The sequence below is a fragment of the Pelodiscus sinensis genome, chromosome 1, assembly GCF_049634645.1.
Source record: "Pelodiscus sinensis isolate JC-2024 chromosome 1, ASM4963464v1, whole genome shotgun sequence".
NCBI classification, from domain to species: Eukaryota; Metazoa; Chordata; order Testudines; family Trionychidae; genus Pelodiscus; species Pelodiscus sinensis.
The window spans coordinates 78,613,547-78,757,725 of record NC_134711.1 but is presented as its reverse complement, the minus strand read 5'-3'; the positions used below and the strand labels follow the sequence as shown (position 1 = coordinate 78,757,725).

At 40.4% G+C, this 144,179-nt stretch overlaps 2 protein-coding genes and 2 long non-coding RNA genes across 4 annotated transcripts in view; 3 read left to right on the top strand and 1 right to left on the bottom strand.

The window, feature by feature from the left end:
• Positions 1–27,233: 27,233 nt before the first annotated feature.
• LOC142830140 (uncharacterized) lies at positions 27,234–35,668 on the top strand. Its single transcript, XR_012905110.1, has 4 exons — positions 27,234–27,413; positions 28,580–28,649; positions 29,484–29,559; positions 32,348–35,668. It is a non-coding gene; the product is annotated as an uncharacterized LOC142830140 (long non-coding RNA).
• Positions 35,669–40,851: 5,183 nt separating this feature from the next.
• Positions 40,852–77,469, bottom strand: LOC142830138 (uncharacterized). Its single transcript, XR_012905109.1, has 3 exons — positions 77,363–77,469; positions 76,977–77,163; positions 40,852–42,208 (listed from the first exon to the last, which is right to left on the bottom strand). It is a non-coding gene; the product is annotated as an uncharacterized LOC142830138 (long non-coding RNA).
• Positions 61,796–110,215, top strand: DCN (decorin). Its single transcript, XM_006131071.3, has 8 exons — positions 61,796–61,978; positions 65,334–65,571; positions 87,584–87,696; positions 98,008–98,221; positions 98,442–98,555; positions 101,051–101,144; positions 106,131–106,269; positions 108,684–110,215. Exons 2-8 carry the CDS (start codon positions 65,370–65,372, stop codon positions 108,876–108,878), a joined length of 1,071 nt encoding a protein of 356 aa, XP_006131133.1. The 5' UTR covers positions 61,796–61,978; positions 65,334–65,369; the 3' UTR covers positions 108,879–110,215.
• Positions 110,216–130,882: 20,667 nt separating this feature from the next.
• Positions 130,883–144,179, top strand: part of LUM (lumican) — a 14,080-nt gene continuing 783 nt past the window's right edge. Inside the window, exons 1-3 of the mRNA XM_006131072.4 lie at positions 130,883–131,142; positions 134,871–135,785; positions 143,237–144,179. The exon at positions 143,237–144,179 is cut by the window's right edge and continues 783 nt beyond it. Of these exons, the coding sequence (XP_006131134.1) occupies positions 134,891–135,785; positions 143,237–143,391 (1,050 nt within the window). The 5' untranslated portion in view covers positions 130,883–131,142; positions 134,871–134,890 and the 3' untranslated portion in view covers positions 143,392–144,179. The remainder of the gene's footprint in view (positions 131,143–134,870; positions 135,786–143,236) is intronic.

Here is a 144,179-nt window from a genome sequence, read left to right as displayed (position 1 = left end):
CGTGAATTGCCATTTTGAGAACACATACCCACAATAAGTCTCATCCAGCTAGTATGCTGAAAATGGAGAGTGGTCTTAGTAGCACAACCAGAAGGATGGATTAGCCACCTCAAGTATGTGCACAGGGTCTTGGATGGGATCATATCTGAGTGACTAACCCCTGCCCCCAATTCATGGTGCCACAGTTCTGCTCTATTATTACTATGCTAGTTCAATGAGAATTAGCAGCATGACTATGTCTTCTGAATCTAGGAATCACACCTCCATTTCCAAATGCAGACACACTCAAAGAGTAAGGGATGATGTATATTTTAGCTGCTAGGTGGTTAGAAAGGTATTAGAAAACTAATTTTGAAGAGATCCATACCTTGAGTCACCCCATTGGGTTTACTCGAGGAAAAAGTATCTCAATGAGAATAAAGGTATCAAAATCTGGACAACATAAATTGACAGGTCAAAATCATTTCAATAAAACCAGTACTTGTTCTTTGTCCAGGATTTTCTCTGAATACTGACATCAGTATTGCCTTCATTGTTCAAAAGGTGTGCTTTCTTTTCTATCAAGAGTCACAGCAGTGGCAATGGGGAGCCCTGGGCCCTTTGAATCACCAGGCTTCAGGGCAGAAGCCCCCTTTACACCTCTACTCCCCATTGGAGGACCTGCATGAATAGATTGTTTCCTGATATGTAACAACATTCTCTTTTCATTTTCACAATAGATTGTTCCAAACCCTGTGAACCATCTATCAGCCATGCCTTGAGCTGAAAAATCCTGAGTCTGGGGTAACAGATTTGGCTGGCATCCTGAGAGAAGATGCATACTGAAAGCTTGGACTCCAACTAAAGGAGAAATGCATCTTCCAATGAAGCTACATCAAGACTGCACACTTCTTTCAGAAGAAGCTTTTCTGGAAGAGATCTCCTGAAAAAACTTCTACCAAAAGAGAGTGTCCACACTGTTAAAGCACATCAAAAAAGTGATCTGCTTTTTCAAAAGATAGTCCACACTGAATGGATGCTATTTCACATTTAAGCTGTGATTACTATGGATGGTGTAGCCACCAGGACACCAGTGCCTTTTCTTCTTTCCTCTTCTTTCGAAAGAACTCCCTTTTCCCCGTCCGCACACGCCTTTTTCTGAAAGGCTTTGTCCTCATAGAAAGAGGTTTACCAATGTTGGAAAAATCCTCTGTTCTTTCAATTTTTTTGAAAGAATGTGATTGTAGCTTGGACATAAGTGAAGTTTTTTTTTGGAAAAACAACTGTTTTTCCAAAAAAAACTCTGTAGTGTAGACATAACCTGAGTGGTGACTCAGATTTCCTCTTGAATAGAACTGGGGGCATTCTCCTTTGTGGCTGAGGTGAACAAGTCAATCTGTGGGAACAACCCAACATTGAAACATGTGATGGATTGTATCAGGGTTTCTCTCTCCCAGTTGTGGTCTTGTGAGGAGCAGCTGTTGAGGGTCAACATTACGATGTTTGTATTCGTGGAAGGTAAGATGCTTCAGCACAGAAGGAAGGTATTCTCACTTTCCAATCACAGTTTTAGTAAACCATGCTTGACATGATGTCCTTTATGAACTTATATCTTTGCTTCCATCTGTGGAATGAAATGCATGAAAGCATTTCTGACCGCTCTGAGTTCCAGAAAGTTGATGTACAGGGTGAACTTGAGAGGAGACCATTCACCTTGAAAAGTGTGAGGTTCTATGTGAGTTCCCTACTCACACAGGGATGCATTCACTGTTATTACTGACAATGGAGATGGTTGAGCAAAGGGGACCCTGCACAAATATTGAGAGGGTTCTTCCAACAGTCGAGGGAGTTCTTTTTTTTATACTACTTTAGGCATGGAGATTCTTTTGTTTAAACTATTTTTTCTGAATAAACCATTCTGAGTTACCCTTGGAGGCATATGAAGCCTTGCATACTTTATTACAATGGTGCCCGCCACCATATGTTCCAAATAGCTGAAAGCAATTGATGGTCAATGTCTGAGAGCTGACATGGACTATAGTGAATAAATTGGCTAGGGTTATGAAGCTGTGCAAAGGGAGGAATGCTTTGGCAATTACCAAAATGAAGTAAGTTCCTATGATTCCACATTTCTAGTTCTAATCTGAACGTCGGTTTATGTCTCCCGAAAATCAGAGTTCCTTGTCTGTGAAAATGAGCTGCTACTACAGAAAGTATTTTGGAGAACATTCTCGTTGTACGTGATAGACCAAACAAGAGCACCATGAACTGAAAGTGCTCTTGACCCAGAGTGAAGCATAGAAACCTTCTAGCAGAAGATCGATGCTCTGGAGGTCGATCTTCTGGTGTTTGATTTAGCGGGTCTGGTATAGATCCCTAAATCGAATGCTGAGGGCAGCTCCTGGGCTACGTCTACACTGGCATGATTTTCCGGAAATGCTTTTAACGGAAAAGTTTTCTGTTAAAAGCATTTTCGGAAAAGAGCATCTAGATTGGCACAGACGCTTTTCCGCAAAAGCACTATTTGTGGAAAAGCGTCCGTGCCAATCTAGACGCGCTTTTGCGCAAAAAAGCCCCGATCGCCATTTTAGCCATCGGGGCGTTTTTGCGCAAAACAGTACTGTGCTGTTTACACTGGCCCTCTTGCACAAATGATTTGCACAAGAGGGCTTTTGCCCAAAAGGGAGCAGCACAGTATTTCCGCAAGAACACTGACGATCTTACATAAGATCGTCAGTGTTCTTGCAGAAATTCAAGCGGCCAGTTTAGACAGCTGGCAAGTTTTTCTGTAAAAGCAGATGATTTTGTGGAAAAACTTGCCAGTCTAGACACAGCCCTGGTGTCTGGAACTCTTCCTTTTGCAAGGAGTAAAGGAAGCCAATGGAAGCATTTGCTCCTGTCAGCCTCCCGCAGTGTGAATGTTGGCAAGATTGGCTTACAGTAAGTCAACTCCAGCTAAACCTTAAACTGACTTTCCTGATCTAATGTAGACCAGGCCTATGTGGAAGTAAGTGGCTTGACTGAAGACCAAAAAACAATCCTCTCGATCCAATGATGGAGTTATTGCTGCTAGAGTTACCATTTTAAACTGCTGAATCTTTGCAAATGTGTTGAGTAATCTTAGATCTAGAGTAGGTCAGCAACTTCCTTTCTTTGTTTGGAAGCAGTTAGTGCCTGAAATGAAATCCCTTTCCTCTGTGTTGTGTGGGAACTGGTTCTATAGCACCCAGGTTCAGAGAGAGTGAATATTGTGTCACTAAAGGTATGTCTACCCTACAGGACAAAGTCAAAATAAGATACTCAACTTCAGCTACGTTAATTGCATAACTGAAATCGAAGTAGCTTAACTCAGCTTTTGGCACTGTTTATACTGCAAGAAGCCAAAGGAAGAACACTCTTACTTCGACTTCCCTTACTCCTCATGAAAGGGGTTGTTGGTATCGACTGGAGTGACCCTCTCATTCGAATTAGCTGTCTTAACTAGACCGCTAATTCAAACCCTGAAAGATCGACAGCGGGCAGCTTTGATTTTCCTCTGTAGTGTAGACATACCCTAAAGGTGCTTATGAAAGGGTTCCCTGACGGGGAGGGGTGGGATGGGAGGAAGGGAGGTAAAATGGATGCAGCATCCTGATGCGGTGATCTCTAACGTAGGCAAAATATAGTATTTTAGTGCCTGTATAAGAATTAGTATAATTAAGGTAATAAGTCCTATATAATGTGTCTTATTGTACCCCACCAACTGCCCTTTCTGATTAGCAGAAAAGAATGGCTTGTGCTGTTGGTAGATACACATCGAATAAGCTGATAAGTGTACATCCCAATGTTAAGGAAGGAGGAGACCATAATTTCTTATGATTATTTCTTTTATCTTAGGACAAGGTTTTATTAGAAGGTTTGCTATAAGGTCTCATTTCTTGTCTACATTACAAATTAAGTTGTGTAAGGTTCTTTTGTAATATCTTCAGTAACCATATCATCCTTTCTAAAATGTAATTTATTCTGAAATTCTCTGTAAAATTGTGTGGTGTGAGTAAAGAACGTGTGAGTAGTTAAGGAAATATGTGAAGGCCATCTCTAGGCCAGATGTACTAAGGAGGAGCAGAGCACTCACAGAAGCCAGAAGATTACTTGAGTACAATTGTGATGAGAGCAGATATACAACCCTGCAGATGAGGCAAGCACCCCCTTGGCGACAAAATAAGCTGAGCTGACTAAAATGGGTATGAGGCAAACCCTGGAAAACGTCATCTAAAATGCTGACGAAAAGTGACTGGATGATGAGGAAAATAATCCAGTGGTAATTACTCATTAAGAAATAATTGACTGCAACATGACTGGGCAAAACCCATAGACCTGAGTGAGGACAAACTACTATAAAAATCAGTTGTTCTGTCAGGATTCTCTGAGATAATCTTGACAAGTAGCCTCAGAACATCAGATCATACTGACAGAACCTTCCCATGCACACACTTGTGTCCAGCTTATTTGGCCACTACATTGGTCTGAGCCATCAGATTGGTAACTATAACATTGATGATGGGACTTTGTGTGTGTGTGTATCTCTGTGTGTAAATGCATTTGCTGAATCTTGTGTTGTATTCAATACATGTGGGCTGTGTCTAGACTGGCAAGTTTTTCCGCAAAATCATCTGCTTTTGCGGAAAAACTTGCCAGCAGTCTACACTGGCCGCTTGAATTTCCGGAAAAGCACTGACGATCTCATGTAAGATTGTCAGTGCTTTTGCAGCAATACTATGCTGCTCCCGTTCGGGCAAAAGTCTTTTTCTGACTTGAAAATGGCGATTGGGGCTTTTTTGCGGAAAAGCGCATCTAGATTGGCCACGGACGATTTTTCCGCAAAAAGTGCTTTTGCGGAAAAGCATCCTGCCAATCTAGACACGCTTTTCCGAAAATGATTTTAACGGAAAACTTTTCCGTTAAAAGCATTTCTGGAAAATCATGCCAGTGTAGACGTAGCCGTGGTGTATTGCTGTATCCCTGGAAAAAGGTCCCATGTACTTATAAGAATAACATCAACATCCACTTGTCTGCAGTGAAATGTTCCCAATTCTGACAAAAATAAAGTGGAAGCCCAGGGGAAAAAATGCAGATTTTTGCAGAAGAGTGAAGATGGTCACTCAGGACCTCAGCCAGCCTATTGGTGTTTCAGAGTTTGGGATGTGACAAGAAACTGTTTTTTTCTTCTGGAACCACTGTCCCTTTTGCTGCTGTTCATAATGTCTTTGGGATGCAGTCAATTATGAGGGATGAGATCTCTCAGCTCTCTGATACTACTGACGTTTCTTTTTTGTGTAGGGATGTCAATTCCCAGGAAGTCCAAGATCACAGTAGAGTCTTATAAAGTATGCTGAAATTCATTCTTTTCTTTCTCTGCAAACTACTTCAATCCATCAAAAGGAAAGTCCTCAGCTATATTTTGGACTTCCTTCAGAAAATCAGAGAGCTAGAGCCAGAAAACCCTCTTCATGATTATCACTCTGGAGACAAAACAAACGGCAGTATCAGTGGCCTGCAGAGACATTCTTGCATGCTGTCAGTCCGCTGCAAAGATCTCCTGGAACTGATCACTCTGGTTTGGTGGAAGATGCACACACAAAAAAAGCCATTCAGCTTTGAATAGTTATTATGGCTGCTTTTTGCTATGAGGGTTTGATAATTAGTGATCCTAAACTGTAAGGTAGCCAAATAAATCTAGATGCTATAGGTCTATATCATATGATGTCAATTTAGCATGGTGCTTTCTTCCATCTCACGGCATCAACCACAAGGGAGTTAAGGAATGGATGCAAAAATAAAAATACAGAATCCTTGTAGGAAATGTAATATTTTGACCTCCCTCTAACAGGTAAGTAGTACTAAGGCCGGGATGTTTTTGTAGAGTCTAATAAGGTCTCTCGAATAATTAGTGCAATGCTGGCAAATAGTGAAGTGTGGAGAATGTCAAGTAATTTACGATGCTTAATATCCTCCAGTGGAACTTGCAAGGAGTCTACCTTTAATGATGCCCTGGAACTGTTTAAAACTATCAGCCAAGTGGGAGAGGGGGGGCATGACAGTTTCACTTGGGGAGAAGGAAGAGATGTTTGCTGTAGGGATAATCTCTTTGTCTAGTCTCGGTATGTCTAGAATACATGCCTCTGCTGACAGGTTTACAGGAGCGGTCAACAAAGGATTCCCTTGTCGACCAATCCACGTCTTGACTGCCGCAATGTGCCAACAATCAGCTGAGCCAGCACAGCGCGGTGGCCATTTTTATTTTAATGAAGCTGGGGATATTTAAATCCCTGCTTCATTGACTATATTGGGTAGCCTATTTTACATGCCTCTATTGGCAGAGACATGCGGTCTAGACATATCCTCACATCTGTTCTTGAAAGGTCTCCTTTTGCAGCTCAGGAGCCCTAGAGAGAAAGGCTTGTGGGGATTATCTGCTTTTCTCCTGGCAGGAAACACTAAGGCCCCTTGAAATTGCTAGTGGTAAGCCAGGGTCTCAGTACTGCCACTGAGATAGTGCATAAAGCATGGATGGAGGCACCCACGGGCATCCATACCAACAAGATGGACCATGTCTCTCACCAGGATAATCAGACTCCTTAGAGGTCTCTGGATAGAAAGTTTCTTAATAATGAAAGGGGAGCACAGGGCAAGAATAAGGAAACTAATGAAAAGTCCTGATCATCTTCCTCCTTCTGGTAGAGGTGGAGCCATCATACAAATAGAAACATACTCTGTTGGTATTGAATGAATCTCTGCAGAGTGAAAGGTGCTCAGTAATGAGAAGAGGTCAGTGCTGAACAGGGGAAAGCACCTGAAGCCTTAAGGGAATCAAGCTGGAGATTGGAAGCTGCCAAAGTGGGCATCTGAGTCAGAATGGTCTCCTTGAGATAGATTCTCTACCCAAAGGACTTCAATACTGCTTTCTAGAGTCTTTTTGAAATGGTTTCAGACATTTCGTCTTTGTTGCTGTAGGTGAGTGCTGTGCCAAGGAGGTCAAAGCAGTTGATTTGATCTCTCTATATAACAAACACATAGTACTTTTTTAAAGTGAAGTAAAACTCAGGTGTTATTTTGGAAATCTTCACAAAAAATATCGCAACCCAGACACTCTGGCTACATCTACACTGGCCCCTATTCTGAAATAGCCATGCTAATTTTAAACTTTGGAATAGGGAAATCCGCGGGGGATTTAAATATCCCCCGCGGGATTGAAATAAACGTGTCCGCCGCTTTTTTTCCGGCTTGGGGAAAAGCCGGAAAAAAGCGTCTAGACTGGCGCGATCCTCTGGAATAAAGCCCTCTTTTGGAGGATTTTTTATTCCTACCTGAAAGTAGGAATAAGAGATCCTCCGGAAAAGGGCTTTATTCCGGAGGATTGCACCAGTCTAGACGCTTTTTTCCGGCTTTTCCCCAAGCCGGAAAAAAAGCGGCGGACATGTTTATTTAAATCCCGCGGGGGATATTTAAATCCCCCGCGGATTTCCCTATTCCAAAGTTTAAAATTAGCATGGCTATTTCTGAATAGGGGCCAGTGTAGACGTAGCCAATGTGAAGTGCTGTGATCTTTCAAGTATTCCCAAAAGAGTGTTACAAGGAGGAGAGAGAAATATTATTCTCTTTAACCTCTCATGATAGGACAAGAAGCAATGGGCTTAAATTGCAGCATGGACTAAATTGCTCAGTGTGTGTGTGTGTGTGTGTGTGTGTGTGTGTGTGTGTGTGTGTGTGTGAAATCTCCATCCCTGAAGATTTTTAAGAGCAGATTAGACAAATACCTATCAGGAGTGATCTAGATGATGCTTGGGGTCTTTCCATGAATACAGGGGACTGGACTTGATGGCATCTCAAGGTCCCTTCCAATTCTAGTTTTCTATGATTCTCTGATCTAAAGTCTAAGGACCAAATTCTGTTCTCATGTACATGGGTGCAATTCCCATGGATTTCAATGAAAGATGAATGTATGTAACTGAGAAAAGATGTACTCCTACAGGGTTTGATGGCTGCATTAGACACCATAAGGTCCGCTCTGCTATGCAGAATAAATAACCTAACACTTGTATTCTCTGAAGAGGTTGTCGAGTAGATGTTGAGTAGAGATTAAGAAAGAAAGATGAGCAGGAAAGGAGAGTAGACTAAAATATATAACTCTACTAGTGAATTTTTTTGGAGCTCTTTGAAGCTGGAGAAGGGCCCTGTGACTCCTGAGCACTCTGCATTCTTTTTATATGAAAACTAGTGATACAGCTGTGTCTTGGACAATGGGGGAAGACACCGGAACATTTCAACTGGAAGATAAAGCTGCATTTAAAAAGCTGAACAGAGCAGAAGTGAGCAGTAAGCAAAATAGGTGTATGAATTCAGGAAGCACAAGAGCACAAGTGATCAGGAATGGACACAACAGTTCCCTCAGGTTGACTATGCAATCTTTGGATTTGACTCTCAACTGATGGAAATTGGTGTAGCCAATTGAACTGTTCTAATTTATACCAGCTGAAGATCAGGGTCCCTAAATCTTGATGGAAGTAACAGACTGATAGGTATTTGTCTAATCTGCTTTTAAAAATCTCCAGTGATGGTGATTTCAAAGCCTCCCTTGGCAGTTTAGTCCAGTGCTTAACCACCCTGACCATTAGCAAGTTTTTTCCTAATGTCCAACCTAATTCAGAAGGACTGCAGAATACCTTCAGCCTCTGTAATCTGAGCCCTGATCTTCCAATTAAATTAATGCCAAAACTCCCATACATTTCAGTGGTGCAGGCTGTCTCCTTCGATGCACTTCTGTCCCTAGCCCCAGTGTAGCAGTAACTAACAGATCCAAAGTCTAGGACTCAGTGAGTGGCAAATCCTAGCCTCAGCTGAATCTTTTCACTAATGAATCAACTGTAAAAGCTTTAGGAGTAATTTGAATGGGATCTGGTGTGTCTGGAAAACTAGACAGAAACAATTGGATCTAACACAGTTACAGGAACTGTAACATTCCTGGAGCTTTTCCTCATGAAATAGGCTCTCAATATGGGACAATGAATTCAAAACAGATGTGTGATGTTTTTGTTAGATTATTTGAGGTGGTTCCTTCAAATAACATAGAACTAGATGACTCGGTGCAGTTAATAAATTGTATATGAAGAGTTTTTACTCTAAAATGGAGAGCATTTAATTTAGAGGTAGAGATGCCCCCAAACACACTGAATCAGATTCCTGATTGTGTACTCTGTCTCTCTCATTCAAGAATACATGAGAATAGAGATGGTGGACTCTGGAGTGCTCATGGTGGCTTGTTTTTGAGTGTCGTTTTATTTGCCGTGGCAAAGAGAACATAAACCAAAGAGATTCTTACTAATAACCACAAAAAACCCAGAATGATTCAATGGCATAGTTCAAAGCCATAATGAGTTTTATGAGCCATAATAAGTAACTATAAACTGGAAATCCAATCAAAGTGAAGTGAATAGAAAGGAGCATGGGCTACAACATGTCAAATGTCAGCTGGAAATGATGAGGGTTTGAGAGGTTTTGAAGAGCTATACAGACAAATAAGAAAATATTTCAGTGTATCAGAAGCAGGAAACCTATGAGAGAATTGAGAGAATTACTGAGTAGGATGTGCTATTGTAAGGTGAAGGGAAAATACAGAAAGGAAGGACATTGCAATGATGCTAAATGATTTTAACACTGGTTTTTACCAAAAAATAATTTGATCGGGCTTTTTAAAAAAGGAGTTGCAAAAAGAGAGACAAAAGTATTATATTCAAGAGCAAGCAAATGGCAACCCTTTCCCAGAGTTCTGAAGGAATTTAACAATGAAATAACAGAGCTACTGAGAAAAATGTGCCATTGATCATTAAAGTCAGCTACTATATTGGAGGATTGGAGAGTAGCAAAAGTTATACCTAGCTTTAGTAAAAAGTACTAAGGATGATACTCGGAGATACAGAAAAGTGAGTGCCAGGAAAACTGATTTATATAATAATTATATATACAATTGTAAAGCATTGATATGATTTATATTATTGTCGTCATCACCATCTGCATTCAGTCTGTGCCAGTCCTATATTATATTTGTAGCTTAAGAGCCTAAGATTTTTTCCATATGATTATGAATTTTTTATTTTGTTCCACATCATCTTCTTTCTTTCCTGGGACAATTGTGCTATTAGCACTTATTTCCAGACTGCTATAGCTGTGTGTGTGCAGAGAAAAGCAGAAAAAGCTCAGGTCTGGGTAGGGCAATTTGTTAAAAAGACCAGACCTGTGTCTGGGCCTATGTCTGAGGAATCTGGAGTAATCTTCAACAAGTCAATTTGGAATAAATGGGCTTTCATTTAGTTCCAAGACTAACACAAAATGCTCTGTGTGGAAAGCTGTGTCATTTACCAACATAGCCTCTCTCTTACTCACATTGTGTGCATAGTGAATTGCTCCCAATAGAATGCATTCCCTCACATCTTCCTCCAGGAAAGCCAGAATGTAACTATGCCACGTACATTCAGACAATACTTGAAATGAAAGGGCTAACGTGTTCACCAGTATTAAAAAAAACCAAAGACAAAAAATCCTGCTCACAAGAAACAGACCCAATTGGTTTCTTGCTTCTGCCACTCCAGAATCAGTTTGCATGTGCTGTGACTAAGGGAAGAGAAAGGGACAAAATGACACACTCCAGGGTATGCAGAGTATACTGTGAGGTTGGCTTACCTACAGTGCCGGTGAAACAAAGCTGAATGCTGTGTACGGAAGGTGTACTGACAGTTCAGATCATAGGGACAATGAGGGCTTGGTACATGACTAGGACTCTGAGATGATACAGTAATGAGAATAATTAATAATAATGATCAGCATATAGCAGCAAATGCACAGTCCAAGGCTCAGACTGAGTATCTCAGCTGAGATCTGAGGATATCCTCGGATGGGAGGCAAAAATGAATCCTCCTCTAAGCTGCTATGTAGCTGCGAGGACATTGTGCAGAGGGTACTCCATGTTCATGGCTGGAGTGCTCATGTCTTTGCCAAGAAAGGATTGAAGATTCAGCATATTTTCTAGCTCATCCTTCTCCTGATCAGACCCATCCCTAGATATTGCCTGTGCATGGAGTTCCCATGGAGCTGTGTTCCCGACTTTCTGCCCAGTCGACTGAATTTTTCCGCTATTTGCTAAGCCAAATTTCACTCATTCTTCTGCCAAAAGTTCCCACTGGAGACAAGGGCAGGGTTTGCCCCTGCAGCCAAATCCTGAAGTTATTACATACATTAATTTCACTGGAATTTTGCCTGAGGAAGAGCTACGGGATTTAGTCCTTCAAATGAACATTTGCCTTTTCTGGTGCATACTGAGAGAGGTAGTACACTGAGAGATGTGAGTGAAGGGTGGAGAATCCAGTCACTAATGAACTTTCAAAAACATCTATAACAACAAAATCCTTTAAACTCTAGGACCCTGAGGATCCTGGACCCTGCAGTGTGTGTGAAGCCAGCTTTAAAACCCAAGCAGGGTCCGGCAGAAAATCTTCCTAAAGCTGCTATCTGCCAGCATCAACGGTCTATTAGGAACAATGATTAAATATGCTGAAGCATGTATTGCAGAGTTGGCAACAGATAATTTCAAAACCTGACCCCAAAGTTGTTTTTCCTGAAAACGTATGTGCAAGGGAGCATAAGCAATTATGCATATGCAATACTCCTGTCGTATTTTGCCCTTACAATTCCTTCCCCTCCCCCCCCCAACAATTAGCTTCTCTGGGCCAATAGTGGCCTTAGACTCTAGCAACAAGAGACCTATGACTAGGACAAAAGCTGCCTTCAACTAACATGGTAAGTTTCAGGAGAGTCTTCAGTGATTTTTTAATAAGGAAACTGCAAAGCATAAGGGAAACTGATGTTTGTTACAAATTGGTTCTTTATGGGACTTCCTCATGCAAGTCTGCATTTTGAAATATCTTTTTTTTTTTGCTTGTATTTTCCTTTTGGCACTATTAGTCCATCATTAATCCATCATTGCAGTTCCTTTGTTAGGGGATACTGGCAAAATATTGTGAGGAACTAAATAGTGATGTGGCAAGAGGCTGTAATCTGAGCCGCTGCTCTCTTTTGCCCAATTCTGAAATGAGAGTGGCGGATGCCTGTTCTTAAAGAATTCTTACCAAGCTCTTCTAGAAAAGAAAGAGATGGGAGAGCACAAATGTGAAAACCCCTCACTTGGGTGGAACATTTAATTAAAAGCCTGGAGATTCCTTTATAAATAATAAGGAAAAATAAAGGCGAAAACAAATTACTTCTTGACTCTGTATCAAAATCAGATGCAAAAGTACATCCGTGCCTGATGTTAAATATGCATAAATCAGTGCCACTCCAGCATCTGGTAAAATACTTCCACATCTCTGGATGAGGATATTGCTACCTCTTGCAAAATTGCTAAAAGGCCACTAGCAGAGCTCCTGTTGCTGAGAACACTTGCCTCTACTGAGAAGAAATGTCATAACTGAAGGATCATTGAATTCATTCCATTAGATTCTCCCCAGAGGATACTACAGCCAGGAAAGCCAGCCCCATCTTATTGCAACTGGTCTAAGTCAACACAGACAGAAGATATTGTATCCAAGATCCTCTATTTTAGTTCAAAAAATAAAAATAAAATAAAAAATAAAAATACATTAAGGAACTTGCAAAAATGTGCTGACAAATGGTGAATGAAAGGCAAAGAGCAATCAATCAGAAAGCATTTGGACAAACACCATGCTGATTAACATTTACCATGAAGTGGGTTTATCCTTTCCCAACTCCCTATTTGGAGTCAGTAAAGAATTTTCCTGAATCTTCACTATTTTCCCTCTGTACTTTTTTCCATTGTTTGATCACAGCAGATAAAGCAATACATTGTGAAGTTAAATATATAGTGAATCCCAGGACTCATGTGTCACTGAAATTCAAAAGTCTCAGAGGAGTAGCTGTGTTAGTCTGTAACTTTAAAGACAGCGAGTAGTCCTGTGAGCTCATGAGCCTATATATTTTTATTGATCTCTAAGGTGCCACAGGACTATTCATAGAAATCCTACATTCACTTCCCAAACCCAGTGACTGCATACTTCAGAACAGTTACTGTCTGGCACTCGGCATAAACTAGGGCTTCTGCTATTCTGCAACTCTGGTTTGTTACCTCATGTTCCCAACTCAGCCTTGTTCCCATGCAGGGCCGCCCCTAGGGAAGTGTGGGGTCTGAGACAACCCCCCTCTACCCGAGGCTCCACCTCTTTCCTGCCCTGCTCCCACTCCATCCCTTCCCCCAAGTCCCTACTCTTGCCCCACCTTTTCCTGCCCTTGCTCTACCTCACCCTGCCCGCACTATGTCCCTTCCCTCAAGCCCCCTCCCCTGATCAGCATGGCCCAGAGGATTAGTGCGGTATGGTGCCGGAAGCAGTGGTTGGACCCACTCCTGTACTCAACACAGCAGCGGGAAGTGGAGTGACCTGGCCCCAGCCTGCTCTGCTCTGCCAGCTCCCAGACACATCACTCCATTGCCCTCCACTGCCAGTGAGTACGGGGGTGGTGCCACCACTCCCTCCACCCCTTCCCCAAAGGCAGCTGGGAACTGAGGGAGCAGAGCAGACTGGGGCCAGATCATTCCTCTTCCCACCACTGCTGGTAACTGTGGGCAGTCTCAATCCCTGCTGCAAGAGCCAGGCCCTTTTCAGGTTCCCCTTGGCCGCTCTGGGCTCTGCGTGCCCCCCCCCCCCAAAGCATAGGACCCAGGGCAGTTGCTCTGAACCATCTAATGGAGGGACAACTCTGCTGCCATATGCCTATTTCATTCACCTTCCATGAACAGAGGATATAACAGGCCATGAAAACCAAACCCGGGTGCAGAAAAAAAACAACCTGCAGCTTTTGGCTTCAAAGATCTGGCCTTTAATGACATAGACAGTTGGGCTTCTTAAAACCAAATTCACATTAACAAAGCTAATACAGTTTTTTATTATAATCAGTCTCAAAGCATAACAATACTTGAGGTATTGATAGTGGTTTTCAGGTATTTAAAAGGATGTCACTGGGAAGAGCGGGGGGGAAATTGTTCTCCTTGGCCTCTGATGATAGGACAAGAGGCAATGGGCTTAAACTGCAACAAGGGAGGTTTAGGTTTTGGACAGTAGCAAAACTTCCTAACTATCAGGATGGTTAAACACTGGAATAACTTGCCTAGGGAGGTTGTGGAATCTCCATCTCTGGAGATATTTAAAAGCAGGTTAGATAGACATCTATCAGAGATGATATAGATGGCACTTGGTCCTGCCGTGAGGGATTTGATGATCTCTTGCGGTCCCTTCCTATTCTAGTATTCTATGATTCTATAATATTAGCAGTCATGAAACATTGATAAACTTAAAAAAACAACAAATAGTCTGGTAGCACTTTAAAGACTAAGAAAACACGTAGATGGTATCATGAGCTTTCGTGAGCACACCCCACTTCTTCAGATGACTAGAGTGTTGGATGTCCAGGACCAAAATAAATAGGGAAGAAGGAAAAAATGGGAGTGGGGAGGGGGGAGGACAAGAAAAGGCAGTGGGTAAAAAATATCAACGGGAAAGTGGAGCTGGAATGTAATAGGAAAAACAAATAGTTTCTAAGTACCTAAAGGCTGGATAGACAAAAGAGGCAGAAAAGAACTTTTCATTAGCAAACAACAAATGGTCAGGTAGCACTTAAAGCAGTGGTTCCCAAACTTTTCAGCATCACGCCCCATTTTTGATTTTTGAGAAACCCTCACGCCTCCTCCCCCCCCAAAATAGCAGCAAAACTTGGTGTGGGATTGATGGGGGTGTGTGTGGCTGGGTTGCCTAGCACCCCCCCCCCCGGAATTTCTTCACACCGCCTGGGTTGCCTTGCATGCCCCCCAGTTTGGGAACCCATGACTTAAAGACTGACAAAACATGTAGATGGTATATACAAAGAAGCATTGTCACCTTCATTGTTTGGTAGGTTGATAATGACCCAGCCATCCAGTGAGAGCTACTCCTTGATTTTTTTCTGTTTGTTGCTGATAAGGTGGTTCCTTAGTTTTTTTGGGAGAGTGTTTCCTAAACTAAACTATGGCTAGGGAAAGAGAACAGAAAAAGTATTAACCACAGAACCAAGCAGAAACTTCCAAAAGCATCTCAGCTTATTGGTTGGAAGCTGGAAAGGAGAATGTGACAATCCTTTGACAGTCATCTACACTGCTGACTTTACCATCTTTAAGTGTGGTTCTCCAAAGGGGTACATTATACAGTGTACATTATTATAGTGTAGTTCCGAAAGGCTATTGTAATAGAATTAGAGGAAAGAGTATGTGGGGAAATAGCAAAAGTATTTTAATAATGCACATAATTACATATTGCCTGCCCCAAATGTGCTGTGGTATCCATTCTAGACATGAAGTACTCAAGGGCCAATTAGGAACCCAGCACTGCCAACCCCAAGTGTTCCAAAATCATGAGTCAGGCCATCGGAAACCACATGAATTAAAAGCAAATAAATAAATTTTGGCTTCATTTAATTTGTCTTTTGGCTTCTATGTCTTAGGGGACCCTTGGATCACATTTTTAACCTTTTGTCCTTGACTGTGGTGGCTCAAAACTTACTTAAAAATGAGCTGAGATTCTAAAGTAGTAACATGTCCCCAAGAGCTGAGGCGTTAAGAAAACACCAAAAAATGTGGGACTCAATGCAATTGTGAGAGCTGACATCACGGAAACCACACATGCCCACCTCGACCAGTGGGAGAAGACCACATGTTTAATGTATTCCTCGACCCTTCAAAGGCATTTGTGAACAGGGCTATGATCTGATTTAGCAAGTGAAAGCCCCCTACAACATAGACCGCAGCTCTGAAAAGTAGGACACAGAAGATGCTCTGTCATTAATCCACTGCGCATGCCTTCTATGGTGGCAGTTTCAAAACTCGGGAAAACCAATGAATTGATTAACTAAACTGCTCACATTTTTAAATTTGCCATCTGGCATTTTCATGCAGAAGCGTAGGCAATGTCAAACACACTGGCTGTGTCTACATTGGCATCCCTTTCCGGAAAAGGGATGCTAATGAGACACTTCGGAATTGCAAATCCACGGGGGATTTAAATATCCCCCGCGGCATTTGCATTTACATGGCTGCCGCTTTTTTCCGGCTCGGGGTTTTTGCCGGAGAAAAGCGCCAGTGTAGACGCGATTCTCCGGAAAACAAGCCCTTTTCCGGAAGATCCCTTATTCCTACTTGAAAAGAATTCACTTATTGCAATAAACAACTAGGCTGAAACACCCATCCGGCCCAAGAAAGGAAACAGAGCTTTGGAAGGTAAATTTCTGAATTTCTAATCAAACTCATGCTCGGATGAGGCACAGTTCTAACAGATCTATGGCTCTCCTCAGAGAATCGACCAAAGGATCTGGTCTCATTACGGAGATCACTAGAAATCCAGCCTTGGAATTAGGTTCAACTAGAGTAAATTGATCCATTAGGAATCACTCTAGGGTATGTGTCTACACTATAGACTTTTGTCAGAAAAATGGCTGTTTTTCCAACAAAACTTGAGGAATGTCAACACTGCAATTGCTTTCTTCCGCAAGAAAATCAAAAGAACAGAGAGTTTTTTCCGGCATTGGTAATCCTCATTCTACGAAGAAGAAGCCTTTTTGCAAGAGTCCATTCAGTCTGGACGCTCTCTTTTAAAAAAGCAGATCACTTTTTCAATGCACTTTTGCAGTGTGGACGCTGTCTTTCAGAAGATGTTTTTTCGGAAGATCTCTTGATGAGAGATTTGTGAAGGGAATTCACCTCTGTGCTACCACCATTCATACACTGCCCTCTACCTGCCATGAAACTCCCTGGTGTAGCAGCCTTCTATACTGGCCCTGTGCAGGATAGGAGCATTCTGGCATGCAGGCCTGCACCCTAGGTATTCTGTGCCCTGCAATGGATCACACAGACTACTGTAACAGGCATAAGCTAGCCTCTGAACAGAGGAGCTGCAAACGGCCTCCCTTCTATTTGTAAAGGAGGGCAAGAATGAATGAATGAATGAATCCCATGACTGTAGACAAAACTTGGAACTAGGATTGCCTGTAGATGAAATAGGAGGTTGCCTGCAAAAAACATGCCTTAGTTACTGAAGATTCTGGCAGTAAAAACTCGATTTGTCTTTGCCATTAAGAATAGGACTTTGAAATAAAAAGTGATAGGTTGTTTTTTACTGCACCCAATTTTTGCTTATGTGGCTTTTCATACATTCATCTTCTGTTCAGGTGACTATTATAAGCCCTAAGGGATCATCACTCCCTATCCTTTCCCAGCCTATCACAAATCTCTGTTTTTCTAGTGATATTTGTTCTGACATTCTTCTACAGAACACTTCCCAGTTTATACATCATTGAGGATTCCACAGCTTTGTTAACAGGATATTGAAACTACATTTTCTGTCAGACTGATCCTCTGGTCTAACATATCAACTCAGACATTCTTCAGTTCTTGCCAATAACCCTTTAATACTGCGGGCTTATTTACATGGTGCATGTGCAATATTACTTTAATGTAAAATAACTAAAAATAAATATACTGTGCTTTTTCAGAAAGAAGTGGAGATTGCCAGCCACTCTGTTCTTTAGTTTGCAGAATAATTTTTGTTGGATTATTTCAAATTATTGTCCCTATGATTTTTATTTAGTTGGTCTTTTTAAGTGAAGTTAACATTACTGAAAAGTAATGGATTCTCAGACATGGAGAATGAATGCCTCCCTTTAGCTGCACACCAGCCATCTGTCTCAAATATTTCTTATTAAAAAGAACAGGACTGATTGAATGTCTTAAGTGACCTATGGTCCATGCAGATTTGGTGCCCTCTCACTTTTATGGTTGAAAATTATTGATCTCAGAAGTAAAGACTCATAAAGCAGAGTTTCTAGGGAGAGTTATTTAGAGTGAAGGGACGACACCCATTGTATTAGTTTTTAAATAATTTTTGGATGTCCCTCATTCTTTTTTCATACATTGAATCCCATGATTGAACTTTGGCAGGCTGAGAGGTGTGATAATAGGTAAAGTAAAGGCAGTTTTTATACAGGCTTCCTCGTGCTGCCGCAGAAGTGTAAGCTTTTATGAAAACTGTAGTTAAAAACTTTAAAATGGCTACCCACCTTCAAACTATTTAACTGGTCTTCTACCTAGACCTAAGCCTGGATTTACTAGAAAGAATAATAAAACACAGTTTCAGATTAGAACACCAGATGCAACAATATATCATCCCAAGCATTCCTAATGAACAGAAATATGATAGCCCATGGGCTTCTAAATAAATTGTGTTCTTCATCATTTATTTTAATATTTTAGGTTTTTTTCCTAAAATTCTATGTAAAGGATATAAGAATCAATTTTTAGTAGGTGGGCCTAGTGAGCTAGATCCCTACATGGTTTTGATAATTGCAATAGATTCCTAAATATCTTTAAAAATCTGGCCCATACATCATAGGGTTCCAGCCCTGTTGTTAAGAGACCATCAGTAGGGGGCGGGGAGGTGGAATCTCTACTCTCATTGAGATGTTTTATGTTTTGATCCTGCCTCCTTGTAACTTGGCATAGTCAAAGGAATATGCCATCACAATTTTCAGATATTAGGAACAGTGTTGACATATAAGGATAGATAAGCTGCATAAGTGGGTGCCAATCAAGACACCAGGAAATGTTGTGGAAATATGAAGATCCCTGCGGTTGCAAGCTTTGAAAGATGCCAGCTGGCCAACTGTAATATCAGAATCAACTTATAATAAAGATGTACATTAAACCAACCAGCTTTCCCCCCTTCTAACTTTCACGTTTGGATATGTGAATTATATCAGGTAATCACAAGCAATGAAAAAACTCAGTTCATACACAAAGTTGATATGCACCTTAGTTTCTGCATCCTACTCCAATTAAGACCTAGAAAGGTCATGTCTAAGGTGTTAGGATAATTAGATCTTTGTCTTCTCAGTTGACACTTAGAATTAATATAAAATGTGTTGACAATTTGTCTAATGGGACACCTGCTTCCTGGGAATTGGATAGAAACCACCAACAGATCACATGGGCTACATGAGTTACCTTGGGCTACATGGATTACCATTCATTAGATAAGACCATTAATTGCTATTTGTCTGGGACAACCTCAAAGTAACAATCTAAGGGTGCATCTACACTTCAACCTTAGCTTGAAATAAGATACACAATTTGCGCTATGCAAATTGCATCTCTTATTTTGATTCTACTTCAAAATAGGCTATTTCAAAATTTGGCACGTATACAGCACCAAAATTCAAAATAAATTTGGTGTGTACACAGCTCCACTATTTCAAAACATCCCTTATATCACATGCAATGAGGTTTACAGCGGTGCCGAAATAGCACATTTGCTATATTTTGCAATAGCGGACGCATTCAAAAGACATGGAGTAGCTAATTCGGGATACCTCTGGTATCCCAAAACAGCATTGCCGTGTATACGTACCCTAAAAGTGAAAGGATTTGTATCTCCTTGGTAAATCCCTGAAGTAGCAATTTCCATTTTTTTTCTTTTTGTATATACAGTACATTATATCTCGTACCCTTGATGATTTCCAACAACTTTGCTGTGAAACAAGGAATTTAAAATGTCATAGCTGGTTGGAAAATGTCCCCCAAAAAATCTTTCCCAAACATCTTGTCTATTTTTTTGTCATTTTTCATCAAAGCTTTGAAATTTCTCAAGCTGAAGAGCTAGCCAAGAATAAACAAGAAAATTATGAAAAGTTATCTTCTTTGCCATTTTCTCCAAATTCAGAGAATCATTTCTAATAAAAATATCTTCCTTTTGGAAACATTTTATTTAATTCTGAAAAATACTGACACATTATAAAAAAACAAGTTAGATCAGTGACTATTCAAACTGTGATGAAAAAGCCTCCCTAGAGGGGAGATTTTCAGAGGCACAAATGGCAGTTGGGTTCTTAACTCCATAGGCAGACATACCACTAGAAGAAAGAGTCTCATTTTTATTTGTGTAATTGAAAATGCCCCATCACAGAGGGGCGGGCAAAATATAGCCTGCGGACCAGATCCAGCCTACAAAACATTTGGATCTGGCTCGCTATGACTCTCCGGGCTGCTAATATCCTGCAGCCCAAACGGGGCAGTCAGGCACGCTGCCTGCCTGCCACAGCCCCCCATGCAGCTCAAAGCTGCCGGGGCAAGTGTATCTCTGCATACATGCCCCTTGGAGGGAGGGGAACAATGGGATAGCAGGTCTCTGCATGTTCCCCCATCTCCAGCAACATCCTCATAGCTCCCATTGGCCACAAATTGGCTAATGGGAGTTGTAGGGGCTGTGCTTGTGGGTGCAGACAGAGCATAGAGATCTGCTGTCTCTTCCCCCCAAGGATCCAGCAGCTTTGAGTGGTGTGTGGGGCTGCAGAAAGGCAGGCAGCCTGCCTAAGCACCTACTGAGCTGATGTCTAGAAGACACCTACTATACACGCTTCCCAGCCAAAGCTTGCACCTGGCAACCACTCCTGCACCCCAAACTTCTGCACCCCAATCCTCTGGCCAAAGCACCCTCCTGCATCCACATTCTGTCTCAGACCCCAAACCCCCACTATTATAGCAGAAAAGTGTAGCTTGTGACCACTTACCAATTCTACAGGTAACCTCCCCCTGGAAAAATTATTGCCCACCCCTGCCCTAGAACCTGAAATCCTACTTTCTGTCAGAATTGCTATGGTGCAAATGTTTATTGTAGACTTGATTCCAAAGTGCATCCTATAGTTAGGCATGATTCTGAAACATCTAGCATGCTGGTGGCCTGCTAGGCATATATGAGGTCAGTGATGTCCAATCACATGCTACATATTGTACATGCTGTTACCTACTGACTGGTGTAGGCAAATGGTGTTGCTTCTATTTCTTCCTCTGCACCACATAAGATGCACTGACATCTAATAAAAACACGTGACTCCTAAAAAGAAAGACTTTAGTGGATGGGGGCACATAGGGACCCGTTCATATACTTGAGAAATACATTGTCAAAGTTGTTGAGGAGTTTTTAAATGAATGAAAAACAGCTTCTTTGGGTTTTTCACTATGTGTACATTGACTAAAGCAAATCCAAATGTCACACTCACTGCATTTTATGATGTAGTGTCCAGGGTTTAGTTTGTTCTAGATCCTTTTATTATAAAATTTGTTGTGTGTCTGTAAACTAAATTACTTTTCCTCTAGACATTTACCAAATGCATGCTGTTTTATAATTCTCTACATTACTGCATGTTTTTAAAAAGATCCTCTGCTTTTACTGCACAAATGTAAAAACAAGCTATTATAGTAGTTACATTGACCACTTGTGCTCTCCACTGAAGCTAAGAAAAAGAAGAGACGGGGAGAATTTATATTTATCAGAGATTTGAATGCTTTAGGATACTAGTTCAAAGAGTTCCTATACTTGCTTTCTCCAAGCCATACCCTGACTGAAAGCCAGTGCAAATAGATCTTTATGATCTTTTTTCTCATCATTCTGAAAACTCATGTTTCCCCACTTTGAACTCCCTCCAATCATATTACTTTGGAATGGGGTTCTCTTTCTTCACCTTCAAATAAGGGATTATCAACTCTTTCCAGGGCCAAAATCAGTGTGAATCTCTTTCTGAAAGCTTGTGTACATTGGGTAACCATCATCATCAGTGCTATCTCAGAGCCCTCAAGAAACCATGAGCCTCAGCTTCCCAACTATACAGCATACTTACTGATGCCAGTTCAGTGGGCTGACCCAACATTTGTTTTTGACATTCTTATGGTACCTCTCTAGCATAAGAAAAAGTAAGGTGGTACGCTGCTCTGGCAAGTGCTGGGGTGGTCTGTTGCGGGACAAGGTGTGACACACTTCCAGCAGGCTCCCGGAGCTCTCCTGCAGGCTGATGTGCTAAGCAGCAGGTATCCAGGAAGATGAAAGAGGCCGGCTGGCTGGCTGGTCAGGGGCCAGGTTGTAGGAGACGTGCACTCACTGTCAGGCTCCTTGTGGGGTGTTCATGTCCCAATCTGTGTTTCTTTGCCCCACTCTTGCTGCACTGCCTGGATGTCAGGCAGCGCAGAAACAGGAGTAGTGTAGGGCAGGGCCCTGTCCACAGCCATGCAACCTGGCCACAACTGGGACTGCCCCAGGCCAGCCCAATCCAGAACTCCCTCAGCAGTCTGGGACTGCTCCATCCCCAAGCCCTTCCCCCCGGCACCGTTTAGGGAGTGCAGTAGGAGCTGAAGCCCTCTCCTTCAAAATACGTATCAGGACGCTGTTTGCTCTTCTTCCCTTTCCCATTACTATCATGAAGCGAGGTGAAAGTACGCAGCATGTGTGCATGCCGCTCACTCCTGGCTGGTGAGAGGAGGGGGGCAGAGGAGTAAGTGTCACAAGTTGTCTGTTTTCCTTTCACTCCATGAGTGAACCCAGGACATGGGAACATGGGAAGAAGAGCAAGCAGCATCCTGGTACGAATCTTGGAGGGAGGGGGAGCTGCAGCCCCCTTGTCCTCCCTAAATGCTGCCCTTACCTCCCCTTACTCCCCCCCTACACACACACACCAACACCCTGCCCTGAGTCCCCCCACAGAGCCAGCCTCCTGAGTCCTGTACCCACCATACCCTCAGTCCTCTGCCTTGAACCCCCTTCTTCACACTGTCCAACCCTGGCTCCTGCCTGTCCCCAGACATCCCTATCCTCTGCCCTGAGCACGCTGCAGCCCCCAATCCTGACTCCGTCACCCCACATACACCAACCCTCTTCCCAGAGCCCCGCCTCATACTCCCAACCCTAACTCCTTCACCCCCACAATGTTTGCCCCAAAACCTCCCTGTCCTGACTCCTGCACACCTCCCACATCCCAGCCTGCTCTGAGCCCCCATTCACAGCCCAGCCCCTTGCCCTGAGCCCCTTGCACTCCACACTTAAATTTCTTACAGATACTGTCGCATCACAATCCTCCAACTCCCTGCCCTGACTCCTCCTCCCCCCCCCCCCCCAGGACTGTGATATAACAGTACCTGTAAGAAATGTAAGTTACTTTCACTCTGCTCTATAGCCTCTCTTGATAATTGTCTATAGTTTTGTGAATCAATTACAAGCAGAGTCAAGAAAACAGTAGCACCTCAGTTTTCTCCAGCGACCAGAATCTTTCTCCATATGTCTGAACTTGGTTTAATCCATCCATAAACATATCATGGGACATAGTCCATCATTGTATTAAAAACAAAACAAAACCAAGACACAGTATCTCAGCAATGAAAGCACGTAGGAATTGCACAGTCCTTTGTGTTCGTTGCATTTAGGTTTTGTAATCAAAGCTACACCAGATGTTTTCAAATACTCAATGGCCATAATGGAAAAGAGATGAGGCAATGTGGGAACTATATAATCAAAGAATTTGTTTCCTTGCAAAGAAACCTCAAAAGTACTTCAGAGGTTTGACATTGCTGGTGAAACCTCAAAATAGGGCCTTCTCCTTTCACAAGAAATGAACATCTTTTCCCGATGTGCCCATTTACTGAAACTAAGAACATCATTTGCCATAATGAAGGGCATCTGATGAAAGAGTAACTTATATCTAAAAGACTCTGGTGGAGTAGGAAGCTGAAGAGCACAAAAGCACTATAGGAGGGTCTGTCTTGAAACTAAGAGGCTTTTAGTGAAATACATTAGGCCAGTTTGCCCCATTTGACACTAAAACAAAGAAGGGTCTTGAAGGGAGAAAGAGGTGTTACAAACTGTAAACATCAGGAATCAATTGTTTACAGCAGTGTTTTCAGCATCTCTGCCAGAAATGAGATCATCCACTGGGGTGATATGGCTGGATGCATTGTCCATTACATGTACATTTGGATACATGATATAAGTGAGTGAGGCTCTATAACATGCATTTATTTTAAAATGCTTCTCTGTATATCCACCTTTGTCAGATATACTTGTGTCCTGGGCGAAGCAAACAAAATCCCTGCTTTCAAATTTCATTAGAATTTGTTGCCAAAATGCAAGAGGAAAACAGGCTGCAGCCAGCTGTGGGGCTGCTTTTAATTAAGTTCTCGTACAACAACACTGGTTGAAGAGAATTTCTTCTTTCCTGTTGTATGAAGATGCACTGATTCAGCAATAACTGAACCTTGAACACTTCATAAACATCTCTTGGGAGACTTCAAGACCAGCCAATAAAGGCAGCTGCAAATTATTAAAGAAAAAGCTCTCTTGAAGACAGTGTTCCTGAGTTGCAGATCACATGGGGAAAGGGAGTGGTAATGGAAGGCCATCAGAGGCTTGCTGTCTGGCAGAAACACTTCACATTGTACGCTTTCTGAAGGTAGCTGCTCTGGAACAACAGCTTGCTCTCTACTACTATGCACTAGGATTATTTAACCAAAGCCGTACTCTTGGACAACTCTGTTATACATCTATAAGAATAGTACTTTAAAAATGCTTTAGAAATGCACTACTTTCAGTGCAGAGGGAACCTGCATGTTCTGTAAATTCAATGCACTCTGGAAGGCAGTTGTTGTGACAGTAGAAGCCCCTTAAACATCCAAGACATTGGCCAGCTGTAAACAATGGAGTTGAAGCACTAGGGTAAACTTAAAACAGGGGAAGCTCTCCAGGCTCTTCAACATCCATGCTGAGTACCTAGGACCCTACTTGCCATTTGCAAATGTGAGTGTCAAAAGATACAGTAGGCACCTTGTTCCATAAGTAGGCACATAAATAAGTAGCTTGTCTTTCAGAGGTGCTATGCATCAACAGCTCCCATCATAGTTAGGAGATGCAGTTCCAATCAGATAGACGGCTATCTTATTTAATGGAACTGGGGATTGATCAGCCCCTCCATTCTGACAAACGGAGAGAACCCAGCTCAAATCTCCCCTATGGGGCACAGAAGAGGCAAATACAGACTCTGCAGCATCGGTCAAATTTCTTGGAGCCCACAGAATTCCCAGCAATGGAGGGCCATGGAGTGAGGACTCAGCAGGGTTTCTTGGGAGGTAGGAGAGGGGAGGGAAGCCATGTCTTTGGAATTCTTCCCTCCTCAGATTACAGATATCCCAGCAAGTGTCATGCATTGATGTGGCAGTAACTTAAGCTCCCTGCCGGCTCTCCTTCAGTACAGTGCAGGGGTAGGAAGGAAAGCAGTTGCACAGATGATGGGATCTAATAGGAGTCTTGTTGCCAGGTGGGAAGGGTTCAAAGGACATTGCATGGAGGGACATTTTCTCTGTGAGATGGAAAATCCCTCAGCAGATTGCCAGGACATTGGAAGGAAACCGCCATGACTCCTCCATGGGCCTCCTGACATCTCCTTTTCAAAGGGAAGATATAATGGAAATTCTGGGCAGAATCTCGCATGAGGTTTCCTGAAACATTGGCCCTCCTCCAGTGGGTCTTCCCATAAAAGGATATGATTTAATCCTGTGGACTTTAACATTCAGCATGACAGGGGCAGTGGGATCTCCTCACTAAGCGAGCACCAACCAGCCTGAAATATTGTTTGACTTCATGAAATATTTCAGAGTAGCAGAAGTGTATAAAATAAAAATGAACTGGATCAACCATGCCAGTGCTTTATCATTGCCTTGTTGTGTGTGTCTAACACAATAACCTGTAACAATTGCAGCACATAGTCTAACTACGTAATGAGGGCTATAATTCATGGCTCATTTGGGCTATGTCTACACTGCATCATTTTGTCAGCAGAGACAATGCAAATAAAGAGCTCATTAGCATTTGTCGTGTTGTCATTTGCATATCTCTCCCGATGCTTTTTGCGGAAGAGGTTTTTACGCAAAAACAAGCAGTGTAGACGGGGTCATTTTGTGGGAAAAAAAGCCCTTTTGCACAAGATCCTGTATACCTCCTTTTTTTGAGGCATAAGAGATCTTGTGCAAAAGGGGTTTTTTTGGTCTGTGGGTGGGCAAGCCCAAAGCATCCTGTCCCCTCCCCTTCTGAGGCTCTGCCCCTTCTGGTGTGGCCTGGGACCACTTCAAAAATTGGAACCCAGCAAAAAATTATTGCCTTCTCCTGAGCTAGAAAATGGTGGGCATGAGTCCTCGTGGTGCTTCAGAACTCCTTGAAACAGTCCATGCTAGAAAATCCTTTTCTAAATTTCCTTCTACTGCTTTAATGTGCTCTTTGTCCTTCAGGCTGAGGCATATGGACAAGGAAAACCCAGTTCTTTGACTGCATGAGTGAATTGCACAACCTTCTGCTTTCCTAATGTTTCTCTGCCCTAAGGGAAGTGACCACGTTTGCTTAATTTTGGAATTTCCTTTTTTTGCTGGATTGGAAGAAAGGAATTCTGGTCACTGTGAGAAGGTATCTGTCCTGTTTGAGATGGTAACTCAGAGGGAGAGGGGAGGTTTTTAACTTTTTCCCCCATAGGAGTATAGTTTATGAAGCAGATTTTGAAGGACAGTTCCCTTGAGGCCCATGTAGATAATGCAGGACACAGCTTTGTAAGATGTGTCTGATGAGTCATGATGTTATTACTTTTTAGCCATAAATACCTGGTGTAAAGCAAGCAATGATGTCTTTGAGGAGTGGAGGGCTTGGAGAAGGTGATCTCCAAGGCAGCTGGAGGTGAACAGCTGTCAGAGGAGAAAATATTATTGTTCAATTTCCCCATTATGCAGGTACGTAATGGGAGTGATGTCTGTGGGCATAAAGATTATTCGATCCATATAAAAGGACAATGAAGAATGGCAAGTTTTGAACCTTGGGTAGTGCAGCTGCTGCTCTATGGTTATTCCCCAAGGCTGTGTCTAGACTGCAGGATTTTTTCGAAAAAACTTCACCTTCATCTAGACTACAGCCACGTTCTTTCGAAATTAAATCGAAAGAACGCGGCTTTTCTTTCGATGGCGGTACTCCTCATTTCACGAGGAAGAACACCTTTTTTTGAAAGTGCTCTTTCAAAAAAAGGCGTTCTTGAATGCAAACAGGGCTTTTTCGAAAGAGAGCATCCAGACTGCCTGGGTGCTCTCTTTCGAAGAAGCAGCTTGCTTTTTCGAAAGTACTGCTTGCAGTCTAGACGCTCTTTTTCAAAAGAGGCTTTTTCGAAAGTATCTTTCAAAAAAGCCTCTTTTGAAAGAGGCTTTCAGTCTAGATGTAGCCCAAGAGGGGGAACAGAGAACAGGCCCATTCCATGACTTACCTGCCAGTAGCAGAGAGAGCCACCCATATTGTAAGAGTAAGCTGTAATCCACAAAGGCATCCAGCAATAAATCTATGTGCAATCCAAGAGGCCTGAGTGAGGCAGAATTCCTGTCAGAGCTCTTCTAAGGCCAGTGGAGTTCCACCTCTTTCTACACTCTAACAAGGGCTGTGCTTGAAAACCATGCTGTCCTCTCCAATGAGTTACCGGTAAGTACTGATGAAATGGATTGGGTAACACATGAATTGACTCAAATCAAACCACTTTTGTGGTTCTGACATGTTGGTTTAAGCTATTTTAAAATATAATTTTCCACTTGCCGATGATGCCTCTGCATTTCCCGGTCTTGAGCAGAAGTGGAAAGTTTACTCATATGGTCTCTGGCCTGATGACAAGCTTAAAGTATGAGGAATCTAGCAAGAGATTTGCTTTGGCCAGAGGTGGGAATTTTACTTTATTTTCTCGGATCTGCTCCTGCAGTCAAGTAATAAACTGGTACTGCCCAGCAGACTGGATACAGTACTCTTTATCAATCATAAAAAATGATAAGAGTGTTTATTTACCATTGCCAGTAATTCTTTCCCCAAACTGATTCAATGGCTAATTTTCATGCAGATCAAATTATCCATTACAAAGTAAATCACCTTTTATGAATTTCTGAGGTAGTTATTTCCCATATCCTGTCCTAAATGGGAAAGAGATCAGATTTGTTTTTGGAAGAAGCTCTACTCTTCTCTCTAGATTCTTTCTTCTGCCAACTAAAATTACTGAGCTGGAATTTGTTTTATGACCTTGTGGGCTCAACTACCACTGAGTTCAATAGGAGCAGGACTGGGTCCTATCACCATTTTATAGTTGGAAAACCCCAAAGGGCTGTTTCTCATCTCAGCCTTTGAAAACTTCACTAGTGAAGAAAAGGGATCACGCTTCTCTGCCAGGGCTTCATCTCTTTTCCAAAGTAGCCAGAGTCAGAGCTTTCTTGTTTTCTTACATCCAAAATACATTGTCTGGGATTATGTGAAAGATCCCCAAAATAGGAATGATGTTAAGTGTTCCCCTGTATTGAATCAGTGTCCAGCAGTGAGTCACCTTACAAACAAATATTGCAGGTACTGTGTTGTTGTTCGCCATTGAGAAGAGCTGAAAAAATGACATGAATGTAATCAGAGAGATCTGGATAAAATACATCCTTAAATATCGAGTACCCCTTTGTGGTATCAGCTCAGCTGATTTGTGCCTGAATTGCCAATAAGAAGGACGGGAATAGCTCGTTGGAATATTAACAAAAATAAATTCAAAAGTGATTAGTAACATGTTACAATCAAATATGTAGTTCCAGAAAACTAAGCCATTCTCCCCTTACAATGTCTTTTAGAAATGTGTGTCTATCTGTCTGTATGTCCAGCCATCTGTGAGTCCATTTGATGAAGAACTTCTCATAAATGGTAAGAGCTAGGGACACCAAATTTGGTACACAGCTTCCTCTTTTTGTTGTGCCAGGATAATGGGATGAGCTTGGAATTCGACAGTTTCTTGAAAAATGGAAAAGGAGTGGGCTGGGTAGAAGGAACATTATATTGCAGAATGATCATAGGGAGGCAGCAAGGGAACCTTACAGGCTCAACTGCCACTGAGTTCAGTAGGAACAGGGCTGGGTTCCATCAGCATTTTATTATTGGAAAGCCCCAAATGGCTGTTTCTCACCTCAGCCTTTCAAAACTTTACTAGTGAAGAAAGGGAATCACGTGCCCCTATCAGATGGGAATCAGGACAGCTATAACCCTTGTAGGTCAGCAGGAGGCAGGGGGTGAGAAAAGAACAGTAATCTGTTACATTTTCAAGAGTGTTTGTGTGTTTGTCTGTGTGTCTGTCTGTCCCCCAGGCAGGGGACATGCATGCATTCCCTAGCTATGTCTTCTGCAGTGCAGTGGCCATGGGCAAGCGCTTCTCACCTGACCCCAAGCTGCTGGGGTGAGAGAGGGCTGGGGTTGTCCTCTCTCCATGAGGCAGCTTACATACAAACCCTTCATCCCGAGCCCCATCCCAAAACAATGATTTAAGTGAAGAAAAACAAAACTTGTTTGAGTTAAGCATCCGAGCAATGCTGAGTAAATCTTCCAATATCTTTATATTGGCAATGAACTGCATCCATTCATTTAATGAGTGAGCACCCACAAGTTCTACTTAAGTCAATGGGAGCTGCAGATGCCATTTATACACCTAAATATGGATTTATATAATCAATGTTAGGCACCCAAACTTGAACATTTTTATTTCAGACTCTCGGGAAATTGAAGACCTCTCTTTTAAATGTTTTGCCAGGAACACATGTGAAAAAAAGTTAGGAAAGAAGCTGTAAGTGAAAATTAGTAATCTCATTCTTTTATCTCCTTCATTCTACATATTAAAATGTATTAATAGGTTAATGTATATTATTAATATTCATATTGTTAATTATTATAAATATTGTTAAAATGTATTAATAGGTTAATGTATATTATTAATATTCATATTGTTAATTATTATAAATATTGTTAAAATGTATTAATAGGTTGTACATCCTTATCTTGCTTAAATCCTTCAACTCTATTATTTTGCCCTGCCCATTAGTATCTATTGCTTCACAAACAAATTCCTATTCCCATTTGTTAAGAAATGGGGCTGAGGTCTTTGGGTATGTCTACACTACAAAGTTAATTTGAAATAACAGCCATTATTTCGAATTAACTTTAATAGCATCTACACATACAAACCACAAGGGCACCCTGGAAAGGGCTGGAGGCTCCTTATTTCGAATTAAGAATCTATACAGCACTTACTTTGAAATAGCAATTTCAAAATTGGTGCTATTCCTCATGGAATGAGGTTTACCAATTTTGAAATAAGCCCTCCACTATTTCGATTTAATTTCAAAATAGCAGTTTGGCTGTGTAGATGCTGGTAAAGTTATTTCAAAATAACGGCTGTTATTTCGAAATAACTTTGTCATGTAGACACATGCATCGGGTGTGTCTACACTGCCCCATTGTTTTGGAATAACTAGCATTGTTCTAAAATAACCATGCGAGTGTCTAAATAGTAATTCCGTTATTTTGAAATAATATCGAAATAACGGGTGGCTTATTCCTACTTCTGAAAACCTCATTCCATGAGGAATAACTCCTCTTCCAAAATAGCTATTTCAACATAGCTCCTCACCAAGGCCATTCTAAGTAATTTCTCCCCAGTGCTTCCTGGGGCTTTAAATTGAGATAGTGCATCCATATAAGGGGAGGCTGCCTCTGACTAATTTTGAGGCTTCCCTGTAGTGTGGATGCTCTATTTCAAAATAAGCTATTTGGAATATATCTTCCAGAATAGCTTATTGCGAAAAAAACGTGCAGTGTAGATGCACCCTGACTGTTTGAGGCCCAGCTCCCATGCAACATTCACTCAGAAAACTGCATATTCAGGTCAGCCTGAAAATACCACTAAAACATATTCAACAATTTCCTTCCTTCAGTAGTGGGGCCTTCTGTTCTTTCACCACCATCCTACGATATTGCACTCTCATTTCTTTTATAGTCCAGCTTTATTTTAGTTTTTTTTAATCGGCTTTTCCTCTTGTCTAGCTGTATGAAAGAGATTGTGTTCAACTTCATACGCCATGGACTCTTTATTCTGCTTTATAAAGCATATGGTTTCTCCTTTAGCTGCATGATTAAAGCCTTGTTGTTTTATAGCTTGAGGTGGAGAAATTGGTGATTGAGTCAGGCATTTCTTTGATACAATCTTGTTTGTACACAACATGGTACTTTCCTGAACATAGTAAGAACAAATAGCAGAAAGCAGTTTTCTGCTCACAGTTTCCAAATTCCCCCATCCTCCTCCCCGCCCCAGAGAGTGCTGTGCCCAAAAGACATGGGCTCTGCCTTTCTCTCCGCTTCCTGTCAGGGCTCTACTACCAGTATTCCTCTTGCTTTCTTCTGGCTTTTTGGGTGCTCTCTGCCTATAGGATACATACAGAGCTCCAGCCTGCAAATGCCCTAGCCCTTACAAACCCCTCTGCCCAAACCTTGCATCTGGCTACTACTTTGGACAGATGCTTCTACTGTTTCAGCTATCTTTACTCTATAAAGGAGCTTAATTGTTTCTTTCATTTAGCCATGATGAAAAACAGCCAGCACACCCACAAAACAAAAAACACATTTGCTGGCAGCTACCGACACCCTCCAGCAGGACAACACTGTGACCCCCTTGGGTAGAAGGAATGTTGTGTATAAACACATTGCATATCCCAGAAAAACAATCTGTGATGGCTGTTGGTTTCATAACTACAGAAAGCAGAAGAGAATTGGGTTTAGGCAGAATCTTCTTGTATCCAACAGTATAGGTTGCCATCCTTGTTTTATTTCATTATGCCTGTTATGCTGATCGTCTACTTGTATCAAGTAAATGGTTTTTATATCACATATCACTGAAATTGCATGAAAAACATTCCAATGTTTACTGTATAAATATTATTTCACATCTGAGCACTCTGTAACTCAAGTCTAAAGGTATGAAAGGTTACATTTAATTTCATAAGGAATGAACTCTCCTGGGGGATAAAAGGAGGCGTCACTTTGGAGGGAAACAAATTATAAAGATTCAATTAATGCAAAGAGCAGTTAAAGGTAGATTTGTTTTGAGCAGGAGATAATTTTTATTGAGGGAGCTAAAAGACATGTGGATTTGGAATGAGGAGATGAAGATAATTGAATGATTATTCTAATTTGGAAAACAGGATGCTTGAGTGAGTGCCAGTAGTAGGAAATTCACTCTGCTTGAAATCCCCAGTCCCAATCTATATGGAAAAGCTGCCATCATTAGTATTGCATTATTACCATGAATTATGACAGGAAGGGATAAACTCAGAGGACGTATTACTTGCCATTCTAAAACTCCTCTCAGCTTTTCAGTGTTTGTTCTAAATTCTTCCTCTTACAACAACCTCCAAACACTAGAATGTTGGATCACCAAAGAATTTTGATGGCCTAAAATTGTCTGGACTAAAAGGTAGCATTGACTACCCTCCAGAGTAGCACCGGTCTGCAGAATGAGGCAAGTCTTGAGATCTACAAAACTGAAACAGTGATTTACAATGCTTTTCTTCCCCATGCAGGTCGCCAAATGGCAAAGTATCACCTGTGGTTCCATCCAATTTCAAGCTGCCTTTCTCCCTCACGTCAGTGTAACTAAACCAAGTCATTTACAGCACTCCACAAGTTCAAGACAAAACCACCATTTTCCAATTTTGGATAAGATAACTGAGCACACAGAGACTGAGCAATCAACTAGAATTATTTCATGTCTAAACAGGCTTGTCCACAATGAAGAAACCTAGGTTGTTTTAGAGCTCTCGGATTCAAAATGTCTGATTTAGAAGTGATAAGTTTTATCACCTGGAAGGAAAGAGGGTGGAAACAAAGGATGGAAGGGAGCTCTTTATAAACCTGTCTTACTAATTTTGGGCAGTTTATTGATGCACTTCTTCATGAGGCTCTCACTTCTTCCTACAGCTGATGCCCTACCCCAGTCTGGATCCCCCTTACATACCCTGAACCCTCTTTTCTAGCATCACCAAGACTGTATACCTCCAGCCAGAGCCTCTACCCCATCTGATGCACCAAACCTCAACCCTCTGCTTTGGCCTGGAGCCCCCTCTCATACTCTGAATCCCTCTGCTCCCTCCTATGCTTCCAAACCTCTCTTCCCTGTCACCACCCCAGAGCTGACACCCCCAGCCTGAACCTTCACACCCTCTCACATCCCAACCCACTGCCTTAGCCCAGACTCCCTCCTGCACCCTGAACTTCTTATATCTGGTCCCACCCTGGAGCCCATACTCTCCAGATGAAGGCTTCATCCCCTCCCACACCCAACTGCCTGAGCCAGCCCCCTGAAAGTGAGTGAGTGGCAGTCAGGAGAGAAAGCGAGAGAGCGGGGGGAGATGAAGTGAGCAGGGGCTAGGGCATCGGAGGAGGGGGTGAGACAAGAATGTTTGGTTCTGCGTGAGTAGAAAGTTGGCAACCCTACTGGATGCTACAGTCCTTTAAGGCCATTCCACATCCAGGGACCGTGGCAGTGCTCTGACCACAGTTTTCACATTCCTGCGATGGCCAGTGGTGCAGAACTATCAGTGTTGGCTGTAGGGCAAAATAGACAGTTTGGGACTCTGGGATCTGGCCTTGTGTGTCCCACTGCCAGCAGCAATTCAGTGTATATCCTCATGCTAATGATTAGTCCTGCAACTGCAGCTGAGAGGTCTGGGTCTGCACCTGCGCACATGGTAGATGAGAACTGCAAAGATTCACAATGAATAACATTTCTGATTTGAAGGACTAATTTCTGCATTAATGTAAAGAACATTGGATAAGTCCATAGCAATGTATGTTCTTTAAATCAACTCTGGAAGCAGCAGCTGTAGAGTTGATTTCTATTTCTTCATTTAGGACAACAGAACAGTGTTTTAACATTTATTTTTTAATTAACAAAGGCAAGGTGTAAAAAATACTTGACTTATTTGTTCAGAACCCCAAATTTTCATTGTTGTATCAAATAAGGATCCCTCCTGAGAAGTCTTTGAGTGGGGATGGAAGGAATGCATACCGGGCATGAGGTACTAAGCACCATGCAGGAGCAGTTCCTATAGGTTTTTGTATACACTCTTGGGGTGAAATCCTGTCTCCATTAACAGCAGCAGCAAAACTCACATTGACTTCGATGACATCAGGATAATACCCTGCAAGATTTAAAGCATTGGGCAAACAACAAGAATCATTTTACAACTTCATGGAGGTGAGGAACTTGAACACCGTCCAAAAGCATGTTGGAGAATGAGGCCTGTCCGGAAAGAATTGCCCTTACTCAAAGTGTTTCCTTAGCCTGGTAAAAAGCCCACTGAAATCACTGGAAAAACTTTGGGGGCTTTGGATGAGATGTTAGTTAACAATCCATCTTTGGGAAAATGCCTGAATGGAAGTGAAACAGAATCAATATCATTATTTTAGATATACATTTTGAGCTAGCAGAGTATTAAAGATGTTTGAAGTTGTAACAACATATTCTCATAGATGAGTTGGGTAGTTTAATGAAGCAGCGCTGAAAGAAGGATTCTCAGATGCCCAACATTGTTTCATGAAACAAGCTACAATTTGGAGAGTTTTAGCTTATATTTGATTTCCAGGAAACTGCTCAGGAAGATTTTTTTTCTACTCACAATACTTAATGGAAGTATATTTGCTGCGGGATATTTAAAAATGTAAGACAAGTGCAGAGGTGTTTGTTTCTAATAATGTGACCAACTGGACACAATCACACAATCCCCTCATAGTAACAACATTAAAAATGTTATTTAGGCCAAGTGAATGAAGCAAAAAGGGTGCAACCTTAAGGAGGAAGTGTATTTCTGCCTTGAAAGATGCCATTCTTCGAGAAGAAATGGTGTGTTTATGTAACCATCTGCAGGCAGATTCAGATCTGTAACCCTTGGAGATTAGGACAGAAGCCTCTACAGCTTGAGTTATAAAGCCAGCTAGCTCTCAGTTTAGGCTGTAGAGCTCACTCGTTCTTATCTCTGGCTATAAGTGGTCTAAGTACCACTACATGGGACAGTAAATCACACCCACTAGGTGTGCGGGTTACATCCACACTATGGGATAAGATCAAATTAAGATAAGCAACTTTAGCTACGTTAATTCAACTTTTGGTGCTGTCCACACTGAAGGAAGTCAAAGGGAGAACATTCTCCCTTCAACTTCCCTTACTCCTCATGGAAGCAGGACTACTGGCATCAACCAGAGTGTTCCTTTCAGTTTGAATAGTGTGTTTTCATTAGACCCGCTAATTTGAACCCTGGAAGATAGATAGAGGTAGTTTCAATCTTCTCTGCAGTATAGACATACCCAAAGAAATTAATTAAAAACATTGTAAGCATCCTTTAGAAATATGTAGGGGGAAATTCTTGTGCCACTGAAGTTTATGGAAACTTTGCAATTGACTTCAGTGGGACCAGGATTTCATCCACAGTACCAAATTAAAAACAGGTTATGTGTTGAGGCGAGGGGAAATAGTACTTCACTGTATCGCTGAATACTATAAATATGCTTTGACCCTATTAATGTTAATTTTCCATTAATATTCTTGAGATCAAGGAATGAATTTGACTAGATAGAAACTTTAAACTTGCAAGCTTACATATTGCATCAAAAGCAAAATGAGAAATTATGTATCTAACCAACAATGCACATTTTGAATTTGTAACTAGAAGATGAAGAATGAGTAAGATGATTCTGGTATGAACACATGAAACTTTTGGGGTTTGTCAACATTTGTGAATACTTAACAGTATAATACATGAATAGCAGTGAATCAAATCCAAGCTGTTTACTCATAAATACATTTGAATGTTTCCATTATTTGACCAGTTGTATAAAGGAATAAACAGAAGATTAATGATATGGAAAACATCTGTGTTTGAGAGAAGATGTCTATTAACAGCCATCAGGGTCTTACTTTCTCTCTCTGGTGAATTAGTTCAAAACCTTGCTCATAACAATGAGTTTGGTAGAGTATCCCTATTCTTCTCTGAATATACTATAAACCTACATCTGACTCAGAAAATATGTAGAATTAAAATGAAAATGTTAGGACTCGGGTGCTTTGTATGATCTATGTAAATGGCATAATGTCTGCCCAGCCTTATGCCTTGCACAAGACAGTGAGAATATGTGCAGTCACTAATCCGTGTGGACACTTAAAACGTAGTTTTGTGTGTGTGTGTATATATATATATATATATATATATACATACACAGAGAGAGAGAGAGAAAAACAGAATGAGAGACCGAATATTTTATGAGTAAAGTAAGGAAAATAACTTGTGTTTCATTTACTTGACACTTATATAATTGTTCATTTTGTGGACTTTGAAATATAAACTAATTTTCAAAACTGCCGTTTTGAAAAGAAAATTTTGCACTGACTAGTTCTTTTGATAAAATTTTAGTTCAGGTGCCAACCCTTAAAAAAGCCATAGACTAAATTATCTATTTTAGCAAAGGAAATTAAAATATGATGATAGAGCACATGACAAGACCGATCATCATTAAGGATACAATTTTTTCATGGATTCTGTTTTTCTGCTTCATCCCCGTGCCCTGGAAGGCAGGGGCTTCTGAGATTTTTGCAAACAAGAGCAGTGGGATCCTCAGCTGTCAGGTAATGCAGGCACTCCAAAGCTCCCAGCCAGGGACCTTGCAGCTCTCAGCCCCATAGTTCTGAGCTGCCATGGGCGGTGGGAGCCCTTTAGCTATGTGGTGTTGTGGGATGAGGGGGCCCTGCAGCTCCATGCTGTGAGCCACTGCAGGGTGGCAGGGATAGAGCTGTTACTCCCCACCCAGAAGTTGCTCCCCTGATTCTTTTTAGGTAAGTAACAGGCAGGTCACAGACGTCTGTGTTTTTTTGTTAACTGCCAGTGACCTGCATGTGACTGTGACTAAAAATACCCTGTGACAAAATCTTAACCTTAATTATCACCATGCAAATGAATGCCCTAATTCTGCAAATGATTTCTCAGGATCAGGGGTCTAAGTGCTTTGCACACTGAAAGACATGAAGATAACATTGGATGGCATAATCAGCTACACATTTACTAAAAGCTGGGAGATTGAAGGGGTGTGTCCCAACAACAAGTAAAAAACAAAGCAGTATTATTGTTTCCTATTTGGAAAATAGAGAAATGAAACCAAGAGAGATGGAGTCCTAAAGAGCTTACCTCTAGAGCTTACTAATGTATGTGATTTTATGCTTTTTATGCCCAGCTTGACACATCTGCAGGTGCTGGGTAACCACAGCTTCCCTTGAAGTCAATGGCCAATTGTGAAGATTCAGTACATCTGAAAATCAGGTATTAAATACATCAGTGGAGACTTACAATTTTCACTTACATGATTTGTCCAAGAACACATATCATAGTTACAGGCCTATTTGCCCTTTAGCTCTCTTGTGGTCCTTAATGAGGGCACTCTTCATGGTTGGTTTCCTATACTTGTCTCATGAGTTGAAGTTCATGGCCCAACTACTTTTGGATTAGATCTCTAGGCTGCAGACCCCCTGTTTACCGATGTTAAGACAACTGGTCCAACCATATTTGGCATCTGCAAGTCCTTTTCTGTCAGGGGCTGTGACACAGGGTGATTAAAAAGTGACAGAAAACATTTGTCAAAACAAAGAAAATTTACCCAATGGCACATAAGCAGAAAAAATGGATAAAACGACAAAAGGCCTACATACCTGAGTCTTACCTAAAGTTTATTCTTTCCTCACAAGTTTTGAGCATGTTAAATTCAGCCTAGATGCTCTGCTCCCAAGTTGGGAGCCTCAGATAATAGCTGAAGTACCCCTTTGCAGCTCTCCCTGCTAGAGTCTCCCCATTCATCCCTAGCCAGGGACTTTAATAGCTTAGTGTCCCTTTGATCCCAGGTTCAGGCCTGGGGAAAATAAACCTTGTTTTATTAGCTGGGGCCAAGAAGATGGGCCTTCTTCAATGTTTCCTCAAGGGGCCTTCATATATTTTCTGGCAGTATTTTATCTTTGTCACTGTTTCATTTCTTGTTTGATTCCCCCAACAGCCTCTTTAGATTTAATTTCATGTGCTCAGGTGGGATAATATCCAGCAGGCAAACTAAGGTGCATGTGCTGTTCATACCAAATGCATTAAAAACAAGGAGTGGTCCTGTGGCACCTTAGCGCTCATCTAGACCAGGGGTCTCCAAACTTTTCAGCCCGAGGGCCGCATTAACTATCAAACAGCAGTTCGGGGGCCGACTACACACTTGAGGTCCAAATAAAAAACAATCAAAACATGGATGTTGTTTTTAATTATTTATTTAATATTATTTTATTCAGTTATTATTTAATAACACATTGATACACTACACATGAACACCTGTATTAGTGTGAATGGTGAAATTGTTTCCTGGATGCCAAAATAGCAGACATTTCTGGCTTTAGATTTGTTGTCCCTAACATCAACAGTGACCTGAGATTATCATCGGACAAGTTTGTTCTCAAATTTTTCTTCACGTATTTCATTCTTGAAAATGTTTGTTCACACAGGTATGTTGTTCCAAAGATTGAAAGGTACCTTGATGCAAAAGTTTTGTAGACAAAAAGGTCTCCACGGGCCGGATGAGAGGGCCTCGCGGGCCGCATCCGGCCCGCGGGCCGTAGTTTGGAGACCCCTGATCTAGACTATGGGAAATGGTCAAAAGAAGATATGCAAATTCCTGCAGAATTTGCATATCTTCTTCCGATTGTACTTTCAAAAGCAGAGCTTTTGAAAGTAAAAATAGTTAAGACGTGGCTTTTTCGGTGACCCCCCCCTTGTCGAAAAGTCTCTCTTCCTCAAAAAAGGAGATTTATGCACCTTTTCGACAAAGGGGTGGTTCGCCGAAAAAGCCGTGTCTTAACTACTTTCACTTTTGAAAGCTCCACTTTCAAAAGTTCTATCGGAAGAAGATATACAAATTCCCGTGGAACTTGCATATCTTCTTTCGATCATTCCACGTAGTCTAGATGAGCCCTTAGAGACCAACAAAAATATATAGATGGTATCATGAGCTTTTGTGGGCACAACCAACTTCTTCTTAACATGCCACAAAATACAAGTAATCTGCAGCAGCAGATCTGAACCTAGCAACCAAATCCTAATTACTGTACAATCCATGTACTTGATGTGTTGAATGATTCACAGCTGATCTGGAATCACCTGCTTTTTGGTCAGGACAGCCCATTTTGTGGTGGAAATCATAGATTCATAAATTCCAGGGCCAGGAGGACTCTGCCATACCTAGTCTGACCTCTTGTGTAACACAGGATATAGAACTTCCCCCAAACAATTCCTAGAGTACATCTAATAATTTCTGAAGCAAACAGCTAAGGTATACCAGCCAGAGAAGAGAGTACAGATGGCTTGTGCAAATGCCACCTTCTCCAGGTTGATTTCCTGCCTCCAGAAGGCTGTAACTTGAATTTAACCTGTCATATGCAGGGATCAGATGACATTTTCACCTGAAGCAGCTTTTGCATCCAAAGAGTATCTCATTAGCCATTATAGAATGGTTTCCCCATATGCCCTTCAAATTACAACTGCTCAGAATATCCTGTTAAATCTAGGCCATTCAACAGTATGAATATTGAACTATTTGTAATATCATAATATTTATTAAGAAACAGAAACACCTTCATATGACAAGAGACAATTGTTTAATCAACAAACAGCAAGCAGAAGATTCATAGTTAAGGCTACCAATATATTGTCAGTTCACATTTTTTAAGCAAATTGAAAAAAGTGTATGCCATTTTTCATTGTGATTTTTCTTCAGGTGCATTCATGAATGTGAAAGCTTAGACAGGCAGCCCAAAAGATCCAAAGTTCCAGGTCTTTTAAATCATAGTCTAGCTGAATAGACTACCTGCAATTATTGCTGCCTACATTTCTGTCCTCTTGCTGACTCTAAAATGCTTTCAACCATACCCAGAAGGAAGCACATTGGCAATCAGTGAACGGTTTAGAAAGGCACGGTGGGTAAGATAATATCTTTTATTGGACAAAGATACAAGTTGGTCCACTAAAAAATATTATCTCACTTACCTTGTCTCTTTAATATCCTGGGACCAACACAACTACAACTCTGTAAAGGATGAGTGATTTAATAGGTCAGTTTCCATGGCAATGCAACCATGGGCCTTTTTTTTTTTTACCAGCAAATGCAAACTGCCAGATTCTGGAGAGTGGCTCTATTGCAGGGTTCTCAAACTTCATTGCTCAGCAATCCCCTTTTGACAACAAAAATCGCAACATGACCCCAATAGGAGGAACCAAAGCCTGAGTCCTACCATGCCAGGTGGGGAGGACAAACCCTGAGCCACACAACCATGAGGAGCCAAAGCTGAAGAACCCGGGGGTTCAGTCTCAGACAGGGAACCTGTCACCTGAGCCCCAGCACCCAGGGCTGAAGCCCTCAGGCTTTGGCTTCAACCCCAGGCAGTGGGCTAGAGCTTCAGTTTCAGCCCCAGGTGATGAGGACTGGGCTTTTGGCCCCAACAAGTCTAAGCCAGCCCTAGCAACTCCATTAAAATGAGGTCATAACCCACTTTGGGGTCCCAAAACACAGTCTGAGAACTTCTGTTCTATTATTTTGTCATTCTTTCTAGCGAGGAAAGAAATTAAGCCTGTGAGCACTATACATGACCCTACATTTGTTTTCCACTAAATTAACTAATCCCAACTTTCCTCAGTTGCATACTGTAATGACAGAATGTTAACCTTAAAGGGGCAGAATATGCTTAAAACTTAATCATTTTCAGAAATTAAGTTGAAAGTACTTTCAGTCCATCAACCATATTTTATATTTTTCCTATTTTGAAAAAAACTCTCTCCTCCATTTACTATGAAGGAAAGACTTTGACAACAACACATCATAGAGAATACAGCTCACTCTACAAGGGAAAAATGGCACTGACTATACACACAATGATATCAAATGCAAGGAATAAATAAATTGTGGACAAAATATTTTGCCTATAATTTATTTATCGTAATCTTGAGAGTGACCGGTACCACTAGAATATAAAATGTTTTCAAGGAAGGGATTGCTATTTAAATTGACACTGCACCTTTGAATATTACAGCAAAGAACTTTAAGGCACTGACAAGTTGTCAAAAGTGGCCAGTGCAGCATGAACTGTGTAGCAATTACCCACCAAGTCTCAATCCTGTAGTTATAATGTGTGGGCTGAACCATGAATCCACGTGGACCCAACGTTGATCAGTGAGGTTCACACATATGTAGCAAAGTTCCCCATCTGCAAAATGGTAGGGAATATTACTTCTCTACCTTACAAAGTTGTTGTGAGAATGAATACATTAAAAGATTGTGAGGTACTCAGATAACACAGTAATGAGGGCCAAATAAGCAGGCCCGGCCTTCAGGGCCCCACATCTTCAGGGCCCCTTGCTGCCCTGGCTGGGTGCTGCCCAGCCGCGTGGCTCAGAATGCTGCCTTGGGCCCCACAAATTCTTTGGGCGGGCCTGCAAATAAGTACCTAATATAGACAGACATAGAAATATTAGCATTGAGGCATACATTATTTTTTTCTTAATTATCACTTTACTTGGAGAGTGCAAAAAGAACTCTTCTGTATAGAGCTCTCTAATGTGGGCTTATGAATCAAGGAAAACTTAGTATTGAGATGAAAGAACAGGCTCTAACAAGATCTCAACACTTTTTACAAAACATTTAATTTAGACTTCTTTTACGGTTAGTATGTTTTTCCCCTGTCCCACTGGATACAATTATAAATCCCTGAATACGGCCATATGTGTACAAAGGAAATAATGATAACTGTAGCCTTGTAATAAATGTTTAAACAATTGTCATGTCAGTTGTCAAAATTCCTTACTCAAATACTGTAGGGGCTCTTATTTTTAAGCTTTACCTTTGGATTTCTAGCTATCTGCCTCTACAAATATTTTAAACAAAAGCATACAAAAAGTTAATTTTTTTTATCTGCCCACTAAACCCAAACTCTTTCCTTCTATGGCCATTTACAAATGGTGTCCATATGAGTTCATTGTTTTTTCTACCAAAATATTTCCAAAAGCAGCTTTCAGAGAAATCATTAACCAAAGCAATATCATAAAGATTTTAATCGAGGTTTTATTTAAAGGTTGTTTTTCCTGGCTAATAGTTTCTGTACATTTACTTCTCAGCTGTAGCCACAAGGTGTACCAAGAATTATGAACATACAGGATGACCAGTATGTTGAATAGTATTTATGATATCATGACAAAATGTTGACTAAAATTTATGATCGTCTTATAGGGTGTAATTTAATTCAGTTAAAAGGAAGCAGTAACTTTTTCCTAATTGTTTAGAGATTGCTTGTCTTCATGATTTATATCCATAGTCCCCAAACGCTGAAAAAAAGAAAAGAAAAGAAAATGTAAGGCTTTTTTGAGACTACAACCAGCACATGTCCATGCTTATGTATGTGAGAAAGCAGCATGTGAGTGAGGGGGACATTTCAAGTATACACATTAAGGGTATGCTTAACTGCGGTGCTATTTCGGGATACTTCCAGAATCCTGAAATATCTATTCCGCATCTTGACAGTGCACCCATTATTTCACTGTGCAGACAGTGCCAAATTATGAAATACGCTATTTTGAAATACACTCGAAATAAGCTACATAATTTGCATAGCCCAAATTGCGTAGCTTATTTTGAGCTGAGGGTGCAGTGTAGATGCACTCTAAGGGTACATCTATACTGCAAGCCTCTTTCGAAAAAGCATCTTTCAAAAGAGAGCGTCTAGACTGCAACCTCTTCTTTAGAAAAAGTGAGCCGCTTTTTGAAAGAGAGCACCCAGGCAGTCTGGATGCTCTGTTTCGAAAAAGCCCTGTTTGCATTCAAGAACGTCTTTTTAAAAAAAACACTTTCGAAAAAGGCGTTATTCCTCATGAAATGAGGATTACCACCATTGAAAGAAAAGCCGCGTTCTTTCGATTTAATTTTGAAAGAACATGGCTGTAGTTTGAAAGAACACGACGCAGGTGAAATTTTTTCGAAAAAAGACTACTTTTTTCGAAAAAACCCTGCAGTCTAGACACAGCCTAAGTAAAAAATATTTAAGCTGGGAACAATTCCAGGATACCTCTGTAGGAGAAAGAAAGAGCCTGAAGCATGGGCCTGGTGCTTGAACCAAAGTAAGTAAGAGTTGTACTATGAGTAATAGGCTGTGTCAAAAGCAAATGTTTGCCTGCAAGCCAGTGTCTCTCAACACTAGAACTGCTAGCATGGATAGAAGCACATGAAGTATGTAAATACATGCCACGAGGACAGTTCAAAGTCAACCAGCTGAGTACATGATAAAATAGTTTGAAACAACAAGAGTGAAAGCATAACAATGAGTAGTGAATGATTTGGGTAGTGAATGACGTACAGTGTGTATCATAGATTATTCATTTCTGTCTATAAATATTGAGATACCTCGACTTAATTAGTTGGCCTTCATAAGGGGCAATAGTGAAATCCATACTACCGACTGAGCCGTGTCCATTGTCCCAGGTACAAATATGTAGGGGCTAGGAAGCTATCTGACTACCAACAACTATTAATGCACTTCATTTGACAATAAACCTGACATGTGTCCCTTTGTATCTTATCCGAATCTGTGGTTTTGGGGGTTCTCATGAAGTCTATTGTGCTAGCTACCTGCACAGAGTCATGATATACTGAGGCAACATACAAAAACACATGCAGCTGAACATTTATCATCACTGACTGTCAGGACGCCACACCAGTGAATCCTGAATTTACTGTATCTCTGTCTTGAACTACTACAACTTCTATAGCTGGATGAATACTTGGCAAAAAAATATCTGCAAGCAAAAATTGTAAATCATACGAGTTTCAATTTTGTGTGACCACTCTGTATTTATTTTTAGTGAACATTTATGCACGTGAAGGCTTTTTTCACATGAATGCTTGGTAAATGTGTATATTCACTCTATTTATTGTGTCCTCACTTGGAAGCAATTCAAATGATGAATTCATAAATAAACCCCACTTTTTGTTTGGGGACAATTCATGAATACAGACTAAATTGTCAGACAAATTATTTGCTACTGAGAAGTCATCCAGACCTATTTATTACTATTATTTTCCTGGAGATATTTCCATCAATATCACTTTTGTTTGTTGAGCACAGCCTAACAGGCCAGTAAAAAATATTTTTCAGAAAGATCATTTGGATGGAGCATCAAAAGTCTCTTGATCATTTGTGGTCATCAAAATTTGATGGCATGGTATTTATTATTTGTAGTACTATTGTGCCTAGAGGCCCTAACTGACATGGGGATCTTATTCTGTTAACACTGAATAAATGTATTGTAGACAGTCCCAGCCTCAAGATGTTACAGCTGATAACATCATTGATTTCAGCAAATAGACAATGTTAGCACAAGAACAAATAAATTGTCCATGATTATCTGTAGGCTATATATTTGAAGATGCTTTCAAACCATCAGAGGATTTGGGATCAGCCTCCCTACCAATAGGAGAAGTGGGGGCAAACAACACAACTCATTATAAGATGGTGCTAGATATATTATGAAGAGGTTTATATGATAGAGTTGCTTGTGATAACAGGGTACAGGATTCAATGACCCAGGAGGCCTCTTCAAGTTTTGTATCTTATCTTCCTATGTCCTTCTTTGTACTAGTTTTTAGATTGCCTAAATGTGTTCCTGAGTATATAAAGACACTCTGCTGGATTTTAACAAGTATACCAAGTACATTAAAAAGGCTATAAACAATATAATGAAAAAGGTATGTTGCCAAGGATTTGGTGGGTGTTCTGGTTGGCTAATGGACTGAACATGAATTCATTAGAAGTGCCTGATATGCTATGTACAATGGTGTCCCATTTTGTATTGATAATAAAATGAAACTTGGGGTGGAAAGAATTAAAGGCAGTTTGCCCAAAGGCCAAAGTCTCCTTGAGATAGGAATGGTTATAAATGTGTTCGAACCTTCTGAAAATGGCTATACAGCAGTTAAACAAAAATATTCAACCAAATGTATGTAAAAAAAAAATTCCAATAAAAAAAAAATACTGGGTAATTTGTTCTCCAAAAAATCTTTTATTCATAAATCTGTTTTGCTGTACCTAAAATGTCCTAAAGTTACACACTTACATTTATATTTTGGGATTCACTGTTTGCTCTAATTTTTTCAGAGGTACACCTCATCGTTCCCATTGATAGAGTTGTGGATGCTCAATGTAACTGAAAATCAAACTATTTATTTATAGAATGAATTAAATTGTTCAACTTACCTGGGCAAATTGAAGTTTGAATTTTATTCCTACTCCCTGATGCTTTTCCTCTATTGTTTTTATATTTTTTCTATTATTTTTAATTTTTTTCTTTTTTTTTTTAAATTCTTTAATCATAGCATATTTACTTTTCAAAGGTATGCATCAAATGCCATTATGACTTGCTTAAATTAATATATGTCGGAGTGTATATTTTTCATATATCCAAAGCATGGACAGTTTTTGGAAATAACTGCTTAATATTAACAAATACATTCTGAAATATAGCAGAAGAATAATGGTAAATTATGGTTGACATAAACACAATTACATTAGTCTACCTACGTTTTTCTAGGAAACCTAAAGATATTATATTAGAGCTGAATCCTTAGAACTTGCTGTAGAAAGCATTACATAAATCACCTCCCACTCTATAATTCCTTAAGTATATCTTAAATTTGCATACACCCTCCCATAAGGCCTCACACAAATTAGGCAGAAATCCCTCTTTAGCTATACAGTAGAATTGTTTGGCTGACTTTTGGTTATTGTTGTTTTCCCCCATGTTCCAGTTCTATTATTATAACAATCATATCCTTAGATTAGTGTTTGGAGGCTACCATCAGTGACATATTTTACTGGGTATTATACCCATGCCCAAATCAGCTTACCATCTAGATAGAGAAAACAGATAAAAGTCGGGAGAGAAGTAGCTGTATTTTCCCCACTTTACAGAGGGGGGAAATGAGAGACAGAAACATGAAATGACTTTCCCATGGTTACACACAAAATCTGCAGCAGATTCAGATCTTACACACCTTACTTTCTTTCTTAGTTCTAACTGGACATATCCAAATAAATACTCTCAAGTTAGTTTAGTTGTATACTAAATTTTCTCTAGTGTAGTTGATTGCATGATTCTCATGTAAAAATAATGGATCCACCCATTGGGCTTTTGTCATTACCCTCTACTAACTAGTTAAAGGTTGAGAAGATGCTAGTCTGTGCTTTATTTGCATTGCCTCTTCTGGCAAAGCACATAGTGTAGCCATAGCCTAGAGGTGGTGATGATGAAAATCCTACTCTGGTGGCATGTGTTATTATGTGTATCCATAGAAGTAAATCATACCGTTGTAGCATACCACTTTGTACTAAAGCAAGACATGTATCCTATATCATAGAATCACAGAACTCTACTCTAGTCTCTTTGTGCTGAGGAAGAACCAATTACAACTAGACCATCCCTGATAGGTATTTGTCTAACCTGTTCTTTAAAACTCCAGTGACAAATATCCCACAACTTCTTCTGGAAGCCTACTCCAGAGCTTAACAATGATTATAACTAAAAAGTTTTCCTAATATCTAACCAGAATCCCCCTTGCTGCAGATGAAATCACTTACTATTTTCCATACCTTCTGTGGACATGGAGAACTACTGCTTTATAATCAGCCCTTAGTAGATTTGAAGACTGTTTTCAGGCCCGTTCACCTCAGTCTTTTTTTATCAAGACTAAATATGCTCAGGTTTGTTTACCTGTTCTGATAAGTCAAGTTCTCTAAGCCTTCTGTCATGTTTGGTGCTTTCCTCTGGACTCCCTCCAATTTGTCCACATCTTTCCTAAAATGTTGCACCCAACCTGGACACAGAACTTCAAGAGGCCTCACCAGTGCTAGGTAGAGCAGGACAAATACCTTGTGTGCCTTACATACAGCAGTCCTGTTCATGGAACCCAGAATGTTAGTCTTTGTACAACTGCATCACTTTGTTGGCTCCTATTCCATTTGTGATCCACTATAGCTCTGACCCCTAGATTCCTTCCAGCATAACTACTTAGCCTAGATAGTTGTTCCCCAATGTGTAGATTTGCATTTGATTTTTTTTCTTCCTAAGTGGTAGTTCTTTGCACTTTCTATATTAATTTTGTTTTGTAGATCTTAGACCATTTGTCCAATTTGTCAGAACTGTTTCAAATTCTAATCCTGTCTCCAAACTGCTAGCCGCCTCTGTCCGTGTGGTATCATCTACAGATTTAATACGTATGCTATACTGTCCACTCCATTATCCAAGGCATTAATGAAAATATTGGATAGCACTGGACCCAAAAGACAGATCTCTATGGGATCTAATTGATATCAACAGTTCCCTGTCAAACTGGGAACACCTAACTACTCTTTGTGTAGAGTTTTCCAGTCATTTGTGCATTTGCCTTACAGTAATTTCAACAAGACCATAGGCATTTTCTTAGTTTGCTTATGGGGAAATGTCATGTAGAACTGTTTCAAATACCTTACTAAAATCAAGATATATCATCTCTTTAACTCTGTCAGGCCAGTAAACATGCCAAAGAAGGAAATTGAGTTGGTTTGACATTATTTGTCTTAACAGAACTCTATTGGCTATTACTTATAATTCTATTGACTTCTTGGTGCTTTCAAATTGCTTTGTTCCAGTATCTTTCCAGGTATCAAAGTTATGATGACTGGTCCATAATTCCCTGGTTCCTCTTTGTCGCCTCTTTTTAAAGATAAGAACTATGTTTGTCCTTCTTCAATCTTTTGGGATCTTACCAGGCCTCCATGAATTCTCGAAGATAAATCACTTAGGGTATGTCTACACTACCCCGCTAGTTCGAACTAGCGGGGTAATGTAGGCATACCGCACTTGCAAATGAAGCCCGGGATTTGAATTTCCCGGGCTTCATTTGCATAAGCGGGGAGCCGCCATTTTTAAAACCCCGCTGGTTCGAACCCTGTGCAGCGCGGCTACACGGGGCTCGAACTAGGTAGTTCGAACTAGGCTTCCTATTCCGAACTACCGGTACACCTCGGGCTTCATTTGCAAGTGCGGTATGCCTACATTACCCTCCTAGTTCGAACTAGGAGGGTAGTGTAGACATACCCTAAGGGTATGTCTACACTACAGCACTAATTCAAACTAACTTAATTTGAATTAGTTAATTCGAACGAAGCTAATTCGAATTAGTGCATCTAGACCTAAAAACTAGTCCAAATTAGCATTTTGCTAATTCGAACTAGCATGTCCACATTGAGTGGACCCTGAACCGAGGTTAAGGATGGCAGTGCCAGCAGGGCATCAGATGAGGACTTAGAGCATGGAGCTGCTGTCTCAGGCTAGCCGAGGGCTGTGCTTAAAGGGATATTTAAATCCCGGGCTTCATTTGCAACTCCGCTTGCCCTCATTATCATACCTAGCTCAAACTAACGAGCTACTGTAGACGTACCCTTTGTGTTTTTACTGCATTTTTCTTCAAACAGTTGTCTGGGTAGTTAGGGTTCCCCATTCAACCAGGTCTTCTGTTTTGGATATTTCCCTTATTTGTTCTAGAAATGCTTCATCCACATGTCCTCTTGTTGTAGTGGACTATTATAGACTCCTACCATACTATTTTCTCTCCTTTTCCCCCTCTTCTCACCTTTTCTTGATCTCTGAACAAATGTAGCTATTCTTAGTGTATAGTGTAACACCTCCTCCCTTTCCACTCTTGCTTATTCTTCCTGAACAAGCTATACCCCAATATCTGTCATCCCAATTAATTTAGCTTATAGTGTAACACCTCCTCCCTTTCCACTCTTGCTTATTCTTCCTGAACAAGCTATACCCCAATATCTGTCATCCCAATTAATTTAGCTAATTTAGCTTCCACTTCATTCCCCATATTCTCTCCATTTGTGCATAGACATCTAAGGTTTTGAGCAAATTCCCCCACAGTTATCCCTCTCCTTGCTTCTGTGATACTATTGTAACTTTAATTCATCTCCAAGCTCACCCACTGGTACCATGTCATGATCTAGCAACAGCAGCCCAGTGGGAGCTGAGAGAGAAATGCAACAGTTCACAGACATAACATTCTGTTTATATGCCACAAAGCGTTACCAAACTCATGCAATCAAAAATCATGTCAGGTTCAAGGTTGAGTTTGCAATACTTTGTGCCTAGAATTTGAAACACAACATCTATAAAACACATTTGTGCATCAGACTGTTAGCACTAGCTAGTAAGTTGTGTTTATTCTGAGTGCAGAGAGAAATTATTATACTGAATGTCTGTCAGCCAGTGCACACTGAGACATCATACCTATTGAATGTAGGTGGCTAGTTAATAGCCTAGATGGGACTCTTATGGGTGGAGTTTCCCACATACTACAGTCTCATGAAAAATTGTTATAGAATTAAATAAGAATACAAATGTCTTGGTTTCATGGCAATTACTCTAAAAAAACTTGAAAAAAATGACACAAAGAATGATACAAAGAAAGCCAATGGGTAACACAACCAAGAAAGAGTCCAGTGACAGCAAAATACACCACAAATAAAATAACATTTTGTTTAGAATCTAGCAATACAGTACTGAGTTCCTACCATAGAATATTAGTGAGGTTAAAAGGTCAGTATTTTTATTTGACTGAATAACAGCAGCCACTAACACGTACAAAAATCACATAAAAGATATTAGTTCTTGTGCTTCAGGTTGGCTGTCTGCATTGAGGAAGTAAAGTTCTCCCAATAACGAAGAATGCATAATGAGTTGCACTATGGAAGGGTTTTAATTTGCCATGGGTTTTAATTTGTCTAGCACTGTCCCATTCTGAAGAGAGGCAACTAGACTAAGGCAACTATGGTAGGTTTGATTATAGTAATTCCCAGAATCTAACTCCAGGGAAGATTTTTATGGTCCAGTGACTAATTGCAAAATGATTTTGGAATATACTAGTGGTCTACTTTTCTCACATATAACTCAGATCCCACAGCAATGTACAGGCAGTCCCCCAGTTACGCGGATCCAACTTATGTCAGAACTGCACTTACGAACGGGGCTTTCTTGCCCCGGAGCTTGCAGGCAGCGGGACCACCCAGAGCGCAGCAGTCCCGCCACCTCGACCTCCGGGGCGAGAAAAGCTGCTCCGGGTGCCCCTGGTCTGCTGGGGACCATCTCCAGCAGACCAGGGACACCTGGAGCAAAGCCAGGGAGGCGGAGGGGTCCCGTGCCTCTGAGGCTTTGCCACAGCAAAGCCTCAGAGGCACGGCACCCCGCCGCCGCTGCCGCTTTGCTCCCAGTCCCTCTGGTCTGCTGGGGACCGTCTCCAGCAGACCAGGGACACCCAGAGCAAAGCCGCAGCAGCGGCGGGGTCCCGCGCCTCTGAGGCTTTGCCAGAGCAAACCCTCAGAGGCGCAGGACCCCGCTGCCGCTGCGGCTTTGCTCCCCGTGTCCCTGGTCTGCTGGGGGGGGGCGCATCTAGTGCGCCCCCCCCAGCAGACCAGGCTTTTGTTGTGGACCCTGGGGTAGAGCAGCTGGGGTGCTCCCGGGTTGGTCCTGCAGGGACCTACCTGGCAGCCCAGCTCTTCTGTCCCAGGCTCGAGATTCAGCCGCTGTTGAAACTGATCAGTGGCTGATTCCAGGAAGCTGGGGGCAGAGCAATTCTGCCTCCAGCTTCCTGTAGTCAGCCCCTGGTCAGTTTCAGCAGCAGCGGTTGAATCTGGAGCCAGTTCTGACTTACATAGAAATTCAACTTAAGAACAAACCTATAGTCCCTATCTTGTACATAACCCGGGGACTGCCTGTAACAGCACAAAACCTGAAGACCAATTCTACCATGAAAGCAAAGCTAAATCTCAAGAATTATGCCTTGCTATTTTTTCCTCCTTTGCCACCAACAGATACTTTTCTTTTCACTCCTGCATACCGCAAGCAGCCTAAATTCCCATAGAAATCAGTTAAATGGAGAAAGTGATGCTACATGAATTGGAGAATTGCCAATTTACATATGTTTTTCATTTGATCATTTTGGGAAAATTCTGTATGAAATGTGAAAACCTTTATTTACAAAGCATTTGCATTTCATTTTGAAATTTTTGCAGATGTTTGCATGGTATATAGTTGTAATAAAAGCCTTAGAGATCACAAATGCAGCAAGTGAGATCTTTAATGAGTGTAAAAATCAAGAATTCCATTCAGACAAACACACTTATGGTCGTTGATGTAAATCAGACACATTGGATCTACTGGTTCATCTTCATCAGCTATTTTATTATTTTTTTCGAGGAAATATAAAGCCAGACAGAATTACATCAGGGAGAAATAGGCCAAGATTTTTAAAAGTGATCAATTATTGTAGGTGTCCCAGTTTTTGGATTCTCATCATCAGATTCTTGAAACAGGCCTGAACTGTTTTCAGAGGATGTGTGTTCAACAAATTGAAAGAAATCTGGGTTTCTTTAAGACACAAAAACTGATGCATACCCAATCAAAATCTCAGTTTTGTGAACTCAGATTATCAAATGAAATGTATATACAGGCTTCTATGGATTCACTTATGCAAAAAATGTAAACCTACAACCTCAAAAGGTTTTGGTCTAGACTAGCAGGAAAAAAAGAGTAATGGCTGTTTAAAAAGGGAATGCAATTCCTGTCCTTTCAGCCTGTGTTTCCTCTCACATCCAGATTAGCAGATTCCATCTTTCTACTCATGTGGTTAGCATAGGGCCAGGTAGTTTGGTCTGCTGGAGGCATTTTTCTAGCTGTCTTTTTTGTGAATGGGAAGGAACGTTTTCCCTTCACTGCCAGATTGGTCAGAGGGAGGTGGGCAGCGGGTGGGAAAGAAGGGGAGGGTTGCCTTCCTCCATAGCAGTTCATGAATCTGATGGAGAAGGATAGTAGGTAAGGTTAAAGTTGTCTCAGGATAAGTGTCCAGCTTACATACTTGTTCCATAGGAATCTGGTATCCTGATAAACCAAAATTGGAAGATGACTTTAGGGAAGGCATCCCCTAGTGGAGGGGAATAGGATCAGGGCTCCTAAAGTGTGATATGACCCCCTTTCTCCAGCCCCAATACCATCTGAGGGCACAGGGATCCCAGCAATAGTATGGGGACCTACAATGGAAGGCTGTGGTGATGACAGCCCTGCACCAGGTGGGAATAATTAAGGATGGCCTGATGACTTGTACTGTAGGAGTTACTGCTGGACTGTTTTCAGATGAGTTAATAAAATTGTGACCTAATTAGACCACATCCCTTGCATTTTGTCTGTCTTTCCATTTATTTGGAATGATGGGGGCAGACTGTCTCAGAATGAGCGTAATAACATTTCTAGCTTTTTTTCTATGAGATGGACATCTTTCATCTGAGAGGCCTTTTATGTGTTTGGAAACAAAAAACAAAAACAAAAACAAAACAAAACAATTATGTGACTGTCCTTCTGTTCATTTAAAAAAAGGTGTGTGTGTGGGGGGGATAACCGCTGAAGACTAGATTTTGAGACTTGGACACACTTCATATTTTAAACTCCCGCCACACTATTCCTGCTGTCTGTTTCTCTTCTATGTCATTTGAATCAGCTCCAGTAGAAGCAGAAGCTCCCAATTTATGTTTTCAGTGGAACAATTTACATAGTACATGGTGTCTGTTCATGCCTGAAGAGTGGTTACAGCAATCATTAAAACAATTTAAAATGAGAAAAAAAGCCAGGGAGAGAAGAGATTGAACAGTGTCACAGATGTGAGCAGGTGCTTTAAAAAATACTGATAGAGGGAAGGAGGGAGAAGGGTTTAAAATACAAAGAACAAAAGGTCTTCTGGTAACTTCAGAGTTCTGTACAAACTTTCACAATCACAGAATAGTTTACTTTTTTTTAGGTTTGGGCTTATATTTTTGTTTATATTGTAGTCTGGATGTTAAATGCTATTTAGTTTGGAGTTTCCCTGTAATGTCTCCACTGAGTATACCTACAGGATAGATGCTGCTTTGTTTGCACAGTTGACTGTCTGCAAACATTACACTTATTTTGGATCCTAGAGATGTTAAGTTGACCTGTTACGAAGAAATGGAAACCTGTGTCATACTGAATCCTGCACTGCAGCAGGCACCACAGGTCTTGGCTCAGTTAAGGACTTTTTCACACACTGGCAATGTCAACATGCCTTAAAGTGGGTATAAATTATATTTATCTGCCAGAGCACTGTAAATGTTTAAGTGTATAAGGGAAAACAACAACTCTTCTCTGGGTGTGCAATACAAAAACAGGCAGCTGGCCTGTATTGGCTGACTTGGGTTTGCAGCTGTGAGACAATAAAATTACAGTGTTGAGACCCAGGCATAGAGAGACCCATATTCCAGCCTGAACCCAGACAATTACACTATAATCTTGTATCCCACCAGCCCCTCCCACATGAATCTATGGCAGACCAGCCCTGGGTGTTTTGTTGCCATGTAGACATATTCTTTGAGGCCTTGATCCAGGAAAATAGTTGTGCTCGTGCTTAACTTCAAAACAGGTACATAATCCCATCAAAGTAACCAGAATTTCTTATATACATATATTTAAATTCATGTTCCAGAACATTCCTTTATCAGGGCTCATATATTGTGGACTCTGTGGGCCTGATTCAAAGCCTATTGAGTCAATGGATACAGTCCCATTGATCTCAGTGGGCTTTGCATCAGGTTTCTTTGACTAATTCTCATCTAAATAAGTTATCTCTTAAACTGTTTCTTTAAAAAAGAAAGAAAATGGAAACTCTGCATGTATATGTTTCATATTAAGAGAGGAACACAACTCAAAGTGCTGTCAAAGTACAAAATGTATGGAATGTTTCCATCAAGTTTGCTGAAGACAGTTACATGTTTTTATATTTGTTAAAAAAATACTCTAAGATTTGGAGGACAATTCCATCTGAAATGATACTTTATGAATTATTTTGTGAAATGATATCTGAGGCTATTTAATAAAAATGAAACTATATGAAATGAGGTTTAGAATTAGTGGTCAGGGGCTGTTAAAATGAAAATTCACATCTTTGGATTTCAGGTCTAAATCTTTCTTATTTGCAAATATTTTACAAGGAAAAATAAGATATTACTGCTTTGTAAAAAAGGCTTGTACAATATTTTATTGGAGTTTAAGGCTGGCCTGTAGAGTAGTGCTTGAATTGTTTGGCCTGCTTTGAAAAAAGTATGAATTCTACCCTTTTCCTCCATAAGAAACCATCCTGGCTGGTTACATTGATCTGCCATCTTATATTTTAAAAATCAGGACTAGGGTTTTGCATGTGAGGAAAGACAAGCAGTATAGTGGGTGCTAGTCGAGACAACAGGAAATGTTGTGGAAACCCAAAGATCTCTGTGGTTGCATGCTTTGAGTGATGCCAGCTGACAACTGTAATGAAAAAAGCAGCTTACTGTAAAATTCAACTTACTTTAATATGAGATTTCAAATTATCTAGATTGTTTTTTCTTTTTTAGATTATTGACTAGAACTGATAGCCCTGCAAACTGAAGCTTTTATATATTAAAAAAACTGATATAGCAGTATCACACGTGTTGTTAGTTGCTGGCACATCAATGTGCCACCATGTAGGCCTACAGGATTAACCTCTAATGGTAATGGGTTAGTTTAGTCCCTGTAGCAAATTAGTTCTCAGCCTCTGTGTCATTTTTCTCAGTTCAGAGGTGCTTTCCACAGCCATTGAAAACTGGACTGACACTACTCAACTCATTTTCATGTAGCACACCCAACAGTGATCAGAAATCAAAAGCTTTTGATCTCCTTTCTGCATCACAGGGAGGTGCACCTCACTGCACAAATTAGAAGACCAATGTTGTACATCTATTCCATTCCCATTGTCCTCAGAATTCCAGTCCTCCAAAGTTTGGAGGTCAGTATGAGTTTACTAATGCACAGCTGATGAAGCAGTTGGCATGGTTCTTATGGAGCCCCCAAGACAGAAGTTAACTTTCCTTGGTGGTGATCCCCACCTCATGTGCAGTGACTCCTCAGGTTTGAGAGAGGCAAGTTAAAACACTCTAGGCTAAGAATGGGGAACCTTGGCTAATGAGTGGGTTGCATGAGTTTGCATCTCAGTGGGCTGTAAAAGTGCCATATCCATGATGGTCTCCTGGGACAGGGTAGTTTTGCTAACTGTGCCTGCATACCTAGAATTTGCGGGGTGTACTGATTGAATCATGGCAGCACTTTGATTGGATGCAGAAGGAGTGCATGTTTCTCACAGTCAATGCTGTATGTAATCACACATAGCTCATTTCACATGCTCTTGCTTTATGTGGACGCCATTTTAGTAATGCTTTGGGGGGGGGGACAACTATGCTGATGAAAACGAGCAGAATCTGGCAACTTTGCAGGTGGGCAACAGTAAACAAAATGTCTCATGGGCCATACATAGAACCCAACAGGCCATAGGTTGCCCTATACTCAGAAACACCTGGTTTTCGTTTGGACCCCAATGCACAATTTTGTTCAAATAAAAGCTGCATTTGTATCATCATGAGTGTCTGATTAGGATTTTTCCAGTGCATTCTGGTACCATAAAGAAGTCATAACCAAAATGAAAGCAGTAGTTCAGTGATGGAATTGCTTACAGCGCCAAAGATTCTACAGATCACAGGAATCATAGCAAAAGTTGAACCTCGCTAGTCCAGTACCTTCAGGACCTCACCAGTGCTGAAATAGAGAATTTGCCATGCCACGGGAGGTCAGTATTGTCCAGCAGCATTAACCAACCGTTCCACTGCTTACTGGGCTCTTAGAAGACATGTGGGGGTAAATTAGAACTAAACAATAGCACAAAATACTGAGAGTCAGGAATGGTGGCTGTAAACAAACTTCCTGGGACTGCAGGAAACTTGGCCACACCCATAATAAGTGGACATCCGGCTAACTAAAATCATGCCAGGCCATGGCTGTTGCCAGACCAGAGGGTGCCAGGCTAGAGGGGTTCAATCTGTATAGGTTGATCCATGCCTGGAAATCATTAATTTCCTCTGTAGAATGCTAGCCTGCACCAATGCTCTTCATAATACCTATCCACAAAAGAACCCTGCTCTAGGGCAAAACTACTATCCAGTCTCTTGGATTCAGAAGGGCAGAGACTTAGGTCAAGCATAATTAACTTCTTCTGAAGCAAGAAATATTCTATGACTAAAAGTGAAGTCAGGGACTTGACTAGTGGTACAGCAGGTCACAGTTTTCATCATCTGGCAAAAAGTTCTCACACAGGATATGGCTACACAGGATGCATGGCTCATTTTCAAACACTGGTTCATACCCCTGACTAATAGAGGACACACTAGGCACATTGCTTCAACAATTCTATGAAATAACAGAGTAGTCATATACAATGTATCTACTAAATGGAGCTGGCATGACCAAGGATGTTTGGATTGGGATCTTAATATCACGAAAATTGGAAATAAAAGTTTCATGACAAAACCTATTTGCCTCCAAAACCAGATCCTAACATAATATGGTTAACATCTCATAAAAACAGCTATTCTCCTGAGATTTTTGCTCCTTTTGCCTGCCCCTGATCTCTCCTTCTCTCTCCACTCCAGACTCCACAGAACTTACCCACTGCCTTTTCTCCTTGGCTCTCATTCATCACTGCTGTTTCCTGATAAGGTGTTCTCATGCTTCCAGGTGCAGTCTGCTCAATGGGGAGCTGGCATGCTTTTCCTTCGCCCACACTGCCTTTTGGAGGTAGAATCTACTGGGTCAGCCCATTGCATCTCCTGCTAATAGGGATTTTCGGAGGTGTTGAAAATCACACATGAGTCAGCTCATAGCAACAGTGAGTAGGCTAGCTCATGGGAAACAACATATATACAAGCACCTGTGTGCTCTCACATAGTGATTCCTAGCCAACAGGAGAATAAGGTGTTCTTTTGCTTGTCTCATACATACTTCTACACCCTCTTTCTCTCCTGACACAATAGCTAGCAACAAGGAGAAACCTTGCTGTCTGTGGATCGCTTGCTAGCCAAGGCTAGTTATAACTGACATAACATAAAAATGGTCACATTGGGTCAGACCAAAGATCCATCTAGTCCAGTATCCTGTCTTCCAACAATGGTCAATGCCAGGTGCCCCATGGGGAATTATCAAGTCATAACTTGATAATATTACCTGTTCATTCTTGCTGGGGCAGCTTCAGGTAAATAAAGGTTGGGACACCATCTCTTCCCATCTTGACTAATAGCCATTGATGGACCTAGACTGTGTGAATTATCCAGTTCTTTTTTGAACCACTGATATAGTGGGGCTTTACAACATCTTCTGGCTAAGACTTCTCTTCATGTTGTTTAAATCAGCTGCCTATTAATTTCATTTGTTGACCCCTCACTCTTGTGTTATGCAGAGTAAACAACACTTCATTATTTACTCTTTCTACATTAGTCATGTCTCTATCACATCCTGCCTTGGTAGACTCTTTTCCAAGCTGAAAAGTCCCAATATTATTAACCTCACTTCAGATGGCAGCCATTCCAAATCTTAATAATGTTTGTTGCCCTTTTCTGAACCTTTTCCAATGTATCTTTTTTGAGATGGGGCTGTCACATCTGCATGCAGTATCCAAGATGCTGTTGTACCATGGATTTATGTAGAGGAAATATGGATAGGATAGGTAAGAGTATTCACAAAATGTGCATCTGGGTGTTGTTATATTCTGATGGAAGTATGAGGAGTACCTCTGTGGCCAATGCTAAAATCAGGGAATTAACAATCACAGCTAGCGAGAAGACTGTCACAGTACTTGAACTCCCCTCCTACCAGTGATGGCTGGAAACATAATCTGGCTCAGGAAAGAATACCGAGGCCTTACTGGAGAGGGAATTAGGTGTCAAATACTCCAGGGACAGATTATACCCTACCATTCACCATTTCGCCTTCCTCTGTAGCATGGGGTACAGATCACAGCTAGAGGATTCTCTGCATCTTGGGGTCTTCAAAGTATTTGAAGGCTTCAATATCTGAGATATAGGTGAGAGGATCATTCTTGGAGGTGTGGGTGAGATTCTGTGGCCTGCACTGTGCAGGGGGTCAGACTAGATGTTCATAATGGTCCCTTCTGGCCTTAAAGTCTATGAGTCTTTGAGTCTATGAGACAAGGCTCTATCTTCTCAGGGAAAATCCTCTTATGGAGTTGACCCCAATAGATGACCAGAGGAAGATTGATTTTCTGACCCTTCTGGCCCATCCAGTCTCCACATGCTGTATTCACATGGACCCCAGACTCAAGGAGCATGTGCTGCAGGATAGGGGAACATGCCTAGGATTATAGAAAAATTCCATGGAGGAGGCAATTCTCTGCTCCAAATAGGAGGAGGAAATCTCTGCCATATTTTGGGATGAGCAAGGCATGAGTTTGTACATTCAACTTTGTACAAAGTGCTCTCAGTGACTTCAGACAACACATAGTCCAAATGTTGGCAAATGACAAACATGGGAAACATCAGCCTTATTTGACCTATAGAACTGTCACAAACTTTAGAAATACAGTTCAGAGACGACAGAGCAGACAAAGGAAACTTTTATATCCAGAATATCCAAAAATTCCAACTCTGTTTCTTCAACTACTTTGTCATGACAAGCCTGGACAAATATAGAACCACATTTATCGTATAGGTACTTCACTGACCATAGGTAAGAGCTGAATATTACACTGTAGCAAATCTTAACAGAAAGTTGTGCAGAGGCAAAAATTAATGGGCACATAACTCAATGGGGAAGCAGAGGGAAAGGGGAAGTCCATTCAGAGGTTTGCCAAATACTTGGGGGTGCGGGGAATGAAGCATCCTTTTGAAGCAACAGTTAATGGGAGAGACATAAAATAAGCACCAAGACACAATGCCCTGTTGTTCCTGCAAAGATATGTAAAAATATTTTCTGCCTATTGCTTATTCATTCTGAACCTTTCTGTTGCACTCCTAGGCTTCCATAATTTGTCTTTTTAAAGGATGTAAAATGATTGTGTTATAAGGAAATAATAACAAGAAATGTTTGGGTAAGAACTTTTGAAAGCCAGCACTTAATATCTGAAAGTCTAGCCTCGCGGCAGAGCAGAACTTGGTCTTTGGCTTTTAACTCTTGTAAAAACAATTTATTCAAATAATGACAAAAAAGTAATAGTGATTAGCAGATGGGAGAGGGGACTCACCAATTCCGATATTTGTACGTCATCATGGGTTTTGAGATAATGCAGTGACTTGACATTGCATCATCTTTTGGTATGGGCTATGACAGGAGAAAGAGAACATCAATAAGGAATAACAATATCTGAAAGGAGTCCATGTCCCCAAGTAGGACCCAGCTAGCCAATAAGAAGTGGATTGCTGCACAACAGGGTACCTCTACAATACACATAATTGCCAGAGCTTTTCCCTCCGGTGGGGAAAGGCTCAGGCAGCAGGGAGAAAATGGGACAATATGCAGCTAACACATCACTGGAGATGGAGGAAGCACTGCTTGGAGATGGAGGGCTATATTTTTTCATATCCTATTATCCCACAAGTCTTTCTCTCCATGCGTATGCCACATCTCACCATCTATACTGTAACTTATATCCCTGCTGGGGATGTAGGTGCTCTATAGGAAGCTGCAAGGAGTGTGCCGATTAGCTGTACTTGCAGTGTAGAACTGTATAATGGAGCAACTCCTCATTCAAGTGTGCAAAGGAGGAGGGGATCGCTTACTGTAGGTTACTCAGGCATGGAAAGGAGAAGGGGATAGGCATCTGACTATGGAGTTTCAAGTGTAGAGAGGACACTGACAGAGTCCAGAGAAAATTGAACCACTGACAAGTAGGGGGAATGCCAACCTCAGGATTTCCATTTACTCCTGGAAGGAAGGAAAAGCAGGAAATGGAAAGGTTCCTCCACTTTCCCTTTTTGTGTCATCTGGAGGGAACCAGCTAGAACAGATCTTCCTGCAGGAGAAAAGAGTCCAACAGGTGTATTCTTACTTTCAACAACTGTTTCCCCAACTGGGCCAGTATTATGCCACATAGAAGGTTTGGAACCCTATAAACTCTCCAGCCACACACTAACTGGCCCTGCTGGTCACACTAATCTCCTTTCTTCAACCTGAAAGGAGGAGGTAGCATGTTGTGAGGACCTCTGTTACCCCATAGATTGGAGATGAAAAGAAAGGATGAAATGCTGTGTTCCTTAACATCCACCACCTCCAAATAACAAGGAGAAAAAGTTAGCACTAATTTAGTACCTTTCACTCCCTCTAATAATTTTCACAACAATTATATTAAGTTTCAGTGGAGGATGATATAAGTTCATCCCGAGGCAAAATTTCAAGATGAGAAGTTGATTTGCCCCACTGATGACCAGCTGCCCAACAAAACCTTGCTTTGAGATGTTTGTGACCAGCTGACATTGATGGTGACAGAGATTTGTCTAGTCGAAATCATTAAGATACAACCAAGATTTCAATGAACCTAACAGAGACTCCTCTGAACAGGTTAAGGCTGTATCATGAACATAAAAAGCTGAGAGCAAACTATTAATGCATCTCAACGTGTTACAATTGAAATAATTACCAGTTATTACACCCTGTGGTCAGTATAAGGAAAGAATTTGACTCCCTAGAGTTCCTCATCGACTCAGATTTAGAAAAGGGATAAATGATACTTACTTCACCAATGAAACATATAAAATAGAACATAAAAAACTTTGATTACTGCTACTGACTGCAACAGAAGTCTATAAAGGTGAATTGTTCCCCTATGCTTTTCTCCACCAAAAGAATGAAATTAGTAGAATTTTTTCACATCTTTTTCAAACAGGCCAAGAGACCTATTTTCAAGTGTTTATTGTGAGTCTACAAATTCAAACTTCTTTTCAACATCCTTTCACATTTCACAGACTTTGATTTTAGATTTGCACCTGGTCACAGCCTAAGGGCAAGCATACAGGGTACAAGTCAAAACACAGAGATGTAAACCTGCAGTATTTAGACAGGAGAGCCAACAGTAAAGTTAAATTACACATGTTCATGTTGCTTTTAGGTAATAAAATAAATGCCAGTTATTGTATTTGGGCTTCCTTTAGTATGCTGGAGTTTTTAAAAACAGTGCAAAGTTGGACTTCAACTGTTGATATATATATAATATAAAGTTGCAGAGACTTATCTCAATAGTGAACTAGACATATTTAGTCACAGTTGTATTTTATTAAAATCCCACTGTAGTACCAAAAATGAATTTAAACTAATTTCCTTTCTGGTGAAAGTGTACTTTTAAAACAGTTCATATGAAACATTTCTGAACACAAATGTTCAAATCATTCCACTAATTAAAACAATAAGTAAGAGGCTTTTTATATATATTTAGGAATACACTGCAATCTTTTTTTTTAAATCTATATACTCTGAATATATAGAATTATGTTCTTTAGCTAAACTACTTGGTTCATGCAATGACTGTAACATTTACAGAGAGGCAGGTTAGTATGTGTGTAAATTGTTTAACTTAAAGCTACTCAAGTTTTTTCTTTCTGCTACAAATTTGCATTTTGACTAACTACAAGATTAATTTAACATAATTTTCTTGAGTTACACAGGCTATAAACAAGAAAAATAGCCAAACTATTTTTCCAGTAAAGTCTATGATTCAGGGAAGTATGGTTAAAACAGAGGAAAACTCTGGTAAAATATATGTTTTAGGGAAGTTAAGAAAATAAGTAAGATGAATTACAATGAAGCTTCTGTGTTGTACTGTACAAGCAGTTTGGGATCCTAAACAGATGAAAAAGAAATAAAGCAAATGAAAAAAAAGGGGTCTGATAAAGATTTTGGCTACAATACAGGAGACATATCATTACCATATGATCTAATGTGGGTGTCAGCCTGGATTGTGTTCATTGAGGAAACCTTATTTTTTAACTGTGCTGTGGAATAGAAGCAGGAGGGTTTTCCTCCAAGTGACAGTCACTGAGCAGTAACCTACCCCTCCTCCTTTCCACACCTGCAAGTCCTTTGCCGGGACTGAATATTTAGTTTAATTACAGCTCAGCTTTGAGAGCTCCTCTTGCAAAACCCTGGATTAAAAAGGTATGGTTTTCAATCGTTGTTCTGAACTATGCTTCAGACTAATAAAACTACAGTCAAGTCTAGAGCAAAAATGGTTGCATTTTACTGAGAAAAGCAAGAAAAATCCTACTAAATGTTTAGCAATGTTAGTGTTGTACTCTCGCTTGTGTCATTTGAGAACATGAGAAGCAGAATATGTTCTCATGGACTGAGAACATTTCCTATTGTTCATTTGATTTTTGCTGTCTTGTGTAGAAATAATGCTGTATTCCTTTTTTCATATGGTGAACTTTGGCAACAGTAAATTCTGTGTTTGTAGTCATATATTTAGACTATATGATGGAGGGAAGGGGGGGAAACGTATGAGTAGTTACATTTCTAGTTGCAAAGGACTCAGTGAAATTTTGCAGTCCTTTTTCCATGTATTTTAAGCTTTAGTCTGAATGTTTTCAGCTTCAGAAAAACAATGTGATGTCAGTTATATAGACCTGATGAATGTCTTTATAACATTAAAGAGTGGTTATGTGATATATATAAACAATGGACTACATCTCTTAGAGAAGGTGTGTCTGAAAGAAAGAGCTGAAAATCAAAATTTCTAAAAAGCTGGAATTCCTGTCAGTAGACCACTATTGTGTTTCCACACCTATTGTTTATTATACAGAATAGGTAATACATGTGGTTTAGGAATTTTCTAAATTGTTCATTTCATTCCACTCAAGTAAAAATTTGCAATGTTATAAGAAACTTTTCTGACAGAAAATGAAATCCGTATTTTTTCATTAGGCAGTGTAACAAGAAGACCACCAAAACAGTGTTTTTGGGTGACGTGTAATGATGCAGCTTTTGTGGAAAAGTCTTCCTCACTGTGTACATATAATTAATTGAAATGTAAACTGTTTTGTCCTCTTAAGCCCAAATACTCTTATTGTAAACCATTATGAATTGAAATCCATCTTTCTCTTTGTCTTTCTAAATGAAGTGTGAACATTAATAAGAATTTTCTTTTATTTAATTTTAAATGGTTATTTTATGTTTACATCTTTCCCAACTTCTGACTATTTTATTAGTATGTTTTCTACCACTCACTGAGTTCCTAACATAATATATATAAGCTAAGACCCATAACATCAATTATGGCCCTAATCTTACAGTTCTCACTCATGTAAGATTCCCACTGAACTCATTAGGAGCCTTGGCTGCATAGTGACTGAAGAATAAGGCCCTATGACAGTATATATCTGAGATATATGTAATCAGTATATATTTGTGTGCATGAGTAAAATATGAAAAGTGCCTCTGTGGTGTTTATTTCCAGTAGAAGATCCTGGCTCTGCTTTCTTTAAAACTAATGGAAGTTTTACCTCTAGGATCAATGGGAACAAGATCAAAATATTAATGGGTCAAAACCAGTTTACTTTATACCCAGGAGTACTTCTTAAAAATCAACAATAGCACGCTAATGGCATTTCTTGTGTGTATCTGATACACATGGCATATCAAAGTTAATGGAAACTCTGACAATTTTTTGGAATTGATAATATTTCTGTTGATTACAATACAATCATGCAATGATAAATGGTAATAAATTAAGATTTTTACTCCTCATGCCAAGATTCAGAATGCTTTTCAGAAACTGTATTGTCATTTTACTACCTTCTACTCCAAAATGATAAATGCTCTGAATTAGGTGAAGCAATAGTAAGAAGATGGTCCTGGCTTAATGCCACTTCATTTTATTTTTCTTACTTCCTGTTTTATTTACAATTATATAGTTTCACCATGCTCATTACCTCTTATTACTGAAATGTCCACTATAGGCACACTAAAGAATCTACAGGAAAAGAAAATGTCTCTAATTCTAATTAAAAGCCATATACATAGTCACAATGAATACCTTTCTCCAGGTGAAGTCCCACTGAAGAAAAAGGGATTATATACGGAGTAAACTATCTATACTCATATTTGATAGAATACTATATGGTCCTAAAATGGCTAAATTAGAGAGGGTTTCATTATAATTTTAAAATATCAACATATTTTGTAATGAAGACTTGTCATCTTCTTAAGAAAAAAAATAAAAGAATTTGTGATGTTGCTTATTGCATGCAAATTATGTAACAGAAGCATAACCTTAGGTACATTCTAATAGTACATCTAACCTTAGACTACCACCAGCTCTCTAAAAGCCATTTGAAGTTCTAATATTCTGAAGAGAGGCCTCAACATACAGTGTTTGGTTTCTAGTTCATTCATTTTAGAAATGAATTTTGTATCACTGAATTATTGATTTACACATTTAAAGGAACACTTATTTTTGTATATAGTTAAACTGTACCCGGGACTACATTTACTGATGTAAGAAAAGGCCCTTACTATGTCAACAACAACTCCCCTCATCCTTCCAGATAACTTTCTCTGTATATTGCATATAATGAAAAGAAAAAAATATTCAGGAGTTCACTAATTTGTAATCACCTATTACAAAATATATGAAAATTATTCTTATTTCCCTCCACATTGAACAATGCATGCCTTATACTCAAGGCCCAGTAGTAAAAAATAACACTTATGTGTAGCTTTCCTCACCAAGTCCAATGGGACCACTCACATGAGCAAAGTGGCTATTCTGAAAAAAATGTTTGCAGGATCAGGTCCCTAAATCTCATTAGAAAATGTGCTGACAAAAGTACAAGTTCAAACACTTACACAGTGCAAAAGGTTTTATACCTATAGTATAAAAAATAGCATGCCTAAGCCAAATAATTGGAAAGTAGGCCAAGAAGAAATCAACTTGAAATGAAGCTTTATAATGTTCTTTAACTTGGCAAATAAGTATTACTTTAACAGCTACATTTTTTTGCCCAACCTTCAGATCTTGCTCCATTTCCCAATCAGCCTCGGTGGGCTATAATTTTAAATACACACAACAGGCTGGCTATTAAAAAAAATCCCAGGACATGAAATATGCATTAGGGTGGATCTGAGAATCTCAGGTTCATCCCCAAAGGAACAAACTCACAGTTAACAACTGGCAGGGAAAACACACACTCAAACTGCTACAGTGCTAAGTAATGACAAATGGAAAATGTGGCTTATTGTGTTGATTCTGTTTAATAATGTTGACAATGCTTCCTGTTCCTAATAAATGCACACAGGTGTGTTTGCTATTACCCCAAACCTCCACTAAAAAAAGGTGTTTTTGACAAGTATTTAGCATTCTTCTATACTAAGTAATATAAGTAGCCCAACTGTAATGCAATGAACAGGAACACATTTATATAATTGGTAGATATATTGTATATCTCCTTAGGAAAGGAGCTTTGCAGGAATGATAGAATACTACCATTCTTTAAACTTCTGATTTGACTCCTAGGTTCACTGGTTCTGTTCTGAGTAGATGAAATAAACCATGAAGGTGGCTGTCTTCTTCCTCCTGCTTCTGCCAGTATGCTGGGCCAAACCATTCCACCAAAAAGGCTTGTTTGAATTTATGCTAGAAGATGAAGGGTCTGCTGATCTGCCTCCTACAGATGGTCCTGAGATATTCCCTGGAGCAGTATGTCCCTTCCGCTGTCAGTGCCATCTTCGGGTTGTTCAGTGTTCAGATTTAGGTAAGTGTGAAGTAGCTCCACAGAGAATCTGAAAATACTTGTTTTGTAGCTAACTGTTTGCAATTACTTTAGATGGATGGCATAACTAATGAGTCCTGCCATACTATAATTTGGTTGTTCTTCAAGATTTGCTTTATACAAAAAGCCTTTCAAAGGTTGTTGTTATCTAGACTGAACTTTAAGAAGGTGTCTATAAACTGTAGGCATTCTGGGGATTTGCGGCATTGACTATTGAAAGGTTTGTGCTTTATGTCTCCTTTCTCACAAAACCACAACCTTTGCAAGCAAAATCACTTCTCTAGGCTCTGTCATTTATGTATCTCAAATTAATACAATGGTATTAGATAGTAGGGATGTGAAAAATCTTTAAACGCTCTAAATTCTATAGGCCAGATGATGCTAGCCTTATAAGCACAGAGAAACCATCCTATTTATGTTTACACGCCCACACCGATGACCTACTGTAAATCTTTTGTCTGTTGACTTTTTTGTGTGGATGGCTGGGTGGGGTTGGTGTCTTGTGATATAGAGGAAGTCAGATTAGATGATCTGTGTGTACCTTCTAGCTTTCTACTCAATGATTCTATAACGACTGATTTGTCAATATGGGCCACACCTGACCGTTAATGAGACTGAAACTAGTTACTTGAACAAAAGAGTTCACAAACATTCCAAAACATCAAAAACTTGTAGAGAAATTTATAAAACACATGGCTATGAAATTATTCAGGTCCATCTTGTGATATCTTACTAACACTAAGTAGCACCTTTAATGCCAATAGTTATGGAGTTACTTCAGTGGAACTACACATAGCGTATTATTCAAAATGAGTGACAGTAGCATAATTTGGCTCTCAAAGGTAATGACAAGTTGTTTTCTCTAAGGCAATTGGTTAGTCTACTGAATAGAACATGGTTTGATCAAATTCAATAAAGTCATAAGAAACACTTTCTTAACAACAAATTGTTGTTCAGCTGTCAATTTAGTGTACGGGTATGTATTGCTTTTCTATACTGTAGCTTTAGTCTTTATAATTATCAATAATGTGTGGTATGGCGTTGTACAAATGTACCACTCAGACGGGGGCCTCATTGTGTTGGATATTTCACAAAGGTCAATTGTGAATTATTCACCATCTCACATAGTTATGAAGTCATGAGTCTGGCAAACAACCAATAAAGAGCAAAAGTCCTCCAAGTTAAGTTGCAGATGTGAGCACAGAGTAACAACCATCAGCATGTGCACCTCTCAGAGTACTGGACCCAGCAGAAGAGCCCTGGCACCAACAAGACAGGTATAAAAAGCACCCTATATTGTTGTAAAACTGGTCAATATGAAGCTTGAACTTGGAGCATTTGAGGAACTGTTATCTCTTTAAACCTTTTCCTGCTACATCTTATAAGGAGTCCAGGGTTCTGCAGGCAGTCAGGGTCATTCACACATAGAAGCACTCAAGCTCATCTGAAGAGGTGGGTTTTGCTCACTGAGGCTCATGATTCTATATACATTTTTGTTAGTCTCTAAAGTGCCCGGGACTACTCATTGTTTTTAAAGTTACAAACTTACACAGCTACCTCCTGAATCTTTTTAACATGTCTGCCTTTGTCCTCATGCCCTCCTGTCCCCTCAGCTTCCTTCCTGATGACAGGCGTTCAATAGTTCTGTGCCATCAGGGACTCCCCTGAAACATGGGTCCTGTTCTCCCTTCCAGCCCCAGCAGGTTTCATGCCATTGAGGGGGGTTGCAGTGGGAAAGGTAATATAGTCCAAGGATACTTCAGTTTTCCCAGATAATATCAGCAGGATTGATGGCAGAAGATGCATCCTCATCCCATCTTGCAGCCCACATAATGTAGACCCTGGGAAGGGTGAGATTGTGCCAAGGTGGTGGCTGACCCCTCAAAGTACATCCTACTGTGATGGAGGAGACAGGCCCACAGATGGATCCTTTCATGTGCAGAACATGGAGTAAAAATCTGACCCACAGTTTATCTCAAACATGTATTGTGCAATTTCTAATGGAAGCTCATTCACATCCAGGGCTGGAACATAACATAAGAACAGCTGTACAGGGTCAGACCAAAGGTCCATCTAGCCCAGTATCCTGTCTGCCAACAGTGGCCAGAACCAGGTGCCCCAGACTGGGTGGACCGAAGACAATGATCAAGCGATTTGTCTTCTGCCATCCCTCTCCAGACAAACAGAGGCCAAGGACACCATTTTATCCCCTGGCTAATAGCCTTTTATGGACCTAACCTCCATGAAATTATATAGCTTCTCTTTAAAAACTATTATAGTCCTAGCCTTCACAGCCTCCTCTGGCAAGGAATTCCACAGGTTGACTACACGCTTCGTGAAGAAGAACTTCCTTTTATTAGTTTTAAACCTGCTACCCATTAATTTTATTTGGTGTCCTCTAGTTCTTCTATTTAGGGAACTAATAAATAACTTTTCTTTATCGGCCCTCTCCACACCACTCATGATTTTATATACCTCTGTCATATCCCCCCTCAGTCTCCTTTTTTCTAAACTGAAAAGTCCCAGTTGCTTTAACCTCTCCTCATATGGGACCCGTTCCAAACCCCTAATCATTTTAGTTGCCCTTTTCTGAACCCTTTCCAAGGCCAAAATATCTTTTTTGAGGTGAGGAAACCACATCTGTACACAGTATTCAAGATGTGGGCATACCATAATTTTATACAGGGCAGTAAGATATTCTGGGTCTTATTTTCTATTCCTTTCTTAATAATTCCTAGCTTCCTATTTGCCTTTTTGACCGCCACTGCACACTGTGTGGACGTTTTCAGAGAACTGTCCACAATAACGCCAAGATCTCTTTCCTGATTTGTCGTAGCCAAATTAGCCCCCATCATCCTGTACATATAGTTGGGGTTATTTTTCCCGACCCTAACCAATGTCCAGTAAGTGCAGGCATGGCTGGCAGGAGCTGCAAAGTAGCTGTTTGTAAGAGAATCAGTGAGCTTCATGTGCACTGGCCATAGTCTCACCAGCTTTCCATGCTGTGGGAAAGGTATAGTTGACTTCCTGGATTCTAACTAGTGTGTCCCCCATACTGGGAACCTGCTCGCAACTACACATTTATCTGGCCTCTAACCTGTTCTCTGCCAATCAAGACAATCAGCTTGCTGCCAGATGAATTGACTTCATGCAAACATTGAATGGAACTGAGGTTAGAGAAATAAAGTATTGAAAAATCCACATGAAACAACAAAACCTAACAAGGAAAAATCCAGCTCCACCCAAATCACTGTCACAGCTTTCATACTTATTGGGCTTTTTATGTAGCCAAATAAATTACCGCAACATATTACCACATTTAATTGTCTTGTCCAAAGAGAGTTTACACAGAAAGGCCAAAAGTAGTAATCGAGTCTTTGGAAGAATATACTAAGAATTAACCAGTTCTACTCTTGCTCACAGAGAAACTAATGTCTGGATTACATATTCAATTAAATATTTATCATAAAAGGAGGGACATTAGGGCATGTCTACAATAGGAAATTATTTCAGAAATATGCACATTTCAAATAACCACTCCTGAAATAAAATGGAAATAGCATGTCTCCACTATGGGAAAGCTTTGAAATTAGTTTGAGGCAGACTCCGTTACTGTGGTCCCACTATCTTGACTTTGAGCCCCAGGAAGCACTGTAGAGCAATTACTTTGAATTACTCTGGTGATTAGTTATTTCAAAATAGCAGCAGCAGCAGCAGAGCATCCACATTAACGCTATTTCGAAATAACTACTTCCCCAAGAAAAGCAGCGGTGCAGATTTCAAAATGACCAGCCCCTTATTTTGAAATAATGGGCTTGGTAGAGTGGACACTCTGCTTATTATTTCAAAATAAGTGGGTTTATTTCGAAATAACTCGTTAGTGGAGACCAGGGCTTAGAGAGCTCCAGACTTGTTCATCCAGAACTGGTGCAGACCAATGCACAAGCTGCCTGGCTGAGGAAAGTCTGCCCAGTATGAGAGTCTGGGAGGTACATAAATCTCACAATTCTTGCTCCACCAAGAGAGCCAGGCTGTCGGGGGGAGGAGCAGTAGTAGGTGCTTAGGAATGAACTGGTTGAGTTGATTCACTGAACAGCAGCCAATGGAAGGTTCCTGTGGACAGAATTTAACCCCTCCCCCACTGGCAGAATTTCTGAAGGTTAACATGGTAAATATTCCTGCCCAAGGATGAACCTGCAAGTGCTGGGACAAAGGTTATAACTCTCAAAACTCTGCTTCAGCAGAGGTTAAACAATCCCACCATCTGGATTAGGATATTGTTTTGCACCTAAGAAGCAAATAACATGTATAGCGGAACTGTCAGCACTTGAACTATGCCATATGGGGGTCAGAGATCAACCCTGCCTTTTTTCCTAGTACATGTTGTGTCTACAGCTGGGCACATTTAAAACAACAATTGCAAAAATCAGATTAAATAAACACAACAAAAAGAAGCATGATGTTCCAATAAATCATATCAGCTATATTGTTGTATTTTTTTAAATCAGTCACACCCTCCAAAGGAAATCTCCAGGAATTGATTTGTTCTGCTTCTGAGCCAAAAGAAAAAGATCTGAGCTATAAGCAAGAAGTTTACTTTCCAAAATCAAAAATGGAGAGGAGGAATGTACTTCCCAATGGCACATCAAGAGTGTGGCTGAATTAAAGATGTATTACCCAAGTGCCACCTACCCCAGGGCTTTGAGCGGACAAGGCCATTTCAGTATCTCACCATAAAGCCTCCCACCTCTTGCCAAAAAGCAACCACAGTGTTCCATGTTATAATAATTTTTGGTCCAAAGAAAATGTTGCATTCTATAAAACCTAATCAGCCTTTCCACGGAGATTGGAGTCACCTTTGCAATTATTATGCAACAAGAGAGAGGGTTACAATTGACTATGGCCTGCTCTTTAGGTGTGCATGTGTACATATATAGGTATAGAGAAGCCATGCCTTCATCTATCCTTCCCTCCAGCTGATCACTGACTAATACAAGTTCTGGCGAGGGGGCCATTTAGAGTCTGACTCCCCAAAAGTTAGTGCAAGGAGTCCTCCCAGGGCTTTCTAGTAAACAAGATGGCATCCAGGTTTATTTACCCCCTTTGAAGATACAAAATGGTTTACTAGCCAATTCAGAGGGGCACAGGGCCATGGTCCTACATCATCTCTGCCCCCCTTTGGGGTGTCTTGTGCCCAGGCGATACCGGGAAGGAACATTCTTTAGATCTTGGGGAGTACAGACAAAGTACTTGTGCCCAGTTGCCACACACGGAACAAAATTGCTCCTTGAGTCCACTGTCAGGCACACAATGGACCTGAAGTGAATAAGATGTGCAAGACCTAGTAAGTGGCTAAAGCACAGGAAAGCCTGAAAATCAGATATGGGGTATACTCTTAGATCAAACTGTAGTGTTTCCTTTTGTGTGTCATTTAGCCTTCCAGGCTTAAGTTTCCCCATCTGTAAAATGGAGATAATAACTGCCTCAAATGATGTTCTGAAATAACTAGATGAAATGCTCACACAATATAATTAGTGTTGTATTTTTTAAAAATGATTCAGCTTCTCTCCTAGAAATTTATTAATTCTTTGATCTTCAAGTGTGTATCACGGTGCCGACACAAATTAAATTGTCTACTAGTTTCAAGTCTTCCAGCAACACTTAAATGTCTCTTCTATGCCCAAGGCTCACAGTGAGAATATTCACTCTGTTACAAAGGCTTCCAGCTGCACTGGCATGAATTTTGAGTCACACTTCTGTTTTCACTATAAAATCTCATGTGGAATGATATCTCCTTTCTTGAGGATGAGCTAAAATCAGCTGTAATGGGAAAACTATTCACATCCTCTTTACGTGGCTCAAATCAAATAACTGCCACATTTACAGAATCTTTCCAACTCTCAAAAGTTGTTTTCAAAGTCCAGATTTAGTCTGACTAGTTTAAAAGTCAGACCGTGTTCTGCCATGTATATTTAGCTAGAAAATCTCTGCTTCTCTGCTTGTATTTTGACCTTTATTTCAGTAAAGGAATATTTGAAGATATATTTTAAAAAGTTCACTGAGTACTGAAGACAGTGAAATCCCTACTATATTGAAGTTCAATGGCAAAAAATTCTATTGACTTCAATGGGAGTCAGGATTTGATTTTTTCAAAATTGAGCTGGCAATGGTGTGGGTCGCTCTAAGTTGAAGATATAGTTACAAAATATATATTGGGTTAAGAAATGTTTAACAGTTGTTTTAGTTTAAGATTAATCATTTGTTACTGAATCCAGAGCAAGTTTCTTATAGCCATGATTAAGAATCAATAAGATCTATTAACAGGCTTAGACCCATCTAATAATACACACTGCTCATGTGTGTAATATATTACTGCATCTACTGATCATTTATTAATCCTTTATAAACTATGTATATATTTATGTACATGTGAAGTGTGACTGTCCTCCAAAACCTCCAACCTAATATCTCCTATAGGCAAGGAGAAACTATACTCTGAGAATCCATCCCTGTTTTTACACTGAACCCAAGCAAGCCAGGTTTTGATTTGGGGAGTTTGGAGTATTATTCTGGACCCACTAAGTTCAATAGCAAAGTACCCATCGAGTTCAATGATGCAAGATGAAGTCTGTAGTAAGTATTGGGTCAGCAAGGTACTTAAACTGTGTAAGGTTAGGCACCAGATGAGTACTCCCTTGAAAGGAAAACTCCTCATTCCCAGTACCTTCAAAAGTGATTGAACAAAGATATTCCAACCCACATTTTGATGGGATAATTTGCTGGCTCATTGAGTCCATTTATGGTTTCCCAGAAATGGTCTTTAGGGGAGCCTGCTACTGCCACTGCCACTGCCATTCAGCAATTGCAGAATCAGGAGAAAGTCTACTCTAGACCTGCTGTTGCTTTATATGCCAGTTATTCAGAGGTCTGCTATGCCCATACCCACCATTTGTTCATAGGGAAATCACTTAAGAGGATAAGCAGATAGTAGAGACCAGCTGCCCATATTTCATTATACCTGGTTCTCCCTTTTTCTGTAACAAAGTTTTCCAATAACACAATATTTTATATGGTAGTTTTATTAATTTACTAATAAATAAGTTGCTGTACATTCTGTGTACAAAGAAATCATTGTCTCATTCCAAGTCAAATCAGAGACACTACATCTTGGCCCTGGTCTATGCTACCAAGTCAATTATTTTGAAATAAGGGGTTGGTTATTTCAAAATAATAACTCCCACTTTCCACGAGGAACAATACTTATTTCAAAATAGTTCTTCTGAAACAGCAGTAACGTGGATGCTTCACTGCTGCTATTTCAAAATAACTACTCCTCAGAGTCATTTAAAGTAATTACTTCCCACTGATTTCTGGGGCTCTAAGGATACATCTACCCAGCAGGGCTAAAGCTGAAATAGGCTATGCAACTTGAGCTATGTCAATTGCATAGCTTATGTCGAAATAGCTTATTTCAGCTTTGGGTGCTGTCTACACAGCAGGAAGTCCAAGTTAGAGCACTCTTCCTCTGACTTCCCTTACTCTTTGAAAAATGAGGGTTACAGGAGTTGGAGACAGAAGTCCTCCAGCTCAACATTATTTTGACAATATTTTGAAATAACTGCTTGCCATGTAGACGTGGACTATCTTATTTTGGAATGACGTCAGTTATTCCAAAATAACACTACTGTGTAGATGTACCCTAAGTTGAGATAGCACATCCACATTAAGGGAGCCTGACTCAAACTAATTTCAAGGCTTTCCTGTAGTGTGGATGCACTATTTTGAAATAGTTATTTTGTGAGTTATTATTTCAAAATAAGTTATTTCAAAATAATTTCCTAGTGTAGCATAAGGCGAAGCCCTGTATGCAAGCACTGAATGGAGAAGGCACCAAGGAGAAAACTGTGCAGCACACTGTTCAGAGTTAGTTAGCAAATCAACCCAAACTGATCCAATCTAATGGGGATGACTGGATGCTGTCAGTTTCATTTCAATAAGAAGCAGCACTACATGGCCTATAAGTAAAATGGGAAATTCACAAAGGACGTGGAGTATGGAAACTGGTAGGTCTTAGCAGAAAGAGCACCGTTGGCATGTATATGCTATAGATTTACAAGCTGCTTCCACATCAGCTCTGTGGGTATGTCTACACTACCACTCTAGTTCGAACTAGGGTGATTAATGTAGTCAATCGAAGTTGCAAATGAAGCCCAGGATTTAAATATCCCGGGCTTCATTTGCATCTTGCTGGGCGCCGCCATTTTAAAGTCCCCGTTAGTTCGGACTCCGTGCCCGCAGCTACACGTGGCACAGAGTAGGTAGTTCGAATTAGGCTTTCTAATTCGAACTACCGTTACTCCTCGTGGAACGAGGTGTAACAGTAGTTCGAATTAGAAAGCCTAATTCGAACTACCTACTCCGTGCCGCGTGTAGCCGTGGGCACGGAGTCCGAACTACCGGGGATTTAAAAATGGCGGTGCCCGGCAAGATGCAAATGAAGCCCGGGATATTTAAATCCTGGGCTTCATTTGCAACTTCGATTGACTACATTAACCACCCTAGTTCGAACTAGAGTGGTAGTGTAGACATACCCTGAGTGTATAAATGTGCATTATAGTATTTATCACTAGTCCATCCCAGAGCCAAACTTTGCAACTTCCTGAGTTGTGGGAGTCAAAAATAACCTCACTTTTTTCATTAAATGTGCTTGATTATTGTCATTGTGCAGATGGACAGGAATATATAAATTAATCGGCAGGACTGAACGCTTCGCAAAGACATTTTTCCTAATAGCCAAATTTTATTCATGATCCCCACTATTCTTTAAGGCCTTGGAAATTAATGACTTTCAGTATCTCTGTGTCTGGAACAAGCTTAATCACATTTGTAAGGAGAGATGCCTGGAACATTGTTATGAGTTAGTGCCACTTCAGGTTCCTTCCAGCTGCCTGCAGGTGAACTATCTCCTTTGAGGATTAGCTATGGCAAAAAGAAAGGCATGACAGGTAGCACAATAACGGACTAAGCAGAGGACTGAGCACTCCTTTGTCACAATCCCACTGCCATGATGCAAACTCTATTAGGTTGGTCAAGTGATTTAGCTTTTCTGCCTTAGTTTCTGCCGTCTATAAAATGGGAATGATCATACTTACCCATCTGCCTCCTCAGAGAGTGGGGGAGAGACTATAGTAAAAGGTGCAAAACAGTTTATAATCCCTGTTTCCAGATGCTTAAAATGAGAGCTAAGCAAACATTGGGAAATATTGTCCCAACTATTCATTCAAATTTTAATATTAGTTTGCCAGTGCTCTCATACCAGACTGTGGCGTGCTCAAGTTTTACAAATATAAATACCTGAGAGAAGTGTATTTTCATCATTAGCAAATGAAAATTCTCACAAATAACATCAGCTGTGTAAACAGTTGTCAAACTCAAAATGCACATTGTCCTGGTTAATTACAGGACTCTTATGACATTGTTTCTGTTTCCTGAATGGATGATTTAAACCACTAACTACTGCCAGGCAAAAAGCAATACTGCAAGCTTTTGCAATTTTATCAGAAGTCTTGTGCTATTTGACTTTTCACTTAAAGGCTATGTTTACACTATCCATTCCCTGGAAAAACTCCACTGTGTACAGGGAGTGTATCTGCTTTTCCGTTTTTTGTTTTTTTTTTTTTGGTGGAAGAGCAGATCCATTCTTTCAGAAGCTCTGTCTTCCTCCTCTCATGAGGAACAAGGGCTCTTCCGAAAGAGGAGGATTTTTCAAAATTTGGCCACATTTCAGAAAAGCGTCTTCCGAAAAAACTGTCGGAAAAAGGTACGCAATTGCGTAGCGCAATTTGCGTACCTTTTTCTGATAGATCAGTGTAGTATAGACATCGCCAATACCCCAGCACCTGGAAACACGTGATTTAATGAAATCTCCTGGAATGTAAATTTCTAGCTCTCTTGGCTCTGGAGAAAATTGAAAAATGTGATCCAAGCGAGACCCTACAGGATCAAAAGACAAAGAGAAGGGCCACCATTTTTTTTCTCAGTCTTATGATTTTTAAGCAAATCTCATGGATCTTTTGCATACTGAAGCTCACAATATTGGAAGTGTAGTTACCATAATTATAATGAAATAGGCATTAAAATACAGATCATGTTTGGTTTGTGAACTATTAGAGAAAAAGGTTACAATGTGCCAAGCCCTGATACGAGTGCCTGGAAATGGGAAAGAGGACTCAAGGAGAGACTCTGCACATGGGCCTGCATCAATTTTTATTTGATAAAAATATAAAAGTAAATAAAAATATAAATTTTTAGTTTATCTGCAGTACCTAAGAACTTTATAGTTGTCATTCTCTGGGCTGAGAAGTAGCAATGCATAAGTATTTAAAAAAGGAGGGAATGACATTAACAGCTGCTTCTGCAGCTGGTGGCGTTTAGTCAGTTACACATGTATTTTGAAGGGGAAGCTCAGACCCTCTCTTCTTATTTTACATAAAGCAAGTCAAGAAACAATGGTTTGGAAAAAAATAACACCAAAAGTGGACCAAAAGAACCATGAATCGAAAAGTGAACAAACTTGAAAAAGCTTTTCAGGTCAGGTCACCTTTACGAAGAAGATTGAGGTTGACGCTCTGAATAGTCTCGAGGGCACTTCAGCTTTTTGGGTGAAAAACAAAACAAAGTCAGTGGATAATCTTTTTACAAATTGCACAGTCAGTTAGACTCTTCAGTCACTTCAGCTCCTTCATATAGGTTATCCAATACCATTAGTGGCTTAGTAGCAGACAAGTAACATTTTACTTTTACAGGGGAGGGGAGTTCTGGATACTCACCAGAATAATTTCTTATTTCATGGATCACAGGAAGCAATTAGTCAACTGTTGCCATTTGCAAATTCTGCATAGTACATTTTTAATACATAGTTTGAGAATTCAAAAATAATGCAGCAGACTCTCCCCTCAACCCAAAACAAGCAATCTCTAAGTCAGTGGGTTCTCAAACTTTTTGGCCCGTGGCCCAACCTGCTTAATACAGACCTTTCTGCAGACCACCAGCCAACCATCCATGATGACAACATGAGTGCAGGAGTGGGCTGGGGTGAGAGATTTGGGTAGGAGGTGGGGCATTGGAGTGGGCTGAGTGGGGAAGTCTGGCCGGGAGACTGAGTGCAAGAGTGGTCTAAAGGTGGGGTGGGGTCTGGCAGGGAGGTTGGTCACAGGAGTGGGCTAAGGTTGGGGGGTTTGGGTAGGAAGTACGGTGCAGGAGCAAGGGATGGTGCAGAGTCTGGCCAGAAGGGAGGGTGCGGGAGTAGGCTGGGGTCTCATTGGGGTGTGCATAAAGGGGATGGGGTACGGGGTCCAGGCATGAGAGGAACGCGGGGGGGCACTTACCTGGTTTCATTCCCACTGCTGCTGCCAGGCACTGTGTCATGGGCATGGCCTACTGCTGCTTCCATTGGTTGTGATTCTGGCCAATTGGATCAGTGTGGAAAGCTTCCAGACAGCATGTGCTGCTCTTTCTGAAGTGTGGGGGAGGAGGTGCAGCAGCGAGGTTTGGTGTGCTAGAGCAGGCTTCCTGCTGAGGGCAGAGAAGGGAGCTGAGCTTCAGCCATGGCCCATTTGCAAGACGACCACAGACCACTAGTGATCCATGGACCACAGTTTGAGAACTACTGCCCCAAATCCTACTATTTTCCCCAAGCTATTCCATTCCCCTTTGGCTTGCTCTGTTTCCCATTTCAACCTCCCAGGTCATTCTCCCTCAAGACTCGACTTACTTCATCATTAAGGGGTGCAAAGGTCTGGTTAGCTAGTGGTGTAGCCTTCCACGTTCTCTTCCTGGCTCTGTATGTTCTCACAGCTGCATTGCACAGGAAATGCAAGCAGCTGCTGCAGAGTCCTGCTCAATCAGGAAAGCAGCCTCTGATGACCACAACTGGGAATTACAAGTGGCCTCACCCAAATTCCTCAGCTGTCTATAATCTAGAGAAAGATTTTTGAAAAAGCTTTAAATCACGACCTTCGTGATGATATTGTGAGTGCTGGTAACACCTGTACCACAACAGTCATCTCTGTATTTGCATATTGGCCCTTGCTAGGGTTTACAGTAGAGAGTTTATTCAGGGATTTGGTTTGAGTCCATCTCTGTTTGCTATAGTGCAGTTTATGTTATTAAATATATTTAGTTTAAAAAATATTATGTACCACATTGCTCAGCAAAAGTTGTAATACAACTTTATGATTTGTACTAGGTAAGGCTGCCAATTTTGATTGGATGTATTCCTAGAGATTTCATCGCATGAAATAGACTTTACTTAAAGATTAATCTTTGATTTCTGGAGATGCCAGGACAATCCTGCAGGATTGGAAACCTTAGCCACTGCCTGTTTGTCATTTTGAATATATGGCCTCCACGTTGCAGCAACACAGATAGTTTATGTTAAGGCATTAATATACCAGAGAGGGCTGTGATGCCAAACTTCAGAGATCAATAACCCTGAACCTTTGTGGTGTTGGCAGTCAAAACCTGGATTTGGATCTAATTGTGGCAAATAATGAAGGTCCTTATTTTAAAATGGGCATAACCAACATCTTGGCTCAAAGCATCCTGAATATTCAGAACCCATCTCTAGCATATACCGAGTAGAACTCATAAAACATATATGATCTTTTATATACAGTATGGTTTTTAAAACACACCATGGACCAGCAGGTAATATTACACATCAATGATATTCCCTTCCTTCTGTGACCACTTTCTTACCACACACCTGGACAGATGATCTTGAAGGCCACGCCACAAGAAAAAGGAAGGATGTGACCTTGTGTTCAAGGGTCTGGCCTGAGCCTCAAGAGAATTGGCTTCAATTCCTGGCTTTCTTCCAAAGATACCACATGCACTTAGGCAAATCACTTAATCTCTGTGGCTTGGTTTCCTGAGATGAAAAGTAGGATTAAAGGTAGTTCCACTAAATTAATGAATGCTTACACTTTACAGGGTCCTTAGATGCTATGGAGATAAGAAGTGTATATGTAAATAGGGGCCTACACAGATGAGTTTCATGACCTATATCAATCCTTACAGAAAAGAGACTAGATTCTCTGCTCAGGGGTTAAGCCTTGCTCCCAGAAAATGTTTCACACAGAATCAGGCAGTGCCCATGGGGACTCGTACATTTTTTGTTGCACAGTGCTCAGGCCAGCCAATGGGGAGGGCGAAGAGGGCCCCAGGCACCAGTGATTCAGAAAGGCAGCACCTGGGAGCCTGTGTCCCTTTAAATTGCCGGAGCCCTGGGTGTACCCTGGGTAGCACTAAGGGCTTGCTGGAGGGAATGACACATTCCAAGCAGCACTGTGGGCTGGCTGGTGCTTGCTTCTGCTCCCTGCACCCAAGGCCCTGTCCCTTCTGGAAACACAAAGCTGCCCCTCCCCACCTCGTCTGGAGGCAGGGAAATTCTGTCTGTTGGTCCCCCCCTCTCCCCACTCCTCACAATGCCTCACAAAGTCTATAGAGGTCCCTAGTGAGGTGTATGCAAGGAATGCTAGTGATGTCAGGGCCCAGGAGAGCATACCTTAAATACATTTGATGGCATTTTCCATCACCAGAAATCTGAGACATCTTTGGAAAACAACTGTATATTATTTCTTCTGTTCCCATGAGTGTATAGATGTAATGGCAGGTGAGCATGGGTGAAATGTAAATATGCAGCGCTTGAGACCAGTTCAAGGAAGAAAGTGATTAGTGGGAGATAAAACTACCTACAAAATCTTCCTAAAGGTCACAAAATGGTGACATGAAAATAGAAAATGTGTTCTATTAGTGTGAAATGTAAGAGGAAAGTTACTGGCCTGCACTTTGCAGTAAGTATAAGAGATAGTTTGCCTTCTCTCAAGAAGCTAGACTCCTCTGTGTTGAAATATTAGTAGGGGAATGGCAGTGATCACTATGGTTATGGATGCATAAATGTTTCCATTCATACCATCTCTTCACTTCAATTTTCAGAAACTCAGTTTTTAGGCTGAAATGTTCAGTCTTAGTTCCTGTTTAACAGATTTCCCCCTCCGGTCAATTTAAACAAAGCCATGTCTATTAGTATTAAGTATGAGGCAACTGAAGTAAAAAAAAAATCTTTTTTTTTTTTTTTTAAATCTCCAAACAGCTGGGTTAGAAAGCTAGAACTTCCATGGAAATAATAGCTGAGTGGTTGTAGTGAAACAGGGTTTGGATCTGATTGATTTGCAGTTGGTACTATTTATTGGCAGTGCTCAGTGAGAAGGAGATAGCACATCACATATAGTTAGCTGCGGAGTGAAGAAAGTGCATAAGCGCTGTAAGTGAGGCAAGGGACGAGGGCTATGGCGTCCTTATCTCATGAAATGCTTAACCATGCCTCTTTGATGCTTTTAATGTCAATGAGATTTAAGGGCACTCCCCACTCTCTCAAGGAATTGCTCAGCACTTTGAGGCATCAAGCTTTCAGAACATCTATATGTATGGTGCACACAGAACAAACAAGGGCTTTATGGGGTTCTTTGTCAAATTCAGTGTGAATATTTGAAGACAGGTTGTGAGAACCCACCTCTGATAGATCTTATAAATTACATGTGATGAGGCAGACTTGTGGTGTCTAGCCAAGGACAATATTGTACAACATTGAGTATATTCTCAGTGCTGAACAATTTAAAAAAGAAAAGAAAGTGAAGGTTGTGTCTCTTACACATGCATTACAATTTGCACACAATCATAAACTCTCCCTCAAAGTTCTTGTAGAAGACCACAAGTCTAGCAGCAATAATTTAGTAAGTGAAGCAAGAAGCTGACCTGTCTTTTGTTGCTGGGGTTACCTTTGCCCATGCTATTTGTGTTTTATCTCTTTGTTACGATTCCCTTATTTCTGATTATGTAACAGACCCCTACCCCCACATTAACAGATCTGATCCAAAGCACACTGAAGACAATAGAAAGACTTCTATTGACTTAAACAGTTTTCCTTCAAACTTCTTAGAACTTCTTCAGCAAGGCTGCCCAAAGATTCTTTCAGTCAACAGCAATTCTAATTCTGGAGTCAGCAGTTGGCTGCCTCCCCAGGATCCAGTGAGCTATGGAGTCTGGCTCCAAAGTGGTAAAGGCAATAAAACCCAGCTCAGTCTTGCATTGCTTCTGTTGAGACCACAGCACTGACTCCAGCTTCCACCATGTAAAGTTTCCCCTCTACTGTGCTCAGGTTGCTTAGAGTAACCATGAGAATGTGTGGATCTTGGTAGTTTGCATGCCCTTATCGTAAACCCTCTGCACAGCCTCAGAGACAGCTACTCAGTGTGCCTAGTAATTACCACCATTATAGGTGCTCTGGGGACTTCTGACTTCTCAGCCCTGCTCTGCACATGCACACAGACAAAAGAATAAACACAAATCCCTGCTTCCTCCTGACTGCCCTCCTTCAGACTTTTTAAATAAATCAGTTAGTGCAGTAGAAGCATCTTAGTTACAAATGCTATACATTTTGTGAAATAAGTTTAGTGTTTTTAAGGATGATTTCTGTGGTCCAGGATATATATACGTTTGTTCTCTCTCTCTCTCTCTTTCTGTGTGTGTGTGTGTATATATATATATATATGAAACAGACTTTGATGTTACTGTACATTTTCTCTGTTTCAACAAAAGCATAGGAAACATGTACAAATTCATTTTTATATTACTAGTCCCAAAATTACAAGCAGATGTTGATCGTTGTACCAAGGTTTGCATCACACGTCATGTACAATTTATTTTAATTAATCCGAAGAGATCCCATTTTTCATTCATACATACAGCATGAAGCTGCAGATCACCAATATTTGAAACAAAGTTTTCGGTCTGAAAATACGCCCTGCGATTTAGTCTCTAGCAAGTAGCCCCTTCACTGGTAATACCAACACACTTAGGGTATGTCTACACTACCCCGCTAGTTCGAACTAGCGGGGTAATATATGCATACCGCACTTGCTAATGAAGCCCAGGATTTGAATTTCCCGGGCTTCATTAGCATAAGCGGGGAGCCGCCATTTTTAAATCCCCGCTGCTTCGAACCCCATGTAGCGCGGCTACACGGGGCTCGAACTAGGTAGTTCGGACTAGGGTCCTAGTCCGAACTACCGTTACTCCTTGTGAAACGAGGTGTACTGGTAGTTCGGAATAGGCACCCTAGTCCGAACTACCTAGTTCGAGCCCCGTGTAGCCGTGCTACACGGGGTTCGAAGCAGCGGGGATTTAAAAATGGCAGCTCCCCGCTTATGCTAATGAAGCCCGGGAAATTCAAATCCCGGGCTTCATTAGCAAGTGCGGTATGCATACATTACCCTCCTAGTTCGAACTAGGAGGGTAGTGTAGACATACCCTCTCTTAGCATGTTCCCTTAGCATCAGATATAATTGAAATTGGATGGTTTCTAGTGTGCTATGCCCTTCCCACATTAACTGCACTATTTTATTTAAAATACTTAGAAGACCATTATTGGCCACTCTATTTAATTATGACATCATTAAGAATACAAATGATTTAATCATTATATATATGTATAGAAACTGGATAAACTCTTTGTTTTACAATAAAACCTTCATGACAAAATTGTTTGAACTGAGCAAGTGTTCGTAGTTGCCAGTGTTATCACTATCAAGCCTCTGTCTAAAAGCAAATGTGTATGTGAACCCAATGACTTATTACCTGTTGATCCTGATCCTGGACCATCAAAATCAACCAGAATTTTGCTCTTGACTGTAATGGGAACAGGATTCAGCTCTAAGATGGGGTAATGTTTTTTAGTAGCAAAATGTGGAGATTAAAACCAGACTGTAGATCAATGGTCTGAACAAAGAGAGAAGAGTATATGATGCCCACTTGATTCTTGCCATGTGACATGGTGCTCACCTTCTCAGTACCTCCTGTTAGCTGGGCATGGTGGTACAATCTTTTTACACCTGCTGCTGGTGTCCACTCTAGGTTGCTGACCTTGAGAGGCACATACATCTTCAGTGGCTCAGCCCTCCAGCCAAGTCACCCAGTCAAATGAGTATTGAAGCCCTGAATAAAAGTCTTCCAAACCCCAGCTCAAACTGGATTCAGCCCCTCCTTCCTGAGGTGCCCTCTCTCTTCAACTCCTCCTGGGCTCCTTGAAATTCAGCTCTCTGATCAGACTTCTAAAAGGAGCCACTTGGGCCACATGATGCTTGGCCAGTGGGGGAATCCAGATCCATGCATTAGTCCAAGTCCCAACCCAGGAATCCTATATAGAGCAGCCACATACCACGGCTTCCAGTTCACTGCTGCTCTTCCTTGGATCTTTTCCCACATCACCTCTTTTAGCCATTACCTTAAAGTTATAGCTATTAGATCCTATTATTCCCAGGGCCCCTAAATCAGCCCTACCGTGCATGTTTGTTAAGAACTTGAACTTAGAGAAAAAAGGCCTTTTTAATTGGAACATGCACAGGGGTTCCCAGTTCTGGTTGCTCACCATTAGTCATGATGGTCACCATTGACAATCCATATTTATCCACAACTACCACACAGTGGCATAACCACAGCTTATTTTCCCTGGTTAAGAATAAGGAAAACTTGTTTTAAGTTGAAGGAAATAACAGTGCTACTCCAGATACCACAATTTGTGGTCTTTGTAATGGTAGCCACTCTATATGAATATCTATAGCTCATATTCAATGAACTTTGGGTCTGAGATTTGTGAACACATCAAACCCACACCAGTGCTAACGTGGAAATTCTTCACAGCCATAATTGAAGAGCTGAAAGAGGAACATAGAACATACGAGATCTTCAGCATCTGAAATTCAAAAAGAGTCCTAAAAAAGGGGAAATTATGTCTAATTAGAAATGATGAATATGAACACATAACATAAATACATAGGGACAAAATTAGAAAGGTCAAAATACAGAACATGATTAACCTAGCAAGGGGCATAAAGGGTAACAAGAAAACATTTTATAAATACACTAGGGGACTATGCCCCCGCTTGCTACACTCGCCAACCTCCCTCTCTCTAGGGGGTGTTAGGCTAGGGGGAGTGGGCTGGAGCAGGGGAGGATGCAGAATCAGGTGGGGGCTAGGAGCAGGGGAGGACATGTGGTTTCCAGCCCCCTGGAGCACCGAGGAGAGGGGAGGCTACGTGGTTCCCTCCCGCTCAGTGGGGGGAGGGCGCACAGCTCCAGGCCCACCCTAGAAGGCTCCCAGCATGGAGGCGGAAGGGGAGGCAGGGCAACTGAGGGCACAGGGGTGGGAGGATGCAAAGTGATGTGATGATGTCACTCTCTCATCCTGCAGGGAAAAAACATTATATAGAAAGATTAGAAGCAAGAGGAAGATGAAGGGCAGGGTGGGTCTATTATGCCACAAGGATGAGGGGGAAATAATAACCGAAAATTTGAAAATGGCAGACACATTAAATAACTTCTTTGTTTTGGTATTCACCAAACAGATTAGTAACAACTGAATGCTTAAAATAGTGAAGGCCAGTGAAATTGAGTTATGATCAGAAGTTAAAATAGGGAAAAAACAAGTTAAAAAATACTTAGACAAATTAGATTTCTTGAAGGCACCAGGGTCTGCTGAAATACATCCTACAGAATTCTTAAGGAGCTGACTGAGGAAGTATCTCAGCTGTCAGAAATTATCCCTGAAAAACTATGAAAGCTAAGAAAGATTTCAGAATATTGGAAAAGGTCAAATATAGTACCCATCAATAAAAAGGGGAATAAAGACTACCTGGAGAATTACAGATGAAAATTCAAAATGATCTACACACACTGGAAAAATGGTCTGAAGAAAATATGATAAAATGAAATAAGGACAAAGGCAAAGGACTCCATTTAGGAAATAAAAATCAGTTGTCCACATAAAAAATGGGAAATGACTGTGTAGGAAGGAGTATTGTAGAAAGGAATAGCAGATTGCAAGCAAAATATGAATCAATTGTGTGATACTGTTGCCTAACAGTAACCAAATAAAAAAAAGCAAATATTTCTCTGGGCCCTGGTCTACACTAGGGAGTTATTTCCTTGTTTTGAAGTAACAAGCAGAGCGTCCACATTACCATGCCCATTATTTCAAAATAAGGAGCTGGTTATTTTGAAATAATAACTCCTGCTTTCCACAAGGAATAATGCTTATTTTGAAATAGTTATTTCGAAATAGCAGTTATGTGGATGCTACATTGCTGCTATATTGAAATAACTACTCCCCAGAGTCATTCAGAGTAATTACTCCTCAGTGCTTCCTGTAGCTCTAAGTTGAGGTCGTGCATTCACTTTAAGGGAACCCAACTCGGACTAATTTCAAGGCTTTCCTGTATTGTGGACAAGCTATTTCAAAATAGTTATTTCGGGAGTTATTATTTTGAAATAATTTCCTAGTGTAGACTTGCCCTGGATTATATTAGTAGGAATGTTGTAAGCAAGACATGAGAATTAATTCTTACACTCTACTATACACTGATTAGCCCTCAACTGAAGTATTATGTCCCGTTCTGGGCACCACATTTCAGGAAAGATGTGGACAAATTGGAGAAAGTCTAGAGAAGAACAATAACCATAATTAAAAGTCTAAAACATGACCTGTGAGGGAAGATTGGAAAAAAAGTAATTATTTTGTCTCTAAAAGAGAAGATTGGGAGGCAATGCGATAACAATCTTCAAGTATGTAAAGTTACAAGGAGGATAGAGAAAAATTATTTTTCTTAACTCCTGAGAAAGAAGTAAGGGTATGTCTATACTGCCACCCTAGTTTAAACTAGGGTGGCTAATGTAGGCATTCGAAATTGCAAATGAAGCCCAGAATTTAAATATCCTGGGCTTCATTTGCATCTTGCCGGGTGCTGCCATTTTTAAATCCCCCTTAGTGCGGACTCCGTGCCCGCGGCTACATGCGGCATGGAGTAGGTAGTTCGAATTAGGCTCTCTAATTCGAACTACCGGTACACCTTGTGGAACAAGGAGTAATGGTAATTAGAATTAGAGAGCCTAATTCGAACTCCTTACTCCGTGCCGCGTGTAGTCGCGGGCATGGAGTCCGCACTAAAGGGGATTTAAAAATGGCAGCGCCCGGCAAGATGCAAATGAAGCCCAGGATATTTAAATCCCAGGCTTCATTTGCAACTTCGAATGCCTACATTAGCCACCCTAGTTCGAACTAGGGTGGCAGTGTAGACAGACCCTAATGTACTTAAATTGCAGCAAGCCTGGTTAAAGTTAGACATTATGAAAAATAACCTTACAAGCTGTCAGAGTGGTTAAGCAGTGGAATAAATTGCTTATGGAACTTGTTAAGAGCAGGTTAGACAAACCTCTGCCAGGGATGGCCTAGACATGAGTGCAGGTCCCTTCTCGTACTACAATTCTCTGAGGCTGTACATTATAAAATTCAGGTGTGCAGGGCACTAAAGTTTACTTTCCCTGCATAAGTATTGCCTCAAGGTTTTTATTACTATTTATGCCTGATCCTGCAGAGAGTATGTTCTATACATCAGCTCAATTAAATATATTAGAAAAGGAATGCCTCTTTTAAGAGTTTGCCACAATTCACCAAAATAAACTATTTCCCTCCCTTTCCCTATTCCTCCCCTCCTTCTCAAGACTGGGTCAAACTAAAATCATCCATATAAGAAGGTCAAATCCTTTTTGAGGAGATTTCCAGTATATTTTTATATTAAGTTTACCGATGAATGTTTGTCAAAAACTAGTCTAGAGAGCTCTACTTCTGTTAGCTGTGCATACATAGACACTATTAGTATCTATCAATTATCTCTGCCCTCCTTCATACAGTATTTTGCAATTTGTTAAAACCAGGTCCAAAAGGAAAGAAATCAGGTAACATTATATCTGTTAAACTTAAAAAACAACAAATAATCTGGTAGAACCTTATAGACTAACAGACATGTAGATGGTATCATGAGCTTTCATGGGCACAGCCCACTTCTTCAGATGACCAGCATATATCTATTGTGAGGTTTTCATCAGACTAAGCCATAGCACGAAAGGAAAGTGGGGCTAATTTTATTTCCATTACTTCATTGGAGCTACATATCCGCTATTCAGAAAATGGTCCCAAAGAGAGTCTTTAATTTAAATTGTTTTGATGTTCTTTTGGCATTCCTGCATTCTGATGTTGTAGCAAACTGAAACCAAGAGATCTGTTCTCCATAAAACTTGGATATAGCTTCAGTCGTTGTTGTTTTTTTAATCTTTTTTATTTTGTTGAGATGGATTTGAGATATTGTCAAATGTACTGCAAGTTTGTTCAATAATTCTGAGCTTCAGTAGATGGATATTTTGTGTGTATATATGCATGATAAAGGTGAAAATGAAAACTTTGACTCAACTAGCAGCATCTGAAATTGAGTTCTGATTTTTTTTTCACCCATTAAAATCAAGGATAGTTTTTGTCTTTCACTTGAGTGGAGGAAGGATTGGGTCCATCTAACACTTACTGGAGAATTCATTTACTTGAAATAACTGTAATGAAAATAGTTTTACCTATAAAAATCCAGCACAGTCTAAGAGATAGAAATGCTTTCTATTCACCAATGTCATGTGTACAGTAACAAACAGATATCTAGAATCCAATCCTACTAACCTGACTTGTCAAGAAATTCACTAAAACCAGGGCAATTAACTAGATTAGAAAGGGTTTGTGAAATTGAAGTACCTTACACTGTACAGAATGGCAACTTTTGAAAAATTCTCAAAAAATGATGGCGTGGAAATAGGAATTAATGTATTTTGAGATGACATGACAAAACAAAAAGGACGGTTCCGCTTGACTTAATGGGGTCAGAAAAATTCTACGAAAAATTAAAATTGGCTTAAAGCCTCTCAGAAGCCTCTCAGAAAATGAATCTTAGAAAGAGGTGGTGTAAAGAAAAATGAAATGTTGCCAAGAAAAATCTTGACCCTTCTTCTAAGCTGGTTAATGGTTTTAGAGCTGATTGCTTATCCTCTTCCCCTTCCACAGGTCTGGATAAAGTGCCAAAGGATCTTCCCCCAGACACCACCCTGCTAGATTTACAGAACAACAAAATCACTGAAATAAAGGACGGTGATTTCAAGAACTTAAAGGATCTCCACGTAAGTGAATAATGAATTGACCATTAGTGAAAATGGGAGGAGATGATGGATTTTAGAGCTGTTATTCAGCAAAAGAAACTTGATACAGGTTAATACTGTATCTTCTGTATTTCACACTGAGCAATCAAGCAGCAATTTCCCCTTTCCATCACATGCAATGAGTTAGGAAATGCTGCTGCTAAGATCATATTACTTGCCTGTTCATGTCACTGCCCCTCATTGAATAACTTGACCGGCTCCCCCTTTGCCACATTACATTTCTTGTCATCAGCTTTATAACTCTTTCTCCACCTGTTTAGCCAACATAGTTTCATTTCAAGTTGTTCTTCATCCCCTTTATTTTGCTAACAATGTCAACCTTGATGCCCTATTTGTCCACTTCTCTGTGAATTCTTCTACACCACCATCTATGGGACTATGCAGGGTCTGCACAGAACAGGTGCTTATGTGCTTTGCTGGATCATTTACTTGTCATTTAAGTTTTCTTACTATTTTGTTGATACATTTCTGCCACGATTCCTATATATAATAAAGGAATTAACACATTCATTTAGAAAAGAGACAAAATTACTAGATACAATCTTGGCACAACCCTATTGACATTAATAGCATCCAGATTTCGCCTACCAGCTTTGTTATACATTATGCTATGCATTAATTCCCAGTGAATTGTTCTGTCATCTTATTGATGTTCCATGTACAACCACTTGTATTTTCTCGTGTCTCCCTTGTTTTGGCATGTCTAATTTAATTTGTTCAGTCTTCAAGGAAAGGTTACATATTCCCTTGAATTCTGAGAGCCCTCAAGAACATAATTGGGCACCAAAACAAAAAACCTCCCATAAAACTAACAATGACTTTAAATTGAATTATTTTTATGTTTATAATTATCAATTAATATAAAAGAAGGAGAATGTTATTCCGAAATAACATTGGTTTTGTCTACATGACAAGCAGTTATTTCTACATAATGTACGAGGAGTACATTTTACGAGGAGTAAGGGAAATCTGAGGAAGAATGCTCTTTCTTGGATTTCCTGCTGCGTAGGGAGTGCCAAAAGCCAAAATAGGCTATTTCCACTTAAGCAATGCAAAGGATGTAGCTCAAGTTGTATAGCTTATTTTGGCTTTAGCCCTGCTGTGTAGACATGACCCCAGAGATTATGGAGATGACATACCTCTGTATAACCTGTGTGTAATAGGGATGTTAAATTTTGATTAATCAGGTAATCGAGTAGTCGATGGAATTTCCTTCGACTACTTGATTAGTCAATGGGGGGCACTCACTATCCCATCTGTGGCTCTTGTACATTTCAAAGGGAGAGATGCAGCGGGTTCTCTCTGCTTCTCTCTCTCTAAAATGTGCAGGAGCCGCCCAAGCCTCTTGTATATTTCAAAGGGAGAGAGGCTGCGATTCTCCTTGACACAGATTCCCCTCTGTGCCTCTTCCTTTGAAATTTACAAGAGCCGTAGGAGGCTCTTGTACATTCCAAAGGCAGAGGAGCAGCAGTGGGACCACTGCAACTGGAACTGTTTCAATCCCCGCTCGCGCCATTTCCCCACTGTTCCTTGCTTCTCGCGGAGATGGTGCTGGGGGGGGGGGGGGGGGGGACCGGTTTTTAAGCCGGCTCTCCCCAACATTGGCTCATGCTCTCCCCCTTGCTGCTTGTCTTTGACAAGAGGCAGCAATGGGGCGGGGGGAAGCGACTAGTCAAGTTCCTACTCAACTAGCTGCTTACATCCCCAGTGTATAACCCAGAGGCACTGAAACCACTGAGAGGAAGAGTGAAATTTTCTCTACAGCCTTAGCTAAAAACCAGGTGGATTTTAGCTGTTGGGCTAAAAGCTCATGGCTTTAGACCCAGAGGTTCCAAGTTCAATCCTGTCTGCTGCTGACCACTGTCCATTGGCATTATACAGACTTTCCTGTCCCTCTCAGCCCCTCTGGTTTATATGTGGATCATCAATAAGCTGTACAGCACAGACATTTCTCTAACTCTGATACAGTTTTACTGACTCCTACCTCACACTCTGTAGTGTGGAGTTCAGATGGTGGTAGCACACTGCATTTACTGTATAGTAAGGACCCATATACAGTACAGCTTCAAGCTACATTATTCAAAGGTCTAAGCAAAGCTAAGTCCCATGCAAACTACTGCATGAGGTACCACCTCCATTTAGATGGCAATTTGTTTGGGGCTGGTCTATCTCCTCTTCTAATTGTCCAATTCCTCTTCTACCTGGTGCAATGGGGCTCTGTTCTTGTTTGCCAGCTCAAGAGTTGCCAACTGTTGCAATTTTATTGTATTTAGGAATATTTTTTGTTTTTCATAAAGTCTCAGTTCCTGGAGAGATGGGACTAGGGGAGCATTTTAGCATTCATTCCAAAAAGGATTATGAAGAAAAGTTTGAAAATGTGATTCAAAACACAGAAGTCAAATAAATAGAATTTCAATATTCTTAATCTCATGATTTTGAAACCATATCTCATGATTTTTGGTGCCTGAATCATGAGTTTTGTATGGCGAAGGTTGGCAATAGTGAAGGCACTGCCATAATAAAATAATATTATAAATTGCTTAGGAAATTAAAGAATTTTCATCAATTTAGAAAACTGCTTTTAGTTGGAAGTCCTCAGAGAATGTGTTAGAGATTTAACATCAGGTAAGGATACTATCATCAGCTGGCAAAAACAGCCCTGAATAATATTGTACTATCATTTATTATGGATGGTTATATTTTGAAGAATTTATTACAATCCACTCCTACTTTTAGTGAATAACAAAGAGAGTCTGTAAAGTGGTAGGTTTTATATATGTGTGCAGTTTGTTAATCCACATTTTGAAAAAAAAAAAGGCATTACAAAAAAATGAAAAGAATTCCTAACATCTTAACCACTGTCTTCTTGTGCTGGATCTGCAAACACTTAAGATATGAAACCTACTTCTGTTGACACCAGTGGCAAAACTCACATTGATTTCTATGAAGCCAACATTTCATCCTGCATATATTCCATTCATATAGTGATATTTGCTTGATGCACTGACCTAAGAGATGTTTAGCAATGAGAATAATGCTATTTTTGCTGAGTCATTCCCTTTGTCCTATTTCAGTGTTTTGTCAGAACAAATTAACATTATGTAAGTTATATTACATTATTATATAAGTCTTGTTTACTTTTAAATGCCTGTATGTGACTCTGGAAGTCTCCAGGGTCCTTGAAGTGAGCATCAATGTAATTTACATTATCACCCATATATTAAGGAAAATGAAGCCTTAAAATATAAGCTCTCACTGCATGAGGTGAGAATCCAGTGATATTCTAATGAAGTCATGGGAGTTGCTGTAAGTTTACATGTCAGTTGAGTTGAGAACCACATACTTGGTTCTTACTCATTTTAGGTTTGCTTAGCTGTGACTGCATTTAGAAAAGCATGGTACAGATGATGAAAATGCTTTGTTTTGTTGAAACCCATATTGACTATTGCACCTCACAACACTTATATTCGCATGGATAACACTATAGTTTGCTATTGAAGGCTGCTATTTTACAATAAATCCATCTGCTTTCATCTGAGCATTAGAAAGAATCCATGAGAGATATTATAATTAAAGCCAGATATTTACCATGCAGCCTCCATTTTGTTTCCATGTAAAATGTGCACATATGCACAGACTTAGTAACTGTTGATCTTACTATGTTATTTTCATCTGAGAATCCCGAACATAAAGTGAAGGCAGGATAAGAATTTGGCCTTAAGAAGATAATACACTCAAAAAGGTGCTTGTTTTTTATCCACTCCTGAAGTAATGATTCCTCCTTTCCTAGTTGGTGGTAGTCTGTGCCTGCAGTGAAAGACAAAACTTTGTCCTGCACATACCCTGGCCAATAAAAAGAGGAAAGGAAGATGGTAATGGAAGCTCACTTTCTGTGACTATTAAAGGGAACTGTTATTAATTGTTAGCCATAGCTGAATGGGCTTTGAGGAAATAAAATTGCATAGTGGAGGTATCTATGATTCCAACATTTATTTGTTCCTCTTTATTTTCTTCTCTCCTCCTGATTCCATTCTGCACTATTGACTGTCTGTACTTAGGTATCCCAATGCCCATGTCAAACCAGTGGTCAAAGTGGGCATTATGGAAAAGTAATTGGTATGTTCCAACCTTTTCTTTAACATGTGTGTGTGTATATGTTTAAGATTTGTTTTTCTTTCAGACCAGCAATAGAAAGTGACAGTTTGACATAGGTTTCACATACTCCCAGCCTTATTCGAGCATTACAGGTATCTGTTACCTTTCTATGCCACTCGAAGTAGCTCCATGCCAGACTAAAATAAACCAGGTTCAGATAGTTGCAGCACCTTGTCCTGAAACATGAAGGATACCCATCTTCCATCTAGCATTTTTGGTTCTGCACAAACAAGAAAGTGCATTTGTGATTGTTTTTGAGCTAGATGGATATAATCCCCCACTGTGAGGTTAATTCTTTTTCCGGCTAGTTGACCTGTGTGGTTTGTGTTTGGACACCATCGCCTTCTCCATTAATACTGCCTGCAGATGTTTTTCCTCAGCTTTTCTTCATGTTTTCACTGACCCCACTAAACCTTCACAAGTTTTTTTTTTTAAATTTCCATTACAAGAAAGCAACATGAGGCATATTCAGAAAAAAGTAAAGATTACCATTCCAAGGCTAATTACTTCTTCTTCTTCTGTTGTGGTTGTTGTTGGTTTTTTGTTTGTTTGTTTGTTTTTTTGTTTTTTTGTTGAGTCCCAGATATAATGGAGTTATTTGCCATGTGGAGAAGAACACATGGTTATAGCATTGCAGGTGCCATACATGAAGGATACATTCTGTCTTTATCTCAGAAATTGTTGCTGCTCTAAAACATGACAAAGCTTCTGTTTCAGATTCCATGCTGCACTACATAGTGAAAAATAATGTATGCTAAATGCCAAAGGTAGATGGTAACCAAATTAAGATGGTAACCAAGGTGACAGGAGGTAGTGACCATGTTGCCTTTACCTTCCCTTATTGTTAAATGGTGGCTGGCCTAGCTAGTCTTTAATCATGATTTCACAACTTCAAGTGGACTGTGCCCACGAAAGCTCATGATACCATCTACATGTTTCATTAGTCTATAAATTGCTACCAGACCATTTGTTTTTGTTTTTTTGTAACAAACTAACTCGGCTATCCCCTGAAGCTTCAGTATTCTGTGATATTAACAGAGGAGATCTGCAGCCTGGGATGGAAGCTGGGTACAGGAAGAAGGTCTGGGTAGGGGATTGGACGCAGAAGGAGGTCTGGGGTCTGGGAAGGAGTTTGAATGAAGGAGGGGGATGTGATCTGAAGCAGGAGACTGGGGTGCAGGAAGGCATGCATGGTATTGGAGTGGGGTTTGGAGCAGGAAAGGATTCTGACCTGGGAGAGAGGTATAGGAGGGGGTGCAGAAACTGGGAGGCAGTTGTGGCCAGAGACAGGGGGCGCACAAGGTTTGGGTTGAGACCTGTGGCAGAAGTGAATTGTGACTTTGGACAGGGGTGCAGAGGTTTTGTGTTGTGACCTGGGGCAGAGAGGTAGGGCGTGGGAGGCAGTGAGGTGGCAAGTGCTGGCTACCACTGAGAGGCTCTTATCATAGGTGGCTCCCAGCCTGTGGCCCAGTGGGACCCTCGGGTAGGCTCCCTGCCTGCCACACTCCCCCTCATCTACACACTGCTTAAAGCTGTGAACTGCTGGAGCAACATGCTTCTTGCGAAGAGTGGGGCAGCCGGTCTCCGCAGTTTCTGGTCAATGGGAGGCTGCAAGAATGGCTCTAGGACGGGGGGTGGGCAGGGTGCAGAGACCCTCTCTCCAAGGGGGGGGAGTGTAGTGCAGAGATGCACATGTTGGCCTCAGCTGCTAGCCTCTTTGAGTGGTGTGTGGGGGTGTGATAGGCAGGGAGCCAAGGATATTGGTGGCCCAGAGTATCATAGCAAGTCAGATACAAATGCTTGGTGCACTGAATCTGACCCACAGGCCATATTTTGCCTGCCTCTTGTCTGCATGATCATGGCGGTCCTTTCTGACCTTAAAGGGATGGGAGGCAGAGTAATGGTATAGAAAAGATCTTTAACCACTGGCATATGGAATATATCTTCCATAATACCCATCCTCTTTTCCACAAAATAAATCTTTATAAAAAATGCTTTTTATAACTACCCTGGTTTGTAAACTGAGTAGATTTTGTGAAAGTTTGCAAACGGCAAAAGAATTTTGTGAAATTTCCCAAATAGAACATGGTCATACTTAGCATATAATCTTTAAACAGAAAAGGTTGACCAAGCCATTTTGGCAAGAGCCGTTACTCAAAGCTCTGCTCCCAGTGGCTCTCCAGATTCTGCTAATATCAGCTAAATAGATACGATCTGGGATACAGAGAGTTACTGAACATTTTATGGTAAAACCTGTGCCTGGCTAATTCTGGCCAACACTACCTCCAACACAATAGGAGGGAATTTGAAAGAGGCTGATAAGGATTTCATTTAATGAAAAGGCAGAAACTTAAAGCAGATTAAAAAATATTTTAATGATTTTAGGTTTTTGTACTTAATACATGTTACTCACTAATGTAAGGCAGGATTGCAGGTAAAATGTTCAGAAGCACCTGATTGTACATCTGTACTGTACCCTCCTTGCTGCAATAGTTAGTACACATCCATGCATAGCCCCTTCCATCCCCTCCTCCCCACACCCTCTTTCACGTGTTTAAACAGCCATGCTAGCTGTGAGGCCCAGCTTTAACAAGTACAGTGAAGACACATCTGATGGGTGTGGCTATGCACACGAATAGACACGTGGCCTACGTGGCTCTTTACCCAAGCTCTCTCTTCTTGTCTACACTATTTTTAGCAGCATAGTCTCCTATTTCCTCCCCACTGCAGGAGCCTTTCCCCTCCACAAGAAAAGATTCCCCCAATGGGGAAAGGCTCTGCCAGAGAGGAGGAAGCTGGGAAGGATTCCAACAGCTCCTCACAGCTGGAGCCTTTCCCTGCCACAGGGAAATGCTCTGGCAGTAGAATGTCAGCTGGGAAAGGATTCATCAGCAAGGAGGGGCTGAAGCCATTCTCTGCTGTCTCCCCTCTGCTGGAGCCGTTCACTGGCATGGATTACACACCACAGCTTGTACTCAGCCTGCTTTTCATGGCTGCATGCAGCCACACGTACACTGCACACCGCCACCAGTGACGTGACGTGCAAGCGTAGCCCTAGTGTGCCTTAGGAGCCTAATTTGCACTGCATGTCAATGGGACTGAGGAATCTACATCACTGGGGTGCTTATAAAAATATCACCATTGGTAAAAAATCAACAAAAAGTGTACGTTACTCACAATAATGCCTGTAGTTACTTTGGTTATATTAAAATTATAAAGGGCATTAAATCCTCATGATTCAAGGCTTAAAATCCACCACTGGATATTACTCTCACTCCTTCCATCATTGGAGGTGAGTCACATTCATTGTGATTTAATTAGTACTCACCATCTCTGTATCCCTTCCTCTTTTCTTTTCTTTTCTTTTCTTTTCTTTTCTTTTCTTTTCTTTTCTTTTCTTTTCTTTTCTTTTCTTTTCTTTTCTTTTCTTTTCTTTTCTCATCAAGCATCTGAAGAAGTGAGTTGTATTGCAGGAAAGCTTATGCCCTAATAAATGCGTTAGTCTTTAAGGGCATGTCTAGACTACGTTTTACTTTTGAAATAAGATATGCAAATTCGGTGGGAATTTACATATCTTCTTCCGATCACTTTTTCAAAAGAGGTTTTGTTGAAAAAGCAAGCAGTCCAGACGCAGTTCTTTCGAGCCTCCCCCCTCCCCCCTTTCTAAAAAAACCAGTGTCTAGACCTCTTTCGAAAGAGCAATTGGAAGAAAATATGCAAATTCCCACCAAATTTGCATATCTTCTTTTCCAAAGTAAAACGTAGTCTAGACATGCCCTAAAGTGCCACTGGACTCCTTCGTTGCTTTTGCTGAAACAGATTAACACAGCTACCCCTCTGAAACCTGTTCCCCTTGTGCTGCATTGTATTGGGGATGGGATCTACAGCTTTCTACAGAAATTGAAGCATTGATTATTTTCAAATAAAGGTCATGGATTTAGACAGACCATTGGCCTGTTACACTTGAAGTTCTTATGATTTATCAGTGTTGAGTAAATAAGTGAGAATTGTGACCATATCTTCCATATGACTGTTAAACTTATTTTGGGAGAGGCTTACTGTAAGTGATCTAGCCTGTTGAACTGTGTGTGACCTCCTTCCAGCAATTTAGTTGCTGCTGGCTAGTACACAACATTACAAGAAGATATATATGGCTGCGCATGTACTTGGTGGGGCCATCTGCAAAGCATACTATTTGTTTTAGTTAAGATACATTGAAAGGGGAATATATTCAGGAAGAACATACCGTGCAGACACATCTTTACATTGCTCAAAACTATCATTCTGCTTTCTTCTTTCACCTTTTAGTTTTCTCTAAGAAAAGGTGGCTATCACAGGGTATGTCTACACTACCCCGCTAGTTCGAACTAGCGGGGTAATGTAGGCATACCGCAATTGCAAATGAAGCCCGGGATTTGAATTTCCCGGGCTTCATTTGCATAAGCGGGGCGCCGCCATTTTTAAATCCCCGCTCGTTCAAACCCCGTGCCGCGCGGCTACACAGGGCATGAACTAGGTAGTTCGAACTAGGCTTCCAAGTTTGAACTACCGTTACTCCTCATTCCACCAGGAGTAACGGTAATTCGAACTAGGAAGCCTAGTTCGAACTACCTAGTTTGTGCCCTGAGTAGCCGCGCGGCACGGGGTTCAAACCAGCGGGGATTTAAAAATGGTGGCACCCCCCTTATGCAAATGAAGCCCGGGAAATTCAAATCCCGGGCTTCATTTGCAATTGCGGTATGCCTACAGTTCGAACTAGCGGGGTAGTGTAGACATACCCACAGACACTTATATGCTTCCAAGCACTTATTTATTTAATGTATAACCAATCTGATGGACATGTCAAATATTCAGCTTTTACCCATTTAGGTACACTGTTAGCTGATAGAAGTTTAATTATGGGAGGATTAAGAATTAGTTAGAAATATATTGGAATGAGACCAAAACATGTTTGCTATCGAAACATGAGGAATGAAGGCATTTGATTTATTATTTTGCATTCCTGCAAGTAAAAGAGTGCAGTGAGTAAAGAAGAAAGCCCTAGAGCAGTGTTTCTCAAACTGTGCTCCGTGGAGCCCGAAGGCTCCATGAGACATCTCCAGGGGCTCCGCGAGGTTGACAAACTGGAAACATTGATAGGTACAACACATACAATCAGTGGACTGCTGGGGCTCTGCATAAGTACAACACATACAATCAGTGGACCGCTGGGGCTCTGCATAAATTTTTATGCATGTAAAAGGCTCCGGAGCCCAAAAAGTTTGACAACCGCTGCCCTAGATAAAATGTGCTCTGCTAATAAAAATAATAAATAATGATACTTAACGTGCATGGCATTTTCCAGTCAGTACAGGTTGAAGCTCTCTGATCCAGCTTTCTCTTATCTGGCAACATCTGTGGATTGGCAAACTGTGGATTGGAAGCCTGCAAGATGGGTGGCCAGCAGTGAAGTCCCACCAGTGGGCTGGTAGCCAGGGTGGGGCTGGTGTCCAGGTGCAGGAAGTCTCACCAGCTGGAGCAGCGCCAGCAGCCGGAGCAGAGCTGGTGGTCGGGGGGTCAGGAGGGGAGCCCCAGGAGAGCCTGGAAGCCTGACCTCCCCAGTCCGGGAAAGTCCTTTGTTTGGGACAGCTCAGGTCCTGCGGATGCTGGACCAGGGAGGTCCAACTGTATTCTCAAGGCATTGTTCAAACATGAATTCATTTAGCTTCCTAATACTCTGCCGGGTACATAAATGGGGGGGAAAATGAAAGAACGTCATGTGAATTTGTTGTAATATGTAATGCTCCTTAGCTTTGAGCTAGTGCAGTCCTCACATTAATTACTATCATTGGAAATTCTTGTGTATTACGCCGTTATTGTTTGTCATTTATGTCATTACTGAGAGCTGCACATGCACCAGTGAGCAGGATATGTCTATAAATTACTTTGTAGATATTTTTGCAGATATTTCTGTACCATTTGTTAATTTATGCTGTTCTGATTTTTTTGAAATTCTGCATTGCATTTCAACACAGTGACCAACAAATTTTAAAAAAATGTTCATACTTACTGAAATGTCTCCCTAAATGTATGCCCACAATGGAGGTAACAAAATCTCCCGCTTTTGTTATTTCACAGGCATTGATCCTAGTGAACAACAAAATAAGCAAGATCAGCCCTGCTGCCTTTGCTCCACTCAAGAAACTGGAGAGACTTTACCTCTCCAAGAATAACTTGAAGGAACTTCCAGAAAACATGCCCAAAAGCCTCCAGGAGCTACGTGCCCATGAGAATGAGATCACCAAGTTGAGGAAAGTTGTCTTTAATGGACTGAATAATATGATTGTCGTAGGTATGAATCATAAGAGATTTTTGCTAAAGTAACTTGATGCGATATATATGTTCTAGATAGTGTTCTTATCTTATCTTTTACATGGGTAAGCTAAGAAATGTCTTGATAGTCGACAGCAAATTGCAAAATTATCCATGATTCTATGAAGTAAAAATGCTGTGGTGTTTAATATGTCTAAATATAAACTACCATGCAGTTCACAAACATGTTTTGTTTGCAGAACTGGGCACCAACCCACTCAAGAGCTCAGGGGTTGAAAATGGAGCCTTTCAAGGGATGAAGAAACTCTCCTATATCCGTATTTCGGATACCAACATTACTAATATCCCTAAAGGTAAGACTAGATTTAGGTAGATAGGCAGAATGTGAAATGCATTGATCAGTAAGACTTCAAGGCCATGGTCAAATTCCATTGGAAATCAATCAGAGCCTTTGGGGTAAAGTCTAGGCACTTTCACATCTTCATTGGGCTGGTTAGTATAAGGGTTGTATCATTTGATATTCCATTAACAGAGCTCTGCATGAGATTCAGTTACAAACGTAAACCAGTTTATTTGTGTTTTCTTCCACCTGAGAGAAAAGGGGAGGAAGATTTGTATAGGCCTGATTCTGATTGAAATTACACTGGTGTAAATCAGAAGTAACCCCTTTGAACTCAATGGGAGTTAGTCCAGTGTACAACTAATATAGATTGTAGGAGAATCAGGCCCTGTGAGTGAGTGTGATCTTCATGGTCAAAGAAGCATTCATCTGCAAAAATGGAAAAATTTGCAATATTTTGAATAATTCATTGTATATTAAAATAAAATATCTCTAGTGTAGCCTGTACAAAAAGGATTCATAAATATAAAAAATGACTCCAAACTACAGGAAATGATAGCTGCTATGTTAACATTTTGTCTAGTATGTGGTTGTAAAAATGCACATAATTTCATAAAGTTAATATCAGAAGTTTTTTATTTAGTATTATTCTCCCCCTCAATTCTGTTATGGCCATTCTTTTGTATATACTGCCTAAAAGAGTCAAAATATTGGGTCCTGGGGTTTTGGTGAGGGGTTTTTTTTTTGGTGGGGGGAGGTGTAATAAATTGGATTTGCATACTAAGATTCACATTCAAATATGCTTTCCACCAGGGGTGGGGAAATTTTTTGGCCCAAGGGCCACAACTAGAGTACTGAAATTTTATGGAGGGGTCATGAATGCTCACATTTGGTGTTGGTGTACAAGAGGGGGTGAGGGATCCAGATGAGGTACGGACTCTAGGGCAGGGCCTGAAATGAGTTCACATTGTAGGAGGATGCTTAGAGCTGGAGCAGAGGGCTAGTGTATGGGGGGCTGGGCTGGTGCCAAAGGGTTTGGCGGGAAAGAAGGTAATCAGGGCTGAGGCAGGGGATTGGTGCATGGGGAATTTCAGGGGCACACAGATGTGCTCTGGGCTGGGGCAGGAAGCTGGGGGCTCAGGTGTCTCAGGGGTACAGGATCCAGGATATGCTTACCTCCTCAAGCAGCTCCCTGAAGTAGTGGCATGTTCCCCTTCTGGCCAGCTCCTATGTGGAGGTGTGGCCAGGAAGCTCTATGCTCTGCTTTCCCACCTCCACAGGCATAATGCCTGCAGCTCCCATTGGCTGTGGTTTACAGCCAATGGGAACTACAGAGGCAGTGCTTGGGGCACACGGCAGCACACAGAGTCTTCTGGTTATCCCTATGCATAGGAAACAGAGGGGGAACTTGCTGCCATTTCTGAGAGCCATGCGGAACCATAACATATGTAGAACAGGGCAAATGCCAGACCCTGTTCCCCAGCAGGAGCTCAAGGGCTGGATTAAAATGGCCAATGGGCTGGATGTGGACCACTGGCTATAGTTTGCCCACCCCTACTTGAAATAAAAGTAAAAAATAACCCCAGTGTTTTTCATTTTAATTCATTCTTTTTCCACTATTGCTAACTATCAAAGATATCTGGGTCCTAATTTAACACATGCACACACAAGTGTGTGAAGGCAGCAATTCAGCTCTGGGAAGAGTCCCATTTAAGCAGTTTTGAAGATTTATATTAGATTTAGCTGGTGAATACTGCCCCTCAGCACAGGGTTACTTTTCACACAAAAGCTGTGTCTAGACTGCATCCCTCCGTCAACAAAGAGATGTAGATTAGGAACATCAAAATTGCTAATGAAGCAGGAATTTAAATATCCTATGCTTCATTAGCATAAACATGGCTGCAGCTTTTTTCCAAAATAGAGCTTTTTCGAAAAAACCCCGGCAGTCTAGACAGGATCTGTCGAAAATAAACCCTTTTTTGACAGATCCTGTATTCCTAAAAAAATGAGGTTTACAGTATCTATCAAAAAAGGGTTTATTTTTAACAGATCTATGTCTAGACTGCTGTTTTTTATGTGTGTTTTTTTTAAAAAAGCTCCGTTTTGAAAAAAAGCGGTGGCCATGTTTATGCTAATGAAGTGCGGGATATTTAAATCCCTGCTTCATTAGCAATTTTGACGTACTTGATTTGCATCCCTCTGTCGACAAAGGGATGCAGTCTAGATGTAGCCAACGTGAATTGCTATTTTCCAATTCTCTCTTTTCATATTTTCTCCATTGTGAAAGTTCTTTAATATTTAAAACAGATACTTTTCAAAGTGCAAGTTGAAGGATTCTTTACTCTTGTCTGATGACATATCTATACACCAATTAATGGACCTGATCTCAGTTATGCTAATGCCCTAATATGCCACTATAGCAATATAAAGGAGACATAATAGAACTGAGGTATAGATTTTTATGTTTGTGTTCTACTTAAAACTTTTTGGGGACATCTTCTATTTCAGGTCTTCCTCCATCTCTTAAGGAGCTTCATCTTGACGGGAACAAGATCACCAAAGTGGATTCTGAAAGTCTAACTGGACTCCCCAACTTGGCTAAGTAATAAAGTTTTCATAGAACTTACACACAATAGCTGCAATACACACAAGAGGAAGAAATGACTCTATAGTTAAGAAGGTGATAATTTTTTAGTTTGAGTTGTGCCAAACCATTTAGCAACAAAAATTAGAGTTTTTTTATAGGGTACACAATGTCCATTAAAGGAGTGAGATTTCTAAAGCACACTACTATGTATTGTAGTGTCATAGGGGTAGCCATTTTAGTCTGTAACTAAAAAAACATAAAAAACAACGGTCCTATAGCACCTTAGCAACTAAACAAAAAAATATAGATAGTATCATGAGCTTTCATAAACACAACCCACTTCTTCAGATGACAAATGTGGAACAAGAGGCACAGAGCTTCAAATAAAAAGCAAGAAAAGAAGGAAGAGGAAGAGGGGGCAAAAAGCTGTTAATTAAAATGTCTGTGCTAAATGAGGCTAATAGAGTGGGCTGTAAGTGCCCAATATGTAGCTTTTGATGTCATGTGGGTGGACCTACCACAAGCATAGTCCGCTTTGCGGAAGCAGCACTTGTCTGTGGGGGTCTGAGCTCTCCATGGACAGAGGCTGCTCCGCATCCCATGGAGCATCCTCTGTCTGTGGGGAGCTTGGACCCCTCACAGACAAGGGCTGCTGCCACCCCGCACTACTACCTCTATAACAGAAGCAGCAGCACAAGGCAGCAGGCAGCAGATCTGCACCAGGAGCTAGTTTTTAAACAGAGGCAGCAGTGTGGGGTGGCAGGGGCTCTCCAGGAGTGGGGCCGGAAGCACATTGGCTGCTGGCCCCACTCCTGGGGACTATTGAATAGCCATGTAACCACTAAAATTTCATGCGGTTATATGACTATTCAATTACACAATAGCTAGCATCCCTAATATCTATGGGTATTTCTACACTGCAGCATTATTTTGAAATAGCTTATTTTGAAATAACGCGTCTAGACACAAAATGCTTTTCAAAATAGTGTTTTGCTATTTTGAAATAGCACATCCACACTGATAGGACACTGAATCACATTTAAGGCTGGCCAGAACCAGTTCTGGCAGGGCATCAGGTCAGGAGTTAGCCTCAGGCAGCAGCCACACAAGATATCTGAGACCGTGTTTAAAGGGACCCCCTGGACAGCCAGTTCTAAGGTTTCCCTGCTTGCTTGCCTACCTTTCTGAGGGACAGCAAAGCATTTTTTTCTCTGTCTGCTCTGGTTGCCCTCACTCAGAACACCACAGCACTCTGCAGCATGGAGCCAGAGCTGCCCCTGGGCACTCTGGTGCTTCTCTAGGACGTGTTGCTGCGAGCCTGGCAGCATGTTTTGCAGGCAGTAACAGTCTCCCTGATGTGCCCCACTGGGGGCATGTGCCTCATTCCTCCCTCACGTCTTTCCACTTACTCCTCCCCCTTCCTGCTGTACACTAAAAGATACATGTGTTCATTACAACAAAGCCTTTTTATTGAACAAAACTGGAGTGGTGGGGGGGAATGAAACTGAGGTGAGACTGTGGAAAGAAGGTGGGAGAAGGGAGGAGGAAAGATGGGAGGGGGAGGGGGAAACCTGGGAGGGGGGAGCTGGCAGGGGGAGGTAAGGGAAGGAAAGGGAGGAGAAGATCAGGGCTCAGGGTTGGGGGTCTCGCTGGCCCAACTGTCTCCCAGCACCATGAGTGCGGGGGCCTCAGCATCCCTGGGGGTGTGGGGAGGGTGGGGAGAAAGAAGCAGGAGGGGGAGAAGGAGTGAGAGGAGGAGCAGTAGCTGGGGAAGCAGCAGGGGCTGGAGCAGCAGGAGGCAGCAAGCTCTGCCCTAGGGTCGATGACCACCTGGGGGGCATGGACTGTCCTGCCCCCCAGGATGCGGTCCATGGCATCAAAATAGGGGCAAGGGTCTGGGTCTGCCCTTGGTTGGGAGCTGCCCCCTGTGGCCCTGGCATATGCCTGCCGTAGCTTCTTTATTTTCATGCGAACCGGCTCCTGGGTTTGCATGTGGCCTTTGGTAGCCATGCTGGCATCCATCAGCCTGTAGACAGTTGCACTCCTCCATTTAGTGTGGAGATCATGGACATTGGCAGTATCCCCCCCACTGGACCAGACATGTGCCCATCTTTTCTGGGCTCTAGCAGGCTCCTGGGAGCTGGCAGACTGGTCCTGGGGAGCAGTGGAGGGCTGGCTGGAACTGGCTGCCTGGCTCATGCTGGGGCCACTGGGTCAGGTACAGTGACTGCTGACTCTGGGCTGACAGGCTTGGCGCTGACATCGGCACTGTGGCCAGAGTCTACCCCTTTAAGGGCTCCGGGGAGAGAGGGAGGGAGAGGAGTTTTCTTGGTTGTGCCTAGAGTGGCCACCAGGGAACCCTGGGAAGGGCTGCAGGCCCCCTATTTTAAAATAAGCGTCTACACGGCACATATTTCGAAATAGCAATTTCAAAATTGGTGCTATTCCTCATGGAACGAGGTTTACCAATTTTGAAATAAGCCCTCCGCTATTTCGATTTAATTTCAAAAGAGCAGTTTGGCTGTGTAGATGCTGGTAAAATTATTTCGAAATAACTTTGCTGTGTAGACATACCCTATGTTAGGACACATTGGTTGGGCATTGTTATCATGATGACTCTTCGTAGTTCTACTGTTTACTCTGTGGGGAATCCTTGACTACTAGGAGGACAGTAATATTTTCTGGTAGTTTACTTTTAAGTCTCCCGAAACACAATTCACACGAAGCTAAAGCAAACACAACTAACTGGACAATGATTCTGTAGATAGTATATTGTATGGAATTCCACAGGGTAGTACATGTGTTAGGCACATGACTGTACTCAGGGTGATCTTCTATTGCATACAATGGAAACTGTATCTCAACCTACATGCTGATTTTCAGATTCATGCTGTTTGTGTGGCCCATATGACAGCAACGTGGGAGAGGACCAACAGAGCCATTAGAGACTGAAGGAACTGAATACATACTTTTGAATTACAACATAAATATTCATTTCTATTATTATAGATTATTTCTCTTTAAGTGTTCACAAGTTGTTCAGTGATGGGACAAATAAAGCTAAAACATCTATAAAAAAAATTAAAATATAAAAAGCTATTATATTAAGAATTACTTCCCAACTTTCTCCCCTTCTATCCCTACAGAAAAAAAAGAAAGATGAATATTGTACTGTTCTAACACTCTAAAACTATTGTATGTCACATTTTCCATCTCTGTCAATATAAAAAATAAAAGCCAAGTCTGTTGTTCCCACAGAATTCTCTTTATCTTGCACATGTCTGCTTAGATACATGTATTTGTGTCCAAATTATGTTTAGATACATGTTCACTAAGATTTTGTAGATTTTTTTTGCCAGAAAGACCATATTTCTGACACATCCCCAAACATCCTGTATGATACACATTGCCAGAGATTTCCAAACAATTCCACTACGTTATTTGCAACTCAGGCCAAGCTAATTACATGAAATGAAATCCTGAAGTTGTTACTTAGTTCTTATAAACTGCAGTCATTGGGAATTTTGTTTAGGTAAAAACTTAAGTGACGTTCTTAGGATCTGAAACATACCAAGTTTCTAGTAAAGGTAAGGGATATTTTGAACCATAATAAGGTTGACTCTTATAGGAGCAATGTTACTGTCAAATCACTTATTTAGAGCTTAATCCAAAGCCCAGTGGGAAACGTCAGTGAGTTTTGGATCAGACTTTTTTTTTAGTTTTGTAAATATAGCAGTTCTGTTTGTTTAAATATAGTGAGTTGTGCTAAATGTTATCATTACTCTTTCTTTGCACGTTTATTGTATTATTAAGATACTCTGCACACGGGTTTCTATTCTTGACTTGCATTCATTCTGGGAACTTTTTAATGGCTTTTAAAACCTAATTGGATGTTTTTAGTTGTATAGTTACATGTTAGGTCCTGAATCTGGCTTTTGTAACTGGTATAAACTGTACAGCATACCACAGAAGATTGCTTTGAACCCACCATTCTCTAGTAGTCTTTGTCTATAGTTAGTTGTACTATTGTTAGAGGTTTTGATTGCATCCATGCAGTTCTTGGGCTATTTCTCTAAGAAAACATACAATGAAAATTCTTCCCTGAAAATTAAAAAACAATGCTTTAGGGCAAAGAAGAAAGCAGACTCCTCCCTACTAGATATATCACAGCAGATTATTTTACAAGATTGCATTCCTTCTGAAAAACAAACTCTTTTAACTTGGATTACCAGATCGTCTAGAGATGAAAACTCATGAATTTTAGTGATTTCATACCTAACAGGCAAGATTTTCCAAGCTGAACCCATAAATTGCACTAATAAATCCAGAATGGGCATATTATTAAAAGAAAGGATATTTATGTGGTTATAGCCCTTTGCTGTAACTCAGGAGATCTGGGTTCATTTTCCAGCTCTGCCCTAATTCCTTGTGTTTTGCTGAGCAGGTCATTAAATCATCTTGTGCCTTAGTTCCCCAACTGTAAAATGGAGATAAATACATCTTATCTCCAAGAAATGCCATCAGGATGAACAGATTCATGTTTGTGAGACACTGGTAGCACTTTAAAGACTAACAAAACATGTAGATGGTATCATGAGCTTTCATGGGCACAGCCCACTTCTTCAGATGACCATCATCTGTGCTCACAAAAGCTCATGATACCATCTATATGTTTTGTTAGTCTATAAAGTGCTACCAGATCATTTGTTGTTTTTTAAGTTTATCCTGTATAGACTAACTTGGCTACCCCTTGAAGCTTCAGAAATACTAGATGAAGTGGAACCAAATTGAATTACACAGTGATATTTCTGATATTTCAAATTATGGAAATTTCTGCTCATCCAAACATACTGTGGCTTTGTGATTCTGTAACCTATTAACATCCTGTCCCATTGTATGATAGATGTGAAAAGCCATCTACTTTGTGAAGAACTGACATAGCAATCACCTGTGAGAAGTAGTTATTTTGCTAATGTTTACCCATGTTATTCCTCCTTGCAGATTGGGTCTCAGTTACAACAGTATCAGTGCTGTTGATAATGGCTCTCTTTCCAATATACCTCATCTGAAAGAACTCCACTTGGATAACAATGAACTTGTCAAAGTACCTGGTGGCCTGGCTGAGCACAAATACATCCAGGTAAAGTATATCTTATGGACTCAGATGGGTAATAATTAAAAGGGACTGAGAAACAGTGCAGTACTATTGATCTTTAAACAATATGCAGTACTGGCCATCCTCTTTTTCATTTGTGCCCCCCAACTGTGACTTGAAGCAAGCCTCATATCCAATGTTTGGCAGTAATTGACTACATATTTGCTGAAATGCAAAAGAAAACGAGTAGTCCTGTGGCACCTTAGACATTAACAAAAATATATATAGTATCATAAGCTTTTGTGGGCAAAATCCACTGCTTCAGATGAGCTTGAGTGGAGAAAAAAAGGGGGACTATCAGAATTTATAACAGAAAAAGAAGGGAGAGAAAAATAATCTTCTTGTCATGTAAAAGGAAGTATTTCATCTAAAGGACTGACTTTTCAATTATGGTTCTAAGTATATGGAGATGGAGGTATCTAGTCTTTTAAGTGTGAAGGTCCATAGACCTGTAAATGTGTATGCAATGGGGATAATACATTTGATAAATTTATCATGCACACTTTGCTGTTCTTTGCACATTATCTCTTCAAGACTTCATTTCAGATTAAAAACTTTTCAGCAGCTTTAGACAGTCATATTTTTTCCAAACTATTCCAGAAACGTTTGCCTTGGCCTTCCACAAAATTACTACTTCCTGAAGACAAGAACAATTCATATTCAGTTCCACAGTCAAATTTAAACTCAGACGTCTTCTAAGCCCGAAGGTCTAGAAATAGGAATTGAAATCCTGGCTGCACTGATGTCAATGACAAAACCACTGACATCAGTGATGCCAGTATTATACCTAGAAAACATCAAAGAAAAAGAAAAGGAAAAATTCCCTAAATGGGAACCTGTACTTGCATGTACCTCTGCAAAACTGGAGATAGCAAACTTTAAAAATGTGACATTCCTAGCCAGAAGTCATTCTTAAAGGGTTTATAGCTCTTTCTGAAGGCATTATACTTGGAAAGAAACAAAAACTTGTCCCTTTTGTAAATATAGCACTTTAAAGCATTTCTAAAATAGTTTTTTCCCCTATAAAGTATTTCCATTTTCTGAATATGTGATCATGTAACATAGTAGAGAGGTTTCACAGTACTTACATGGGATTACTTAGATAATAATTGCTTTGCCACTCAAAAAATAACTCAATTCTTAAAATAATATTAGTAAAAATACAGATACCAAAATTAACACCCTGATGTATTTTGTCCCTTCCTAACCAGATGAGTTATCATTCTGAACCTCAGCTATGTGTGTCTTTACAAGAGAAAAATATAATCAATCTTGACTAATGCCTATAACAGCTGTCATAAATAATAGAATTGTATACTGCAAACTTTGGTGGAAAATAGTGCATATGCTACAGTCAGCATTAAAATCTTTACAGTTGTTCTTGGCAAGTAGTTACAATTATTACAATATCAATGACATTTCCTATGTTGAAGCAAAAGACCAAATAGTAAACAATCTATGTTCACTTAACACACACACACACACACACACACACACTGTTTGCAACTGTCCACTTCTATAACAAATATGTTGTTCAAGAAAATTATTATTATTGAAAAACGTCTGCAATCAATAATGATTATATCATAGTATAATAGCTTTGCTTTAAGTTTTTGGCTTATATCTCATATTTAGCAAGACACTTAAGCACAAGCCTAACTTTAAGCACATGAGCAGTCCCAAATATTTAAGCATGTGCTTAAGTATTTTTGTAATTGGGCCCTCATATTAGAAGCAACACAGCTTTGTTTGACCACTCTTCAAATGTTATTAGCGGGGATCCTACAAATCTATTTGCAATGGGAAAACATGGAAAAATGCATGTAATTTGCACTTTTATAGAGACTTTTTAGTGTTCGCATTTTTGTGAAAAAATAAATAAATGTATATTGTAGAACCCCATTAACCCCAGGCTCCATTATGTAGCCCTTCATATTAACTGAACTGGGGCTGTCAAGATAAGCCAGCGTGGTTCAGACCATAAGCCCTGTGCTTTGGGGCTGAAGCTATCCATATTATCTGAATTTTTTATTATCTGTCCTGGCCCTGGCTCTAATTTGTTCAGATAAACAGGATTGTACTGTATCAACAAAACATTGTGCTCAATATAGTTTGTATCTAGAGAAACTAAGGTTCAGCTTTTCATTTTATTATGTTTTTAGCAGAGAATTTGGGAGCTTTTTCATCACAGAAAACTATGATGGCTGGTTATTAGCCATGGTAAAATTCAGTTGCATTCTTAGTAGTACAGAAAAATGTATCAAATGAGAATGTATTTGGAAGAGCTGGTAGATTGCTATGCTGTGATGTTGTTTACTGACTTTATAAAATATCCAGATTGTTTATGCACTTTGTCATATTAGTCTGATTTCTCACTTATACAATTATATGTATTTCAGGTAGTCTACCTTCATAACAATAAAATTGCTTCTGTTGGCCCCAGCGACTTTTGCCCTCCTGGATACAACACCAAAAAGGCTTCCTATTCAGGTGTGAGTCTTTTTAGCAACCCTGTACAATACTGGGAGATCCAGCCATCTACTTTCCGATGTGTCTATGAACGTTCGGCAATACAGCTTGGTAATTACAAATAAATCCATAGAGATGGGGCTCGGTTGTATTTCAGCTACAAATACCTGTTGTCATAAGCCTGTTTAAAATTTGTTAACAATTAAAGCCAAATTCTGAAAATTTCACTGAGTGGATATCACCAATTGATGTAAAATAAGTGATCTTTATAAGTGTATAAGACAAAACACACCAGCTGTACCCTATTCTGACTTATTTCAGCCTTCATTGTGCCAGAATGCTTTCTGTGGTATCTTTCAGCTAGCTGAACAATGCAGTATTCACATTCCATTGTATATGAGATTTGGGGTAAATATTTGTCGAAGTTTTTGATATTAAAAACAAATGATAATGATTGAGGGTTGTTTGGGATTTTTGTTTTTTTGTTTTGTTTTTATAGCCACTCATGGAAATTGGTAGAGAAAAAAGAGATGAGACTATTTTTTATTCTTGGGCACAGTTAGCCCCTTTAAAACTTAAATCAAGCCCTGGAGGTTTAAAAATATTTGCTATAACATGTTTTAAGTCTAATTCTGAATGTATCTATTTAGCAAAGACAATATAAATGTTTGCTAATGTCATTATTTTGGTAAAAAAAAATAAAACAAACTCATTGTATACATATTTCCTTTTCCTTAAGTGTTTACAAATCAACCTGAGCAATTTTAGTCAAGGTTAGCAAATAACAATTTTGTTGGCCTAAAAAATAAATAATTTGCAGTACAAGACATTTGTCATATATTCCTGTTCTTCACGATTTTTGGATCATGATGACTAACAATGTCTGGGGTGAATCCAGCACACCTTAATTTCATGAGCAGTTTTCACTGGGCCTATTTGTGAGAGTGAGGTAATTATGATTTAACCTTCTATATTAATCCATTTATAGATTTAAAAGCTAAAAACTTCAACATTCTTCACTGAATTTGTATTGTACACTAGTAGACTCTCTTCACTGTTTTCAGATTTTAACTTTTTTTTTTTTAAAGTCAAGTAGAGATATGCAGCCTGCCTGTCTGAAAAAAAGGGAATTCTGAATTCATGGGATTTGGAATATCAACTAACTCATACTTCTGGAAAGGAGATTAAATGACTGGCCAGAACTCGGACATCATTCTTGGAAATACATTCTTCCTTTAAGAGTGATTTGAAAGTAATCCAGTTAGAGCGGGAGGGTGGTAGTCATGGCAAAGGAAGGCTGCACATTTCTGCTTCCATTGTCTACAAAGTTTTATTTTATACTCATTCCAATGGTCATGTTAAAAGAACCTTCCAAGGCCACTTAATTCTGCAAAAGTCAATCTTTTTCAATTTGTAAAACTTGTATGGCTTTTGTATTAAAGAATGCTGTAATACAGGCAAACACCCAATTCCTCGTCTTTATTATGTAGGTTATGTAATCAAAATAGAGACAAATTTTCAGAATTATAATCCTGGATGAATCCAGAACAATAAAAAAACCTTCTCTCCTCAGTGACAGCAAAAATGAGCACAAATTGTATGAAATGACTCTTATTCACCAAAGAAATTAGAAAACAAACAAACAAAAATGTTTTTCTACACAACGGTCTTCTATAAATGTATTTTCCTGAAAAAGAAAATGTTCTTTTTGTAGCTGTCACTACTGTAGCTAACAAAAATGACAAGAACCCATATAATCCATAGAAGATGGGGACAGAATTTATTTGCATACTTATTTCATGGGTTTTCTATGCCTGCAGTAAAATAGTCTCCTTATTTAGTTAGGGTTATCTGAGAGTTTAAGATCAGAAACTTTGCATAGCCTCTTATGTGGCTGTGGTAAAAAAGAAAGACTGACAGGCACCAAAACATATTTTTCTATAGGAGCTTTTGTGTCATTATTGCACCAAAGGATACAAGGATCATCAGCAATCATAGGGCACATCTAGACTACATGGCTCTTCCGATGAAGCCATGTAGATTAGGGTTGTAGGCAAAGGGAAATGAAGCAGCGATTTAAATAATCGCCGCTTCATTTAAATTAAAATGGCTGCTGCGCTGTGCCAATCAGCTGTTTGGCAGTACAGCGCTGTAGTCTGCATGATCCGCGGTTGACATCAAAGACATTTGTCGACCTCCCTGGAATGCCTTGTGGGATAAGATTTACCGGGAAGGTTGACAAATGCTTTTGATGTCAACCGTGGAGCATCCAGACTACAGTGCTGTGCTGCCAAACAGCTGATCTGCACAGCGCGGCAGCAATTTTAATTTAAAGGAAGTGGCGATTATTTAAATCGCCGCTTCATTTCCCTTTGCCGAGTAAACAAATCTACATGGCTCCGTCGACTGAGCCATGTAGTTTAGACACACCTATAAAGACTACACACAATGAATATGTACATGATTTAAATGAATTGCCATAACTTTTATCCATGTATTATGTAGACCTCTAGATCTGTATATAACCAAAATATTCCATTCTCCCAAACTGGCAATAGAACTAGTCCAATGCAGTACTTTTCCTTCATACTCTGGCTATATATCCCATTTGGCTAAGATCCCATTATCTCCCACATCTGTGGGATTCAGTCCATAGTTCTCATCTGAATACAAGGATCTGGATCCCTACAAAAAGCATGTATGAGCAATGTTAAAGCAAATGCTGTTCCCAAAGACTAACTACATCCCCTCTACAATCCAACCACTGCTAATAGGATGTGGCCTCACTGCCTCAGACCTGTGCAGTAGGTTGGAATAAATAAAGGACAAAATAATACATCTTCACTCCAGTGGGCTCATGGCAAATTCGAGCTGGTCCAAAACAAGACAACACTTGACTGGTTTATCATCAAATATGTGACTATTCCTAACCCATTCTACTACACTGGCTCTTGGCACTAATGAGATACAACAAACTAAAAAACCCCTCCAACACACAATGGTTATCTGCCTGAAGTGAAGAAAATTTCTTCCTGATCCCCAACTGTTGGGAAGCCCAGAACTATTAAAGCACTGTTTTGCCATACAAATCAAACCCACAATGCCTCACAGTAGGGGAAATGGAAAGGGGGGGGACAAAAACGCAGAACCTTGAGAATGGGTGAGAGAATGGGATAGAGCAGAATGCCTTCTGGCCAGGCAGTACAATCTATTTCCTCCAGAAGTTGTGAAAAGGTAAGGTAACCCATAGACAACCTCTGGGATTGATGCCCACTGGTCAAGGAAGAAAATGCATGTCTCAGGGGTGGAACCCCAAGGCAAGTCTGAATTTCCTAGCAACTGCATTGCATGGGGGAGGAGGTAAGTTATAAGGAAATACTATGAGCCTCTCCTTGGGCAGACCTGCAAAAGCGCTGAATTACAGAGTGGAGGGTATTCTTAGAGAATCAACAATGAAACCATATGCTTACAATTGCTTTCATTTGCCACTTCACACTGGGTGAAACCACAATACTGAGAGGGAAAAGTTTAGAACCACTTCTTCAGCCACTGGAAATCAGTGTAGCACCACTGAAGTCTAAAGTACTGGCCTCAAAAAGCTGTACTAATGTGATCATCCATGCTAGCCTTTGTTTCACAGCTCTCTCTCTCTCTCTCTCTCTCTTAGCATACAGGAATAGCTATAGTAAAAAAACCCCTCTCTATAGTTTTGAAATAAAGAAGTTGCAATAATACAAATTAGAGATACAGCTGGCCTTTTGTATTTTCTGAACCTAACAATGGTCATGATACATCAAAGCCCATAGATGAGACCATGCTGAAATGCTCTGCAGAATCAAGGCCAATGTTTCCTGCTAACTTTTGTGATTGTGGTCACAATAAGTATTAGTTTATCTCCATTCATAAATTCCTGCATAAAAATTAATACAAATCTGCGTAGGAGATTGCTAAGGGAAACATTTGCACTTGTCTCTTCACTGAATTGGCAGTGAATACCTGGAAATAAGAAAATGCAAACTGTTTCTATCATTCTTGCATCTTCCCAAATACTTATCACAGTCTCTGGTGTCAATGCTGTATATCTAATACATTGCTTCTGTAATCTACTTCCAGTAATTTTAAACAATGCCTCATAGGTTTAGGATTTACAGAAAATACACACACATTCATTCTTAGCAACACCACAGATCCACATCTTAAGAGTGTTGCATCTTAAATGTCAACTACAGAAACTGGAAAGTAACTGAAAAGAAAAATAGCCAGTTAAAGATACCCAGTTTGTAGATTATAAAGACAGAAATGACCATTATGATCAGTTGCAGATCTCTTTTCTCTTAAAGTGCACAAGGTCATGTACGGATATATCATAAACAGGCTGTTATATAAACAGTATGAACAGTTGTACTCTTGGAGTCTCAGGAAAGGATTAACTCCAAATTCCCAGAAGTCAGATCAAGACACTACACAGACCATGCTGTTCCAATTTCCAGCTGCTGAAGCCTTTCTTCAGTTCCCTTTTGATTCTTAATTTGTGTCTAGAATCTTCCACTCTCTGAGCCTGGCAGCTGCTTAGTCCTAACCTCTGAATGTTCTGACCTGCCGGTGAACCTTCTGTCTCATAACCTCTTTCTCCAGTTGTGCTTTGATTCTTTGCACAGCTAATATCTAGTTCAGTTTTGCTTATTTGATACACATTAGGAGCAGTGAAGGGATGATTATTTTAATATTAACTCTTTAGGACTGTAATATCACAAAACGATCACAAAAGATTCCCAACGGCTTCACAATCCCACCACTACTCTCAAGTGCCATCTACCACCAGAGAGTGTTGAATAGGCTTTTGGTAACTCTACTTTACCTATTGTTAAACCAGAAAAAAATAAAAGAAAAAAGGGCTGAGCAACAGAATAAAAGCACACAGTGACCCAAATAAGCATAGTTATTCTGCTCACCATTAATGGCTGTGTCTAGACTGCAAAAACTTGCCAGCTGTCTACACTGGCCACTTGATTTTGCGCAAAAGCACTGACATTCTACTATCCGAAACCAGTGCTTCTTGAGCAAATGCTTTGACGTTCCCGTTCAGGCAAAAGCCCTTTTCCGGAAATGTTTTTGCGCAAGAGGGCCAGTATAGACAGCTAAAAACTGTTTTGCGCAAAAAAGCCCTGTGCCAATCTAGACGCTCTTTTCTGCAAATGTTTTTAACGGAAAAACTTTTCCGTGAAAAGCATTTGCGGAAAATCATACCAGTCTAGACGTAGCCCATATGTGTTGACATTTTAATCAGCACAGCTAGGACAAACTCAACACCTTCTGGACATGTATGCTCAAATAGTCAAAATGGCTACGTCTAGACTGGCATGATTTTCCGCAAATGCTTTTAATGGAAAAGCATTTGCGGAAAAGAGCATCGAGATTGGCACGGACGCTTTTCCGCAAAAGCACTTTTTGCAGAAAAGCGTCTGTGCCAATCTAGATGCAGTTTTACGCAAGCCATTTTCGCTATCGGGGCTCTTTTGCGCAAAACAGTTTTTAGTTGTCTACACTGACCCTCTTGCGCAAAAACATTTCTGGAAAAGCACTTTTTCCCGAACGAGAACGTCAAAGCATTTGCACAAGAAGCACTGATTTCAGACAGTAGAACATCAGTGCTTTTGCACAAAATCAAGTGGCCAGTGTAGACAGCTGGCAAGTTTTTGCGCAAAAGCACTTGCTTTTGCCGAAAAACTTGCCAGTCTAGATGCAGCCAATGTGACCCTGGATCTCTGTCGATGTTTTTTATTTCCGAGGATTTTGCTCATTTATAATGTGATTAGCACACAGAAATTTGCACTGCAGTCTATGGTCTGTCAGCAGGGATGAATTAGGCTCTCTGTCATTTCATTAAACATTAGCAGCCATATTTACACGACGGTCAATGAGAAATTATTGAAGTCTTTCTTTCTCATTTTAAAGGGTGAACAAGTGCATTAGCTGGCTCTAAGTTCTCATTCCTAGTTATCCAATAACGAAAAGAGAAATTAAAGCAGCTGAATCTCTGTAAAGCCAGCACAGCATTTGAGTGGGTGAAGTATGGCATTAGGAAAATCCACATTAAGTGTGTCCTCTTCCTGACCATACATTTTTACACAGAAGAAGAAGTGAAATTAGTTGAGAAACATGAGCCATAAAGACGTCCAGTTGTGAATGGAAGTCATCTCCATCATCCCACAGGATCAACTGGAACAGATCGAGAGGACTGTGGGGTAGCCCCTGGCTCTGGAGAACACTATCAGCCATTTTAGAAACTGATTTCAGAAGGAACATAAATGGTTGTTTTCCTCCATACAGTGTGTTCATTTAAAAAACCATAGGAAAGATCTTGTCTTTTGTCTACCCATTGCCTGCTTTACTGCTTGAGCACTTTATAAGGCCCATTAATCAGAGGCCCCCCACAGAGCCGGTCTTTGGGGCAGACTCGATCTCCCGAATCCTTCCCCCAGGTTTCCCTGGTAACTCCCTGACCCTCCCCGCCCCCCTTTTTTTTTTTGCTTGACACATTTTCCCTGGTGTTTTTTCAACCCTTTGGGTGAGCTGGGCAGTCGCCTGGGGCCGCCAATTGGTTAGGACCAGCCCTGCCATTAATACACTCCAAGGCTATGTCTACACTGGAGGTTTCTTGCGCAAGAACTATTTTGCACAAGAGTTCTTGCACAAAAGGTCTTGCACAAGAGTGCATCCACACTGCCATATGCTTTTGCGCAAGAGATGTGCTTTTGCGCAAGAGCGTCCATGGCTGTTTGGACGCTCTCTTGTGTAAGAAAGCTCTGATGGCCATTTTAGCCATAGGGGTGTCTTGTGCAAGAAACCCCTGTTGCCCATCCACACTGCCTTCTTGCGCAAGAGCTCTTGAGCAAGAGGGCTTACTCCTCCTGGGGAAAGGAATAACTCTTGTGCAAGAAGCCCTCTTTTCTGATGCTTTACTGTAAATTTACTTGCGCAAGAACATGCGTGCAGTGTAGACGCTCCACAAATTTTTGCACAAGAACTACTGTTCTTGTGCAAAAAGCCTGCAGTGGAGATGTAGCCCAAGAGGTTAGGGAGCAGCCTCGGGGGTAGGACTGTTTACAGTAGCACACTTCTCTGTCTGAGGGACTGCCAAGGGTGGTTCTGGATGACTTTTTTGTGAAGGTCTTCAAAGCTGCCTTGTCATTCCTTTTATTTAACATGCGTCTAAGGCCACTGAGTGAGGAAGGCATAGTGAGATGATATGGAATGTGGTGCTAGTAATCTGTGGTTGCATACATCAGATCCAGATGTTAGTGATTTCCCACTGCCAAGACAAGACTAGAACTTGGATGAATGAATCTGAGCTGTCTGAAGTTTATTCAACAGAAGATAGAAGTGATGCAAATGAGCAGGAAGAGGGATTTGGTGGGTATGGCAAAAGCTACTCCTGCTGAAGTTTATTGCATGAATATTGTCTTTCTTTAAAAATAAGTGTATTCATGTGTAATACAACAATTGAATTATGCAATATCACAAATGTTAAAATCTAGGATTGTAACCAAGAACTATATATGGAGAAGAAAAAGGGACATTCAGGCTCTGAAATCCATATTTATGGCTGCACAAAGCAAAAGCAAAATTCCATTGAAGGTGATCAGATTCAACATTTTAACAAAACTACAAAAACCCTTATTTAAGCATCAAACCTGCAAAGACTTCTGCATGTGGGTAGTTTCATTGATTTCCATTAGACTATTTGGTGTGTTCTACATTACTACTGTGCACTCATATTTGCAGAGTCGAATCTACCCATTGTTTTCCTTGTCAAAAAATAAATGCAGCTTTTAAAGGAAAAAATCCTCTCTCTGTTCAGGCATGATTGAAAGCTGTTGAAGTCAATAGGAGTTCTTTCATTGCTTTCTTACCCTTAGATCAGGCCATGGCCAAGGTGAGAAGAGAAGACAGCAGAGACAAAATATTAATATTTTTGTCATAAAATGTGTGAGATTTTATTTGGTTAAAAAGACCTAGGATACATTTTTAGGAATTAGAAGATGATGGAAATGGCAGTGTGTTTTCACACGTAACAATAAACCAAGCTAAACACAGTGCTTTTGTTCAACTCTTCCTACATAGATTTCCCATGATTATATTTCATATTTAATCTAAATAGACATTCATTTTCAAATCAACTAAATATATTTTAAGAGAATTAAAGCAGAAACCTAAGGATTTTGCTATTATTTTGACAAAATTCAACTTTGGACAAGTTGGATTATTGTTTCCATATGGAAAGCTTTAGTTAAATCAATTAGACTAGTGCTTTTCCATGTCTTTTAGAAAAGGTTCAAATTCCAGCAAATCCATATAAACTATGAAAATAGGCACCATATGTGTCTGCTACTAAATACTAGCATATAATATGAAGGCACTTTTAACAGGAAAAAACTACTCAGAACAACCAATTAAGGTAATTATATAGTGCTCTGTTGATGATTCCTTTTTCCTTCTTTTAATTTTAGAGTAAAGCTTTCTTTCAGAGGGACAAAAAGATTATCCTGCATAAGCTGAATTCCAGAGCATAAAGGAAAAAGATGGGGTTTAAAAATCACTCAAGTATGAGTCTACATCAAAAGGAAAAAAGTTGACTATCGTTCAATATTGCTTATCTGTGTAAGCAACTTTGGATAATTTTCTTGTTCCGGAAGGCTCGCTCCTGAAAATATTTAATCACTCATTTTGTCAGTGCATATCTTTCTATTGTGTTGGGAGAAGTTGGCATACTGTATTGAGATCTCAAAACATAGCAGTGCCTTTGATGTTTCTGCTAATGGAGTTTCACAGATCCCAAATTTCAAGGCAATTTAACATCGCCTCACAGCATGACCAAAATTAAGCAATTATGTTAACTCATTGGGTGTCCTTTCACTCCAGTCCCTCACTACTCATACTCAGAACTTTTAAAATCAGGACAACCAGTTTTAATGACTCAGATCATTCATATTAGGATGTAAAGTGTGCCTAGTATAGTATTCTAAAGGTCATGTGAATTCTCCTTCAGTGGATAAATGCCCTATGGAAATAGGTTGCAAAGGACTAAATAGGAAGGATCCTCATTATTTTCTAAACACTGACTTCATCTTTTCAGTTAAAGGAATATATTGCAGATAAAGGCAATATTTTCCACTTGAATTTGCACTACGGAACTTTGGAGCATGACACAGATGAAGTCCTCCAACTCGATATTATGTTGACATTATGTCAAAATATATGTTTGTAGTGTAGATGCAGACTGTTATTTCAGAATAACGCCAGTGAGGATTGCGTTCTCTGTGAGACTAGCTGCTTGTCCCCATAAACATAAAGTAGGTCAAAATGACTCCACTGTCGTCGTTCCCCTCCCCACCCTCCCACCCCCGCTACTCTGCAGGCTGCATTCCAGCCCTGCCATTCCTTTCCCCTACACCTGACTTCAGTCTCAGCAAGTGCCTTCTGCCAGGCCCTAGGAAGGGCAAGGAACAAAGTTACATAGCACAGAAAAGTTACAGCCATGCTCAAAGGATCTCTTTCACAGAGAGATCAAAGCAATTAGCAACTGGCTACTGACTGTTTTCTGCCATCAGCTATGCTCAGGAACATTAGATCAGCAGGCATGCCAAAAACTTCTTAGTAAATGCAAAACGTTGACTGCTATCTTCCAATTAAAGAAAAATCAGGTTTACAAGCCAAATAATCTGAAGAATATAAAGACAAGCTGCAGAGTGAGAAAGAACCAATGTGCTCTTATGAGTGATGCATAAGGGATTTTATAACATTAGCAGTGGCTAGCCAGTTTTAGTTAGATCATCCCATTAATATTATCAGGTATAAGAAGCCAACCAGGAGTTAAATTATACTGTTTTGCATTCATTCTGCTTTAGTTTTATCAGCCTTTTTTTAAATCTTCATTTTCATTTGAAAGTAAGCCCTATGTTATAACCTAGGATATGACTCTCAGTTCAGAAACGTATTTCTTCCCTTGCAAAACAAAAGTAAAGAGAGTTTGGCCATTCCCCAGCCTGCCAAACTTCCAAATAAAAGAAAGCACAAGTGTGGGTGACATTTTGCATTCATTCATAGTACCAGGAGGATGGTTATAATTTCATCCCGAATTTGGGCTTACGTATTGGCTCAACAAATACTGGGAGAAGTAAATCTAATTCTTTGGTCATTGCTAGTCTAGTCCAGAGTGGAGGACAGTCTATTTTATTTATTTATTTTATGTATTTATTTATATCCTATAATTAAAAATCAACAGAACCACTGTGATCAGATTTACATCATAGTCTACTATATATCTGAGTTTGTCTTTCTTCTTGCATGCATCAGTCTGTCTGTTCAAGAACTCCTCCTAAATGGTAAGAGCTAAGACCACCACATTTGGTATGTAGATTCCTCTTCTCTTAACTTAAACCAGTGTAAGGATCTGGTTGTGCCAGAAAAAAAACCCAGGATGTGCCAGGAATGGGAATGCTGCTCATAAAACCATACAGGAAAGAGAGAGAATCACCAGGCATGTGAAAGGGGCTGGCTCCTTCCTCTCTCTCCCACAACTGGGACTTGCCCAGCCCCAAGCCTCTCACCTCCATAGGTGCCCTTTAGTGAGGGCAAGAGGGAAACTCCCCCTCCCAAATGTGTACAGGTACATTACTGGCTCTTCCCCTAAGGGAAAGTGCACAGTGTGCTGCACTCCTCACTCTGGCTGGGGAGTGCAGGGTGCAGATGGACCTACAGCTGCACCCGATGGGGAACATACACCCTCCCCTGGCTGTGCCCACTGGAGCTGCAGCAACCATGGCTTAGTGCTTCTCGGTGGCCCCAAGCTACTGCAGTAAGACAGGGCTGGGGTAATCCTCTCTCCCCAGGGCAGCCTGCATACTGAGCCCTTCATCCCCAGCCCCACCATTTCCTTTACCAGAAAACAAAAATTATGTGAGTTATGGACCCCCGCAAATGCTGGGTAAATCTTCTAGTAGTCTATATAGTCATGAATTTCTAACACTCTTGCCTCCCTGCTTCTCACCACCAGCTCTAGTATCTTAGTTTAGATCCTCACTTTTTTGTGGCAAGGATGGTGTCCTTCTGTATCACACCTGGCACAATGAGGTCACCTCCTGAGCATGGCTTGTTGGAGCTACTATAATACTCACCTCTGCACAAAGAGGGCCAACATGCATACAGGTGGCACATGAGAAGCTCAAAGATGGAACATTAGTTGGAGCTACTATAATAAATATAATTAGCAAGCTCAGGGTCTCAATCATTTAAGCAGAAATCCACTGCTCTTATATTCATTAATGTTGTATTACTTTTTGAAAGAAAACTTCAATTTAGTTCTTTTCAGAGATAAAAAATAAAGCAGGACATTATGGCTTCATCTAGACTGCATCTCTCTGCCGACAGAGGGATGTAGATTAGGCGCTTCGGAAGTGCAAATGAGCCCTGGATTTAAATATCCTGGGCTTCATTTGCATACTCACATTCCGACGCTATGCTGATCAGGCTGTGTCGAAAGTGAAAGTAAAGTGTAGCTGTGGCTCTGCTGACAGTGGGGAGCTTTTTCGGCAGATCCTGAGAAGCACAGGATCAGAACGTGAGTATGCAAATGAAGCCCGGGATATTTAAATCCCGGGCTCATTTGCACTTCCAAAATGCCTAATCTACATCCCTCTGTCGGCAGAGGGGTGTAGTCTAGATGCAGCCTATGACACATAGAATGTGAAACAAGCTATGAGTATTTTGTGTGGGAATTTTTTTTCCACTCATGCCAGTTGAGTAGGGGAGTAGGAAAAGGCACAATTCCAATTAATTTATTTCTTATAAAATTTGCTTAAATGTAAATATCCAATAAATAAGGTTGAGTAGAGGGTATGTCAACCTGGCACTTAAATGCACCTGCCTGGACTGGTTCTGCTGATTCAGACATGCAGAGCTCCAGATGCAGGGCTAAACATTACTGTTTAGATGTTTGGGCTCAGACTGGAATCTGGGCTCTGGAACCATCCCCCTTCTGCAGCCACTGTACAGTCTTGGAAGAAATACTGTATGGGCAGCAGTTTCTTTCACAGTTTCCTGCCTGACTTAATCTCTCTGAATAAAATAAACTCAAGAGCCAGAGTTGCTGCCTGATGGCTAGGGACTAATGTTTTGGATGAGATTCTTGAAAGAAGGTTTGTCCTGATACTGTGATTATGTCTACACTGCATGCACATTTCGAAATAACTCATGTTATTTTGCAATAACAGAGTGTGCATCTACACAGCAAGCCTGTTATTTCAAAATTATTTCAAAATAGCAGGCTTCTTACTCCAACTTCTGTAACCCTCATTTCATGAGGAGTAAGGGAAGTTGAAGGAAGAGTGTTCTTCCTTTGACTTCCTGCAGTGTAGACAGCGCCTAAAGCCGAGTTAAGCTACTTCAATTTCAGTTACACAATTGACATAGCTGAAGCTGCATATCGTAATTCGACTTTGTTCTGTAGTACAGATGTATCCTGTCTGACCACCTCTGTTCAAAGGCTGGTATATATTACAAAGTATAAGCTACACTAAGAAAATAAACACAGCATCAATGATTTCTCCTCCCATGGAAAACCAACCTGCAAATCTGCAACCAGTTGGTAGAGGGTTAAAATACTATAATCAAGTGGCTAAATGGACTTTTCTTGTGAAAACACTGCTTCTTGCTGCAATGTATAAGGAATATTTCATGAACCCGTGAAAATGTCATTCCAGTATGGTCTTTATTTTAGGATTTTCTGTGGTGTCCATCTCCATTCTTACAATGGTATCTGAGAATAATAGAAGTAAATTAGATCTACTTGACTTGATGAGTGCAAAGGTGGAGATTTTTCTACCTTTTGTAATTCCCATCCAGGTTTTAGGAAGATATTGTGTGTGTGTGTGTGTGTGTGTGTGTAAGCAACAATCTGATCCTGATGCAATGTACATCAAAGTCAATGGAGTGACTCTCATCTCATAGACTTCAGTGAGATTTGCATGAGATCTTTGGTGGGAAAGACACATGATGAATGTTTTTTTCTCTGGGGAATCTGTGGGTCTCAAAGATATGAGGTGTATCCATCTTCTTCCACCCGAACCTAACACTCCCCTCTCAGTTTACCCAGATGTACCCACCTCCACCTCTACGTCCTTCAGCAAGAGAGCTGCGAGGTCCATAGGGAGGTGGAGGACAATGCCACAGAAGTGGTTGTTTCAGTTTATCCATGTGGGCAGAGAGCTCTGGTTATGTCTACACTACAATGTTAGTTCGAACTAACGGACGTTAGTTCGAACTAACATTCATAGCCGCTACACTAGCGCTCCGCTAGTTCGAATTTGAATTGAACTAGCGGAGCACTTAGTTCGAACTAGGAAAACCTCATTTTATGAGGATTAAGCCTAGTTCGAACTAGCTAGTTCGAACTAAGGGCTGTGTAGCCCTTTAGTTCGAACTAGTGGGAGGTTAGCCCTCCCCAGGTTTCCCTGGTGGCCACTCTGGCCAACACCAGGGAAACTCGTATGCCCCCCTCCCGGTCCCGGACCCCTTAAAGGGGCACGAGCTGGCTACGGTGCCTGTGCCAGGTGCAAGCCTGCCAGCACCCAGCCAGCAGACCCTGCACCTGGCACGGCACAGAGCCACCCACCCGATGTCCCCCAGCCCACCCCCTCTTCCTGGGACCAGGCTGGCAGCTCCCGGGAGCTTGCCCTTGACCGCAAGAGGCGGGCACCTTCCTGGGCTAGTGCGGACATTGTAGACCTCGTCCACGATCTTCGCACTAGGCACAGGAAAGTGGCCGTCTAGGGCAGGAGAGCTGCCAGCCTGGCCACCCAGGAGCAGGTGTGCATGAAAATCAAGGGGATCCACTGAGACCCCCGACCCTGAGCCCTGAGCTTACAATGGCCGTCCTGGGTCAGACCAAAGGTCCATCTAGCCCAGTAGCCTGTATGCCAACAGCGGCCAACCCTAGGGACCCTGGAGGGGATGGACCGAAGACATTGACCAAGCCATTTGTCTCGTGCCATCCCTCTCCAGCCTTCCACAAACTTTGGGCAGGGACACCACTCCTACCCCCTGGCTAAGACTACTCCATGGACCCAACCTCCATGACTTGATCTCACTTCCCTTTAAACTCTGTTCTAGTTGTAGCCTTCACAGCCTCCTGCAGCAAGGAGTGCCACAGGTTAACTATTTGCTTTCTGAAGAACAACTTTCTCTTACTAGTTTGAAGCCTGCTACCCATTCCTTTCCTTTGGTGTCCTCTAGTCCTTCTTTATGGGAACTCATGAAGAACTTTTCTGTGTGCACCCTCTCCACCCAACCCCTGCTTTTAGAGACCTCTATCCTGTCCCCGCTCCATCTCCTCTTTTCTAAGCTGAACAGTCCCAGTCTCTTTAGCCTCTCTTCATCTGGGACCTGTTCTCAACCCCTGATCATGTTAGTTGCCCTCCCCTCTCCCAGCCTTTCTCTTCCCCTCCTCACCTCCTTTTCCCAGTCTCCCCCAGTTTTGTTCAATAAAGACAGAATCAATGTTGGAAGAAACTTTATCTTTATTTTGTACATCAATAAGAAGGGGGGCTAGGGAAGGGTAAGTGGAAGGAGGTGAGGGAGGAATGGGGTACGAGCCCCCGATGGGGAGGACTGGGCTGGCTCTGCGGGCTTCTGGGGTTGGAAGCTCTCCTGCAGCCCCCCGATTGCCCCCTCTCCCCAGATGGCAGCCTGCGGCAAGTGCAGCCAGGCTGATGGCCGAGTGGTGTGATGTGCCCAGTGTGGGTAGTCCAGGCAATCCAAGCCAGGACTGCTTTGCAAGCGGGGCACCCCTTAGAACTGTCTGTCCGGGGTGGGGGTCGGGACCCTTTAAGCGCAGCCCTCGGCTAGCCTCAGACAGCATCTCCACGCTCTAAGTCCTCCTCTGATGCCCTGCCGGCACTGCTTCCGGCCATCCTTAACCCCGCTTCAGGGTCCACTTAATGTGGACTTGCTAGTTCTAATTAGCAAAACGCTAATTCGAACTGGTTTTTAGTTCTAGACACGTTAGTTCGAATTAGCTTAGTTCGAATTAACTAATTCGAACTAAGTTAGTTCGAATTAACGTTGTAGTGTAGACGTACCCTCAGTGTGCAGCTTGTCCCTCCTTGTGAAGAGGAGAGAGCAATCTGGATCTGTGTTCTCAGGTATACCAGTGCAGGTATGGAGTTACTCCTGTAAAGCGTATGATGCAAATCTTGAAGTCCTCAAATTGTACACTATTCTTCCTGAAGACAAACTCCTATTGAAGACTATGAAGTTTGCTTAAGTACAGTGCAAAAAGAATGCAGGATTTGATCCAAGGAGAGCAGAAAATTGGCCTCTACATTTTAATCTGACCTTTTAAAAATCTATTTATAGTTTGGTTTTTTTATAAGGAGAGTGAGCGTAACATGTTTTACTGAGTAATAATTTTAGTTGTGTTTTTCATATTTAGTCTAGTGCTGTTTTTATCCTATTTCCTTTCAGACACTGGACGAGACACTCAGCTGACATACACTAGCATAGCTCCACTAAGGTAACTGTAGCTAAGGCAATCTAGACCCAGTGAGGCTATGATCCCATATCTTCTTTGTTGCAACTGGTAATATCAGAAAACAGCTTAGAAACTCACTTCTCCCATTATGGCCACAATCTGTGAGTGCTCTTGTACCTATAATTATTTGTGGGTTCAAATAATGTCTCCTGGACAACAAAGCATTTTCTTGTACTCACACCTCTTTCTCCCCCAGTCCCAGCCAGCAACTGATTTTCCCAGCTCTTTCAGCCCCTCCAGACATCCAGGAGCACCTCTTGCCCTCTCAGTCCCTGCCAGCAAATAGAACTCACACTGGCTGTGCAACTACTTTTATACATGGCCCTGATTGGCTCTGATTGGCTATTCCATATAATATTAGCCCTTTCCTAATTGGCTTTATCCCATGTATCCACTCTAGGCAGCTTGGAAGACCCTCTCCACTGCCCTTATCTGGGGTAGTGTGTGGCAGAGCCATGAGGACTGCAACACAGAGCCTCAGAGCCTAGTCCACTCCATCACAGTCCCCATTCTTTTTTGTGGTAGGACCTTCTTCTTACTCTGTGCTTATGACATACTTAACAGAATGGGCTCTGATCTCAAATGAGGCCTCCGGGTGCTGTTGCAATATACATGGATGATTAAGATCCTCCTGTTCAGCTACTAGGCCAAATGGACAGTAAATTATCTTGGGGGAAGTTGTGGATTTTCATACGGGACCAATGGTGAGAAGAAGAGCTGGATTCTATGAAATGGTTTGTGGTTGTGTACAAGATTCTGCTACTGAAGAATAAACAAAAGATATGTATTAAAGCTAACATTCAAAAGCAACTTCCTTTCCACTCACTGTTGTCTGCATAATCACCCATCTGCTACTTGTTTCATTTTATCTGTTTACTTTCTATTTTAAGACCTTCAGGGAAGGGCTCTGTACTATTTCTGTAAACCATGCTGCATACCAATAGTAATATAGAAATAAATAAGTTTTGTCAGCTTGTATGATGAAAACTACAGTTACTGCCTCACAATCCCACAAATCTACATCTAGCCACAGATCTTAGTTTTAATATGAAAATGCTTTTGATTTTTTCCTTTTGCTTTGCTTTGGAATACGTTTATACTTATATATGCTGTACACATATTTATAAAGTCCTTTATTAAGAGCTAATTTTAAATTAACTAATAAAGTATACCTCTTGAGCCTGCTGCACAAGTATGTTAGTAAGATGACATAACAACAGCCTATATAACACAAACATCCATGTGATATTTGTATTAATACAGGAATAAAAAATCAGAATGACAAACATCCCTTACATTTCCTATGGCTTTCAGGTAAGAGTATTCGATTTGCTGCATCTTAGGAGTGTGATAATGGAATACTCCATACAGATATCAGTTCTGTTCAATGTTAATGTAACAAATTCAGTATGTTCTGTACCTGTGGTCAAAGAACTTGGAGCATCTTAGAAAAGAGTAAATGAGAACATGATTTATGGCAAATTTAGAAATGTGCATATATAAATTAGAATCTCAGCATAGACACATATAGCATCTGACATCATTAAACAGCAAAAGACAATTTAGGCATACAAAATAAAGAGGAAAAAACGGAATCTTGAGCTTTACCATTAAATTGCCTCTCATATGTGAAGGCCCTTCTTCCTCAGACTTTCACACTATACATAGGGATGGTCAGAAGTTTCAACCCTCCCACCACCATTCATTTTTGGTTTTTGGACATTAAAATGAAAATGAAATCATTGTTCTGGGGTGGGCCTGCGGCTGAGGAGTTCAGTAAGCAGGCTGCCCAGGGGAGAGAGGACTACCCCAGCACTATCTCATCATCGCAGCTTAGAGCCAGGTAAGAACCATTTCTTCATGATAGCTGCACCTCTTGCAGGCACAGACAGGGAGGGATGTGTATCCTACATCTGCGGCAGGTCGAGGTTTATCTGCCCTCTGCAGCCAGAGTGAGGAATGCAGCAAACTGTGCACTTTCCCCTTGCTTCCTGATGAAAGAACAGCAATGTGCCCATATGAATCTGGGGGAACAAGTTTCAGCATCCCTGCCCTCCCTCAAGAAGATCTAGGGGGTGGAACGCTCAGAGTGGGCACAATCCTGGCCAGAGGAAGATTCTTTCACCTTTCCAGTGATTCTGTCTCTTTTCTGTATAGTTTTCTGAAAAGCAATCCCATTCCAGGCACATCCCATTTTCCTGGCAAACCCAAAGTCTTACATTGCTTTAAGTTAGGATAAAAGGAAGGTGTATACCAAATTTGGTGGGCCTACCTCTGACTATTTAGAAAGAGTTCTTGAACAAACAGACAAACTCTCTCAACTAGATGGTAGATGCCTGCTTCAGAGTCAGTATGTACAGACTCAAGCAATGAGGCATCCTACTTTTTCTCCCTTCCACTGGAAGAAGTAAATGTTTACCAACTTCTAAACGCTGTCAGATATGACGCATCACAAAGCTGTGTTTCATTTTTCAGAACCTCGGAAACAAAAATCCAGACAAATAAAAAATGTCTTGGGGTCTGTTACTAGGGTGTAGCACCGGTATTACCATTTTTATAAGCCTCCAAAGCCACTATTTCCTTTTTAGGAGAAGGAAAGGAAAAAAATTTGACCACCGCAAACCCTATAATTCTCATAGTATGCACCCCAATATTTTCCATTGAAATGTAAGTGTAGGGGAAACATTGGACAAACAAAATAACAGGATAAAAGCTTTTAGTTGGAAAATAATGAGTGTCTGCAACACCAAGGATCTGGAACTGGGTTGTTTTTAGTGGAACTGATTTGGTATGAGTCAGCATTAACTAATATATTTAAAATGTTACAGGGCTTCAGAAAAAACACACAGCTAATTATTATTGAAGGCTTGAGCCAATGCTATTTTTTCTTCATTCACCATACACTGGTGGTTAAGAAAATCTTGTGCCTTTTCAGTAACTTACAATATGCACTACAAAGAGCACTTATCTTAAATTGCCTATGCCTGTGGCATAGCCAGCGTGTTTTAACGGAGATTTCAGTTCTCTTTGCAGCAGCAAAAGTAGCAGAACAATCAAAACAAGCAATGTTAATGTTACATTGACTTCAATGGAAGTTGCACATATGTAGCAAAGAACAGAAATTGCCCCACAGTATTTAATTCAAGATGAGTGAAAAATGCCTACTGTTTCCATACTTTTAATGTAACAGAAAGGATTGTTACTGAGTGCTGATAATATGCTCCGATTTATACAAGACACAAAGGACAGAATACATTGGAGCAGCATGGAAGGAGGTGTGAAGAAGGGGATGTGAAAAAGAAGCTGGCAAAATGGAAGATTGACAGGTGAAGAAGGCAAAATGTAACACAATGGCATACAAGGATTGAAGGGATGTAGCTCCATTGTCTTCAATACTCAGATTCCACTGGCAGATTCCATGGGATCTCATGCAGCCACCCTCAAACAGAAAGACATGGCAGGGAAGGAGGTTTGAATAGAGTAAATGAAGAGAAAATGTATAGACATTTACAGTGTTGAGGAAAAAGTAGACTAGACAAAAAGTCTTTTACCCATTGGTCTCATGAAATAAAAATGAGTGAAAGGAATATATACTGCAAACCCCTATGAAATGGATGGAAGTAAAAGCAGATGCTGGACCAACTTCTTTTCCTCAAGTAGATGGTCTACATTACAAATGCTACAGCAGCAGAGCCGTGGAACTTCTGCTGCACTGCTGAAGTTTAGACTCGTGCTTCAGTAATGAAAAGATATTTTTTGTCACTGTAGTAAATCTACCATCTAGAGCAGCAGTAACTAGGTTGATGGAAGAATTCTTCATTGATCCGACAGTGGTTATACTGGTGCTTCAGTCATCTTAGCTACACAGTTTGCCCCAGGAGCAAAAGCAGGTACTGAGCTGTGACTCAGGGCATGTCTATACTAGGGAATTATTTCAAAATAACTTATTCCAAAATAATATCTCCTGAAATAACTATTTTGTAATAGCGTGTCCACACTTCAGGGAAACCTCAAAATTAATCTGAGGCAGTCTGCCTTAATGTGGATGTGCTACTTTGACTTGGGGTACATCTACACTTGCTCCCTATCTCAAGATAAGGATGCAAATGTAGGCGACCAAAATTACTAATAAAGCGGGGATTTAAATATCCCATGCTTCATTAGCATAATCTCGCCCATGCGCTATTCTGCTCGCCAGCTGATTCAAATCAGGAAGTGCGCTCTGGGCTGTGTTAATTTGAATCAAACCCCTTAGTTCAAACTAACGTTACTCTTCAAAAAATGAGTTTGATTACTTTAATGACTCTGGGAGTAGTTATTTCAAAATAGCAGCAGTGGAGCATCCATACTACTGCTATTTCAAAATAACTATTTCTAAATAAGTGTTATTCTTCTTGGAAAACAGGAGTTATTATTTCAAGATAACCAGCCCATTATTTCTAAATAATGGGCTTGGTAGTGTGAACGCTCTGCTTGTTATTTTGAGACAAGGGAAGTTATTTCCAAATAACTCCCTAGTGTAGATCTCAGAGACTATACATTAGTTCTACGTTCCCACTAAAGATTACTTCCCCTAACACTGAGGCTCACAAATGAAGGGGCCTGCAAGTCTGGGACAGAGTCAGGACCCTGTCCGCTTCCTGTGCAAAAGTGAGAGTACAGGTTGAACCTCTCTAGTCTGGTACCCTCAGGACTTGATTGGCGACAAAACAGAGAATTGGCTGGGCCATGTGAAGTCAATATTGTCTAGCAGCATTACCAACACTTCTACTGCTTACTAGGCTCTTAGAAGACATTTAGGAGTAAATTAGAGCTAAATAACAGCACAAGACACTGAGCGCCAAGGATGGTGGCTGTAAACAAACTTTATGGGCCCACAGGAAACTTGCCCACTCCATGATAAGTAGACATTTGTTAACTAAAACCATGCCAGACTAGACAGTGCCAGACTAGAGAGTCTCAACCTGTAGTGGCTCCAAAAGGGTTAAAATTAACCCCACCCCTGCCTCACACTTGGTACGTTTAAACTACGTGTGTGTGTTTTTCGAAAGAGGATATGCAAATTCCCATGGAATTTGCATATCTTCTTCTGATCGCTTTTTCAAAAGTGGGTCTTTCAAAAGTGAAAGTAGTCTGGGCGTGGGGTTTTTTTAAAAAAAACCTTTTTTGAAAAAAAGTTCTTCCTAAAAAAAGGAGATTTTACGTGGTTTTTCGAAAAAAGTTTTTTTTCCGAATAGAATGCATCCAGACTACTTTCACTTTTGAAAGACACGCTTTTGAAAAAGCGATTGGAAGAAGATATGCAAATTCCTGCGGAATTAGCATCTCCTCTTTTGAAAAAAACTCCCATAGTTTAGACATACCCGCTGGTTTACAACCTGTAATATGGGTAGTTTCCTTACTCCCCTATATTGACATAAAGGACAGTTTTGCACTGAACACTAAGTACAACACATGGATGACAGATGAAAATTCTGAACAAAATCACTTTTTTTTAAAAAAGTGATAGCAAACAAAACAATCACCTTCTTAATAAAATTCAAAGAGATGACAAAATTCAAGTGTACTTATTTCATATCTGACCAGCATGAAACATTCTATCACAGAACTTTTCAATATGCTTTGTCTATCCTATCCATAGACACATTTGTGTGAGGGGGAAACAAATGAACTCTTTGAAAAGGGTTTACATCCCATAAACACATCAACACACAGTTTAGGTGTCTTGGGTTTTCTTATGGAAATGTTAAGACCCAAAATGAACAATTACAGTTCTGCCAATGATTTTCTTTATTACATTATCTTTTGGGATTGTCCAACTAAAACCAACATTCTCATCCAAGCTTTAGGATGCATTCTTGAATGATATCCATGAAATAAGAACCAGACAACGCATAGCTGAGTGGTTACAGATTATGAAGGGTAGCAGTGTTTTGAAAAGCAAAAAGGAACATATGTCTAAAGTGAATTTACAACTGCAAAAAAGTCTTTATGGGGCATTTTTATTATGAAACATATATATATTTGATCGATTAGATCACCAAAAAAAATTCCCAAAGCTAGTAAATTACTGTGTATATAGAAAAAAAATATTTGGAGACAATATCTGCTTAAAATATGCTGGAGATAGATACATAGTATAGCACTCTAACAAAAATCTTGGTGTATTTTCATCTTTGATTCTTTTCCTTAGTTGAAACTTTTATTACATTATGATGGACATAATGTAACAGAAAGAAAAACAAGGCAAAAATAAGTGAATGACTTTCCTTAAGACATAAAACTACATTGAGGTTTGAATGTTATTTGTTAAATCATGCCCAGTGGTATAAAATAAATTGGGAGACAGGAAAGGTCTGTGTGTAATTTGTATTTAATTTAAAGTATTTTTCACTTAGAATACTAACATTCCTTATGTAAGGCTGTGGTTCATAGTCTAAACTTTCTCAGGTTTATGAAACACTTATCTTTTCTCTATTCCATAAGGACTGCAGATGGGTTGTCCTTGTACAGTATACACTGTCCACCTGCACTTCATTAGGGAGCAGCATTTGTACATACCACACCACAAGATCATCATGATGACATAGCAGCTTCAGAGAACAGCGTGACTAGGGTTTTTTTGGTTTGAGGTTGTGTTTTTTTTATTCTTGTTTTTTGGGGTTTTTTTTTTAGCTCTTGTATCACAGAGGATCTGGCAACCAGTTACCTCCTGACACTGTTTACAGCATATATTGGTCGATTCAGTCCCTTATTGCATCTGCTCTGGGAATTAAAGAAAGCAGCTTCAAGGCAGTAAGGTAAGTGCCCTTGCATATTTTAACTATAATGCTCAGCTATTTAAATGTAGCTGTAATGAGGACATGAAAAATGTCAGAACAAGTTTGCCAATTTGTAAATTGAACACAAATCAGCAGTTTAGTGTATTGATTTCACTGTTTGCTTAAAATAACCTCATGTTGCATGCATTAGTGGTGAACATTTTGTACAATATTTGGGAAGAGAAATTTCATACAGAGCAAAAGGAGAATTTAAAAATTCCACTCATTTCAAATAGCCCTCCAGGTATTTGTTCATAACAACACCTTAACAGTCCTCTTGATATGTTATATCATTACTATACAATTTAAACAGAAGGATGAATATATGAACATTTAAATCATTCATATGGCTGTTGATGAAAGGAAAATGCTATAGTTTGCTATTTTAATTGTTACCATTTAAATTTGTCGAATCTCCAATTAAATATTTTAATTTCCTTTTACACATCATAGCTAACAGAGTGAAATGGATATTTCCAAATCACATTTTAATATAGAAGATACTACATTGTTTTCATAAGAAGCAAACAATATAATTAATATAATCAAGTTTCAAAATATTTTAAAGAGATTTTGCCATTGCATCTATTCCACTCTAGTGAGGTTTTTTGAAGTTTGCTGAGATGCAATTATCATTGCCTGTATTTGCTGAGCAGTTTCCCTACTGTGTGCTCAGGTATTTTACAATGAAACTTTTTAAAAAATGAAAAATAATTCATTCAAAAAATATTTTCAGCATATACCCTGATCTTATAATTAAGAATCATATAGTTCATAAGTATATATATGATCACATTTTTTACATTTTTTGATAAGGGCACTTTTTAGATCCAAACATTAAGAACCTGGCACTAAACAAGATAATTGTTCTACATAATATTTACTTTATTGTGGAAGATTCTTGTATACCCACACACCATATTAATTTTAAACAAATACACACATTCATATGAATCATATGCCAACTAATTTTTAACATTTAGTATAAATCCTAACACTGTTTCTGGTCTTCTGCATCGTATTTAATATTGCATGTTATTTGAAGCAAGAGTCCTGTATATGAAACCAAGGGGGAAAAGCAACTAAGAACCATTAAAAGTACAAATTAAAACCAGAAAAGCAATGAAATATACAGTTAAAGTAGAATATTTGTGCTCCTATATTAATAGGCCTTTACTCAGAGAATATTACTGGAAGGCTGAAGAGTACCAGTTCAAATTTCTGGTCATAGCTCTGACTTACCATGCTTATAGGAAAATAGTAAGACCTCCCATCCTGAATGTGTTTACAGAGAAGGGGCCAGATTTTCAGCTGATGTAAATCAGTGAAGTTGCATTGACTTCACTGAAGCTGTGCCCATTTACACTGGCAAGGGATCTGCAACATATTTTGATTTAGTGTGCTCTCAGACAATAGTGGCTAACAGACAAATAAAACCATACTTATAACTCACATTTGAAAATCTCCCCAATGACAGGTCTACCGTTCTGTGTTTAATTAGGTAATCTTGATTGGATAAATGCCTTATTAAAGATACTTAATAGAGCTCCTTGATCAAAAGTTTAGCATAATAAGGCATAACTGAAAAAACTTAAATTAATTGATTGGAAATACTGTAACACCACCTTAAAAACTTTCACATTTTGTCAGAAGATAGATTAACAAGAACTTCTTGGTGATGTTTCAGTTCAAGAATTATTAGCCCACTGGAATATAACATGACTTTTAGCCAGCCAACAAAAATAGGAAAATAAACTGAAGGCAAATACACTGTTCTTAATTAAATTGTAAGCACCGCAGGAGTTCTCAACATTGTATAGCTACAAATGTACTCTCACCAGATAAATAATAAAATAAAAAATTGTTCACCTTGTTCTGCTGGAGTTTTCCATGGATTTTAGTTCCATGTCTGATGCTAATATGTATACCAAATTGCATATGGGTATGTTCTGGAATTACTTGGGAACAAGAGGACAATTTAAAGTTTACTTTGAGTTTGAACTAATTTTTACTGCTTTCCATCTCATTCTCAACTGCAGTTAAAAACACAGGGCCAGATTTGCTGCTGGTATGAATCACCCAGTTTGCTGACTTCAATGGTGCTACAATTATTTACACCAGATGTGGGTCTGACCCACTGTGTGACTTGGTAGTAGGACTGTATGTGTATATATATTACTTATATAAATATGTTAAAACACTAAGCAGTTAAAAGTTACAGGAAACCACCCATATTAAGCAGTTTCCTGGCTCAAGACCACATCAAAGCATTCCCAAGTGCAATGGGAACAATTTTGCTTCATCTGGATCTGAATACCACCTGTGTTAAGCAAGTGGCTTATTGGACCCTTGATTGGTTGTTTAAAACAAGTTGCGCTGTGTATTTGTCATATTCATTTTATTTAAGTGTGAACATTTAGAATTTGCAAGGCCATTTACATTAGTATATAACCAATTTATTCAGTGTTGGGATAGATAGATAGATAGATAGATAGATAGATAGATAGATAGATAGATAGATAGATAGATAGATAGATAGATAGATATTTTCAGTGCCAGCTACTCTTCTGGACCTTCCAAACATTATGTGGATTTGTATATAAGTTTCCTACTCATAAAAGAAAACATTTAAGAGATTATCAAAGAAGACTGATGAAACAATAGCTATTTTAAACAACTAATTATATAGTGAGATGTAAGTCTTAACTTGGAACTTCCTGGATGCTCTCAGTTTAAGTCCGATCAATGGAAGTTATCTAAATACGCAGCAACTTTCTTGTATTTAATTAGTAATAACAATGGACCCAATTAAAGTTCAATGGAAAAACCTTCCTTTGAATATTACTCACTACAATCCTGAAAATTTAGCTACGTCATCAAATAACTGCACATGAGTGTGACCGAACTCACCTGCCAGTCTTAAAAAAAAAACGGATAAGAGGGTCCTTGCAGAAAAAGGGAAAGGAGAATTTAAGCAGGAAGTATTCCATTCCTGTTTTCACATTTCCCCGTCTTTCCTTCTCTCCTCATGTTAAATGAGATCACCTAACAAAACCATCAACACCACAGTAAAGACCAAGTAGACTCATCCTCTCTTTTTCTTTGATTCCTTCTACTCATAGCTCTCCACTTTCTCCCTGTTATGTACCTTTCTAATCCATCCAACCACCTTCACAATAGCTGGTAAACAGTTTATTTCATGATGAGCATTTTTGTACAGGTTGATGAGTTTTCTCAATCTATAACTTACTGAGGCTAAAATGTGTTAGCTGATCATGGAGTTTACCACCAAAATAATTATTTCATTTGAAAGTCACATGCCCTTATTTTTCATTCACATCCCAAAATAAGACATTATAAATGTATTATGTTATTATCAAATGTCATTGGTCCACTACAGATACTTTCTATGCAGTGGTTAAAGTAAAATGTAGGTAATTGCTTATCCTATTCTCTAATTTCTAACTACTTGTCATATCAGATTTACCAACTTTTAAAGCTCTCTTCACAAATTTAATATGACAGGAAAACCTTCAAGTTCATGTTATGGAAACAATAACAATCCTAATTGACAAATTCATAAATTAACAACTTTAATTAACTCTATCTTCCTTATCAGTTTTATGGATAATTTTATATGATAAAATTAAAAATAATATCAAGGAAAATAAATTCAAAATTGTAACTTTTTTCCTCCTACCATACAGGGACAAGCCACTTTGCAAAGATGCATCTAAGCTCCCTACCTTTCTTTTTGGTATTGATTAGTGGTATTTTCTGCCAATACGACTACGATGTGGGATATTTTCCAGACTCAGATTACCCTTACATTCATTCAATGGAAGGGCCATCTTCAGCGATCTGTGCCCCAGAATGTAATTGTCCTGAAAATTATCCATCAGCAATGTATTGTGATGACCTCAAATTGAAAAGCCTCCCAATTGTACCTCCTGGAATAAAATATCTTTATGTCCGAAACAATATGATTGAGGGCATTGAAGAGAATGCATTTGATAATGTAACAGACCTGCAGTGGCTGATCCTAGATCACAATAATTTGGAAAATTCAAAAATTAAGGGAAGAGTCTTCTCCAAACTAAAGAGTTTAAAGAAATTACATATAAATTATAACAATTTGGTTGAAGCTGTTGGACCACTTCCCAATACTATGGATGACCTGCAACTTAGTCACAACAAGATCACAAAAATCAGCCCCAATGTATTGGAGGGGCTAGTGAACCTGACTGTCCTTCACCTACAGAACAACCAGCTGAAAACAGACTCTCTTTCTGGAGCTTTTAAAAGCCTGAAGTCACTTTTATATCTTGACTTGAGCTTCAATCAACTTACAAAGCTACCAAAAGGACTGCCGCATGCTTTACTCATGCTGTATTTTGACAACAACCAGATCAACAACATTCCTGACGAGTACTTCCAAGGTTTTAAGGCTCTGCAATATTTACGTCTGTCTCACAATCGTTTGACAGATGCTGGAATACCAGGCAACGTTTTTAATATCTCCTCCCTAGTTGAGTTGGATCTCTCCTTTAACATGCTGAAGACCATTCCAACAGTCAATGAAAATCTAGAAAACTTCTACCTCCAAGTCAACCAAATTAACAGTGAGTCATATTTGCATATTTTAACACATTGTGTAATACAATTAATGCAACTCTTTGCCTCGGCCACAAGAGATCCCTAGATATTGACACTTCCATGGAAGCTCAGTATATTATCCCCCAGGTTCACTAGCTTTAACTGGTCAAGGAGAAACAAAGAGAGACAAAAACAAAATGTTAAAAAGGTTTCTTCTCTTTGATTATTTTCCCCCTCAGTCTCCTCCAAGTATTAAATATATATATTCTTTATCAGTTTTGTATTTTTCCATTTTCAGCCAATTTTCTTTGGACAGAGGAGTTAACCTTGTTTTGAACTGAGCTGAAATTGTGGAGATCTATGGTTTTTTATCTCCTTTGTTAACTACTTCACATAGGAATGTTGATATTTAAATGGTCATTACTGGGTATCTAAGTTAACATTCATTGAGTTTACATTGCTCAGAGTAACTTCTGTAGGCTCTTTTCAATTCCGCATAGATATTGCTGTAAAATTTTCATGATCAGGTCTCCATTTTGGCATAGAATTGTGCATTTCCTATGAATTACTAATCAAAAGACTAAGGCCATCATTTTCAGAGATTAGCATCTTAGGTGTATGTCTACAGCACAGCTATTTCAAAAGAAGTTATTCCGGAATAGTTATTCCGAAACCGTTTTTTTGAAATAGCAAGTCTACCCTGCATGGAAGCCTCAAAATTAGTCTGAGCAGGCTTCCCTAATGTAGATGTGCTATCTCTATTTAGAGCCCCAGGAGGCACTCGGGAGGAATAATTTAGAATGATCCTGGTGAGGAGCTATTTCGAAATAGCAACAGTGGAGCATCTATACATGTCTTATTTCGAAATAGCTATTTCGGAATAGGTGTTATTCCTCGTAGAATAAGTTTCACAGATTTCAGAATAAGCCGGTCGTTATTTTGAAATAACAGAATGTCTGTGTAGATGCTCACATTGTCATTTCTAAATAATGCTTGTTATCTCAAAATAACGGTGCAGTGTAGATGCATCCTAGTGGAGCAACTAAATCCAAGCAAGATCAGCTTTCAGTTGTGCTTGCATCTCCAGTTCTCAATCCATGAAGCCCGCTCTACAGTTGTGAGTATCAGTTCTTCAGAAATTTGGGCCTATAGTGGTTAGGTATTCAATCAAAAGGCCCCAATTTTCAGAAATGCCAACCACTCAAAGCTCCCAGTGAAGACAATGAGAGTTGTGTATTCATCTTGGTCAACTGGGCCTTGCAGAGCCTGCCTGTGCACACTGCTGACCATGATACAGGTAGATAGTGAAAGAGAGCCTTGCATAAGAGAGCCTTGATGATCTACCCCTAAAGTATTAGTAAAAAACTGATGGACCGTGCTTATGTATTTTTTCAAAAAATCACTGTTTTGAGACCCAACATAAATCTACAAAAACAACTTCCTGAAGCATTTTAAAGACTGACAGATTTATTTGGGCATAAGCTTTCATGGGTAAAAACCACTTTGTCAGATGCATGTACCACAGGACTCCTTGTTATTTTTATAGATACTGACTAACAAGGCTACCCATTTGAAACATAAATCTATTCATGTTAAGGCACTTTTTCTAGTGTCCTCCAGTTTCTGAGTCATATTTAGCAATCATCAGACAATGTCTGTATTAGATGTCATTTTTTCCTCAGAGTTCACCTGTTCCATGTACGGTAATTGGGCCTGGGCCTAGCAGCAAACTGTAATGCTGGGTGTGACAGCGTACAAATAATACTACTAATACATAACAACTTAACAGTGCTTTAAATCTTCTAAACTCTGAATAATAACTTCAATTCCATGTCTGTGATTTGCCAAGATGAGACGTGGCAACAGAGCTGCTAGAGAGAGAGAGAGAATAATTTTGTATGGAAATTCTCGATATATTGCCAGAATGAAAATGAAACATTTATCAGCATTAGTGTCTTGAGGCCTTGCTTAGGTCACTTTGCACTGTCTGCTGCAGAAGCCTAAAGCATATAAGAATCCCATATCAAAACAAAGTAGTCTGTTAAGAGCTGGTGGGCTTCTATATATATTTGAGAGAGTTTGTCTGTCTGTCCATGTGTCTATGGCTACGTCTAGACTGGCCCCTTCTCCAGAAGAGGCATGCAAAGCAGGCAAGTCAGAATAGGGAAATCCGCGGGGGATTTAAATATCCCCCGCGGGATTTAAATAAACATGGCCGCCGCTTTTTTTCCGGCTTGGGGAAAAGCCGGAAAAGAGCGTCTAGACTGGCGCGATCCTCCGGAATAAAGCCCTTTTCCGGAGGATCTCTTATTCCTTGCAAGTAGGAATAAGAGATCCTCCGGAAAAGGGCTTTATTCCGGAGGATCGCGCCAGTCTAGACGCTCTTTTCCGGCTTTTCCCCAAGCCGGAAAAAAAGCGGCGGCCATGTTTATTTAAATCCCGCGGGGGATATTTAAATCCCCCGCGGATTTCCCTATTCTGACTTGCCTGCTTTGCATGCCTCTTCCGGAGAAGGGGCCAGTCTAGACGTAGCCTATGTGTTTGTGTGTTCAAGAACTCTTCCCGAACGGTAAGTTCTAGGACCACCAAATTTGGTATATCACTTCCTCTTTATCATAACTTAAAGCAAGGTAAGGGTTTGGTTGTGGCAGGAAAATAGGAAATGTCTGGAATGGGATTGCTTCTCCTAAAATAAGACAGAAAAGAGAATCATCAGGCAGGTGAAAAGAGCTATCTGGGGGTGGCCCTCATCTGGGATTGTCTCAAGCCTGAGCCTCGCTCCCCTTTGGGAGGGTCTGAAGCTCCCCCATTCATATGGAGATGCATAAAACCATATAGAAAAGAGACAGCATCACCAGGAAGGTGAAAGGGGAAGGCTAGAGGTAAGTTCCCCTGCTGCCTGGGACTGCCCCAGCCCTGAACCTCCCAACCCTCCTAGTGCCCTGTAGGGAGGAAGAAAGGCTGAAGTCCCTCCTCCTAATTCAGGAGCACTGCTGCTGGTTGTTCCAATTCATCAGGGAGCAAGGGGAAAGTGCACAGTTTGCTCCAAGGAAGTCGAGAGGAGCTATTCTCATGTAATAGTCACAACTTTTTCCAGTAGTTATTGTATTCACTCTGGCTGCATAGAGGGCAGACGAACCTTTGCCTGCTCCAGATGGAGAACATGCTCCCTTCCCTCAGCTATGTCCACTAGAGCTGCAGCAGCCATAGAAAGGTGCTTCTCACATGGCCTCAACCTACTCCAGTAGTCCTCTTTCCCAAGGGCAACCTGCATACTTAACCCCTCACCCTCAACCCCACCCCAGAGCAATGATTTCAATGAAGCATGTACATTTTCATTTTATTTTCCAAAAACAAAAAAATAATTGAGTTTAGGACCCAAGCAACACTGGGTGAATCTAATCTAAATAGACATATCCCCACATCACTGCATAGAGCAGGCTAGACTACTTTGTAGGAAAGGAGTGGGCAAGGAGTTCAGCATTCTGAGATTACAATTGAGTGCAATAAATTTCATTGATCCCAGGACAATGGAGCAAAGCCCAACCTGGATATTTTGGCTGGTATAATTTAGTAGCTAGGTCTCCCAATTAACATAGAATCACTGAAGGCTTAGCCATAGAGGCACCTTTGTTCCCTCCAGTTCTTAAACTCATTGCAGCCTAGGATCGAACCTTGTAAGTTTACATACCTTATTTTTAGCAAGGTTGCTTCAGTAGGGATTTTCCTATTTAAATTAGGCCAGTTAAGTCAAGTTTTTAAGTACAGTCAGGGTGCACCTACACAGCAACGTTATTTTGGAATAACATCTGTTATTTCAAAATAACAATGCGAGCATCTACACAGCAATTCCATTATTTTGAAATAACTGACGGCTTATTCTGACTTCTGTAAACCTCATTCCATGAGGAATAACGCCTATTCCGAAATAGCTATTTCAGAGTAGTTATAGTGTGGACTCTCCACTGCTGCTATTTTGAAATAGTTCCTTTCCAGGGACATTCAAAGTAATTATTCCCCAGTGCCTCCTGGGGCTTTAAACTGAGGAAGCATATCCACATTAGGGAGGCCTGTTTTAGACTAATTTTGAGGCTTTTCTGTAGTGTAGATGTGCTGCTTCGAAATAAGCCATTTCAGAGTATTTCGTCCGGAATAGCTTACTTCAAAATAAGTGGGTAGTGTAGATGTAACCTCAGAGGGCTAGTTAGCTCCTTGGGTCCATCTCAGTTCCAGTTGGTGCAACAGCTGGGAAGCAGGAAGTAGGCAGACATGATTAGCCTTTAAATTCTAGTATGTGGTAAATGAAGAGAGACTCTTGAGAGGTTTTGTATATTATATATTCTATTAATAGGTGCAAATCTAGAAAAGGTCCTGTGCAGATGCAGGGAGGAATCTTCTCACAAGCCATGAAAAGACGTTAGCATGCTCCCTGTCTAGAATAGACTGTGGTTCCTTTCCTGGGCCCTGACTCCCTTTGGGTAGGAAGTAGGGCAGGTTCCCTGCATAACACAACACATCCAATCCCTTCTGCACGCAGGTAACTGCACTCATTCCACTGCCAAAGGTTCTTTCAGAGAAGTGGCTGGATTTGCCCCAGTTTTGATTGCCCTGTTGGAAGTCCTGATGTATTAACTGCAGTCAAAGTGTAATTCTGACAAGTGGAACTGATCTTGCATCCTCTGGAGGTTAGCGTATGAGTCTCTAGCACATGAACTAAAAGCAAGCTACAGAATTAGCTAAAGCTATAGAGTAGGCCCATTATTCTCTCTGTAAGAGTTATTAGTGCCACTAGATAGGACAGTATATGGCATCCAGCAGGTGTGTTGGTTACAAAAGCAGAATGGAAGAGCAAAGTAAAAATCAGTGTTTTTTCCCTCTTTTAGTATTCTCACCTTCTCATCAATTGTTAGAAATGGGCCACATCCACGATAATTGAATTGACCTCGTTAGCACTTGTCCTCTGCATATGGAATATAATACCGTTGCATATGTGTGTGTGTGTGTGTGTGTGTGTATCCCTTCCACTTCATATCTCTGACAAATGAAAACTTATGCCCAAATAAATGTGTTAGTCTTTAAGATGCCATAGGGCTCCTTGTTGTTTTTGCTGAAACAGACAAATCATATTGGGAAGAAATTGGAATCAGCTCATAGAATTAGAAAAGTATAGGGCTTGAAGGATCCTCAACAGGACAGTCTAGTCCATTGCACTCAAGACAGGATTAACAACTGGACCTTTCCTGACAGGTGTTTGTCGAAATTGCTCTTCAAAACCTCCTGTGATGGAAATTCCACAACCTCCCTAGTGCTTAACTGCCCTGACAGATAAGATTTTTTAAAATAACTTCCAACCTAAAGCTCTTTTGCTGTAAATTAATCCCCTTGTTGCTTGTCCAACCTATCTCAGAAGTTAAGGACAACAATTTTTCACCATCTTGTCACAATCTTTATGTATTTGAAAAAATGTTATATTCCCACCTCAGTCTTCTCTTCTCTAGACTAAATAAATCCATGTTGTGGTTGTTGTTTTGAGTCTTTCCTCACAGGTCATGTTTTCTAGACATTTAATCATTTTGTTCCTCTCCTCTGGATGGTCTCCAATTTATTCACATCTTTCCTGAAACGTAACACCCAGAACTGGACTCAGTTTTCCAGTTGAGGCCTTATCAACATGGAGTACCATGGAAGAATTACTTCGCGTGTCTTCCTTACAACATTCCTGCTAATACATCCCAGAATAATGCTTCCTTTGTTTTGCAACAGTGGTACACTGTTGACTCATCTAGTTTGTGATTCACAGAAACCTTTCCATAGTCCTTCTTCCCATGCAGTCATTTCCCATTTTGTATGTGTGCAATTGATTGTACCTCCCTTTTCATTTGTCCTTGTTGAATTTCATCCTATTTACTTCAAATCTTTTCTCCAGTTTGTCCAGATAATTCTGAATTTTAATCCTATTCTCCAAAGCACTTGCAACCCCTCCCAGGCTGGTATCATCTGCAGACTTTATAAGTTGTACTCTGGATCCCACTATCTACATCAGCATTGGCAACCAAGACTAGTGAGTGGGCTGCATGAGTGGCCCTCCATCTTCTCAGTGGACTGCAGTGATGGGCAACCTGTGACCCATGCACCCTCTCTCTGCCTTCCTCTTCCATGTGTCTCTCATGCATTGGGGTCACTGGAGCCCTACACCTCCTACATCTCCTCCTCCCTCCCAGTACTTTCAGAGCACCATGAATCTTCTGATTCATTCTCTGTCCCCACAGCTCCCCGTCCCTCCCAGAGTGTGAACAGCCACAAACAACTGATTCAAGGCCTTCAAGCTCTAGGGGGAAGGGGGAGGAGCGGGGATGGAGCTTGATTCAGCAGATTCATGGTGCCCCTAAAGTACTGGGAGGGAGGAGGAGGAGTAGAAAGTGTGGAGCACTGAAACGCAAGAAGTGCATGGGGGAGGGGGAGCAGTCAGGGAGTGTATGGGCCACGGGTTGTCCATCACTGATCTATATAATTGATGAAAATAGTAAAGAAAACCAGATCCAGGACCAATCCCTGATGGATATGCTCAATATGCCCTTTCATCTTCACCATGAATCACTTATAAACCTACCTTATACCAATTCCATCTAGGTTATATTTTCCTAATTTCTTTATAAGGTCATGTGGGATGCTATCAAAAGCCGTACTAAAGTAAAGATCTGCCACATAAGTACTCATATGTTGGGTTTATCAAGACCAATTGCCAATAACTATAGAAGATTCTAATGAGCATGCTCAAGGAGTCTCCTTAAAGTCCAAATGGAGATATCATCTACCATTTGTTCAGATCTTTCTCTTCTTTAATACTTCATCAAGAAACATTTTTTTATTTATCTACAAGGTGCATCAGTTTTCCTACGTGACTTAAGGGTGGAGAGCATTAGCCTGAAATAAGGCCTAGGATGGAATTTTCAAAATAAAAATAAGATATTTAAAAGATAATTCCTAATATAGAGGCCTATTGGCCTGCATCCATCTGCCAGCATAGGCCTAGTTTATTTTTACCACATTTATGTCTCTCTTCATATTTATGCCATGTAACATTTGCTTTATAGCTCTCTTACAATTTAGTAAATGCCTTCCTTCCAACACACCTGCCAACTGGGTACTGAGCTCTTTTGAAAATGTGGCCACTAATTTAAGAGTCTAAATGTGAGTAGACTCCATTTAAAATCTGGCACCTATTGTAAGTGCAGAGGATTTGAATAATCTAGATCTAAACTCCTTTGAAAAGCCAGCAACTAAGAGTGAGCTCCTCATCTAATGTAAATCCATGGTACTCCACGAAAGTAAAGGGAACTACCACTTTACTCCAACTAAATATGCAGCCCATTGTATTCAAGCCCTCAGAGACTCCTCTGCATTAGTCATAGTTTCAGACTATTGTGTCATGTAGACTGCTATTACAATTAATTATTATCATTATTTTGCATTTCAGAGTTCCCACTGAGCAGCTTTTGTAAGGTTGTTGGACCACTAACCTATTCCAAGATCAAACATTTGCGTTTGGATGGAAATAATCTTACTCGATCTGACCTGCCACAGGAAATGTACAACTGTCTCCGTGTAGCTGCTGATGTCTCACTGGAGTAATGAGTCTCTGATTTCCTCCTAAGGGCCATAAATATACTGCAGATTTACACCAACATAACTCTTTAAAATTAGGCTGCCTTAACAAAAGGCAAGTTGAATATTATCTATTCTGTTTGTAATATTTAGCATGAACCTGGTGATCCTAACAAATCATGTTTGTGCATAGTTTTACAAGTAGTTTCAATTGTTTATTTTAGGAAACACAAAAGGACCCAATTCAGCACCACCCTTACCCCCAAATCTGGCTTTCAAGTTGGAAGGATATGATCATGATTGTCGAAATCTATGTACGTTCACATACATGCACACACACATTGGTGTATGCAGTTGTGCTCAGGTTCTCATGGAAGTCAGGTGTGTTTTTGGCAGAGTACAGAATGGTAATTTAGGGCTGAACTGTGCATGTTGAATATTCACCATCATCAACATTAATATTCTAAATTATTCATGCCTTAGATCTAGTTTTAGAAATTTCAAAAGAACAACATAATACAAGTTAACAATATAAATATGATAAAATTTTATGAAAATATATTTTCAGAGCCCATTTCAATAAGACATTAATGAGACATGAAAGATTATGAAGAAATGAGAACATTTTTCAGGTTTTTAAAATTGTTTGCTGTTGTTTTTGTCAAAGTTACCTGTATACTTTCATGGAGAGGTTTTTGTCTGCTACCAGTAGAATTGTTATTTCACAGTAAATCCTATATACAAGTATTTTTATTCAATTACTTGCATGCTACGTTTAACCAGATTATAGAAAATAAAACATAGCAAATGGCTCT

What these genes read in the sequence shown, in the direction of transcription:
- DCN (XM_006131071.3), top strand. Translation starts at nt 65,370, where the DNA reads ATGAAGGTGGCTGTCTTCTTCCTCCTGCTTCTGCCAGTATGCTGGGCC. An exon ending in CATTACTAATATCCCTAAAG is followed by an intron (nt 98,556 to 101,050) that starts GTAAGACTAGAT and finishes CTTCTATTTCAG; the next exon opens with GTCTTCCTCCATCTCTTAAG. An exon ending in CTGAGCACAAATACATCCAG is followed by an intron (nt 106,270 to 108,683) that starts GTAAAGTATATC and finishes TATGTATTTCAG; the next exon opens with GTAGTCTACCTTCATAACAA.